The following is a 144179-nucleotide window of genomic DNA, read 5'->3' as shown; positions in this document are numbered from 1 at the left end:
TTGAACTCTTTGAAGCATTTAAATGGGCTGCAATTTCTGAGGCTGGTAACTCTAATTATCTTATCCTCTGCAGCAGAGGTAACTCCAGGTCTTCCATTGCTATGGTGGTCCTCATGTGAGCCAGTTTCATCATAGCACTTGATGGTTTTTGCGACTGCACTTGAAGAAACTTTCAAAGTTCTTGAAATGTTCCTTATTGACTGACCTTCATGTCTTAAAGTAATGATAGACTGTCATTTGTCTTTGCTTTTTTGAGTTGTTTTTGTCATAACATGGACTTGGTATTTTACCAAATAGAGCTATCTTCTGTATAGACCCCCTACCTTGTCACAACACAACTGATTGGCTCAATTGCATTAAGAAGGAAATACATTCCACAAAATAACTTTTAAGAAGGCACAACTGTTAATTGAAATGCATTCCAGGTGACTACCTCATGAAGCTGGTTGAGAGAATGCCAAGAGTGTGCAAAGCTGTCATCAAGGCAAAGGGTTGCTATTTGAAGAATCTCAAATATTGTCACACCAGCCTTCGCTTTGGCTCCCCCTCCGTCGCTGGCATTCTAGCTGCTGCCGAACCTACTGCTGGCAAACACCCTTCACTCATCAACCCCGGACTTGTCTCGTCATCATTACACACACCTGGTTCCAATCCCCACTCTATCACTGTATATATACTCCCTCTGCCATTTGTCTTTGAGGTCATTGTAAATGTTAATTGTTTTCCTGAGAGGAATCTCGCCTACTATTTCCTGAGTACTTTACATTTTCTACTTTGGGTTCGCCTGTGCCTTTCTGTTTATGAAAATATATTTTGAGCACAAACAGCGTTTGGTTTCGCTTTGATCTATGGTACTTAAATAAATTCATTCATTCTAAACCTGCGACTGCCTCCTGCCTACTCCTCTTTTTGTTTAACACTTTTTTGGTTACTACATGATACCATATGTGTTATTTCATAGTTTTGATGTCTTCACTATTATCCTACAATGTAGAAAATAGTAGAAATAAAGGAAAACACTTAAATGAGTAGGTAGGTGTTCTAAAACTTTTGACAGGTAGTGTATGTTGTCTTGCCCATTCACCCTCTGAATGCCACACATACACAATCCTTGTCTCAATTGTCTCAAGGCTTAAACATCCTTCTTTAATCTGTCTCCTCCCCTTTGTCTATACTGATTGACTGCAATTTACAAGTGACATCAAATGAAATAGTTTTTGGTCACATACACCTATTTAGCAGATGTTACTGCGGAATGCTTGTGTTTCTAGCTCCAACAGTGTAGTAATATCTAACAAGTTATATCTAACAATTTCACAACAATATACACACAAATCTAAAGTAAAGGAGTGGAATTAAGAATATATACGTATTTGGACGAGCATTGTCTGAGCGGCATAGACTAAAATACAGTAGAATGGAATACAGTATATACATATGAGATGCAAAATATGTAAACATTATTGAAGTGGCTCGTGTTCCAGTATTAAAGTGGCCATTTATTTCAAGTCTATATATATAGGGCAGCAGCCTCTAAGGTGCTAGTGATGGCTATTTAACAGTCTGATGGCCTTGAGATAGAAGCTGTTTTTCAGTCTCTCAGTTCCAGCTTTGATGCACCTGTACTGACCTTTCCTTCTGGATAATAGCGGGGTGAACAGGCAGTGGCTCAGGTGGTTGTTGTCCTTGATTAACTTTTTGGCCTTCCTGTGACATCGGGTGCTGTAGTTGTCCTGGAGGGCAGTTAGTTTGCCCCCGGGGATGCGTTGGGTAGACTACACCACCCTCTGGAGTGCCCTGCGGTTGCCGGCAGTGCAGTTGCCGTACCAGGCGGTAATACAGCCCGACAGGATGCTCTCAATAAGGTGTTCCTAATTTTTTGTACACTCAATGTATATCATGTATATCATGTATACCATGACCTTACTCCAGTGCGATCCTCTGGCTTCCTGTTAAGGCTAGGGTTGATTTCAAGGTTTTACTGCTAACCTACAAAGCATTACATAGGCTTAGTCCTAACTATCTTTCTGATTACTCCATGGGGGAGACCTTCGTGGGCTATACTCGGCCTTGTCTCAGGGTAGTAAGTTGGTGGTTTGAAGATATCCCTCTAGTGGTGTGGGGCCTGTGCTTTGGCAAAGTCGATGGGGTTATATCCTGCCTCAGCCTCCAGTATTTACACTGCAGTAGTTTATGTGTCGGGGGGCTAGGGTCAGTCTGTATTTATAATGTTATTATCTGGTGTCCTGTGTGAGTTTAAGTTTGCTCCCTCTAATTCTCTCTCTCCTCTTTCTCTCTTTCTCTCAGAGGACCTGAGCCCTTGGACCATGCCTCAGGACTACCTGGCCTGATGACTCCTTGCTGTCCCCAGTCCACCTGGTCGTGCTGCTGCTCCAGTTTCAACTGTTCTCCTTGCGGCTATGAAACCCTGACCTGTTCACCGGATGTGCTACCTTGTCTCGGACTTGCTGTTTTCGACTCTCTCTCTATCGCACCTGCTGTCTCATACTCTGAATGATCGATTATGAAAAGCCAACTGACATTTACTCTTGAGTTGCTGACCTGTTGTACCCTCTACAACCACTGTGATTATTATTATTTGACCCAGATAGTCATCTGTGAACGTTTGAACATCTTGGCCATGTATTGTTATAATCTCCACCCGGCACAGCCAGAAGAGGACTGGCCACCCCACAGAGCCTGGTTCCGCTCTAGGTTTCCTCCTAAGTTCCTGCCTTTCTAGGGAGTTTTTCCTAGTCACCGTACTTCTACATCTGCATTGCTTGCTGTTTGAGGTTTTAGGTTGGGTTTCTGGATAGATCTGCTGATGTAAAAAGGGCTTTACAAATACATTTGATTGATTGATTTGGTATTTGGTATTTTATTAGGATCCCCAATAGCTGTTGCAAAAGCAGCAGCTACTCTTCCTGGAGTCCACACAAAACATGAATAATACAGAATGACATAATACAAAACCTCATTAGACAGCTCAAGGACAGAACTACATACATTTTTAAAAAGGCACACGTAGCCTACATATCAGTGCATACACACAAACTATCTACGTCAAATAGGGGAGAGGCATTGTCCCGGTGTTGCTTTATCTGTTTTTTTAAACCAGGTTTGCTGTTTATTTGAGCAATATGAGATTTTATTTTATTTTTAAATTATTTATTTCACCTTTATTTAACCAGGTAGGTCAGTTGAGAATAAGTTCTCATTCACAACTGCGACCTGGCCAAGATAAAGCAAAGCAGTGCGACAAGAACAATAACACAGAGTTACACATAAACAAACATACAATCAATAACACAATAGAAAAAATCTATATACAGTGTGTGCCAATGTAGAAGACTAGGGAGGTAGGCAATAAATAGGCCATGGAGGCGAAATAATTACAAATTAGCATTAACACTGGAGTGATAGATGTGCAGATGATGATGTGCAAGTAGAGATGCTGGAGCTCGAAAGAGCAAGAGGGTAAGTAATAATATAGGGATGAGGTAGTTGGGTGTGCTATTTACAGATTGGCTGTGTACAGGTACAGTGATCGGTAAGCTGCTCTGACAGCTGATGCTTAAAGATAGAGAGGGAGATATAAGACTCCAGCTTCAGTGATTTTTGCAATTCTTTCCAGTCATTTGCAGCAGAGAACTGGAAGGAAAGGTGGCCGAAGGAAGTGTTGGCTTTGGGGATGACCAGTGAAATATACCTGCTGGAGCACGTGCTACGGGTGGGTGTTGCTATGGTGACCAGTGAGCTGAGATAAGGCGGGGCTTTACCTAGCAAAGACTTATAGATGACCTGGAGCCATTGAGTTTGGCAACGAATCAGTAGTGAGGGCCAGCCAACGAGAGCATACAGGTCGCAGTGGTGGGTAGTATATGGGGCTTTCATGACAAAACTAATGGCACTGTGATGGCACTGTGATAGACTACACCCAGTTTGCTGAGTAGAGTGTTGGAGGCTATTTTGTAGAGGACATCGCCGAAGTCAAGGATTGGTAGGATAGTCAGTTTTACGAGGGTATGTTTGGCAGCATGAGTGAAGGAGGCTTTGTTGCGAAATAGGAAGCCGATTCTAGGTTAAATTTTGGATTCGAGATGCTTAATGTGAGTCTGGAAGGAGAGTTTACAGTCTAACCAGACACCTAGGTATTTGTAGTTGTCCACATATTCTAGGTCAGAACCGTCCAGAGTAGGGATGCTAGTCGGGCGGCAGGGTGCGGGCAGCAATCGGTTGAAGAGCATGCACTTAGTTTTACTAGCTTTTAAAAGCAGTTGGAGGCCACGGAAGGAGAGTTGTATGGCGTTGAAGCTCGTTTGGAGGTTTGTTAGTGTCCAGAGAAGGGCCATATGTATACAGAATGGTGTCGTCTGCGTAGAGGTGGATCAGAGAATCACCAGCAGCAAGTGTGACATCATCAATATATACAGACAAAAGAGTCGGCCCGAGAATTGAACCCTGTGGCACCCCCATAGAGACTCCCAGAGGTCCAGACAACAGGCCCTCCAATTTGACACACTCTGTCTGCAAAGTAGTTGGTGAACCAGGCGAGGCAGTCATTTGAGAAGCCAAGGCTATTGAGTCTGCCAAAAAGAATGCGGTGATTGACAGAGTCGAAAGCCTTGGCCAGGTCGATGAAGACGGCTACACAGTACTGACTATTATCGATGGCAGTTATGATATCGTTTAGGACCTTGAGCGTGGCTGAGGTGCACCCATGACCAGCTTGGAAACCAGATTGCATAGTGGAGAAGGTACCACGGGATTCGAAATATTCGGTGATCTGTTTGTTAACTTGGCTTTTGAAGATTTTAGAAAGGCAGGGCAGGATGGATATAGGTCTATAACAGTTTGGGTCTAGAGTGTCTCCCCTTTGAAGAGGGGGATGACCGCGGCAGCTTTACAATCTTTTTGGATCTCAGATGATACGAAAGAGAGGTTGAATAGATTGGTAATAGGGGTTGCAACAATTTCCGCGAATCATTATAGGATTTGGGTGAAGGAGAAGTGGGGAGGGCTTGGGCAAGTTTCTGCAGTGGGTGCTGAGATGTTGACCGGGGTAGGGGTAGGCAGGTGGAAAGCATGGCCAGCCTCAGAAAAATGCTTATTGAAATTATCGATTATCGTAGATTTTTCGGTGGTGACAGTGTTTCCTATCCTCAGTGCAATGGGCAGCTGGGAGGAGGTGCTCTTATTTTCCATGGACTTTACAGTCTCCCTTTTTGGAATTAGTGCTGTCTGTTGAAACCCCCTCGGACGAATACGTCAGCAGACCAGTCATGATGGATCATTGGGGCTCCGTGTCGGCAGCGAAGGGTCCAGGCCAAATGGCAAAAGAGGTTTTGAAGCCCAGGAATTGTCTGATGGATCTCTTCGGCTAGCCAGGAGATGGGCCTAATTCGAGGACAGCTCCAGGCTAACTAGTGCTTGCTTCGGGACAGAGACGTTAGCCAGGAGTAGCAACTCGGATAGCAGCGAGCTAGCTGCGATGATCCGGTGTAAAGGTTCAGAGCTTGTGGTAGGAATCCGGAGATGTGGTAGAGAAAGAGCAGTCCGATATGCTCTGGGTTTATATCGAGCTGTGCAGACTGGCAGGAATTGACTGATATCTGAGCTGATGGTGATGACCGCTAGCAGTGGCTAACTGATTACTAGCTAGTAGCTAGTTAGCTGGCTAGCTGTTGATGGGGGTTCCGGTTCTAAAGTGTAAAAAAATAGCAGATCCGTAACACTTTGGGTGAGGCGGGTTGCAGGAGAGTATGTTCAGTCCGTAGATGGAAATTGAGAAGAAAATAAATATATACCAAATATATGCGAAGAAAACGATATGTACACGGAACGGGACAAGACAAGACAAAACAAATGTCCGACTGCAAGCCATCTTGGAATCAAAGATGGAAGGAAGTTCCATGCAATAAGGGCTCTATATAATACTGTATGTTTTCTTGAATTTGTCCTGGATTTGGGGACTATGAAAATATCCCTGGTGGCATGTCTGTTGGGATAAGTGTGTGTGTCAGAGCTCTGTGTAAGTTGACTATGAAAACAATTTGGGATTTTCAACACATTAATGTTTCATATAAAAAGGTGTGATGCAGTCAGTCTCTCCTCAACTCTTAGCCAAGAGATTGGCATGCATCGTATTAATAGTAGGCCTCTGATTACAATTAAGAGCAAAACGTGCCGCTCTGTTCTGGGCCAGCTACAGTTTAACTTCTTTGGGGTAGGGAACAGTATTTTCACGTCCGGATGAAAAGCGTGCCCAGAGTAAACTGCCTGCTACTCAGGCTCAGATGCTAGGATATGCATATTATTAGTAGATTTGGATAGAAAACACTCTGAGGTTTCTAAAACTGTTTGAATGTTGTCTGTGAGTATAACAGAACTCACATGGCAGGCAAAAACCTGAGAAAGAATCCAACCAGGAAGTGGGAAATCTGAGGTTTGTAGTTTTTCAACTCTTTAATTATTCAAGATACAGTGGAAATGGGGTCATATTGCACTTCCTAAGGCTTCCACTAGATGGCAACAGTCTTTAGAACCTTGTTTGAGGCTTCTACTGTGAAGTGGGGGCGAATGAGAGGGGAATGAGTCAGAGGTCTGCCAGAGAGCCACGAGCTGACCAGGCGCGTTCACGTGAGAGAGTTAGCTTGCGTTCCATTGCATTTCTGAAGACAAAGGAATTCTCTGGTTGGAACATTATTGAAGATTTATGTTTAAAACATCCTAAAGATTGATTCAATACATAGTTTGGCATGTTTCTACGGACTGTAACGTAACTTTTTGACTTTTCGTCTGTACCTAGTGATCGTGCGTCATGAATTTTGATTACTGGGCTAAACACGCTAACAAAAATGTCACGTTCCTGACCTTATTTCCTTTGTTTAGCCTTGTTTAGTTGGTCAGGACGTGAGCTGGGTGGGCATTCTATGTTATGTGTTTCTATGTTGGGTTCATTGTATTAGCCTGATATGGTTCTCAATCAGGGGCAGGTGTTTTACATTTCCTCTGATTGAGAACCATATTAAGGTAGGCTGTTCTCACTGTTTGTTTGTGGGTGATTGTTGCTGTGTCTGTGTTTGTTCGCCACACGGTACTGTTTCGTTTCGTTCGTTTGTTCCTGTTTGTGCGTTCATGTTTTATGTTCTCAAGTTCAGGTCTGTTCACGTCGTTTTGTTATTTTGTTATTTTGTATTTTGTCAGTGTTCTGTTTAGTTGGATAATTCATAAAAATTCAACATCATGAACATTCACCACGCTGCGTCTTGGTCCTCCTCTCTTCCACATAAAGACGAGCGTTACAAAAAAGGAGTTATTTGGACATAAATGATGGACTTCATCGAACAAAAGGTGAAAAACATACATTTTTCTAAACTATCCCAATCTGTTGGAAAGAGAGCGACGTGGCTCTACGTGTTTTGTTGGTTTGTGACTCACTGACACCGCCCCCGGTTAGAGGGGAATAAAGCACCCCAACAGTTAACACACACAGGAACTTTTTATTAAAATTCTTAAAATGTATTTATTTTTTATTTATTTTAGAATAATTTATCACAAAAAACACTAGGAATGGGTAACATTAAAGTATTAGAACATGAAGGACAAACAATACAGCATCAAGACACTATCAAACATGTATCAGTCTTTCTACAACAGAGCCATCCTTATGCGTGATGGTGCGTGTGCATGATAGTGATTATATATGTCATAGTTTCCTTTTTCATGATCACAATCTTGTGAAACCCGAACCCTCCAAGATCCCCCCACAGTTCCCCAATAGCTGTACCTCAACTATTCGAGACCCCTCCCACAGCCCCCCCCCCCCGAATATATATATTTTTTCATTAAATGAATTTCGTTCCCCACCCCCAAGAACCCCCCAATGCACCAACAACCAAGAGAATGAACTAAAGAGAAAAAAGGAAAAGACAGAAGAAAACAGCAAACAACAATGCAAAACATTTTTATTTTTATTTTATTAAAACAAAGGACATCAAGGACAACTGAAATCATAACAGCAATGCCTACTTTATATGTTTGTGTGCATGTCTGGCACTATTACATGTATGTGTGTGTTCTTGTATGTGTTTATTTGAATGAGAGTGTGTGTATATGTATGTGTCAGCATCAGGCAGCATCAGGCAAACTGGCATTAGTTGTAAAAACACTGCCACTTAGTGTCATTCAAATGTACTTCTATTATGTTTTATTTAGACTTTTTTCCCCCTTTATCTTTTGACCATCATTCTCTCTCTCACACAGCAACTCCACTCCCACTTGTCTCCAATTCCAAATACCAACCCTCAGCTTCCCTCAGCCCATCCCATCTATCTCTGCTGGCCACCCTCGGCCCATCCCATCTATCTCTGCTGGCCACCCTCGGCCCATCCCATCTATCTCTGCTGGCCACCCACTTCGTGTTTCTACGCAACACATATCTTTCAACTATGCTGTGATGTTTAACGTACAATTTCAATCTGTCTAATCGAAAAGAATCCACAGATTGCGAGTTGAAGATAAATACTTTTACTAAGAGTATTAGTATATTAGTAATTGACTGACCCGGTCTCTCCAGATCTCCTAACAGTACTATTTCTAGGGTCAATTTTAGATCAATGCTATGCATTTTAAGCCATTCCTGAACCTGAGACCAGAAACAGGCTACCTGAGGGCAATACCGAAGTAAAAGGTCTATTGATTCTGTATCCTCACAACAAAATCTCCAGAGCTTCGATGATTTTATGCCCCAAATATTCAACATTTTGTTGGTGGCAAGAATTCTATGTAATAATTTTTAGCTGAAAAGCACGAAGTCTCGAATCTTGCGTTGTTTTATATATCTAATACTACTAACAACTTCAGAATATAACATTGTAATAGCTACGTAGTGATATACAAAGCCAAGCTAAACAACATGAGGATAATGGCGCCGGAGGGGATGGCAGCTCTTTTACAGGCTCCTAACCAACTGTGATATGTAGTGTGTTTTTTCACATTGTTTGTACTTATTTTGTACATAATGTTGTTGTTACCGTCTCGTATGACCGAAAAGAGCTTCTGGATATCAGAACAGCAATTACTCATCTCGAACTGGACAAAGATTTTTTCTTTAATGAGTCCGACACAAAGGATATACTGCGTGCTCTGTTCCCTCCCTGTTCACTCATGACTGCACGGCTTGGCACGACTCCAACACCATCATTAAGTTTGCTGATTTTGCTGATCAGTAAGTCATTAAGTTTGCTTGATCACAGACAACGACGAGACAGCCTATAGGGAGGTCAGAGACCTGGCAGTGTGGTGCCAGGACAACAACCTCTCCCTCAACGTGATCAAGACAAAGGAGATGATTGTGGACTACAGGAAAAGGAGGACCGAGCACGCCCCCATTCTCATCGACGGGTCTGCAGTGGAGCAGGTTGAGAGCTTCAAGTTCCTTGGTGTCCACATCACCAACAAACTAACATGGTCCAAGCACACCAAGACAGTTGTGAAGAGGGAACGACAACACCTTTTCCTCCTCAGGAGTCTGAAAAGATTTGGCATGGGTCCTCAGATCCTCAAAATGTTCTGCAGCTGCACCATCGAGAGCATCCTGACGGGTTGCATCACTGCCTGGTATGGCAACTGCTCGACCTCCGACCGCAAGGCGCTACAGAGGGTAGTGCGTACGGCCCATTACATCACTGGGGCCAAGCTTCCTGCCATCCAGGAATCTATATAATAGGCTGTGTCAGAGGAAAGCCCAAAAAATTGTCAAAGACTACAGTCACCCAAGTCATAGACTGTTCTCTCTGCTACCGCACGGCAAGTGGTACCGGAGCGCCAAGTCTATTGTAGGTCTAAAAGGCTGCTGAACAATTAATAAAATGGCCACCCGGACTATTTACATTGACCCCCCCTTTGTTTTTACACTGATGCTAATCACTTTTTATTATCTATGCATAGTCACTTTACCCCTACCTACATGTACAAATTACCTCAACTAACCTGTACCCTTGCATATTGACTCAATACCGATAGCCCTTGTATATAGCCTCGGTATTGTTATTTTATTGTGTGAATTTTTATTACATTATTTACTTTGGTTTATTTAGTAAATATTGTCATGACTCTATTTATTGAACTGCATTGTTGGTTAAGGGCTTGTAAGTAAGCATTTCACGGAAAGGTCTACACCTCTGTTGTATTCGGCGCATGTGACAAATAAACATTTATTTGATATGAACAGCAACTTACTTTGTGTTCACGTATCCCACGCACATAACTCCACCCACAACAACACTCAAGCTCAGGAGTATATTTATACACTTGAAAGAGCATGCAAACGACCCAACTGTCCAGTGCTAGGCTAGCTATGATCATCTGACCAATCACTTGATGCGGTATCAGTGCATGGGCAAAGTGTGGGGTGCATGGGGACAGTCTGATCGGCTGAAGCTACAAGCTGGAGGTGATCGATAACTCTCACAACAACACACACGCTGGACATTTGTCACACAGCTCCCTTGGCAGGGGGATTCTGTAAGACTGTAGCTTGGACTTATTGCAGCCGTTACTGAAATGGTTGTTCCAGTTCAGATATTTAAGGTAGTCTCATATCTTAGTCTTCCCAACCCTGGCAGTCATTCTGAATGCAAGTTGCGGGTGAATAAAAAATTCCAAATGTTGGAAATGCCCATTCTGTCTGGATTCCAATGGGAATTACACATCACACAAGCCAGCATAATAATGTGGCCTGTACAACTAGGCTCTCAAAATATAGCCTTATGAAATATAAATTGTATTGTCTAAGGAATTTAATTTTAATGACAACATATCTACCATCTCACTTGGTGAGGGCCACAGGACTGCAAATGTACGAATGCAACACCCATGGCTCTATCACTAGCAAATGCAGTCATGTGCGTTCTTTTTTTGTGGTTCTTCAAAGAACCATCCCATTTGTGGTTCTTCAGAGACACCAAAATTGTTCCCCTATGGTATCGCTCTCAAGAACCTTATTTGTTTCCAGCTTGCACCTTTATTTTTAAGAGTGTGGGGACCAGCACTAGCACCCAGCACTAACATCAGGATTCAACTCAACTAATCACCAAGCCCATTTTCAGTTGAATCAGCCATGTTAGTGCTGAGATAGAAGAGAAATGTGCACCCCCACGGGGTTCACCAGGAATGGATTGGCATACAATTCTCACCATGACAGGTTGGGCTCTGATGCTATATGATACTGGCATCCACCCATGTTACGAGACTAATATTTTGCCTTGATCCACAATTTTCCACGACGATCCTACTATTTATGCACTACTTGTTTCTTATAGGTTAACTCTAGGTTGACTTCAAATGTGTAAGTCAGATCAATAAACATAAATTGTCATTGTGAGAGGGGATTTAGGGGGGGATGGGGATCCGGTGAACAAAAGCAGGCTGTGGTAGTAGATCGTGTCGATATTGTCACTCTGTACGGAGAAGTGTAGTCCAGCCTTTGGCGGGTCTACTTCATTGATTAATTGACTCCTTGATTGAGGGAATGTCAAAATCAAAACATTTATTCAGTGTTTGAGGTGGGGGATGAATTTCTCCCACCTTTCTTGAGCACTACAGTCTCCTAACCCCCTGGGCGCAGATGCAGATCTCTAGAATAGTCCGTTTGAAATATTTGATCAAAAGATGTAAAACCATTTTTTGGGGGCAAAGGTCTACCTCTTTCTGTAATTTGATCAGAATGGATGCTACCCTTTGTTGCGTTCAGAATTGATGAACGTGAAATGAACTCATTGCATTGCCTTGAGGTGGAAGTAGAATAGTCTGTTTGAAGTATGTGATTAAAATATTATTATTTTTTAATTGGGCAGAGGTCTACCTCTCTCTGTAATATGATCAGAATGAATGCTACCCTAGTAATCTCTTCCCAGACGCATACCACCCTGCATACCTCCGCTGGCTTGTTTCTGAAGCTAAGCAGGGTTGGTCCTGGATGGGAAGCCAGATAATGCTAGAAGTGGTGTTGTATTACCAGTAGAATGCACTCTACCCTCTGGTCTAAGGAAAACACAATACCCCAGGATAGTGAAGAGGACATTGCAGGGTGCTATCTTTCAGATAGGATGTTAAATGTGTGTCCTGACTCTTTGTGGTTATTAAATACCCATGGCATTTATTGTAGGTGTTATAATTGTAAAGACTTAGCAGATACAAATAATAGACAATTAGTATTTACCTGGCTAAAAGAGAAGGAATATAATATCTATTGTTTACAAGAAACTCATTCTACAATTTTAAATGAAGTTGAGTGGGAAAAGGACTGGGGAGGAAATATAATTCTCCCATGGGCAAAGAAACTCAAAAGGGATGATGATATTAATTAACAAATCTGATCTGAATGTGCCAATTGTTCAAACATATCCGCAAGGTAGTTGGATTATTTTAAATATGTTATTGGACCATAAAGTAATTTGGCTAAATAATGTATACGCTCCAAATAATGATGATCCACGCTTCTTTGAAAATATATATAATCATTTATCAAGCCTACAAGCTATACAAGACTCTATTATTATGGTGGGTGTAATAGGTCTGGGTGTAGCTGGTGCAGAGGAGTCAGGCGCAGGACAGCAGAGATTAGTAATACATGTAATTTTACTCAAGACTTACAAATACAAGTCGATAATACCTAGCCCGCAATACGGACCGTAAACACAACAAACAATCACTCACAAACAAACATGGGGGAACAGAGGGTTAAATAATGAACAAGTAATTGGGGGAATGAAACCAGGTGTGTAAGACAAGGACAAAACAAATGGAAAATGAAAAGTGGATCGGCGATTGCTAGAAGGCCGGTGACGTCGACTGCCGAACGCCGACTGAACAAGGAGAGGGACCGACTTCGGCGGAAGTCGTGACAGTGGGAGATTATAATACGGTTTTAAATACCTCAATGGACCATAAAGAAAATCACACTACAAACTATCCCCCTTATAGACTTAAGGAAATCACAAATATAATGAATATATTGGAACTAGTGGATATATGGAGGCTTAAATATTGTAACCTAGTGAGATATACATTGTGGAGGCTCAATCAAGCTAGTCGTCTTAACTACTTTCTTATGTCATTTTGCTGGCACCAAAGGTTTAAAAAGTGTTGATAGGGGACAGAATGCAGTCCATTTGGAAAGTATTCAGACCCCTTCCCTTATTCCAACATAATGACAAAGCGAAAACAGATTTTTAGATATTATAGCAAATTTAATTAAAATAAATAAATAAATAACGTATTTACATAAGTATTCAGACCCTTTGCTATGAGACTCGAAATTTAGCGCAGTTCCATCCTGTTTCCATTGATCATCCTTGAGATGTTTCTACAACTTGATTGGAATTCACCTGTGGTAAATTCTATTAATTGGACATGATTTGGAAAGGCATACACCTGTCTATATAAGGTCCCACATTTGGCAGTGCATGTCAGAGCAAAAACCAAGCCATGAGGTTGAAGGAATTGTCCGTAGAGCTCATAGGATTGTGTTGAGGCACAGACCTGGGGAAGGCACCATAAATCCAGAGAATGCTAGACTTTGATGATAAAATTTGACCACGAAGGACTGCTGCGCCACCTTCCTGTTCAAGTGAGCTAAGCACAACAAGGTGAGTCCAAAAATGTATTGTATGCTGCTGCATAAACTATGTAATATGACAGGGAGATATGTATAATGTAACTAAGAAAGTAATACTAAGTGTATGTTGTGTAGTAAGATGTTAGTTGCCCATGTGCCTCATCCTAATAATTTGGTCTATTTACCCCTCTTAATTTTGCCTACCGTTCTGACTTGGTGGTGCACATGTAGCCTAGAACCTGTTTTAGAGAAATGTAATCATTAAATGTAAGCGCTTTCATTGTCTGCTTATGTACCCCCTTTATTTATCCTACGGTTCTGACTTGGTGTACAGGGAGAACACTGTAAGAACGGCCCATGTTCTGAGTTCTGTCGCTGTACATTTCAAAAGTGCTAAACAAATAGTTATATTGACTACGCCCTTCCTAGCTCGCTCATTGCCTCTTATCTGCTTGTCGTCCCCTTATGCCATAGTTTGTACATCTCAATTGCCATTCGAAACCACATTTGTTTATTAAGCAAGTCAACCATATCAGCTATGTTTTTTTTAAAGGCAGTAAATGAGGCTGAATGAATTGTTTCGCTGCCAGACAAGGCTCCTCTGATAGACAGGTATAGGAGTGGTAAGATGTTGGGACTGCTATTGCGACAGCTTTATGTACGCCATTTGTGGGCACCGTTTTCCACTGTTATAGTGCAATTAATGTGTTGTGTTGTGTAGTGGCTTTGCTGGCATGCATCCCACTTGACCCCCCCCCCCCCCCCCCCCCTCACCAAGATTACATGCTAAAATTGCCAGGGGTGGTAGGGTTGGGGGAAAATAAGAAAGGAAAATATATTTTAAAATATATATATTTTATACACGGTAACAGTCAAAAGTTTGGAAACACCTACTCATTCAAGGGTTTTTCTTTATTTTTACTATTTAATTTGTCGTAGCGTATGCTGTCATTAAATGTGTTATATTATCAAATCAATTCTCTATGTGGAATTATTCCATGATTAAATGAATCACGGAAGAGTAATTAAATAGGAAGACAGGGCACCACGGGAAAATGCTGTTTATAGACTTGCAATTTGCCGAATATAACTCTTCAGATATTTTATTATCTTATCGATTACAGTCTTCTATTAATGTATTATTACCTCATCAGTCCTGTTCATGAACGTCGCAAACCCTTGGATATCTGCACGAACCCTAGCATCATAAATCATGAATCAGCGATATACAAATTGGCTTAATTATTTATTTACTAACTAACTAAGCAATCACAGAATTACATAAGCACACACACAATAGTTATACATTGGTTACTGACATGATACACGGAAAGTCCCTAGTGGGCTAAGCCGATATGAATGCTTTGTAGACAACAGAAAGGGGTGGGGCCAGCTCAAGAGCGGGAAACTCAGTGGACCCCAGTACATACAGTTAATAGCTACACTCGTGAAAATGCTAATACTATGAACATGAACAACCACTCATTCAAAAAGAAAATGCAATTTACATATTTACGAGTGTATGCCTTTGTTGTCCCTCTCTACAATCGCCGGTCCGTCTGCTGGATAGATTGCAAGAAAGTCTTTGGTTGTCCACCAGAGATCAAAGTATTTCGTAGTTGTATCTTGTTATAATGGATATGTCAGAGTACCAGTCAGTCGTTCGACCAGTTGCGTTTACCAGACTAAAGTACTTAAACAGCTGCAGCCTGAATAAGTGTTCTTTAGTTTGTAGATTTCTTAGCCATTTCAACATAGGAATGATCTCCACGTTCTCTGGTCTTGTCCATTGGCAGAGTTGCCAACCATTTCAACATGTAGCGACAGCTTCCATGTTTTCTGGTCTAATGTAAATTTTGTTAGAAGTGGGTTTTATACTTTTAGTAGGAGCAGAGTATTTCGATGACGCCGTGTAACGTCTGTGCTCACGGGGACGTGGCCACTGACTTATCTTTAAGTTACTATTTAAAAGAATTCTCATTTAGAAGACTAAGATCACATTGTTATCTTTCCAAAAGTATTCTTATGCTTAATCATTTATTTTATACAACATTCAGATGCAACCCCCATAATTGAGAAGTGTATACAAACAAAGAAACAGTCATGTGTGTCTTCTGTCCTTCATGAGGTTTACCAAATGAAACAAACTCGACATGACTGTTCCTTATGTGTCCACAGACCACTCCAACTGCTTGAAATAAAGAAACGCTGTTCAATTATTCATCCAAGTGTCTTTCTGTGTTCCACAGTCACATTCCAATCTCAAATATTACAGAGCCCAGAAGCAGAGTATTTTACGACCCCCATAAAGCAGTCCCCTCCACCTCTGCTTGAGAGAGAGGGAGCTGTAGTGCAGAACCACTGTAGCCTGGTCCTAAAGATCTTCACAGGAGAGTTATGACAAATACATTGTAAAATAATAGTGAGGACATCAAAACTATGACATAATACATATGGAATCATGTACAGTGGTAAGCTCAACATCAACTGTTCAGAGGAGACTGTGTGAATCAGGCAAAGAAACCCCTACTAAAGGACACCAATAATAAGAAGAGGCTTGTTTGGGCCAAGAAACAAGAGCTATGGACATTAGACCGGTGGAAATTTGTCCTTTGGTCTGGTGAGTCCAAATTTGAGATTTGTGGGACTGCATAGTAGGTGAATGGATGATCTCCGCATGTGTGGTTCCCATGTGAAGCATGGAGGAGGAGGTGTGATGGTGGGGGTGCTTTGCTGGTGACACTGTCTGTGATTTATTTTGAATTTAAGGCACACTTTACCAGCATGGCTACCACAGCATTCTGCAGCGATACGCCATCCCATCTGGTTTGTGCTTGGTGGGACTATCATTTGTTTTCAACAGGACGTTGACCCAACACAGTTCCAGCCTATGTAAGGGCTATTTGATGAAGAAGGAGAGTGATGAGTGCTGCATTCAGATGACCTGGCCTCCACAATCACCCGACCTCAACCCAATTGAGATGGTTTGGGATGAGTTGGATCGCAGAGTGAAGGAAAAGCAGCCAACAAGTGCTCAGCATATGTGGAAACTTCTTCAAGACTGTTGGAAAAGCATTCCAGGTGAAGCTGGTTGAGAGAATGCCAAGAGTGTGCAAAACTGTCATCAAGGCAAAGGGTGGCTACTTTGAAGAATATAAAATCTAAAATATATTTTGATTTGTTTAACACTTTTTTGGTTACTACATGATTCCATATGTGTTATTTCATAGTTTCTACAATAGCTAAATAGCTAAATTCCCACCCTGGCCCCGTTCCATCATGGCCACGTAATCATCCCCCTCATTCCTAATTGGCATATTCCACTTGATAGCTGATGTGTGGTGAGTGTTCTGGCACAAAAATGGTTGCCGTGCATTACCCAGGTGCCACACATTGGTGAATGAGGTGAGTTTCCCCCTTACTATTCAAAGTGCTTTGAGTTGGTAGACAAATGCTACATCAATTAATTGACATCACTCACTGATAACACTATGTAAAAGATTTCTCAGATTTCAACCAGAAATTACATCAATATGACATCCCATGCCAAATGTCTGTTATCTCCACTTGTGTGTCTCGTACACTTTCAATTTCCTTCTTGTTTATCTGATACCCCAAAGCGGGTCATCGATTGTATGTTTTTTTGCGATGCTATGAGATATTGAATGACTGGTCATGCTGGATGAATCCATCTGTGGGGGGGATTAAGGCTAATACAATGCAAGCATGCAGACAGGGGCTTAGCCACACTGGGTTTTACCTAAACTCTGTTAGGATGAGCAACGGTCACCTTTGCCAGTCACAATAGAGAAAGACAGGGGATTTGTTCAATCAAAACTGGCAACTAGCTGTCTGGGGTTACATTAAAATGCATTTTTAAAATGTTCTTGTGTTCAATTACCTAAGTTATTTTCTTTGTTGGGGTGATGGGAGGCAGGTTGACGTTTATTGTCGTAAATCATTCCCTGAAGGCAGAACTGAGTGATATCCGCTAGATGGGCAGTTGCAAAGTCAAAATTGTCTGTATTGTAAAAATTCATGAAATCTAAAATTTGCTTTTTGATGTTAATTTAAGGTTAGGGTTAGCAGTGTGGTTAAGGTTAGAGTTAGGTTTAAAATCAGATTTATGACTTTGTGGCTGTGCAAGCTAGTGACCACTCTGCATATTTTAGAATGTGAAATATTTAATGTAACAAAATTAACACTTTGTACAGACATTGGTAACTTGTCCTACTTTTACCCTAGTAGCCATAATGTCATAATTTTCTTACCTTGTACAATATATTTCAATGCCAATGTCGTATCTAGGTAATTTAACCTATAATGACACATTTATGTGCCAAAGATTTTGATGGGCAGATTAAATTGATTCATGAATAATTTATGTAGGTCTTCAATATTTTATGTTTTGTTATAGTTGATGAACTTGCACATCATTTTATAGTTCATTTTAATTTTATGTTTGGGGCTGTTATTGACTTCTTAAAACATGGTTGGGTCATTACAGTTAGTCAGTGATGCAAAAACTTAACAGCAGTATCGGGCCAACTTCCGCAACTACTAAGAGTGTGAGGCTAAACATCATTAACGCTTAGTCTCAATTTAATTCATTTCAGTAATCAAACATACATGTAATCAGAACTTGAGGGTTTGTAAATATTGCTCTTCCTTTTCCTCTCATGGCCCACACGTAATGACCCATAAAACTGTTATGAATCTATCAAAACTGCCTTGAGTCTTGAAATTGTACGAAATAATATCTACCAGTGGCATCGTTAGTCCACGTTTTTTATCCAGCCCCGAACCTTCTTTATTTTTTTATATATTTTTTTTAAACATTTCAGTCTGATAGGAGTTTCCATAAACACCCATCACTTGCACTATGCAGTACTTAATTATTTTTTTTACTGACACATTGTTATGACAAAAATAAACAATACAGTATACTGTGCTAGGCACTAGCAGGCACTGCAAGAAGCCCCTGGAGCGACAGAGTGCCTGCTGTGATTGGTCTAGATTTCACAATGCAGTGGACCGCTCACGTCTCTTGACCCCTGCCCCACCCCTACAATCTCATCACTTAGCAAAACGCCTGTCACTCAGTCATTGTCTTGATACTGGGAACTTCTTCCAAAAGAATGAGGTGGAGAAGACAGAACAGCCAGAAAATCAAAGTGCAGCAGAGTTAGCCACAGGTTTGTGCAGGGTTGGTGTAGGCAAACAAGTTAGTCTCCCATCAGCATAAGGGTTGGCTAATGCTAATAAGCTAGCGTTAGTGTTCAGCATCCTTAAACTATTGGGAGTCATTTAACAGTATATTTAGGGAACGGGCAAGCTAAGGATGTTAATATGAGCCATGATATTAGGAAGTGTTTATTTCCAGCGAGTGTATTTGATGGGTTTCATTTCTGTAGCTAGCTTGGCTGGCTAGCCTCTTCGGGTAGCTACTGGCTGGCTAGCTAGCTAGCTGAGACCAAAGAAAGGAGAGAACGTTATTCTGACTGAAGCATTATCTTCTGACAGTAACCCAGTGACACCCAGTGGACTGAAGCGGGATTTTACTCCAATATTATATTGAACCCTGTTTAAAATTAAAGGGGCTATCAGCAGTTGCCACATCCATTTTTAGACTTACAGTATAAAGTAATGATATGTCCCCATTGATTCTTATAGAATATTACTTAGAAATGCCTCGTGAGCTTATTTCAACAGTCGTACCCCATCAGAACCCAAAATGTAAGCATGTTTTCCTCCAATGTTTGTAAAACAAAGAAAATGTCAACAAACATTATAGCCTCAACACATGGTTAAAACGATAGTGTTGATATCACGGATGGTCAATCCTTGTATCCATAGCTCTGTATGAATTTGAGAGTGAATACATTTCTCCAGAGCCATCCCTCAGCTTTTTACAAAACCAGGGGTGGGGTGGCTGTTTTGTTATTGTTTCTACTGTTGATTGCTGCTTTAAGGTCTTTAAGGTCTATTCCATTCTGCAGGTAAATATGGTTGGCTCATGTATGTTATTTCCATATAGGCTATGTAACTATTTGTAAAATAAATAAATAGTAATAAAACAACAAAAAACAACCCATTGAACTTTGGTTTTTATTCACTTGGCCACTTACTTTTTCTATTTTTGTTGCATTGTCGAGAGGTTAACCTTCAAGTAAGCATTTAATTGCACTGTGTACTCCATGTAAATGATGTGTATATGACAAATAAACAAACTTGAACTTAGAAGGGAAGGGGGAGGGGGAGGGCAGCCAGAAAGCAGCCAGCAGCATACCACCCTGCATACCACTGCAGGCTTGCTTCTGAAGCTAAGCAGGGTTGGTCCTGGTCAGTCCCTGGATGGGAGACCAGATGCTGCTCGAAGTGGTGTTGGAGGGCCAGTAGGAGGCACTCTTTCCTCTGGTCTAAAAAATATCCCAATGCCCCAGGGCAGTGATTGGGGACACTGCCCTGTGTAGGGTGCCGTCTTTCGGATGGGACGTTAAACGGATGTCCTGACTCTCTGAGGTCATTAAAGATCCCATGGCACTTATCGTAAGAGTAGGGGTGTTAACCCCGGTGTCCTGGCTAAATTCCCAATCTGGCCCTCAAACCATCATGGTCACCTAATAATCCCCAGTTTACAATTGGCGCATTCATCCCCCTCCTCTCCCCTGTAACTATTCCCCAGGTCGTTGCTGCAAATGAGAACGTGTTCTCAGTCAACTTACCTGGTAAAATAACGGTAAAATAAATAAATAAATAAATAAAAAAGAGAGGGAAAAAGTTGGCCAGCTTTGTGGTTAGATTGTAGGTGAACAAAACATTGAAAATACATTGGCCCTTAAGTTGTGTCCTCAAATGTTATGTAATCTAAAAATCTCACATTAGTTGGAAGAACTGACGAAATGAAATGAATCACTTTAATGTTTACATACTGCTTTACTCATCTCTTATGTATATACTGTATTCTATTCTTCTGTATTTTAGTCAATGCCACTCTGACATTGCTCATCCTAATATTGATATTTCTTAATTCCTTTCTTTACTTTTAGATTTGTGTGTTGTTGTGAATTGTTAGATACTACTGCAGTGTTGGAGCTAGGAACACAAGCATTTAGCTACACCCCCAATAACATCTGCTAAATATGTGTATGTGACCAATAAAATTTGATTTTCCATCCAATTTTTTTCCATCCAATTTACTTCAGATTTTCATGTGAGTATTCTAAAAATCTGCATAAAACAACACGCGCATTTTCCCACCAGAGATGTGTTTCCATAAAACTAACTTTTTGTTTGCTGTGCGTGGTGACATAATGCCCATAACAATTACTTTTGCCATTAAATTCCTATGTGCCGAATGAAAAATACAAGTTAAATGGCTTTTCATCGCATTTCCAACTCTACTGATGGTTTTGTCACAAAAACTGTTGCATCATAGCAAATGTTCCCACTCTGGTTTTGGCACATGCGCTCTAGCTAACACCTCCCAGATAGATTGGGGGTAGGTTGTCTACATTGAGATTATTACAAATATTATTTGTATTTGTCAAACAGCAGCCAAGCATGGATCATCATGTCACCAGAATAAGACCCTCAATATTTATTGGAAAGGAGCATCAAGCTCATCACTGTTCACTTTCACCACCCTGTGAAGTTCATCATTTATTTAATCTGTAGCCTAAACTGCATGCTTTCCCAAGTCATGCTGGGATGGCCACACAACATATTGTGTGACTCCAGGTTTACTTCAATATGATGGTAATTATATAAATATTTGCGCATAAAAGTGTTTACAACGCCATTTCTCGCATAATTAATTTTACAGACACAAAAAGATCCCACCATGTCTAAAGAACAAATTGTCTGTTGGCATTTATATAACTACCGGCATTTCATGTTACCATCAGCCCGGTTGTGACTTTTTTCATGAGTCAGGTAATTCATCCGCATGAAATGGTTGGATGGAAACGTGGTTATAGAGGTCTTACAACTTATTCCATTTATTGGGCTCATGTCTCTTTATATTCACAAAGCCTAGGAGCTATGTTGTTTCTTATCTGTCATGTTTGGAGTTGTGTTGCGCTGTTATGCAGGCACTTGAATTTTTCTTCACAGTTGAGTTGCCCTGGTCGAGTCAGTATACAGTAACTTTAAAGAGCAACTGCCCCTTAAAAACCTCTCATTTAGAAAACAGGTTATGTGGCATTGACCTGAGTCAAACATTTATTCTCGTGTCAAAATTGACTACAAAGTGTAAATAGGATCATTTTGATCATAAAGTCAGTCTTGTCCAAAACATAGTTTACTTTTTTTTTTAGATTTGTGGTTGTGATTGCATCACAATGTAAATTAATGCCCACAGCTGGCAGCACACAAGCAATCAGAAATTTGGAGTGCAGCTGCAAGCGACCCGATCGTAATGCCTGTGGTAAATTTGGGTTGACTTTGGATTTCCCAATGGGGCTAGTTAGGGACTATCAGTAGTAAACTACACAATGTACATGGGACAATATGTTAACATCCCAATAGCTCCAAATTTCACTGACTTAAAAACCTCAAACTAACTAAATTGTAGAAATGCATATACAAATATTTAAAGCATTTAATGGGAACTAAAATGTGTGCAACGTGAAAATATTGTCTCATTTACAGTACATATTGACGGTCCCTAACTAGCCCCGGAGATAGGCTATCCAAAGTCAGTCAGGTTGCACACCAACCGGCTGAAGCTAATTGGCGAAATCATTTGGCTAACTCTTCCCACATGGGAACACACACACACAAGATACCCACATCAAGCCACACCCGAATTCAGTCATGGCCGCTAGCATTTTATCAGAACTCAGGAAAAGACCCAGATGCCGACAGCTAGAATCACAGATGTTTATTGACCCAAACAGGGGGCAGGCAAAAGACAGGTCAAGGGCAGGCAGAGGTAGGTAATCCAGGGCAGAATCAATAAGGTGCATAACAGCAGTCAGGCTCGGGGTCAGGGCAGGCAGAGGTTCGTAATCGTGTCAGTGTCAGGCAAGTACACAATGGCAGGCAGGCTCAGGGTCAGGGCAGGCAGAATGGTCAGAACCGGGGAAACTAGGAAACAGAAACTTGAGAAAACAGGAAGAAGGGAAAGCACGCTGGTAAGACCTGACAAGACGAACTGGCAACAGACAAACAGAGAACAAAGGTATAACTACACAGGGGATAATGGGGAAGATAGGTGACACCTGGAGGGGGGTGGAGACAAGAACAAAGACAGGTGAAACCGATCAGGGTGTGACACATTTCTTAATGAACCAGATCTAAAACGAGGCCAAAGCAGGAAGTACAGTTGCCCTTTAAAACAAACTAATGACATGTTGCACCTCTACCCTGCTACCTTTCAGATTAGCCAAGGAGGAGGACCAATGAGAATAGCAGGTCAGTGGAGCACTTAGAACAGCAGCAGCTAGGGCAAATGGTAAGGAAGAAGATGATTTAAGTTACCCAGACACAGGCCCAAAACAAGTTTAGCTACCCCAGTATCCCCTTGACCGTTTGACACACACGAGACAAGACACAGAAAGCAACAGAAGAGTAGATGATGGAGAGAGACACCAGACAAGACACAGAGACAGCAACAGAAGAGAAGGATATGATGGAGAGAGAGACAACAGACCAGAAAAAGAGACAGCAACAGAAGAGTAGGTGATGGAGAGACACCAGACAAGACACAGAGACCGCAACAGAAGAATAGGATATGATGGAGAGAGACCTGAAGAACAGAACAGGCCGTAACAGAAGAGGATAGACTAAGGAGACAGTAACAAACAATATCCTGAGACAGCAACAGACAAGATACAGAAAAAGAGACAGAAGAGGGTGGGATGGAGAGAGAACAGAGGTGGATTTTCAAGCTGCTCTATAGATTCTAATTAGTTTTATTTATTTGCACAAATTATAAGAGGTGAAATACCGATAGTGAAATAGTAAAACGTGGTTTACAAAGAATTTGCAGGTGAGGTGAAAAAGCCTGTGTAATTACTATGAGAACAATTGTTTACTTTGACACTTTTTACAACCAGGACAGGACGAGAGAGGAGGGTACACAAAGACAGCAACAGAAGAGGGCAGACAAGCGAGACAACAACAGACAACACAGATAAAGCTATGGAGAGAGGCAGAGGAGGCTTATTGGACAGTTTGGCTCACTGGACAGGTCAGAGTCTGTTTGAAGTTATTGAGTGCTTTTTGAAAATACAGGATAGATGTGTTTCAGAGTAGAGTGTTCCAGAGTAGAGAGACTCACAGTAGCAACTGTCATTGAGTACTGTGTCTGCTGTGGCAGGTGGGAAGGTGCAAGTTACCTGAAAAAGATCTAATTTCTAAATGTTCTAATCTTTCAATGTTCATCTCAAAGAGCACCAAATTCATGGTGCACTTTCATGGTGCACTTGCACTTCGTGTGCGTGTACGCACGCACGCACGCACGCACGCACACACACACACACACACAGACACACACACACACACACACACAGAGAGAAAGAGGGAAAGAGCACAAGGGGAGTGACGGCAGGTTAGGGAAACACAGAATGAGCAGGAGAGGGCTTGGCAGGCGCAGATGTAACAGCACCATCGAGAGCATCCTGACCATCACTGCCCGGTACGGGAATTGCTCCGGCTACGACCGCAAGGCCCTTCAGTGTGTGGTGAAAACAGCCCAGTACATCACTAGGACCGTGCTACCACCCATCCAGGACATCTACTCGAAACGGTGCCTGAGGAAGGCACTCAGCAGCATCAACGACCTATCCTCGTGCAGATGGTATCGAAGCATGAGATCTGATTCCAACAGGCTCAGATAAAGTTTCTATCTACAAGCCATCAGACTGCTGAACACTGGAACTGGCCTGACCACTTGCTCTGATTGTTTGCATCTTAGCACACATGCACACACTCATGCACACACCCACACAGACACACACTCATGCACACACCCACACACACTCATGCACACACACACTCATACACACACACACACACACACACACACACACACACACACACACACACACACACACACACACACACACACACACACACACACACATCACAACTGCTGCTACCAGACTCTTATTATACTGCTCAATTTATACACTTGCCCCCCACCCACCCTTCCCCAATACACATGTAAATATTGGACTATACATTGTGTCTTCCTGTATTATCCTTACGCTAGAATGTTTATTTACTCTATGTTCATATTCCTATCTTTTATTATTTCTTATTGTTGCATTGTCGAAGGAACCTGAAAGTAAGCATTTCGTTGGACGATGTTACCATGCGTATCCCATACATACGACTAATAAAACTTGAAACTTCATCTGGGGACAAAATACCAAATACCTAAGATTTAGCATCTCTAAAATAGTCTAAAGGATTTAGGGTTAATTCCCCTACTGCAAAGTGTAGCCCCAGAATTACTGCAATAGAGTATGCATTAGTGCTATCTTCCCATTGTTATCTGTATAAGCATAGCTGAAGTAGTCTTAACATAATGGTTAAAGTTGAAGCCTGAAGGGGGTGATTCCTATGTTACAGTACTGTAAGCATTAGGGGATCCACCAGCGGGACACCTTTCAAGGGCTTGGGCTGATTAACTTGAGGGTTAAACTCCTACCACCGGTCCTCCATGATGGCTCGGGATTATCCCCGCTCACTGGTGGTCTGCTGGGATTGGAAGAGGAAGGTCTGGTGGTGCAGATGGTGGGAGTGAATTAGACCTTGCACGCTAGGATGGATAAGGCCCACTGCCCACTGCAGATGCCCTATGTCTTGTAGTAGGGCCTCTAGTCTTACACAGTACGCTGCCATAATGCGCTGTCGCTAGAATCCTAGCAAAATTCCTGCATTGTGTACAGTAGTCTGGTATCCTCTGTCACAGGTCTTTTAGCACTTAATGTTGCTGGCACCTCTACTTTAATGGGGAAGATTTCACTGATGCTGTGTTTGACCAATTATGTTGCTTGAGAATTGTGATATGATAATTAGGAGTCGTCAGTATTGTGTTGGGTGTTTGTCATGTCATTCATGTTGCCATTCATGTTAGCCCAACAAACCTCACCTCAATAGGATTTTCCCTGAAACTTCTGAATAACATTGTGGACAGACAACATCCCTGCCAATCCTGCATAAATGTAGTAGGCCAATTAGTTGGATGTTAATGGAATTAGCATTGCTGATTTGCTGATGGCTTTATCCATTTAGCCCCTGCAATCCACACAGTATCCCCTTACGCTACATTAAAACCGTTATCCTGGGCAGAGAGGGACCCAGAGAATCGGCGGATTCCACGCTCCATTCATGGCCTTTTACACTCAGCACAATAAATGGCCGTCGTCAAGGATACACTGTATGCCTTTGAGAGGTTCGCATAGCCTACTGTATGATTCTGCTGTTCAGCATTGTTGGATTGAAGCAGAGAGAATCGATGGGGGAAAAGGGCAGCAGTACCGAGGAGCTTATTACTGGGTTGTACTGTAGGCTTTGAAAATGTAAAATGCTACCCAAGGATTGGAGGCAATGCCACTCACTGTTGTGGGATGATGAAATATGGAGAAAAGCATGATATTAAAGCTGTTACACTGGAGTATAGACAAGGAACTGTGAAAATAGTATAAATTGGTGTTCACTTTTGAATTTGGAGAGAGGAATTTGGGAAAACAGTGAAGTACTGTGGAAAAATCCCACAGGAAATGACTGCTGTAGTGAAAAATGGATGAACAAAAATTGTGATAACTCAGGGAAAAACCCTACCAGCCATGACCAGTTCACTTACTGCTGTAGGGGTGGAGAGACAGTGAAATTATACTCTTAGAAGAAAGGATTCCGAAAGCGTTCTTTCGGCTTTCCCCATAGGAGAACCCTTTCTGGTTGTAGGTAAACAATTTTTGGTCTTGGGTATGAAAGATTTGGGTTCAATGTAGAACCATCTGTGGAAAGGATTCTACATGGAACCAAAAGGGTTTTTACCTGGAACCAACAAGGATTCTTCAAAGGGTTCTCCTATGGGGACAGCCGAAGAACCCTTTCAAGTTCTAGATTATAAGGGCAGAAGGCGAGACCCAAATGCAGACACAGGAGGCAGATGGTTGAGCTCCGATATTTATTATAACAAAAGGGGTAGGCAAAAGGCAGGTCGGGTACAGGCGAGGGTTCATAAACAAGGTCAGAGTCCAAACGGTACAGGACGATAGGCAGGCTCGAGGTCAAGGGCAGACAGAGTGGTCAGGCAGGCGGGCTCAGAGTCAGGACAGGCAAGGGTCAAAACTTGGAGGGCGAGAAAAGAGAGACTGAGAAAAGCAGGCGCTGAGACACAAAAACGCTGGTTGACTTGACAAACAAGACGAACTGGCACAGAGAGACAGCAAACACAGGCATAAATACACCGGGGATAGTAAGCGACACCTGGAGGGGGTGGAGACAAGCACAGGTGAAACAGATCAGAGCGTGACATAGATAGCACCTTTTTTCCTAACACGGAACCCAAACCGTCTGCGCGCGTGCGCCATCGTGCGCCATCGTGCATACATTTATTTTGTCCCCCCACACCCAACACGATCACGACACGCAAGTTAAAATATCCAAACAAACTCTGAAACAATTAGATTAATTTGGGGACAGGTCAAAAAGCATTAAACATTTAGGGCAAATTAGCTAGTTAGCTTGCACTTGCTAGTGTAACAGTATAACTTTAAACCGTCCCCTCGCCCCGACACGGGCGCGAACCAGGGACCCTCTGCACACGTCAACAACTGATACCCACGAAGCAGCGTTACCCATCGCTCCACAAAAGCCGCGGCCCTTGCAGAGCAAGGGGCAACACTACTATTAGGTTTCAGAGCAAGTGACGTAACTGATTGAAACGCTACTAGCGCGTACCCGCTAACTAGCTAGCCATTTCACATCCGTTACACTCACCCCCCTTTCAACCTCCTCCTTTTCCGCAGCAACCAGTGATCCGGGTCAACAGCATCAATGTAACAGTATAACTTTAAACCGTCCCCTCGCCCCGACACGGGCGCGAACCAGGGACCCTCTGCACACATCAACAACAGTCAACCACGAAGCATCGCTCCACAAAGGCCGCGGCCCTTGCAGAGCAAGGGGCAACACTACTATTAGGTTTCAGAGCAAGTGACGTAACTGATTGAAACGCTACTAGCGCGTACCCGCTAACTAGCTAGCCATTTCACATCCGTTACACTAGCTAATTTGTTCTATTTAGCTAGCTTGCTGTTGCTAGGTAATTTGTCCTGGGATATAAACATTGAGTTGTTATTGTACCTGAAATGCACAAGGTCCTCTACACCGCCAATTAATCCACACATAAAACGGTCAACTGAATCGTTTCTAGTCATCTCTCTTCCTTTCAGGCTTTTTCATCTCTTGACTTTATATTGAGATTGGCAACTTTCTGAAATTAGGTGCATTACCGCCACTGACCTCGTTCGTCTTTCTGTCACCCACTTGGGTATAACCAATGAGGAGATGGCACGTGGGTACCTGCTTCTATAAACCAATGAGGAGATGGGAGAGGCAGGACTTGCAGCGCGATCTGCGTCAGAAAGAGAACTGACTTCTATTTTACACTCCTACAGGCAACGCAGACGCTCGTTGGCGCGCGCGAACAGTGTGGGTGCAATAATTGAATAACATACATTTCTTAGTTTATTTTGCAACGCTCGCGCACGCGACACGAGCGTTGTAGTCAGCCTGTAGGAGTGTACTCTTACCCAAGACTGTCTACAACACACTGTGAAAATCACACTTCACTGCTGATGTGGTGTGGGAACAACATGAACAAACAGAAGAAAATAAGACTTGCAGCCCATCATTTTCTTCAAGTTGCTCACTGCAGGCACCCAATACGAAACAGTGAAAAATCCCTTCCCAGAGTAGAGATTTCACATCTGTTTTAGTTGTTCACCAATGTGTAGGGACAGTCACTCCAAGAGAGCTATTAAAGGGATAGTTCACCCAAAAGGGCTAGGAAGGGGGGCATCCTCTCACGTGACTATTCTCTCAAAATCTCTTTGTTGTAGCTGCTGTGGCTGTTTCGCATCCGGCGCCTTTTCTCTTTAATTCCCGGTTATTGAAGCCAGATTTGGTTTTATGAACGGAAACCTACCGGGAGTGTAGGACTACTTACATTGATTCAAAGTGAGGTGTTGTTTTGAAAGGAGGGATTTGCCTCGGTGTTAAATCCGGGGCGTCAGATAAGTCATAAAACGACCCAGAGCGTGTTGGAAGGACGGACTGCGAGGATGCTGTTGCTGCTTCTTCTGTTGTCGTCTTGGGGAATTTCGTCAGCCGCCGAGGTTTCATAGATGACCACCTCGTTTATTTGGAGTAAAGAGCCTTCAGAATTGTGTGCTCGGCATCTAAGAATACCGCTATATTTTTTTTGCATCGCGTCCCGTTGTCATAGTGCGTGTTCCTTCGTGCATGCGTCCCTGCTTCTATGCTGTGTTCTTTCATTCAACACAATTTACCCATCAATATTTTCGTCAAGTTGTCGAACTGACTTAATTTTGGATACATTCTTTGACAGTAGCCTTGTTTGGTTATCGCCTCCATCCTTTTCATCATGGTTGGAAGCTTGCGACCTGGTAGGTTGCCCGGACCTTTGGCTGGCTATTCCTTGGCGTTCCTCTGCTTCGTGGCTATCGCTTCATTGCCTGGATCATTGGCATCCTACCTACAAAGTGGCGAATGCAAAGGGAAAGGAAAAGACTGCACAGGTAAGGGTGCTCAAAATATGATGCTGCCGTCTATTTTGCTTATGTTTACGCACGGACTGTGAATGGTGTCACAATGTTTAAATATCCTATTCAAACATGTCGCGGATAAGAAACACCTTGAGTTTGCCACTCAATGCGCTCCCCTAGTAGGCTAGTACATGTTGCTCTGTGTATACCTAGGAATGAGCCATTGAATGGGCCATTATGTCACATTTCAACTGTCAGATATGTAGCCTAATGCCTGTCACTCAGGTGTAGCATATTGGAATTAATCGAAGAATGGAACCCCGCCCTTGCCAGTTTGTGTCCCTCTATCTCAACTCTGTCATCAAGCCTTTCATGTAGGGGAAAAACAAATGCACAGCAGCTCTTGCCGTTAGCCCATGCTGGAACATCCGTTCTGTTACAGATTAACAATTTAAGAGGAAGATTTTCTTTTTTTCTTCTCGTGCATGGAGATTTAAAGAGGACTCTACTGTAGCCAATTCACTGGAGGGTGTTGGAATAACCTGGTGTACGTGTTTTATTAATGCACCTCAGAATTGCCTTTTCCCATCACATTAAACATTAAGCATTAAGCATTTTCATCATAGACCGATGCACTGTGAACCTACCTCTTCACTCTTTCCAAGCGACCACACATGAGTGGAACAAAATGCCATATCAGTAAAGGCAAATGAGATGTTCTAGTTCACTACCCAAACGAAATAACTGAATTGCTGCACGGAACGCAGTTGCAGTTAGCCTATGCATAGTAACACACTCCCAGCTAACACCCTGGGCCTTGTGTCCGAATCAATTACATTTGTTTCAAAACTATATTTGTATTAATCGTAGAATGTCATTACAACAGAGTATCAACAGAGGTTTTAGCCCAAGCAATCATCTGAGAGCAAAGCACTGGCTTATAGACCAACATTTATAATGGGAATTGGCCAGAAAAGGTAGGAAGAAAGCTCTGGAGGAACTAGCGCTATCAATGGAAGAGTTGAATATTTTGTTGTTTGTGCCATAGAATGTATATCAGGATGTTTATGGTTGTCAGTAAGTACACGAGTGAAGGGAATTATGTGGGAAATCAGGCCTGAGCCAAGGCTAGAAAAATGGACTGCTGATTGGCAGCATTTCAGGCAATTGAGAAATAGATGTACTTCCTCAATTAAGAAAGATAAATCAAGCTACTTTCCAGTTCTATCTCTGACTCTGCTGGTGATCCGTCAACATTTTGGAAAGGTAATGCACTGAAGCGTGGAAATACCTATACTTCTCTGCCTAAGCAAGTTGTCATCATTACTGAGAAAACATTGATGAGTGATGCTTTTAAGTAGCATTTAGCTCTGCCAGGAGCATACCACCCTGCATACCACTACTGGCTTGCTTCTGAAGCTAAGCAGGGTTGGTCCTGGTCAGGCCCTGGATGGGAGACCAGATGCTGCTGGAAGTGGTGTTGGAGGGCCAGTAGGAGGCACTCTTTCCTCTGGTCTAAAAAAAATATCCCAATGCCCCAGGGCAGTGATTGGGGACACTGCCCTGTGTAGGGTGCCGTCTTTCGGATGGGACGTTAAACGGGTGTCCTGACTCTCTGAGGTCATTAAAGATCCCATGGCACTTATCGTAAGAGTAGGGGTGTTAACCCCCGTGTCCTGGCTAAATTCCCAATCTGGCCCTCAAAACATCATGGTCACCTAATAATCCCCAGTTTACAATTGGCTCATTCATCCCCCTCCTCTCCCCTGTAACTATTCCCCAGGTCGTTGCTGCAAATGAGAACGTGTTCTCAGTCAACTTACCTGGTAAAATAACGGTAAAATAAATAAATAAAAATATGAAAGAAATTGTGGTTTAATTGACCCTGGTCATTGAGTTGACTGCTCTTCCCTCTCCCAGCCTCCATTTGGCTCAATTGAAATTGTCAACTTCTAGTGAATATGTGTGACCTGTGTTACCTAAATAATGATTGCCTCATTCCCAAGCTCTCTTACCGAGCAAATATTCTAGAATCATTGGTAAATACTCAACTTTGATCCTTTTTAACGACAAAATTTATTCTAAATGTACACCAGTCAGGTTTCAGACCAGGTCATAACACCATCTCTGCTATTTCTTTGATTTTAAATTATGTTCTTAATTGTTTGGATAAGAAGAAACCCTGTGCAGTCCTTTTTATTGACACTGGATCACTCATTACTTATTCAGAGACTTTCATCAATTGGCCTGGACCAGGCTGCGTGTAGCTGGTTTCAAAATGATTTAAAGGACAGAACACAGTGTTACAAGTGTTGTTTACTGTTGGTGTTAAATCAGGGACATAACAAAGGGTGTACCACAGGGATCAATACAGACCTGTTCCTACAGAAGAAACCCATTTTAATGATATATTTATTAACTCATCAAAATGCTTTTTGAAATAGTTTTTTGTCAATCCAGCAAGGACACGATCAATAAGGGCACCATCCAATGTACGTATGCATAACGGACCTGGGTTCAAGTAGTATTTCAAATATCTCAATTGTTTTCACATATATTCAAAGTAAGTATTCTGATTTTATGTTTTATTTGAAAAGACAAGTTGTTGAACATTTTAATACATTTGGAAATACAACTGGAAAGTATATATTTGTTAAAAAAAAATATACAGACTCAAAAACACCCATGAGTTTAACCCAGGTATTAAGCAATTAATTAAACAAGAGGCTGGGGAGGGGCAGGCAGCCGACTAGCTGACCAGGGTCAGTTCAACCACTATTTCTTTCAAATAAAAAGCTTCATTTTTCTCATTAATAATACCAGATTCTGACAACTTGCTTACGCAGGGAAGGAGAGAAATTTTCACACTTCAGTGCATTAACTGTTTTCCAAAATTGAAGGATCTCCAGCAGAGTCTTAAGATATAAAGTAGCTACATTTTGCTTTCTGGATTGAGGAAGTGCATCTATTTCTCTGTTTAGGCGAACTTGTTTCTCACAAGTGTAGCAGGTTGTGAACTCTGCAAACAACATTTCTACTCTGAGAATGGTAAATTACTAATTAATACATTCATTAACAGAAATGTATGTAACCAAATGACGGGGATTAACAGTACATTTACTTCTGGTGACATATCTAATGGGGGATTGATTAAAAAAAAAATCTAAGGGCAAACAATTCACACAATGAAATAATTAAATCCAGGGGCCTCCCGAGTGGCGCAGCGGTCTAAGGCACTGCAGTGTTAGAGGTGTTACTACAGACCCGGGTTCATTCCTGGGCTGCGCCACAACCGGCCGTGGCCTGGAGTCCCATAGGATGGTGCACAATCCGGGTTAGGGAAGGGTTTGGCCGGTGGGGCTTTACTTGGCTCATTGCACTCTAGTGACTCCTTGTGGCAGGCTGAATCTGGTTGCCAGTTGAACGGTGGTGCGGCTGGCTTACGTGTTGGGTGTTAAGGAGCGCGGTTAGGCGGGTCATGTTTCAGAGTTTAGTCTTATTTTCTTCAGACCAGAGAATCTTGATTATTTGCCATTTTGCAAACTCCAAGCGTGTTGCCGTGTTGTCTTTTACTAAGGAGTGGCTTCTGACTGGCCACTCTACCATAAAGGCCTGATTGGTGGAGTGCTGCAGAGATGGTTGTCCTTCTGGAAGGTTCTCCCATCTCCACAGAGGAACTCTGGAGCTCTGCCAGAGTGACCATCGGGTTCTTGGTCACCTCCCTGAGTTTGGTGTTTTTTTGGACCCTTCCCCAGATCTGTGCCCCGACACAATCCTGTCTCGGAGCTCTACGGACAATTCCTTCGACCTCATGGCTTGGTTTTTGCTCTTACATGCACTGTCAACTGTGGGACCGTATATAGACAGGTGTGTGCCTTTTTCTAAATCATGTCCAATCAATTGAATTGACCACAGGTGGACTCCAATCAAGTTGTAGAAACATGTCAAGGATGATCAATGGAAACAGGATGTACCTGAGCTCAATTTCGAGTCTCACAGCAAAGGGTCTGAATACTTATGTAAATAAGGTATTTCTGTGTTGCTGTTTGTTTATACATTTGCATAAATTTCTTAACCTGTTTTCACATGATCATTACGGGGTATTGTGTGTAGATTGATGAGGAATTTATTTTATTTAATCCATTTCAGAATAAGGCTGTAACGTAACAAATGTGGATACAGTCAAGGGGTCTGAATACAGTGTATGTGTGGGGTACAGGGACGAGTTAGTCATTCAAAAAACATGTTCAAGACAATTATTGCACACCGAGGGAGTCCATGCAACTTATTATTTGCCTTTTTAAGCAAATATTTACTCCTGAACTTATTTAGGCTTGCCATAACAAAGGGTTTGAATCCTTATTCACTCAAGACATTTCAGCTTTTCATTTGTAATTATAATTTGTAGAAATGTCTAACATATTTCCACTATGACATTTTGGCGTATTGTGTGTAGGCCAGTGACACAAAACCTCTTTTTAATTCATAAAAAAATGTAGACCGTAACACAACAACATTTTTAAAAAGTCAAGGGGTGTGAATTCTTTCTGAAGGCACTATATATGCGAGCATCTATGAGTAGTTGTGTGTGTGTGTGTGTGTGTGTGTTCATCAAGTCCTTCTGCCCAGCAAATTTCTTTAAGGGTGCTGATCTTGTAAACCAGTTCAGAGCTGGACTGTGTAATTATATGGTTTACAGGGCTTCTTATTAGTGACATATGTTCACTGAAACAAAAGAAGATTTTGCCGTGGGAGTGTCCGCTTCATTCCCTCCATAATGAAACCCTTGCCTCTCAGAGGCTGCATCTAAAATGGCACTTTATTCCCTATGTAGTGCACTTCTTTTGAACAGGGTCCATAGGGTTCGGGGCAAAAGTAGTGCACTACATAGGGAATAGGGTGTCAGCTGGGACGTAAACCCAAGTCTCCACCACTAACAGTTTGAGGTTGTGGTGGATGGAATCAGTTGCCTGGCTATCCAGACTCCTTGCTCCGGCAAACCGCTAAGCCACGCCAACGGACGTAAGTTTCTTCTCTGCATCTGAGTACGTCCCTGATCCTTCAGGGACGTACCCCTTCAACACTTTTTGGGGTTGTCTGACTGGTCCAGAAACCGATGGGTTGGGCCAGAGGCAGAACACACGTGGGTAAAGCGGGGGTTAGACATTTTTCATTGCTTTGATACTCTGATTGGTTACAGGCGATCCAATCACTAATGACTTTGTTTTGTACAACGGCCCTCGTGCCCCTCTTTACCGCGAACGACTTCAATGAGTCTAAGTGATGTAGCCAACGACAGAGCAGCGGAAGAATTTAGTGTGAGTTGTCAGGCTATGGAATCAGTGGCTGCGTCATGAAAGCATTCACACTACATAACCAAAAGCATGTGAACTCGAACAGCACATGCCAAAATCATGGGCATTAATATGGAATTGGTCCCCCTTTTGCTGCTATAACAGCCTCCACTCTTCTGGGAAGGCTTTCCACTCGATGTTGGAACATTGCTGTGGGGACTTGCTTCCATTCAGCCACAAGAGCATTAGTGAGGCCGGACACTGATGCTGGGCGATTAGGCCTGGCTCGCAGTCGGCATTTCAATTCATCCCAAAGGTGTTCGATGGGGTTGAGGTCAGGGCTCTGTATTTATTATGGATCCACATTAGCTGCTGGGGTCCAGCAGAATTAAGGCAGTTATACATTTTAAAAACATTAAAATACATTCACAACAGATTTCAAAACATTGTGTTTGCCCTCAGGCCGCTACTCTACTACCACATATCTACAACACAAAATCCATTTGTATAGTGTGTTTGTATGCATGTGTCTGTGCGTATGTTTGTTGTTTCACAGTCCCCACTGTTCCTTAAGGTGATTTGTATGTTTTTTAAATCTAATTCTACTGCTTGCATCAGTTACTTGATGTGGAACAGAGTTCCATGTAGTCATGGCTCTATGTAGTACTGTGCTTCTCCTGTAATCTGTTCTGGACTTGGGGACTGTGAAGAGACCTCTGGTGGGGAATGCATGGGTGTCCGAGCTGTGTGCCAGTAGTTTAGACAGACAGCTCGGTGCATTCAACATGTCAATGCCTCTCACAAATACAAGTAGTGATGAAGTCAATCTCTCCTCCACTTTGAGCCAGGAGAGATTGACATGCATATTATAAATATTAGCTCTCTGTGCACATCCAAGGGCCAGTCGTGCTGCCCGGTTCTGAGCCGATTGTAATTTTGCTAAGTCCCTCTTTGTGGCACCTGACACCACGACTGAACAGTAGTCCAGGTGTGACAAAAGTACGGCCTGTAGGACCTGCCTTGTTGATAATGCTGTTAAAGGGGAATGGAAACACTAGGATTTAGGACTCCAGCTAACTAAATCGCCATATTGGCATTGTTACATCACTGGCAGGAGGGAAAAGTTTGGAACTCCCAAAAATGGCTGAATTTACCGAGTCGCTCCGAGTCTGAAGATGAGTTTATAACAGAGAATTAAATAACATTAGATAGGGAGCCAATAAACCTAATGAAGCCGTTCCTGTTTAAGCCGATCGTTGCCCCAGATCAAAGAGTTTGTTCTCGTTGCAGTAACAACACAGATATGCCGCCTGAAACACATCAGCTAGAGGGTCGGCGTAGTGGTGACAAAAACTGGTGTGAGTGCGGATGCTGCCAGCTAATGGCTAGAGAGTATGAGTGTGTGTGTTGTAGAGAGATGGTGGTGATACAACACAAAATCCCAGTGGATGGTGGCTGTATTACATCCAGTCAGAGGTTCCTGTCAGTCTGTCTGGATGGCGACGTATTGGGCGTGCCACTAATCCTTATGAAAGACTTCCTGGCAGAAGAGGTTACTCGACCAGTCAGCAGCCAGTTAAATATTTGCTGAAATGTTGCTTTATTATAAATTGTCTAAAGTTAAGATCAGTAGTGGGTAGGTGCTCAATTTTTACACTACCAGTCAAAAGTTTCAGAACACCTACTCAGGGTTTTTCTTTATTTTTACTATTTTCTACATTGTAGAATTATAGTGAAGACTTCAAAACGATCAAATAACACACATGGAATCATGTAGTAACCAAAAAAGTATTAAACAAATCAAAATATATTTTATATTTGAGATTCTTCAAATAGCCACCCTTTGCCTTGACAACTTTGCACACTCTTGGCATTCTCTCAACCAGCTTCACCCGGAATTATTTTCCAACAGTCTTGAAGAAGTTCCTACATATGCTGAAACGACAGTCCCTGGGTCTCAACCCCACCCTGTGCAATTGGGTCCTGGACTATCTGACGGGCTGCCCCCAGGTGGTGAAGGTAGGAAACAACATCTCCACTTTGCTGACCCTCAACACTGGGGCCCCACAAGGGTGAGTGCTCAGCCCCCTCCTGTACTCCCTGTTCACCTACGACTGCGTGGCCATGCACGCCTCCAACTCAATCATCAAGTTTGCAGACGACACAACAGTAGTGGGCTTGATTACCAACAATGACGAGACAGCCAACAGGGAGGAGATGAGGGCACTCGGAGTGTGGTGTCAGGAAAAAAACATCTCACAAAACTAAGGAGATGATTGTGGTCTTCAGGAAACAGCAGAGGGAGCACCCCCCTATCCACATCGAAGGGACAGCAGTGGAGAAGGTGAAAAGTTTGAAGTTCCTAGGCGTACACATCACAGACAAACTGAAATGGTTCACACACACAGACAGTGTGGTGAAGAACGCTCAACAGTGCCTCTTCAACCTAGAAGACTGAAGAAATTTGGCTTGTCACCCAAAACCCTGACAAACTTTTACAGATGCACAATCGAGAGCATCCTGTCGGGCTGTATCACCGCCTGGTATGGCAACTGCTCTGCCCACAACCACAAGGCTCTCCAGAGGGTAGTGAGGTCTGCACAACGCATCACCGGGGGAAAACTACCGGCCCTCCATGACACCTACACCACCCGATGTCACAGGAAGGTCAAAAAGATCATCAAGGACGACAACCACCCGAGTCATTGTCTGTTCACCCCGCTACCATCCAGAAGGCGAGGTCAGTACAGGTGCATCAAAGCTGGGACCGAGAGACTGAAAAACAGCTTCTATCTCAAAATTGAATTTAAGATGCTCCAAAGCTTTTTACTATGAGTCTTTCTGTCATTTATCTTTGTTTCATAGCGTAGTTTCATCTTCTTTTTATTCAGTTTAGTCACATGATGTCTCAATTTCCAGTGCGTTTGTCAAACCGTTGTACAGGGAAACCTACTTGCCATTTATTTTGTCTCATCCCTCAACCATACAATTTTTTTAATTCCTTTTAATTCCTCAACCATACCATTTTTTAATTTAATCAATCCGAGGGGATTTAACAGTTTTTACAGTAATTTTCTTAATGGGTGAGTGCTTATTAGTAACTGGGATAAGCAATTTTATAAATGTGTCAAGTGCAGCGTCTGGTTGCTCCTCATTACACACCAGACCAACAAATATTATTTACATCAACAACATAGGAATCGCTACAAAACTTATGTATGACCTCTTATACACTAGATTAGGCCCAGCTTTTGGAACTTTGGTTTTCCTAGATATGGCTACTATGTTGTGATCACTACATCCGATGGACTTGGATACTGCTTTCAAACAAATTTCTGCAGCGTTAGTAAAGATGTGATCAATACACGTTGATGATTTCATTCCTGTACTGTTTGTAACTACCTTGTTAGATTGATTGATAACCTGAACCAGGTTGCAGGCACTAGTTACAGTTTGAAACTTTTTCTAGAGTGGGCAGCCTGATGAAAGCCAGTCAATATTTAAATCACCCAGAAACTCTCTGTTGATATCCCATACATTCTCAAGCATTTCACACATATTATCCAGATACTGACTGTTAGCACTTGGTGGTCTATAGCAGCTTCCCACAAGAATGGGCTTTAGGTGAGGCAGATGAACCTGTAGCCATATTACTTCAACAGTATTTACCATGAGATCCTCTCTAATCTTTACAGGTATGTGGTTCTTAATATAGACCGCCACAACGCCCCGTTGGCATTTCTGTATTTTCTATAGATCTTATAACCATGTATTGCTACCACTGGATCATCAAAGGCATTATCTAAATGAGTTTCAGAGATTGTCAGAATATCAATGTCATCAGTTACTAGCAAATTATTGATTTCATTAACCTTGTTTCTTAAGCCTCATGTTAACGTGGGCAATTTTTTGCACTTTTCTTGGATGCTTGCTTGTTTTTCTTGCTTTACTGGGAAGCTTAGCAGAAGTAGACATGCTCAGGTTTTTTTATGTTAGTGCAGGGTGAACTGCACACAGTGGACTTCCTTCTAGGGCACACCCCCTCAGTGCGAAAAGTATAACTCTGGTTCATAGGCATATGATTACTGCATATGATAGCTGTAGGATCAGTAGAGGCATTCAGGGCAGTAAGAGAGACATTAATTAGGTTACTTACATTGTCTTCCAACGCCCCTGGGATAATGTACATTTGCTGAAGCATTATGACAACTCAGCGTCACAATGGTAGGGATTACATGAGCTGAGCTTGGGTCATTGATAAGTCATTGTCTCAACGATGCTATGAATAGTCTCGTAGGCAGTTATGGAGGGATAAAAGTCTGTTGAACTGTTAAATGCTACAATTTAGGGAGTGCATAGTGGCAGATATTATGGAGCATTTGTTGGTGTCAAGTAGTGAACAATCAGTTCTTTACAATCCGTCTTCAGCTGTTCTGAGCTGCCCTTCATAATGTCATTCGACCCCACATGAGCCGTGACAGTATTATCCCCCGGTGACTGACTCAGAGCCTCGGGAAGCAACCTTGTGATATCCTGAACTTTGACCCCAGGAAAACAGTCTTTGCCCCAGGTACAGATATATGCCTCACCATCGAACTCCATATCACAATAGACGGAATGATCCGGTCTCTGCCGTGTCTCGAAGCTGATTTCGAGGCCAGAGCCACAGATCTCACCTGAGAAGACAGCTGCTTAAATGTCGACTGCGTGCAGGCCACAACAACCAGAGGGACAGAACTCTGATCCAGAGAGCACGGCCCAGAGAGCACGGGGGGGCGCTGTGGTCCAGCTGTGCCCAGGCAATTGATTGACTTGGACAGGGAGAGATAGCTGGAGGGACATCCATACCGATGTGCAGGCCAGTAAAGTTCTCCCACACTGATCTCAACAAACCATTTCTGTATGGACCCTGCCTTAAGCACCAGGGCATTGTCATGCTGAAACAGAAAAGGGCCTTCCCCAAACGGTTGCCACAAAGTTAGAAGCACATAATCGTCTAGAATGTCATTGTAAGCTGTAGCCCGAACCATGAAAAATAGCCCTAGACCATTATTCCTCCTCCCCAAACTTTACAGTTGGCACTATGTATTGGGGCAGGTAGCGTTTTCCTGGCATCCGTCAAACCCAGTCTGTCGGACTGCCAGATGGTGAAGCGTGACTCATCACTCCTGAGAGCGTATTTCCAATGCTCCAGAGTCCTATGGCGGTGAGCTATACACCAGTAAGGCCATTCTATGGCCGATGTTTGTCTATGGAGATTGCATGGCTGTGTGCTAGTTTTTTTTATTTAATTTTTTATAAATGTCAGTAGCGGGTGTGGCTGAAATAGCTAAATCCACTATTTTGAAGGAGTGTCCACATACCTGTTGTGTGTGTGTGTGTGTATATATATATATAGTGTATCTTAGATCACACATGCGGAACACATGCACTGTGTTACACACCGACTGAGAACATAAATTGGGAGTTGTTTCAAAGTCTCAAGTTTGAATCTTAATTCGACTGTCATTGATGGAGCATCACGGCTTCATTACCTCCCAACGTGCTACCTGATTGAGCGATTTTCACATACCTTTATGATATTCTACGAAGTGGTCCTATCACACTGGTGAATCTGATAGATTTGAACAGGAGCTCCAACATTAGCTTTGATGGATGAATATGAATATTTATTGTCATTTGTGTCTCGTTACATTTACGATTTATTTTTTCTGAAATCGTTATTAGACTTGCTTGGAATCCACTGATAGCTTATATTTGTATAGTTTACATGTTCAAATTCCATGTGGGTTCAAGCTCGCCTTCAAGGCTGATCTAAAATCATTGTCAAGTCCTGTAATGGCAGTATTTCTACAAACGGGCTAATTTTGCTGTGATGTTATTAGGTATGCATGAAATCATCTGATATACATGTGTAGTTTACAAGTTAATAGTTCTTATTCATCGAGGGTTCAAGATTACCTTCCAGGCTGATCTGAAATCAGTGTCAAGTCCTGTAATGGCAGTATTTCACAAAATAGGCTAGTATGCATAGCAGGTCCTAATCTTAAATGGGGCATGCTCTTGTTGTGCCCTTGGGCAACAGCACACTTAGCTTGAATTGCCTCAGTGTGAAATTCAGCTACGACATGAATGACAATTCTAAAACCCCCAGACACATACGCAATTCTAATGGTGAAGTCACCTATTCAATGTTTGGATGAACACGAACATCTCCACAATACAAAGTGAAGGAGATTAGAATTTGAAAACACTGTCTGGTTTATATGGTTAAAGGACCAGTGCAGTCCACAACTGCTCAGTCATTTAGCATTGATATGCATTTCCACACTGGTCACGGGCGGTAAATTAGTTAATAGACCAATAACAAAGAGTTCCAAACCTCTCTGCCAATGACAAATCGTTTTCAGTTTTCCCTTCTCCACATAGACCACTCCCAGACAGTCCTAGCAAAATTCTTGTTTGAGAAATTGCTAAGAATCTTTTTTTCCCTTCTTTTTTTTGACAATTTGTATTGAAAACAATCACAGTACTTAATTGGACCTTTTAACAAGAACGATATTCTTGGTAATCGAGCATAAACAGTGGAATGATCAAATATTTGTTCGTGTTCTCCTCTTTGAAGGAGAAGGGCGATTTTTATTCCAATCCAATTTGGATGATGAGCAACAACAACAGCCCCTCATTGTCACAAAGGTAATTTTTTATATCAGGTAATTGGAAGTTTTTATGGAAAGGCTTTTACAGAGTGATCACATCTCACTCTTTAATGAAGAAGGAAGACACGAGAACTTGTGTTATTTAATTTATTGTCACAGCTTAAGGGAAAAGCAAAGCTGAGCCCGCATTGATACACTATATATACAAACGTATGTGGATACCCCTTCAAATGATCCGATTTGGCTATTTCAGCCACACCCATTGCTGACCGGTGTATAAAATCGACAAACATTGGCAGTAGAATGGCCTAACTGAAGAGCACATTGACTTTCAACATGGCACCGTCATAGGATGGCACCTTTCCAAGAAGCGAGTTCGTCAAATTTCGGCCCTGCTAGAGCTGCCCCCGTCAACTGTAAGTGCTGTTATTGTGAGGTGGAAACGTCTCAGATCAACAACCGCTCAGCCGCAAAATGGTAGGCCACACAAGCTCTCAGACCCGGACCGCCAAGTGCTGAAGTGCATAGCACGTAAAAATCATCTGTCCTCGGTTGCAACATTCATTACCGAGTTCCAAACTGCCTCTGGAAGTAAGTGTTCATTGGGAGCTTCATGAAATGGGTTTCCATGGCCATGCAGCCGCACACTAAGATCGCCATGCGTAATGCTAAGCGTTGGCTGGAGTGGTGTAAAGCTCACCCCCATTGGACGCTGGAGCAGAGGAAATACGTCCTCTGCAGTGAGGAATCATGCTTCTCCATCTGGCAGTCCGACGGACAAATCTGGGTTTGGCGGATGCCAGGAGAACGCTATCTGCCCAAATGCATAGTACCAACTGTAAAGTTTGGTGGAGGAGGAAAAATGGTCTGGGGATGTTTTTCATGGTTCGGGTTAGGCTCTTTATTCCCAGTAAAGGGAAATCTTAATGTTTACTTTACGCTTAATCTTTCTTATTCAAGTAAGGCTAAACATAATGTATGTACATATAGGTAGGGGTAAAGTGACTAGGCAACAGGATAGATAATAAACTGTAGCAGCAGTGTATGTAATGAGTCAAAAGAGTTAATGCAAAAAGGGTGAATGCAGATAGCTATTTGTTGAACTATTATGGAGTCTCATGGCTTTGGGGTAGAAGCTGTTCAGGGTCCTGTTGGTTCCAGACTTGGTGCATCAGTGCTGCTTGCTTTGCGGTAGCAGAGAAAACAGTCCATGACTTGGGTAGCTGGTGTCTTTGACAATCTTTCGGGCCTTCCTCTGACACCGCCTGGTATAGAAGTCCTAGATGGTAGGGAGCTCGGCCCCAGTGATGTACTGGGCCGTACACACTACTCTATGTAGCGCCTTGCGGTCGGATGCCAAGTTGTTGGCATATCAAGCGGTGATGCAGCCAGTCAAGATGCTCTCAATGGTGCAGCTGTAGAACTGTTTGAGGATCTGAGGGCCCATGCCAAATCTTTTCAGCGTCCTGAGGGGGAAGAGGCATTGTCGTGCCTTTACGATTGTGTTGGTGTGTGTGGTTTGTGGACCATATTAATTCTTTAGTGATGTGGACACCAAGGAACTTGAAACTCATCTGGGAGGGGCCAATCAGGAGGTCCAGGATCCAGTTGCAGAGAGAGGTTTAGTCCCAGGATTCTGAGCTTAAGGATGAGCTTGGAGGGCACTATGGTATTGAACACTGAGCTGTAGTCGATGAACAGCATAGAACATAGGTGTTCCTCTTGTCCAGGTGGGAGAGGGCAGTGTGGAGTGCAATAGAGATTGCATCATCTGTGGATCTGTTGGGGCGGTATGCCAATTGGAGTTGGTCCAGGGTGTCTGGCATGATGGTGTTGATGTGATTCATGACCTGTCTTTCAAAGCATTTCATGGCTAGATAGTCATTTAGACAGGTTACCTTGGCATTCTTAGGCACAGGGATTATGGTGGTCTGCTTGAAACATGAAGGTATTACAGACTGGGTTGCAGAGAGGTTGAACATGTCAGTGAAGACACTTGCCGGCTGGTCAGCGCATGCTCTGAGTACGCGTCCTGGTAATCCGTCTGGCCCTGTGGCCTTGTAAATGTTAACCTGTTTAAAGGTCTTACTCACATCAGCTACGGAGAGGGAGATGACACAGTCGTCCGGAACAGCTGGTGCTCTCATGCATGGTTCAGTGTTGCTTGCCTCAAAGCGAGCATAGATGGCATTTAGCTCGTCTGGTAGGCTCCCTTCACTGGGCAGTTTGTGGCTGGGTTTCCCTTTGTAATCTGTTATAGTTTGCAACCCCTATCACATCCGATGAGCATCTGAGCCGGCGTAGTAGGATTAGATCTTAGTCCTTTATTGAAGCTTTGCCTGTTTGATGCCTTGTCTGAGGTCATAGTGGGATTTCTTATAAGCATCCGGATTAGTGTCCCGCTTCTCGAAAGCAGCAGCTTTAGCCTTTAGCTCAGTACGGATTTTGCCTGTAATCCATAGCTTCTGGTTTAGATATGTACGTAAGGTCACTGTGGGGATGACGTCGTCAATGAACTTATTAATGAAGTTGGTGACTGATGTGGTAAACTCCAATGTTATCGGAATAATTCTGAAACATATTCCAGTCTGTGCTAGTGAAACAGTCCTGTAACTTAGCATCTGCTTAATTGGACCACTTCCGTCATTGAGCGTCACTGATACGTCATGTTTTTGATTGTGAGCAGGAATCAGGAGGATAGAGTTATGGTCACATTTGTCAGAAGGACGGCGAGGGAGAGCCTAAGCTGCATTTTTGTGTATGGAGTAAAGCTGATCTAGAATTTTGTTGCCTCTAGTTGCGCAGGTGACATGCTGGTAAAAATGAGGTAAAACAGATTTCAGTTTCCCTGTATTTAAATCACCTGCCATGAGAAGTGCCACCTCTGGGTGTGCCTCTTCTTGTTTGCTTAGGTCCTTATACAGCTCGTTGACTGCAGTCTTAGTGCCAGCATCAGTTTTTGGTGGTAAATAGACAGCTATGGAAAATATAGATGAAAACACTCTTGGTAAGTAGTATGGTCTGCAGCTTATCATGAGGTATTCTAACTCAGGCGAGCTAAAACTCAAGACTTCCAGCTGTTGTTAACAGAGACCCCCTCCCCATCTTACCTGAGGCTGCTGACTGGTCTTGCCAATGCATGGAAAAGCCATCGAGTTGTATATTATCCATGTCCTAGTTCAGCCATGACTCCGTGAAACAGAATATTACAGTTCTTCAGGTTTGATAGGATAGTCTCGTCCAGTTTGTTCTCTAGTGACTGTACGTTTGCCAACAGCGCGGAGGGTAGAGGCAGTTTATTTGCTCGCCAACATAGTCTCGTCAGCGAGCTTTCATAGTACTATCACGTTTCAGGTACTAGACAGGGAGCACTGATTTCAGTCCTTGAAGAATGCATATTTTATATTTTATGAGCCTTTAGAATCATCTGTTAAAACCTCTAGAATATTATCTTATATGGCCCGGGAGGCAAAAACACCTCAGCTTTTGTTTGCAAAATGATGTCTGTTATGCTACTGCCAGGGCTCAGAAGGAGCTTGTGCACCACATTAGGGCTGGGAATTGCCAGGGACCTCATGATATGATATTATTCACGATACTTAGTTGCTGATACGATATGTATTCCGATTCTCACGATACTATTCAATACTGTGATTTAATTGCAATTCGATGTTCCAAACATATTGCACACCATATGTCTGGTGCAGAAGAACAAGAGAGCCATGAGAAAATTAGTTTTAATCAGTCATGGAAATAATTGCTGAAAAACAAATTGGCTCCATATGTAGAAATAAGATGGAGAACAAGCTATGAAGGAGAAATACTGGAGTTTTGGCACAGTTACAGCCAACAAATGCAAAAATAATTTTGTGATATTGTCAAAACGATACTAGAGGTCGACCGATTTTCGATTAATGGACCAAAAAAGACGTTTAAAAAAAAAAAAAATTATATATATATTTGTAATAATGACAATTACAACAATACTGAATGAACAATGAAAACTTTTATTTTAACTTAATATAATACATAAATAAAATCAATTTAGTCTCAAATAAATAATGAAACATGTTCAATTTGGTTTAAATAATGCAAAAACAAAGTGTTGGAGAAGAAAGTAAAAGTGCAATATGTGCCATGTAAAAAAGCTAACGTTTAAGTTCCTTGCTCAGAACATATGAAAGCTGGTGGTTCCTTTTAACATGAGTATTCAAAAATCCCAGTTAAGAAGTTTTAGGTTGTAGTTATTAAAGGAATTATAGGACTATTTCTCTCTAAACCATTTGTATTTCATATATCTTTGACTATTGGATGTTCTAATAGGTACTTTAGTATTGCCAGCCTAATCTCGGGAGTTGATAGGCTTGGAGTCATAAACAGCGCTGTGCTTCAAGCATTGCGAAGACCTGCTGGCAAACGCAGGAAAGTGCTGTTTGAATGAATGCTTACGAGCGTGCTGCTGCCTACCACCGCTCAGTCAGACTGCCCTATCAAATCATAGACTTAATTATAATATAATAACACACAGAAATACGAGCCTTAGGTCATTAATATGGTCAAATCCGGAAACTATCATCTTGAAAACAAGACGTTTATTCTTTCAGTGAAATACGGAACCGTTCCGTATTTTATCTAACGGGTGGCATCCATAAGTCAAAATATTCCTGTTACATTGCACAACCTTCACTGTTATGTCATAATTATGTAACATTCTGGCAAATTAGTTCGCAACGAGCCAGGCGGCCCAAACTGTTGCATATACCCTGACTCTGCGTGCAATGAACGCAAGAGAAGTGACACAATTTGTCTAGTTAATATTGCCTCCTAACATGAATTTCTTTTAACTAAATATGCAGGTTTAAAAAATATATACTTCTGTGTATTGATTTTAAGAAAGGCATTGATGTTTACGGTTAGGTACATTTGTGCAACGATTGTGCTTTTTTCGCAAATGCGCTTTTGTTAAATCACCCGTTTGGCGAAGTAGGTTGTGATTCAATGATAAATTAACAGGCACCGCATCGATTATATGCAACGCAGGACAAGCAAGATAAACTACACTGCTCAAAAAAATAAAGGGAACACTTAAACAACACAATGTAACTTCAAGTCAATCACACTTCTGTGAAATCAAACTGTCCACTTAGGCAGCAACGCTGATTGACAATAAATTTCACATGCTGTTGTGCAAATGGAATAGACAAAATGTGGAAATTATAGGCAATTAGTAAGACACCCCCAAAAAAGGAATGGTTCTGCAGGTGGTGACCACACACCACTTCTCAGTTCCTATGCTTCCTGGCTGATGTTTTGGTCAATTTTGAATGCTGGTGGTGCTTTCACTCTAGTGGTAGCATGAGACGGAGTCTACAACCCACACAAGTGGCTCAGGTAGTGCAGTTCATCCAGGATGGCACATCAATGCGAGCTGTGGCAAAAAGGTTTGTTGTGTCTGTCAGCATAGTGTCCAGAGCATGGAGGCGCTACCAGGAGACAGGCCAGTACATCAGGAGACGTGGAGGAGGCCGTAGGAGGGCAACAACCCAGCAGCAGGACCGCTACCTCCGCCTTTATGCAAGGAGGTGCACTGCCAGAGCCCTGCAAAATGACCTCCAGCAGGCCACAAATGTGCATGTGTCTGCGTCTCATGCTACCACTAGAGTGAAAGCACCTCCAGCATTCAAAATTGACCAAAACATCAGCCAGGAAGCATAGGAACTGAGAAGTGGTGTGTGGTCACCACCTGCAGAACCATTCCTTTTTTGGGGGTGTCTTACTAATTGCCTATAATTTCCACCTTTTGTCTATTCCATTTGCACAACAGCATGTGAAATTTATTGTCAATCAGTGTTGCTTCCTAAGTGGACAGTTTGATTTCAGAGAAGTGTGATTGACTTGGAGTTACATTGTGTTGTTTAAGTGTTCCCTTTATTTTTTTGAGCAGTGTAGTAATATCATCAACCATGTGTAAACTAGTGATTGTGTTAAGATTTATTGTTTTTTATAAGATACATTTAATGTTAGCTAGCATCTTACCTTTACTCCTTGCTGCACTCGCATAACAGGTAGTCAGCCTGCCACGCAGTCTCCTCGTGGAGTGCAATGTAATCTGACATAATCGGTGTCCAAAAATGCAGATTACCGATTGTTATGAAAACTTCAAATCGGCCCTAATTAATCGGTCGACTTCTAAACGATAAGATACAATACATCATCTAAAATAATATCCCAATATGTAACTGTATCGACCCCCCCCCCCCTCCCATAACTACACCTCACAAGCCACTTTTCTGGAACATGAATTTAAAGCTAGTTTAAGCCTATACAGAACAAGGGCTTACTTTAAAGGGTGACAGCTGAATTCACCTCAGTGCTTGAGTCTCTGAAATCTTCGGAGAGAGTTGTTTGAGAGCCTAAAGGCCATAGTCTTGTGCCGAAGTCTGGTCGAGCGGCAACAACTCTCGCCTACATATGCCCCTCAGCGACAGGGGTTGAGCCTTGATTCGAACACTGTCTTTGCCTTTCCTATCTGTCATTGTCTGTCCCCTTACCTCCTAACTGTCCTTTCTAAAAAAAAAAAACGAAGTATGAAAGGATGTTTAAATCTCTAATCTTCTTTTTAAAAAAGGAAGGAAAAAATACCATAATCTGTATTAGCCTTGTAGTCAGTACCCTGTAATCTCATACAAAATCAATAAGAGTGTGGTGTATAATTATGAGGTCTTGATTCAGTGCTTGCAGTTAGAGTGCCTTCACAAAGTATTCATACCCCTTGACTTATTCCACATTTTGTGTTACAGCCTGAATTCAAAAATGGATTAAATCGATTCTTTTTCAACCATCTACACACAATACTCCATAATGACAAAGTGAAAACATGTTTTTAGAAATGTTTGTACATTTATTTAAAATGAAATACAGAAATATCTCATTTACAAAAGTCAAAAGTTGTTCTTTATTTTTACTATTTTCTACATTGTAGAATATTAGTGAAAACATCAAAACTATGACAATGCATAGGGAATCATGTAGTAACCAAAAAAGTTTAAAACTAATCAAAATATATTTTATATTGTTCAAAGTAGCCACCCTTTGCCTTGATGACAGCTTTACATACTCTTGGCATTCTCTCAACCAGCTTCATGGGGAATGCTTTTCCAACAGTCTTGAAGGAGTTCCCACGTATGCTGAGCACTTGTTGGCTGCTTTTCCTTAACTAAATCAAAATGTATTTGTCACATACACATGATTAGCAGATGTTAATGCGAGTGTAGCGAAATGCTTGTGCTTCCAGTTCTGACAGTGCAGTAATATCTAACAATTCTCCTACAACAACCTAATACACACAAATCTAAAGGGGTGAATGAGAATATGTAGATGGATGAACGATGGCCGAGCAGCATAGGCAAGGTGCAATAGATGGTATAAAATACAGTATATACATGTGATATGCGTAATGTAAGATATGCAAACATTATTCAAGTGGCATTATTTAGAGTGGTCTAAAGTGGCCAGTGATTGGGTCTCCGTGGACATTAACAAATGCCTTCAACTCTGCAGGAGCTGTTTATTTTGCTTAATTCCGGGACAATGTGGACCGCCCGGACTTTCAACGTAGCAACTGTTTTCTTGCAGAGAACTACAGTGGCTACTCTTAGCAAACAAGTAGCCAACCTGCACTAGCTACTGGGTAATCCATGCCTGCCTACATTTTCTTTCTCTTCTACCTCTGTAGCCGGACGCCACTCTGGCCCGGTGGAATTGTCGCCGCTGTGTTGGCTCTCCACAGCCGGCTGGCCGGTACTCTGCAGGGATCCCTCCCCTAAGGGAGAATGGTGTTAGTAGAATGCTCCTGGATGACTTGGTGGATGTTCTTGATCCTACCAACCAGCCATGGATATGTCACTCACTGTGACACTCGAAAACAGTGTCCTCTGGCAACGGGAGCCTCCTTGGAGATGTTAAACCTGGACGGGACACAGACTAGCCCTGGATCCAGAAGTTCTGGAGCCTTCTTCTCTGGGGGTTTCCGATTTGAGATCGGATCCGGAGGTACCTGCGCCTTCGTCCTCAGTTCTGTCTCCCTCTATGGTGGTTTCTACCTCGGGTTCAGATCCTCAGACCTCCCACCTTCATCAGACCATGAGGTTGTTTGAAACTCCGTCCCATTCATTATCCACGGTTGATACTACAGCTGGCTAGGGTCCATCGGTTTGCCAAACCACTCGAGCAGTGTCGTGGTAATTCTAACAAAAGGAGAGAGACTGTATTCTTCAAAATAACTTTATTATAAGATTTGCAAAAATGAAGCAATCAATAACAACCACTCAACAGTGCATCGTCAGGAAAGCCCAACGAACAGAGTTGTCTCTCTCATCTTGTAGAAAAAGTACAACCTATTTTGTCTGTGGCAGTTCATCAGATGGGTGGAAACAAGGATGGAACATGGTGTGTAAAAGCTGATTTAGCTTGTCTGTGCAGATTAAAATAGCTGGTGTTGCTACCATTGTCTGTTCCTTCCTGCGTGTTTCCACACATCTAAGTTCCTGTAGATTGTAAAAACAGGATGTCACATACTGCAGTCGGACCCAAACAGCTCTTATCTGTACGCCCAGACTTATGACTAAGTCACACAAGACAAGCCTGTGTCAGCAAAATACTAACATAACGGACAATTCTCTAAGTTAAAAACAGCATATTATGTCTTTCTAATTAAACAACATAGTAGGTAATTACATTTCCTCCACAGGCGAAAGAACAGCTGGACCTCCTCAGCCATTGCACCAGCTGTTGTCATCGGCAGTTCTATGGTAAGAAACATCTGGTTCCCGGGGCAAAAACCCTGTGCTATTCTGGAGCATGAGTACAGGACATTACAAGGCTGCTTCCGACCATTCTACGACAGCTGCCGGGAGCTGACGCTGTTGTAGTCCATGTGGGGTCAAACGAAATTAGGAGGGCTAGCTCGGCACGTCTGAAAATGTATTTTAAAGAACAGATTCTAGCACTGAAAGATTCCAAAATGCGGCCAATTATTTCAGATCCGGTACCATCGTTGGACGTGAAAGATTCGGCGGGCTACTGGCATTACACACCTGGCTAAAAGATTACTGTGGCTCTGTTGGAATCACTTTTATAGAGAACTTTGACATCTTCTGGGGAAAAAAAGATGCTCTACAGGATTGACGGAGTCCATCCAAATCATCTTGGCTCCTGGACTTAGTCCACGCATTTCAAGGCTGCATTGAGACAATGACTTATCAATGACCCAAGCCCTGCTCCGTTAATTCCTACCATTGTGTTGCTGAATCAGCTCAAACATAAATATCATAACAATAACTTCCGATAAGCTTTCCTGTAAAGCAATAAAAGCAATCTAGCATCACAGAAAAGTGCTAGAAATAGTCCACATTAACGTATGTAGCCTAAGAAACAACGTTCATGAAATCCTTAACTTGCTAGTAACATTCATTCATATTCCTACGATCTCTGAAACTCTCTTAGATAATGCCTTTGATAATACAGTGGTGGCAATACATGGTTATAGCATCTACAGAAAAGACAAATGCCAATGTGTGGTGGTCTATATTCAGAACGACATTCCTGTAAAGCTGAGAGAGGATCTCCTGTTAAATACTGTTGAAGTAATATGGCTACAGATTCATCTGCCTCACCTAAAGACCATTATTGTGGGTAGCTCCTATAGACCACCAAGTGCTAACAGTCAGTATCTGGATAATATGTGTGAAATGCTTGATAATGTATGTGATATCAACAGAGTAAGTATATTTTCTGGGTGATTTTAAATATTGTCTGGCTTTCATCAAGCCAGACAAAGACGCAGTTCGTTTCAGAATGGGTGGCAAGGAATAAGTCAGTCCATTCACTTTACAGCTCATGTGAATTTGTTTTCACATTTACATAGTTTCATGCTGGTGCTGTCTATGATCTCTTTAGAGATCTTCCCAGAACAGACCAAATGGGCTCTAGCCAGAATAGAAAGAGGAGTGGGAGGCCCCGGTGCACAACTGAGCAAGAGGACAAGTACATTAGAGTAACTCTGTGTTGTTTTTGTCGCACTGCTTTGCTTTATCTTGGCCAGGTCGCAGTTGTCAATGAGAACTTGTTCTCAACTTGTCTACCTGGTTAAATAAAGATGAATTAAAAAAAATGTATAAAAACATTCCCGAACAGAAAAACTGTGCAGTTAGCACCAAACATTATTTTCCTTGTTATAGCCTAACTAGACGGGGCTCAATTGCAAGTGTTGGTTCAGGAAAGTTGAGGTGAGGAGGGGGATTATTTAAGATGCTCTTTGAAGAGGTAGGGTTTCAGGTGCTTTCGGAAGATGGGCAGTCACTCTGTTGTCCTAGCTTCAGGGGAAAGCTGGTTCCACCATTGGGGTGCCAGGACAGAGAAGAGCTTGGACTGGGCTGCTTACGGGAGCTGCCCTCCCATCAGGGTGGGGAGGTCAAGAGACCAGAGTTGGAAGAACGGAATGCTTGGGTTGTTGTGTAGGGTTTGAGCATAGCCTGAAGGTAGGGACTGACAGTTCCTCTTGCTGCTCCATAGGCAAGCACCATGGTCTTGTAGTGGATTCGAGATTCGACTGGAAGCCATTGGAGTGTGCGGAGGAGCAGGGTGACATGGCAGAACTTGGGAAGGTTGAAAACCAGGTGGGCTGCAGCATTCTGGATAAATTGCAGTGGATAAGTTGCAGAGGTTTGATGGCACAAGCGGGGAGCCTAGCCAACAGTGAGTTGCAGAAGTCCAGAAGGGACTGGAAAGGTCTTTGAGCTGGCAGGCCTTCCCAAAGAGCAGATTCATCTTGTTGAGCTTGAGGTGGTGGGCCAACATCCAAGCTGAGATATCTGCCAGGCAGAAGGTGGGGAAGGTGAAAAGTACTTGAGTGTCATCCGCATAGCAATGATAGGAGAGACCATGTGAGGATATGACGAAGCCGAGTGATTTGATGTATAGAGAGAAGGGGAGATAGTCTAGAATTGAGCCCTGGGAGACACCAATAGTAAGAGTACATGGTGCAGACACAGATCCTTTCCACGTTACCTGGTAGGAGCAGCCTGCCAGGTAGGATGCAATCCAAGAGTATTCAGAGCCTGAGATGCTCAGCCCCGAGAGGGTGGAGCTGATGGTTCACGGTGTCGAAGGCAGCGGATAGATCTAGAAGGATGAGAGAGAGTCAGCTTTGGCAGTGCGGAGAGCCTCCATGACACAGAGAAGAGCAGTCTCGGTGGAGTGACCTGTCTTGAAGCATTCCATTGCGAGATGCAGATTTTGAATGTCGATAGTTAGGGGTTTCCACTATTTACCACAGCCACAAAATCAAAATTGGCTATAGCGTAAACATTTATGAAAACAAAAATGAGCTGTCTGGTCTTAATTTAGGGTTTGGTATAAGGTTAACAGGGTGGTTGAGGTTAAGACCCACTGGTTGATGCTTATTTATAAAACCCTCTTAGGCCTCACTCCCCCCTATCTGAGATATCTACTGCAGCCCTCATCCTCCACATACAACACCTGTTCTGCCAGTCACATTCTGTTAAAGGTCCCCAAAGCACACCAATCCCTGGGTCGCTCCTCTTTTCAGTTCCCTGCAGCTAGCGACTTGAACGAGCTGCAACAAACACTCAAACTGGACAGTTTTATCTAAATTTCTTCATTCAGACTCAATCATGGACGCTCTTACTGACAGGTGTGGCTGCTTCGCGTGATATATTGTTGTCTCTACCTTCTAGCCCTTTGTGCTGTTGGCACATTGGCTGTGCCGTCCTGTATGTACACAAGGTCTGTTATCGTATCACTCAAATGGTGTCCCTTAATCTTCAAGACTTTACCACCCACCAGTGCTTCCTATGGGAGCCTTACTCACCCCTTAAACAGAAGCAATTAAAATGTGGCGGCGAACCCCCCACACTCTGAGTAAATGACAACGGTTTTTATAACGGCAGCTTAAGAATGTGTGGTCTGTTATTACGCGTTGTGATACGGTATGTGTCGATGGCTTTTTAGATTATGCACAAATGACAAGTTTATGAAAACAACATGGTTAGTGAAATTGCAATGGCATCATTTATCAGCATAAGAAAACATGCTAACTAACCCTTTATACCATCCCAGAGCCGCCAGAAAAGACAGCTTTTTCACCAGTACTTTTCAGACTTTCAAAGCAGCAGCAGCAGCGATCTTGTTTACCAGATATATTCAGTAGTTCACGTCGTAGAAAAACGTTTTGCAACGGAAAAGAAAGCACGTGTTTCTTATTGGACAAGTCGACATATTACCTCCCCCAATTGCAGCCCGTTTGCCTCTGTTGTCTCTAGTGAATTCAACCCTGTCCCTGGGATTCCACATGGTAAACTCCACACTCGCTGTGACAGGTGGATTCTAGCTACAGCCTACAGAACCTACATTTTACAATATAGCCAGTTTTTACTTTGTGGCTGTGGTAACTACCTGCCTGGTTGCCTCACGACAGAGCAAACACACATTTTCATGGAAAACAAGATACGTGTTAATAAAAGCAGGTTATAAAAGCAGTTCAACTACCTCTTAAACTATCTAGAATGATCCACTTTATCTACAGTAACGTTATCTATAGTAGCCTAGCTAGATATCTAGTGTAGCTAGTTAACATTAGGCTGGTTGATGCAACCAGTTCGTCTGGCTTTATCACTTTTATATGTTAGCAATATATTCAAAACATTATTTGACAATTTTTTTCAATACTTTTTCATCCTTCCACAAGATATAGCCTTGGCAGCAGCTAATGGGGTTCCTTAATACATACAAATATACATTCTGTTTCCTCCCCTTTAGCCTCCAACAATGCAGACTTTTTTTATTAGGACCATTGTTGCTTTTCTTTTGACTTGGCATATGGTTGTGGATATTCTGTACTTTCTTCTGGTCGGTTGTGCAATAGTAGTGTGGGTTGTACTGGTGTCTATGAAGGAGCTTTGTAGCAAGAGGGTGCGTTTGGACAATAACAGCTGGAAGAAATGGAGATGACTAATGCTCCTGGTATGATTCTGTTACAGATGTCCTTGAAGCCCAACAGAACCCAGTGTTGATATTTTCTCATAACAGCCAAAGGATACACACTGTAAACTGTGGTCCAGTGCACACACTGAGAGTAAAGGGTTTCAACGAGAACAGGCCCTCCCTTTAGGGAATGCAATGAATGTCGTTTGTGAAAAATGCCTTGCACTGAGATTCTGAATAAGAAATTAAACAGATGCTTTAAAGAGGGACATTTCTCCAGCACTAAGAAAATGTACATTTAAATATGAACTAGACAAGCTCAAAACCGTTTGAGGCATTAAAGTTCATGCATTGTTGTACAGTGTTTGAAAAAATAATAATATGAATGGAAAATAAAACACAGATATATTTTTATAAGATAAGAATTCAACCCACTGAGTCAATAGTTTGTAGAATCACCTTTGGCAGTGATTACAGCTTTGAGTCTTTCTGGATAAGTCTCTAAGAGCTTTGCAAACCTGGATTGTACAGTATTTGCCCATTCTTTAAAGTATTTCCGCAGTTTTTCGAGACGATTTATATCAAACTTTTAACTAGGCCACTAGGGAACATTCAATGTTGTCTTGGTAAGTAACTCCAGTATATATTTGACCTTGCGTTTTATGTGATTGTCCTGCTGAAAGGATTTGTCTCCCAGTGTCTGTTGGAAAGCAGACTGAACCAGATTTTGCTATATGAATTTGCCTATGCTTAGCTCTATTCCTTGTTTTATCCTAAAAAAAACTTCCCAGTCCTTTCCAATGTCAAACATACCCATAACATGATGCAGCCATCACCATGCTTGAAAATATGAAGTGTGGTACTCAGTGATGTGTTGTGTTGGATTTGATAATAACATATTCCTTTTTGTATTCAGGACAAAAAGTTAATTTCTTTGCCACATTTCTTGCAGTTGTTTGCCTTATTGCATCCTTTTTGACTTATTGCAAACAGTGCATGTTTTGTAATATTTTTTATTCTGTACAGGCTTCCTTCTTTTCACTCCGTCATTTAGGTTAGTATTGTGGAGTAACTACAATGTTGTTGATCCATCCTCATTTTTCTCCTGTCACAGCCATTTAACTCTGTAACTGGTATAAAATCCCCATTGGCCTCATGGTGAAATCCCTGAGAGGTTTCCTTCCTCTCTGTCAACTGAGTTAGGAAGGATGCCTGTATCTTTGTAGTGACTTGGTGTATTGATGAGGGGTTGGTACCGGTTCAGGGAACAGAACTGAAAACAGGAAAATAACAAACATTTTCAAGGAACAGAAACGGAACCTGGAACAAAATTGATCCATACTGTTCCAGAACGGAACCGTTATTTTAAAAGCATGGGAACCAACCGGTTAATAACGTTATTTTACGTTCCAGGCATTGTTTTTCTAGTCCCACATCAAAAAACAACAAAGCGCTTATCCAAAACTCTCACTCTGTCACTCAGAAACTTTATTTGAGTTTCTGCGTGCAAGCTGAAAATCTTTGCTTGTGCGTGTTTAGGCTATCTGCCCCCCCCCCCCCCCCCCCCCCCGAAGCGTAGGCTACTGTACGTTGCAAGCTTGATTCAGAAGATGGGGAAAGGGATTTTTTTATTAGCAAGAGAATAATGGATAAAATTTTCCAATGCTAATTAAGGATACTATAGGTCTAGGTTTCATGTTGGATTTAGTAGCTACAAAAAGGTAAGATGGGTTTTTAATTCTGGTGCAACCCTGTACAGTCAAGCTTGCTAGCTAGCTAAACTCAGCAAAAAAAGAAACGTCCTCTCACTGTCAACTGCGTTTCTTTTCAAACTTAACGTGTAAATATGTGTATGAACATAACAAGATTCAACGTCTGAGACATAAACTGAACAAGTTCCACAGACATGTGACTAACAGAAATGGAATGATGTGTCCCTGAACAAAGGGGGGGGGGGGGGGGGATCAAAAGTAAGTCAGTATCTGGTGTGGCCACCAGCTGCATTTAGTACTGCAGTGCATCTCCTCCTCATGGACTGCACTAGATTTGCCAGTTCTTGCTGTGAGATGTTACCCCACTCTTCCACCAAGGCACCTGCAATTTCCCGGACATTTCTGGGGGGAATGGCCCTAGCCCTCACCCGCCGATGAAATAGGTCCCAGACGTGCTCAATGGGATTGAGATCCGGGCTCTTCGCTGGCCATGGCAGGACACTGACATTCCTGTCTTGCAGGAAATCCCGCACAGGACGAGCAGTATGGCTGGTGGCATTGTCATGCTGGAGGGTCATGTCAGGATGAGTCTGCAGGAAGGGTACCACATGAGGGAGGAGGATGTCTTCCCTGTAACGCACAGCGTTGAGATTGCCTGCAATGACAACAAGCTCAGCCCAATGATGCTGTGACACACCACCCCAGACCATGATGGACCCTCCACCTCCAAATCAATCCCGCTCCAGAGTACAGGCCTCGGTGTAACGCTCATTCCTTCAATGATAAACGCGAATCCGACCATCACCCCTGGTGAGACAAAACCGCGACTCGTCAGTGAAGAGCACTGTTTGCCAGTCCTGTCTGGTCCAGCGGCGGTGGTGTTGTGCCCATAGGCGACGTTGTTTCCGGTGATGTCTGGTGAGGACCTGCCTTACAACAGGCCTACAAGCCCTCAGTCCAGCCTCTCTCAGCCTATTGTGGACAGTCTGAGCACTGATGTAGGGATTGTGCGTTCCTGGTGTAACTCGGGCAGTTCTTGTTGCCCTCTGTCACGTTCCTGACCGGTTTTCTGTTACTTTGTATGTGTTTGACGGTCAGGGCGTGAGTTTGGGTGGGTAGTCTATGTTATGTGTTTCTATGTTGGTTAAAGGGTGACCTGATATGGCTCTCAATTAGAGGCAGGTGGTTTTCATTTCCTCTGAGAGCCATATTAAGGTAGGTGTTTTCACACTGTTTGTTTGTGGGTGGTTGTCTCCTGTGTCAGTGTCTGTGTATGTTACGCCACACGGGACTGTTTTCGGTTTTGTTTGTTTGTTCGTTTTATGTAGTCAGTTTTCCTGTTCATGCGTTCTTCGTGTTTCATGTAAGTTCGTCGTCCAGGTCTGTCTACTCTGTTTTGTTATTTTGTTAATATTCAAGTGTATTTCGTTTCGTCTTCGTCTTGTTAAATAAATTCATTATGTCAAACTACCACGCTGCATTTTGGTCGAATCACTACTCCTCCTCTTCGTATGATGTGCATGTGTCAGCATATGGTCTCACAAGGGGTCTGAGGATCTCATCTCGGTACCTAATGGCAGTCAGGCTACCTCTGGCGAGCACATGGAGGGCTGTGCGGCCCCACAAAGAAATGCCACCCCACACCATGACTGACCCACCGCCAAACCGGTCATGTTGGAGGATGTTGCAGGCAGCAGAACGTTCTCCATGGCGTCTCCAGACTCTGTCACGTCTGTCACATGTGCTCATGTGCTCAGTGTGAACCTGCTTTCATCTGTGAAGAGCACAGGGCGCCAGTGGCGAATTTGCCAATCTTGGTGTTCTCTGGCAAATGCCAAACGTCCTGCACGGTGTTGGGCTGTAAGCACAACCCCCACCTGTGGACGTCGGGCCCTCATACCACCCTCATGGAGTCTGTTTCTGATCGTTTGAGCAGACATGCACATTTGTGTTCTGCTGGAGGTCATTTTGCAGGGCTCTGGCAGTGCACCTCCTTGCACAAAGGCCGAGGTAGCGCTCCTGCTGCTGGGTTGTTGCCCTCCTACGGCCTCCTCCACGTCTCCTGATGTACTGGCCTGTCTCCTGGTAGCACCTCCATGCTCTGGACACTACGCTGACAGACACAGCAAACCTTTTTGCCATAGTTCGCATTGATGTGCCATCCTGGATGAACTGCACTACCTGAGCCACTTGTGTGGGTTGTAGACTCCGTCTCATGCTACCACTAGAGTGAAAGCACCGCCAACATTCAAAAGTGACCAAAACATCAGCCAGGAAGCATAGGAACTGAGAAGTGGTGTGTGGTCACCACCTGCAGAACCATTCCTTTTTTGGGGGTGTCTTACTAATTGCCTATAATTTCCACCTTTTGTCTATTCCATTTGCACAACAGCATGTGAAATTTTTTGTCAATCAGCGTTGCTTCCTAAGTGGACAGTTTGATTTCACAGAAGTGTGATTGACTTGGAGTTACATTGTGTTGTTTAAGTGTTCCCTTTATTTTTTTGAGCAGTGTATTTTAAATTCAGGCTGTAACACAACAAAATGTGGGAAAAGTCAAGGGGTGTGAATACTTTCTGATGGCACGGTAGTTTACAGTTTTTCTCCACTTGCACACAGAGGAGTTGCCTTGCCTTGATGTTGTGACACTGAAATCCTAGCCTTGAGCAGCAACGTAAAGTATAAAGAAAGCACAAAAAACGACAGTTTCTCCTACAGACTTAATCTCATAATTGTCATGTGTTAGTTTCATTGAACGGTTAAATCTCACCTTTTTGGTAAAAATAGAAGAGATGTGCTCACTTTTAAGGACACAAGCTCAAGTACACAGTACAAATATGAAAATATGACATTTTATGATGTATTTCCTATTCAACAAAACTATGAATAAGGCTTGAAATGACATGTGCTTTTTAAATAGTATAGAATAAAATTATAAAACCATTAACTATAAGATTTCACCTTCCTTATAACTGTAAAATGCATATTTCTACATTTAGTGTGTAAGAAAATGTTCATATTTTCTAATGGTCTCTCTTGATCAAAACTTCTTCCCCACTGCTGTGAATGTCACACAGAGCTATGGCTTGGCTTCCTGAACTCAATAGGAATTCGCCTTTCATCTTAAATTAATCTTGTCCATCTATGACACAGTCCTTTTATTTGTTTAAAATCGATGAATTATATCTCTGAATGTGCTATAGTTATTTAAACCTCTCTCTCTTGCTGCGCTACGATGTAAGGTTTGCAGTCGTGTGCTTTGTCAGTGGCTGTGATGTAGGGTTCAGCCAGGAGATGGACAGTCGGAAGAGCGAATTAAATGGTAGGAGGAACATTCCAGCCTTCCCAAAACCATGTTTTGTGACGAGAGCACTTCCAGTGTCTACAAGACGACAAGGCTGCATTGAGGCCAGTGCACAAAATGTACATATGTCAAAAGAATGGCTAAATTTGTGGAAGATGGCATCCTATCTTTTTGTCTATGCAGCCGGTTTGTTAAAACGAGGGTACGGTCTAGCTCTAGCTACTGCATATATTGATGTGCTTTTTGATAGCAAAATAACTTATTTTGGCCTCTATTATACGTTAATTTATACCTGACAAGGTGATATTTTCAATGAGACGTGTTTAGTATTTCGTTTCCATATATTCACATATTTCTTATTGATAGCAAACTTATCGGGATGCATTTACATGCTTGGTTTGACCAAGGGGTCTGTAGAATAAGTTTAGAGGTTGCAATACAACACAATGCAATGTAATATTAATCTACAATATAGGCTACTCTTATATGCACACAGGGCCTGGGAGGCTCGCAGGGATCCACAGTACTCGATCAATGATACAGTTTTCAACTCAATACTTCTTGTATACCCTAAACTGTTTACATAACTGCACTGTAATTTTAAAGCGTTTAAACAGTTAATTGTTTCCCTGCCACAAGGGAAAATGTGTTGAATTACAGGAGAGGACCTTAAAACTGCAAAATAGTCTCTCCGATTTGAAGATGGGGGGCCTTTAAGATGTCCTTTCCCAGGGCCTGAGACTTGGGGCTCTATTCAATCCATATTGCGGAAGTCCAGCGTTACTGAAATTGAAAGGGAATGGACACCTCATTCACGGTAAACGCTGCATACGTCGGCTCAATCGGAAATGGCCTTTACATTTCTGTCACGCAATCTGTAATGCTTCAGCGATACAGTTTGAATAGAGGCCCTGGTTTGTCCAGCCAGGTGCTGCAGCAGTCATAGTAAAACCCCTTGTGTGCTATTTTTAGCGCATTCTAAAGTCGAGTTGTATTCTGATTTTTGAAAGGTCCCTGATGAATTTGCTATCACAAAAGGGGTCCCCTTACCCAAAAAGCTTTGGAACCCCTGATCTATGGCAGGCTTTTGTTTCTTTCCTCTCTAATATTGAACCGTCCAAAGCAGCTCATATTGGCTGTAGGGTCTGTGATGCAGTCATTAGAGGCATTGGGTTTGGGGTTTTAGCTTTCCTTCCCATTGATTGTGGATAGACAAAAGAAGCACAAGAAGGATGGCCCTGTCGGTCCCTTGAACAGCGGCAGTCGGATCTGCCATCTCCTCTTACACAGCTAAAGGAAGCAGAATTTAGAATATGCTAGATAGAATGGGCCTATGTTAAGTAGAATGCATCAAGTTGGGCGTCCTCTTGTGTGTGTGCCCAGAATTGTAATGAGGGCCTGATTATTCTCGTATCACTGAGTCCTTGGCCAAATTCATTCAACAGTATTCCATGTACCAGCAGAGCAGAAAGGGTTTTGCATCAAAAAGTGTCTCGTGCTATAGACAGGTAGAAAATATCACATATTGCGCAAACATTCTGGCCATATTATCATTATATATATTATTGTATTTTTTTCTGATTGTGATAATCTTGTGGTGTAGCCTAGCGGTTAAGAGCATTAGGCCAGTAACCGAAAGATTGCTGGTTTGAATCCCTGAGCCGACTTGGTGAAAAATCTGTTGATTTGCTCTTGAGCAAGGCCCCTAACCCTAATTACCCCTGTAAGTTGCTCTGGATAAGAGTATCTGCTAAATGGGTACTTGGATCGTACAGGCCTTACAATAAATACTGATTTGTTTTATGGATGTATTTGTGATTCAGTGGTAGGCCTACGTCACTGCATCGCAGAAATTGATGTACCTTTAAGATGTAGTTTTACATCACCTACTTTGTTGTTGTTTATCACTGTAACTCACTCGCAGATGCTGCCTTTCTTGTTCTGCTTCTCCGGCCCCGACTGCAGCAGCAAATTGTGCAGTCTTGTGGATCTGCGGAGGGGCAATACTCACCGCTAAATCTGTTTAGTGTTACAGAAGAGAGTGATGTCGCTTGTCACAAGAAGTAGTAAAATCAAATCGAACAGCACTTGAATCGGTTGGGTCTCTGCTTTAAATCAATAATGGGCGAGAATTTCCCTCCTCCGTAACACGCTCACTTTGAGATTTATGCGATTGCATGGATCGGGAGAAGGCACGCTCAAAGACTGCATTAAGATGGTGGAGGGATGTACAGACTGTGACAACTAGTTACATTTGAGGACCGACACAGGCAAATGAAATGAAATGAATATGAAGACAATCTACTAGAGTTATAGACTATTCACTAGGGTTAGAGGATGTGTGGCAAAATCTGCATTGCTTGTCATTTCATCTCTGGCATTCTGCGTGTTAGTGGTGGTTGCTGTGCTCCCTTCCAGTCTCTCCCATAAGGCTCCCATAAACAATAAGAACATGCAGAGAGGATATTACTACTCTTCATGAGGGACTGTGAGAACTGCCTGAGAGAAGACAAAAGCCCTTTCCATTGACTTTCAAAACAGACATTTATGAAGCCTCTTTGAGCCCCATGCCCCACTTTAAGACAAAAGCAACTTCCAGAACGAACCACTATAAGGAAGGACAGAGATCTGTCATGTCCAATGGCAACTAGAAAGGCAGTGCAACATATAGAGTGCAGTGTTCACTCAGTGGCTGAATGGCAGATATCATTGGGAGACCAAACAAACTGTATTGAATTGTAGTATGATAATAATGCATATAGTATACACCAATGGCAGGGGGAAGGGATTATGGATGTTGACATGGGGCCGGAGATTGATAGTAGGCTGGTTGGTGTCCAATCGGTGACCACGCCATTTGCCAATTGTATTGGCCTCCCTGCTGCACCAAAGGCTACACTGCCAAGTCTGATGCCTCTGGAGGCGAAGTCTTTCTTACCCTGTCTTTAGGGTGTGCGTGTGAGAGAGAGAGGGGGCGAGAGAGCAAGGTGTGTGTCTGTGAGAGAGGGAGCAAGAAAAAATGTGTTTGTCATATGTTTGTCCATCTATGTTTGCCCATGTCTAACTGTCCAAGTCTGCGTTTGAGTGTTTGCATGTCTGGCAGGGAGACAGAGGAGGCGGAGAGAGGGAGGCAGGGCAGGCCGCATTAGAGGATGTTGGCTGGTCCATAGGGAGAGGTTTGGGAGTCTCTGCCAGTAGGTCTCATTTCATCAGGAGCGGAACCAGCAGACACATCCAGGTAGGGAGGAGGTGAAATCCATCAGATTAATGGATAAATAAGGACATGGGATATCAGAGTGGTTTTGCTTGGCTATTCCCTACATTTAGGTCTGCCGTTTCTGGCAGATGGATCCAGGGATAGGCTGAGAGGGTGTGAATACTAGGTAGTTTCAGTAATCGTTAAATGAACTCTCTTGTTCGATGTGTTGCAACTGAAATGGAGAATCTAACACGAGGCAGCAAACGTCACTGAATCTGGAAAACAAAAAATAGCCATGATTGTATGGAGCCATTTCTGTGTGATTTCAACCCACTGGGCACACCATGCCATTTCAGCATGGACAATTGGGTAATATTTGTTTGAGATGTTGATCAATAAGATTGACTTTTGCAAATCCGATGTATTTTACACAAATATTCCACGTCACAATGTGTTGACAAATTATGTTGAAGCAATGTTGATTCAACCAGTTTTTGGCCAGTGGGAAGTAACTCAAAGAAAATCAATCTAAACGGCATATGAACGCCTCAAAGATCTGAAAGCATCTCAAATACCGGAACAATGGCTAAAACTTGGAAAGTCTGAACAATGTCAGGGAACTGGACCATTTGAAGATACAAATGGTCTCAACAGTACTTGTGTTGCCTTTTAGGATCTGACTTATACAGTACATTAGCCGTTAGTCACTCAGGAAAACTAGGAGGCCTAGGACCGACCCTGGGGGGACACACCATTGTTTTTGCTACTGCCTTTAATTTTCTATGTAGATCTAGCCTACCATCACCACGGTTTATCTGAGGTTATCTGCACTGGCTGGGGTCAGATGTTTGCCTTAACCCGGAACATGGCAGGGGGGTCGGTGGACTGTAAAGTGAAGCAAAGACTGAATACAGTGTATTACTTGTGTTGATTGTGTGAGGAGACACACATTGGCTGAATGGAGGGGAATCGCGGTATGGAGTGGATCTTTGGTTGGCTCTCCCTGATTGAGGGCATCGTCCATCCAGGCTCTCCCAAACCCTGAGGTGGCAGATGGTCCTCCTCGAGAGGTTCTTGTTGTGCCACTGGGTCTTTTGTCTTGTTTACACAGACAGATGGAAACCTCTGGAAAGAAGACCCATTGAGGGCACTGCATGCCTCGCTCTCTTTCGCTCTGTCTTCTTCTCCTCTAACGGTTTGTGAGGGATGGTGGCTGTTTCAAATGTTTGTCTATTTGAGGACTGGAAAATAAAACATTTTAGTCCTGAAGTGATTGGATCTTTTGTTGTTGAGTCAATTGGCGTCAAAAGTTGTGTTTCTCTCTCTCACATTACATCTCTTTCCATCTCTCTCCATCTCTCTTGCTATCCCTCTACCCCTCTGTCTCACCCCCCTCCCTCTTTCTCTCTCTCTTCTCTCTCACACTCACACCAACAGCGCTTGCGTGCAGCTTACAGGCTGGAAGGCCTGGGGTCACTCAGCCTTTGAATTCCCCCAGCACTTAAATCTTTCATCGCGTCAGGGTCTTCATCCCCCTGTTCCTTCACCGCCTGCTGAGAAGCTCCTGCTCTTTCTCTGTGGTTTTAGTTAGTTATTTCATCCCTCCCCCTGTAAAATTTCTGTCCCCTCCTCCTTTGTAACCGTGTGCTGGGATAGATATTCATGCCTCTTTGAAGCAAGAGGACACAATCACAATATTGTTTTTTCTTCAGGAGTGTGGGGTTTGCTGTCCACCAAAGGAAGAAAGTATACTGTAGTTTAGTGTGAAACACAGATTGCAATGTCAGTTTTCTATTTGGTGAATGTTTCTGAATGTTGAATTCAGTGCAAACTGGAGTGCTGGAGGGCTAGAGGGCAATACGTTTATTTACGGAACGGACAGACCGGTATGATTGCAGGCTGAGAGTACTTAGCACCTCTAAACCGAGTGCAAACCGATTCTACATGTAGAAACGGGCGACAATGACATCCGTCAGTCGCCCAGTGGTCCCTATAACACACCGCGCCGACAGCAAGCGGACGAACCGCCCCCTAGTGTACAGAACGACAATCGGTCTGGTGAGTTTTCTCCTTTAAAGTTTAGAAATGTCAACTTTTGATGAGGGTTAAGTTAGGTACAGTAGGTTAAGGTAGGAAGGTTAACAAGGCTCTGCTATTTTGACCCAAACTATGAACGTGCACTTATCAAAATAATAATGAATTCTTAGTCATTACAAAAGTTTACAGTTGCCAATTTATATTGCAAGCATATACAGTTTCTCTTACCTATGTGTCCTCTAGTTACTCGCTGGCATTATATTTCAATTATATTTGTTTCAAAATAGAAAATAGATCCACCTGTCACGTTCCTGACCTGTTTTCCTTTGTCTTTTATTTATTTTAGTTGGTCAGGGTGTGAGTTGGGTGGGTTTGTCTATGGTTGATTTTCTATGTTGGGATTTTTGTGTTCGGCCTGGTATGATTCTCAATCAGAGGCAGCTGTCAATCGTTGTCCCTGATTGAGAATCATACTTAGGCAGACTGGGTTTCACGTGTGTTTTGTGGGTGTTTGTTTCCGTGTTTGTGTTTTTCTCCACACGGTACTGTATCGGTTTTCTGCTCTTCGTTTATTTGTTTTTGTATTTTCAGTGTTCAGTTTCGTTTTATTAAATCATCATGAGCACTAACCACTCCGCGTATTGGTCCGATCCTTCTCGCCTCTCCTCGTCCGAGGAGGAGGAATATGACTACCGTTACACCACCTTTGGTAAGCAGGAAATTGTAACATTTACTGTATCTGCACGGTATCCTCTCAGGTTGCGTAAGCCTTCAGTTGACATGGCAAAAGTCATTTGGTTGTGCTTTTTAGTTGTAAACCAGGCTGTGGGATTGGAATTTGGATTTGTTTTGACAGAGGCACCGCCTTGGCTTTGGTGTTTTGAAGCTGAAGCTGAACTTATTTGACGAAAGTCCCAAACGAAAGTCCCATTGCATTGTCTTTGACTGAAGCAGTCACGACTTCTACCGAAGTCGGTCCCTCTCCTTGTTCGGGCGGCGTTCGGCGGTCGACGTCACCGGCCTTCTAGCCATCGCCGGTCCACTTTTCATTTTCCATTTGTTTTGTCTTTGTCTTACACACCTGGTTTCAATCCCCCAATTACCTGTTCATTATTTAACCCTCGGTTCCCCCACGTTTGTTTGTGAGTGATTGTTTCTATGTAGGAAGGTCCGTTATTGTGGGCTGTGTTATTGTATTGCATTTATTATATGTTGAGTCAAATACGTTTATTTACTCATCTCCGCTGTCCTGCGGCTGACTCCTATACACCAGCTACACATAGACCTCGTGACAGAAGCTTAGGTTTCTGATGCCTGTGGTTTCATGTTGTGTTTTTTAGGCAACTGTCCTGTTATGAGACTGTAAACAAAGTATGTATTGCTTCAAATCAAGTAATATCGCTCATGGAATGTCATTCCTTGAGCACTCCAGATATATCTTAGAAATCAAGTGCTATTTGAATGTGAACACTTTTTTGGAATGGATTTGCATGGTTGTTTGTAAAAAATAAAGTATTGGTGGTCCACACTTTGATGGTATGTAGGCTACATCTGTTGCTTTAAATTTGGCATTTGACACTTTGGGCATTTGACATTTCAAAGCTGTTTTGACTGAAAGAGAACTGTTTACTTGGTATTTGACGTTGATTCGACCGAGGGCAAAAGCAGTACGAGAGGTCTGTGCCACACAAGCCAATCTTCTAGCATCCCACGTTTGTGCTCACCTCGTAGAAAGCCAGACACGTTCTCCTTCACCTGTGCCGTCTGCACACTTAGTATAGAAAGAGACACACTCATTTAGACACCTCCACAGGAGTCACGGATCACTGGGATGACTTGGCAAACAGGCCCGCACTGTAATAAGCAAAGCCTTCTGTCTGCAGGAGAGGGGGTTCTTCCTGAGGGAGCCATCTTGGATTTGTTCAATATTTATTAATCGAGCCTAATGAATTCCAAGGTGGATGAATCTATTGCGTTGCTCTATTCCTAATCCTTGAAATGACATGGCATAAAATGTTGATTTACCATATACCAACACTGTATGACATGAAACATTTCGGAATAGGTCAATTCATATTACACTAATTGTCTGAGGGTGATTGTAGACATTTCAGAGTGCATGACTACAGCACATTGTAAAACACTGATGCCGTAAATATTCAGGAACTCTTATCAAGCCAAGGTACCATGTAAAGCTCTTGGAAGCATTGTAACACAATGTTTGTACCCATTTACCTTAAAGTCTCCAAGATTATGCTTTGTCACACAGAGACAAGAGAGAGAAAAAAGCTACGGACAATACGAGTCTAATTTTACCATGTAAAAAATTGCCCAAATCGATGTTCCATTTTGTCATGGTTGGTGCATTTTTCTGTGTTGCCTGTAGCAAATGGGCCCAAAAAAGACTCAGAGTGAATAATGGAAAATATCATGTTTTATTCAAAAACCAAAAGCAGGCACTTTTGCTCGTGGTGTGAAGGGAACAGTGAAAGGCTTTTTAGAGGATGGTAAACAAAAAAAGTGCTAACTAATCTTTCTTTTGAGGTCAAGCTTTTTTTGGTCTCGAAAACAACAATAGACAATCACATTTCACTCCTCATTGTTCATCAATTTGTAAAGCAGCTTCTCTAAGGTGGCATTGTCTTGATTTGGTTCAAAACAACGGTTTCCTCATTATCAACATTTTGTTTTTGGGCATGTTTTGCAGAGGAAATAATGAAGTCCTTGTAAATATTCACACCCCTGAAAGTGAGTCAGGGGCTGAACAATGTCTGTAGTTGACAATGGAAGTAGAAATAAAGGTTTCGCGATTCTACACTTCCAGTATAACAATCTTAGTAATTGAGGCTTAATTACAACATACCCGTGTTCTACACTAGTGTTTACACCTTAAACAACTACTCCATGTGGACTTCCTTGCTCAAGACCCAAGCAGACCAAAGCATTTGCAAAGTGCGTGCGTGCGTGCAGGGGATGAAGTGGGTTTAAGCCCGCAAGGAAGTCATCCAGGAAGTCACCTAATCAACCCAGCAGAGAATGGCAATGAACGATTGTGTGTCTGTCTGCACTCTGCATGGTGTGTGTGTGTGCATCTACACACTGCATGTGAGCGTGTGCTTGTCTGTTTTACATGTTCGTGTGTGTTAGTGGGGGATGGGAGATTAGATGTGTCCCTCTATAAATCTCGGGTCAAGGGTCTGAAAAGAGACCGGCTATCGCTCAGCTACCCGGGTGGCAGGTGGAGACTGTGCTTCCGAGCCAGAGCCTGTTATTCAAATGAAGTAATTGGACAAACCCAGCAGTCGTCCTGCTGCACTTACATTTAAAATGTGAAAGACTGTATGTAGTAGGATAGCAGGTTAAAGTGGTTTTTACTGATTATGTGATTGGGAAAGCCTCTTTTTGCTGTGTGTCACAGAAGACTAATATAACAAAACCATTATATATATATATATATATACACACATACACACACTACTGGTCAAAACTTTTAGAACACCTACTCATTCAAGGGCTTTTCTTTATTTTTACTATTTTCTATGTTGTATAATAATATTGAAGACATCAACATGATGAACTAACACATGGAATCATGTAGTAACCAAAAAAGTGTTCAACAAATCAAAATATATTTTGTATTTGAGATTCTTCAAATAGCCACCCTTTGCCTTGATGACTGCTTTGCACACTCTTGGCATTCTCTCAACCAGCTTCACCTGGAATGCTTTTCCAACAGTCTTGAAGGAGTTCTCACATATGCTGAGCACTTGTTGGCTGCTTTTCCTTCACTCTGCGGTCCGACTCATCCCAAACCATCTCAATTTGGTTGAGGTTGGGGGATTGTGAATGCCAGATCATCTGATGCAGCACTCCATCACTCTCCTTGGTCAAATAGCCCTTACACAGCCTGGAGGTGTGTTGGGTCATTGTCCTGTTGAAAAACAAATGTTAATCCCACTAAGCCCAAACCAGATGGGATGGTGTATCGCTGCAGAATGCTGTGTGCCTTGAATTCTAAATAAATCATAGACAGTGTCACCAGCAAAGCACTCCCACACCATAACACCTCCTCCTCCATGCTTTACAGTGGGAAATACACATGCGGAGGTCATCTGTTCATCCACACCGCGTCACAGAACCAACAATCTTAAATTTGGACTCTAGACCAAAGGACAAATATCTACCAGTCTAATGTCCATTGCTCGTGTTTCTTGGCCCAAGGAAGTCTCTTCTTATTATTGGTGTCCTTTAGTAGTGTGACCTGATTCACAGTCTCCTCTGAACAGTTCATGTTAAGATGTGTCTGTTACTTGATCTCTGTGAAGCATTTATTTGGGCTTTAATTTCTGAGGCTGGTAACTCTAATGAACTTATCCTCTGCAGCAGAGGTAACTCTGAGTCTTCCTTTCCTGTTGCGGTCCTAATGCCAAGAGTGTGCAAAGCTGTCATCACGTCAACGGGTGGCTATTTGAAGAATCCCATATATAAAATATATTTGAATCATTTTTTGGGTTACTACATGATTCAATATGAGTGATTTCATAGTTTTGACGTCTTCACTATTATTCTACAATGTATAATAGTAAAAATAAAGAAAAACCCTTGAATGAGGAGGTGTTCTAAAACTTGACCTGTAGTGTATATTTATTATTTATGAAATCAATAGCTGTTTGGGTATTAAGTCCCTATAATGTATTTCTGATGGTGACATTTTACATGCATTGCTCAGCGCCCCCTCTCATGTTTCTTTTCAGAGAATGGCATCGCATCGCTCCCTACAGGCTCCCGTTACGTTTAGACAATATCAATATGATACAATCGTCCTTGAAAAGGTTGTTTTGCTATGAAATGAAAACCGTTTTACTTCTGCCATGAGTTCTGTGTTGTGTGCGTGTGTGTGTTTGTGTGTGTTTCTATGTGTACATGCTCACGTGATTGTATGTATTTGAGGGCAGCACATATCTCTTTTTCACGAGTACGAATGCTACTCAACTGTCAAGTTGTGCACAATGTCAAACATCCAAGGTTCTCCTTTGGAAATGTGTTGGCTTGCAAGGAGTGAAGGGGAATGGAGGTTTGTCCATGATTAAACGGTAAAGCGAAGAGGCGAGGCTCGCTACACAATATTCCATTTTGATCTCACAATGTTCAACACGACAGGGAGGAATCCATAGACACTTTGAGCCGTCCTCGAGCAAAGTCTAAATATACATTCAAAACATATTTATGTCCAACTATGAATGGCGATGAATAAGAATGGTCTGAATTCAGGATCATAATATATCATATTTGCCATTAAGAAGACGCATTTATCCTAAGCAACTTAGTCATCTGTGCATACATTTTCAAATGGGTGGCCACAGCTGGAATCAAACCTTTAATCCTGGTGTTTCAAGCCGAAAAACAGTTTCAAGCTGAAAGGGTTAAAAGCTAAAAGACCCTTTCTGTCTGAGCTGAGGAAAACCAGTGAAGTGTAGGCCCCAGTCTACCAGACAGGAGTTGAAGTATTGACGTCTACTAGCCTGGAGTCAGGGGGGCCCGGCATAGATAACGACCCAGGAGACAGACCGCTAGGTGGGCATGACGACTCAGGCAAGCGGGGGGGATTTGAGACAGAGGTTGATCTGCGCTCGGCCCAGACAGACACGGACCACTGAGTTCTCTCCAGTTCTGGCTGAATAAGGAATGATGTTGCATTTCTAGTAGGGCTGGGAAATGCCAGGGACCTCACTGTACGATATTATCATTATACTTAGGTGCCAATACGATATGTATTGCGATTCTCACAATTTCAAAAAAATCTAGCGATTCTATATGTATTGTGATTCGATTCTGCAGTTGTATTGCGATTTGATACTCCAAACATATTGATCACTATATTTCTTCTGCAGAAATACGATAGAACGTGAGATTTTTTTTAAAGATGGAGAACAAGCTATAGGATGAAAAATACAGGAGTTTGGTGCAGGTACAAATCGATACTTGGAGTCAAATATAGATATAATATTGTCCAAAAATAATATTGTGATATATAACTGTAAATAAAAATTAAAAATCACACATTTCTAGTGAGTTTCTTGGAATATATAGCCTATATTCTAGGGAAAATATCAAATAGATAGACAGTGCTCTGTTTTAAACAAGCACCCACACAGATATACGCAGAAATCTCTGTTAATAGATACATTTGACGTCTATGTATATTAAGTTAAGCACACAAATGCCTGCAACTGAAATGTTTACTCCCAAATACACTCAAACTCAGACACACATGCTTCCTCCTCAACCGCACCAGGCACAATCTACCCTGATGGATGGGGCGATGGCTTGGCTTAATTAGCCATGAAAGGCACACTAGCCAGCGGAAGGAAGGAAACAATGAGAGATTGAAGCTGGCCAGCAGTGGACAGCTGCCGTAAACAGCTGTTGTTGACAGCCCCTCCCCGGAACAAATTAAACTACACAGACGGTTCAGGGTCCTGGTCACCTCAACGCACTCCTCTCTCTGCTCCTCTCCGCCTTGCTATGAAGTCGACAGCCGGTCAGAAGTAACGTCGCGTAGTCAAAACGAGAAAAGATACAAATCAGCCAGAGAGGTTCGCTTAAGCAACGTGTATCTCTTTTGAAGCTCTATGAAATTGTCTCATTTGGCTCAGTCTGGAAAGATAAGTGTGGCTAAGTAACACTATTTCTAGTACAGGAGACGAGGCCTATACACTGAGTGTACAAAACATTGACATAGACTGACCAGGTGAATCCAAGGTGAATAGCAAAGATAAAATATGTAAGTGCCTTGGAACAGGGTACGGTAGGTAGTAGGTCGAAGGTATAACGGTTTGTTCAAGAACTGCAATGCTGAGACGAAGATAAACGATTTAGATATGCAACCATCTTCTAGAAAGTTCTGGAACAAGACATTTTGCACAATATATGCAAGGCGTTATTCATTCCAATGGGTTTAACATTGGAATATCTTACATGGTTCTCTGTCTATGTGGTCAGTAAGCCCAGAGAGCAGCTTCTCTAACTTAGGACTCAAATGCCACCCTATTCCCTATAAAGTGCAATACGTTTGACCAGGGCAAATACGTTTCTGGTCAAAAGTACTGCAATATGTAGGGAAAAGGGTTGCTATTTGAGATGAAGAGTTAGACTCTGTGAGATTAACAAATAAAATGTGGACAGGTTTTACATTACGTGTGCATTACTTATACACCAGTTTACTTACACACCAGCTTGTCGTTCCTGGAAAGCTGAGTTTACTTTGCACATCTAAGGCTGTCGTCATTCTGATTTCTAAATCAACCCCAAGCCCCTACTACACTCTTATAAAAAAAGGGTTCCAAAATAATGTGGAAAGGGTTCTACATGTAGAACTGTAGATTCCAAACAATTGGATAGGTATAAGCAATAAGGGGAAACATTCCACCCAGTCTAGGGCAAGGTAATCTTGGAATCCCATAAGTAAAACCGTGTGTAATTGTGTCAGATGCTCAATTAAGTTCTGGGGGAGATGTGTTAGAAAAGATACTACGGACGCTGGGTGGTAGCTCCACCCCCTTTTCTTTCCAGGTTTCGGGCAAGTCTTTGGGTGTCATGCCCTGACCTTAGTTATCTATGTTTTCTTTATTATTTTGGTTAGGTCAGGGTGTGACGAGAGTGGGTATGCTTGTTTTGTGTTGTCTAGGGGTTTTGGTAAATCTAGGTATATGTATGTCTATGGTGACCTGAATTGGTTCCCAATCAGAGGCAGCTGTTTATCGTTGTCTCTGATTGGGGATCATATTTAGGTTGCCATTTTCCCTTTTGGTTTTGTGAGTTCTTGATCTATGTTTAGTTGCCTGTCTGCACTATCCATATTAGCTCCACGGTTCGTTTTGTTATTTTGTTCGTTTTTGTTCAGTGTTCGTTCTTTTAATAAAGAAGAATGTACGCTTACCACGCCTTGGTCTCCTCCTTACGACGGCCGTGACATTGGGCTAAATTTGAAAGATGCAAGCACCTGTGAAATCGCGATTCCCCCCAAATCATTGTTAGCCGCCACATCCCACAGTCTGTTGACAGATGCTACGATACCATTTATATTACGTGCGTCTGTCCAAGAGATTATGGGCAAGGTGATGCAAATATTGCTTAAATGTATCAAATAATTTCAGATCTACATGAGGGGCTAGACATGGCATAGGGTTTAGGCCTTTGGGTCGACTTGAAATTTAGAAATAGTGTAGTCTTACTCACTAACACAGTAGCACTGTGTTTTTGTGTCTCGTTCTAGGAGCAACATTGAAAGCCTGGTCTGGTTAGCGCAGATAGTCGTTAGCTAGTCTAGGCTGGTCCAAAAGTGGTAATTACAGACCATAACACGGCTCTTCAAAGCCCACTCAGGCATGGTGTGTGACACATACAGAGGCATGACTGAGTAATACACTGCTACCGCTACATAATTTTGTGCAGATTTCCTCCCTTTGATCTCTGCTGAGTTTGTTGCTAAACGTCGCTAATTTAGGTACTCTGCACATTTTTGTAGTCACCAGCCCTATCATTACTATAGAAGCAGTGGTGTAGTGGTGCCTGGAGAAGAGGGTATACTCTCATTTTGACAAGCATTTCCCAAACGCCCCGCCTTCTAAAGGAAAGGCACCCTGTGTGAAAAATTCTATGAGAAACACTAACCACTTTTACATCCACAGTTTTTATGCGTATCAGGTCATACCATATATTGTTTTTAAAGCCGGAAAGCTGTGATGGAAACCGGTCGTTTCGGTACAATGTTATAAATGCAGACAGATATTTGTTCGTTAGACATGGTGGGGTCTTGTTGTGTCTGTAAAATTTGATCAGTGAGAAATGGTGGTGGAAATGCGCAAATATTGATATAATAACCGTCATGTCGAAGTAAACTTGGGAGTCACGCGATGATATGGTGTGTGGGCCTCCCATTATGACTCGGGAAACCATGCAGTTTATTAGGCTACAGATGAAATAAATGATGATGCACTTCGCAGGGTGGTGAAAGTGCACGGTGATTGATGCTCCTTTCCAAAAAATATTGAGGGTCTTATTCTGGTGACATGATGATTGATATTTAACTGCTGTTTGACAAATAAAAATATTCGGACTTATCCATAATATTCTCATTATTTGCCAGCTGTTGGCTAGAGCACAAGTGCCAAGACTAGAGTCGGCACATTTGCTATTTAACGCAACAGTTTGAGACAAAACTATCGGTAGAGTTGAAAATGCGACGCAAGCACATTGAACTTTAGATTTTTATTCAGTACATGAAAACTTAAGCGAAAAAGTATATTTTGTGCGCACTACGTCATCACGCTCTGATTTTTATCCGCAAGAAGTCCATTAGGTGGAGACACCGCTGGTGAGAAACTGAGCATATTTTCGTCATGCTGATTTTCGAATATTCGCATGATTGCATGGAAACCGAGCTTGTGACACACTCTTGAATGACCTAAAATGATTAATCCCATATTGGGTCTTTCACAGTCAGGCTAACCCAAGCTGTACTGTGTAAGTAGGCAAATTGTAGACCTGTTATTGAAACGGATAAATGAGTCAGAAATTCACAGGTTTCTGAATTGTCCCATTTTAATTCACACCTTTAAATAGAACATCCAATTCTGTTGTTTATCTAAGTCCACAACAATTCTTAAACCACATCAGGAGACTTTTCAGGTCTAGACAAATTGTTGTTAAATATTTAGTTTACCAATAGATCATTGGGTTTATACACTATATATACAAAAGTATGTGGACACCTCTTTGAATTAGTGGATTCAGCTATTTCAGTCACACCCATTGCTGACAGGTGTATAACATCGAGCCCATTAGCCATAGACAAACACCGTCATAGGATGCCACCTTTCCAACAAGTCAATTCGTCAAATTTTGCCCAGCTAGTGCTGCCCTGGTCAACTGTAAGTGCGAAGTGGAAACATCTAGGAGCAACAATGGCCAAAAGTGGTAGGCCACACAAGCTTACAGAAAGGGACCGCCAAGTGCTGAAGCGCATAGCGAGTACAACTCGTCTGTCCTCGGTTGCAACACTCACTACCGAGTTCCAAACAGCCTCTGGAAGCAATGTCAGCACAATAACTGTTCGTCGGGAACTTCATGGAATGGGTTTCCAAGGCCGAGCAGCCGCACACAAGCCTAAGATCACCATTCGCAATGCCAGGCGTCGGCTGCAGTGGTGTAAAACTAGCCGCCATTGGACTCTGGAGGAGTGGAAACGCTTTCTCTGGAGTGATGAATCATGCTTCACCATCTGGCAGTCCGACAGATGAATCCAGGTTTGGCAGATGCCAGGAAAACGGTACCTGCCCCAATGCATAGTGGCAACTGTAAAGTTTGGTGGTGGAGGAATAATGATTGGAGCTGTTTTTCATTGTTCGGGTTAGGCTCCTTAGTTCCAGTGAAGGGAAATCTTAATGCTACAGCATACAGCGACATTCTAGACAATTATGTGCTTCCAACATTGTGGCAAAAGATTGGCGGAAGGCCCTTTCCTGTTTCACCCTGACAATGTCCCCGTGCACAAAGTGAGGTCCATACAGAAATGGTTTGTTGAGATCGGTGTGGAAGAACTTGATCTGCCTGCACACAACCTTAACCGCAACCCCATCGAACATCTTTGGGATGAATTGGAATGCCGACTGAGAGCCAGGCCTAATCGCCCAGCATCAGTGCTCGACCTCACTAATGCTATTGTGGTTGAATGGAAGCAAGTCCCCACAGCAATGTTCCAACATCTAGTGGAAAGCCTTCCCAGAAGAGTGGAGGCTGTTATAGCAGCAAAAGGGGGGACAAACTCCATATTAATGCCCATGATTTTGGAATGAGGTGTTTGACGAGGTGTCCACATTCTCCTGGTAATGTAGTGTCTGTCTCCCTTGCTATAGGCTCTGAGATGAAATGGGCAATGATGTCGCGCTCCTATCGCACAGCAATACGTTAACCTACCCATACTTTTGGCAGAATGTTTAAATCTTTAGCAGTAATTTATGCTGTATCTGGAAAAGGACTGTCCGTTTCTGAACGAGAAAACAATTTCAAATTGTCGTGGACCTGTCAGCAAAACATTTTATATCGACTTTTCCACCAACCGAACTATGATGGACTGCCTGTGAATTCTGTAACATTGTAGGGCAGGCTACTAAATAAAAATGCAATTACAGTACGTGTGTTTTTTGTTCTACTAGACTTTTAAATGTTTTCATTTTATAGTACTACTGATGTTCATTACTGCAATGATGCGAAAGAGCAAGCAAGAAAGGCATTTCTTCACTGTACTTGTGCACGTGACAATAAATACTTGAAACTTGATACATAGGCCTACATCAATGTCAAAGATAAGCTGTTAAATTCGACTGTATGCCAGTATTATAAACCATGCTGCTAATGATCTCGCAAAACTAGAGATACATATAGCCTATTTACTAGGCTGAGAGATGCACATGGTCATTTGTTGTATGGCTCGTTCGGGAAAATGAACCCATCACAGCCAGAAAAGGTGAGGAATAGATTTTGCAATGGTTATGAAGATAAAATAAATAGGAAACAAATTCCTGTCTAATTTTAAGATGCCTATTTCAAGGAAAATACTATTCTAATAAACATATTTTCGCTCTTCTCAGTAATGGCAAATGGCTACATTCTTGTTAGTAATGTTTTTTTTGTTTTTTTATGAATAAGATTTTCATCATATCCCCGATTTTGTACAAAATACTTGCCAGCTTGCAATACAATATTTCAACCACTAGCAGATGTGCGTACGCATGGTCTAAAGTTTGCGGGGAGGTAAGTCCATTTTCACGTCAAGTAAAATTGTTTTAAATACCAACTTTTGCGTGAACTGGTGCACGCACATTTTGGGGTATATTTTATACGTACATACGGTTTATAAATGAGGCCCCACGCACCTAGCACGGTTGTTTGCTTAGTGGTGTTTCTGTAACACATGGGATGGAGTTTGCAAAACAAATGGCCACTGGATTGATGCAAATAATCATGATATCGTTCTGCTAGGTAGGCAAATGCTACTTTGTAACTAGTTAACATTTAATTGAGAAGGTTTCTGGGGAAGCCTTTCCATCTACCAGAAGACAGTTATCATTAGCATGGCCATAATTAGCATTACTATATTTTTCCTGTCCCTTAATCGTTTGAAACCTGGACATTTACTTCGTATTATGAATCATTTCTTACCTTGTTTCAAAGTAGCCTAGAGCCAAATTCCCACCATAGAAATGTGGAGGCAATTATTTTTTATTAAGACTTCATATGTGTTCTCCTGTTCTATTGGTATTCTTTTAGCTTTCTTTCATTGTCTAGCAGCCAAAGGCATTATCCCATATTAGCAACGATAATTGTTGCATCTTTAGATCTCCCTTCCCTCTCTAAATCACAAATAAATACTTCCATCTCCGTCCATGAAACCGCTCGCACGTGCGGTGTGAATTTTAGAGCAGTGTTTTCCCCACAAAATGTTTAACGTTCGCACCATTCTAGGCCTACCACCGCGTGTCCACATTGCTGTGCTGAAAATTGAATAAATAATAGTTGATCAACATTTTAAGCTAAACATACTGATCTGTTCAATCAGCCTCATTCATTGAAACGGCGTATACTTCCACTTGACTAATTTGCTACACATCCTGGGGATTAAGAGTGAGTATACACAATGCTCACTGAAAAATACGTGGGTATACCGCGTATGCCTGCATATACCCTCCATTAAACCTGTATAGTCCAAGGGACAAATGAACTTCTTACCAGAACCAACAAAAGCAATGTACTTGGCTTACCATGTGTTAACTGTGTTGCTTTGAAGTGGCTGTGGTATTGTTAATGTGAACCGTAACAACTACAGGACCCGGAATCGACCCGTGTGGGACACCTTTCGTAATATCCAGGAATTCTTATTTAACAGCATCAGCAGATACACAATGAGTTGTATCTGTCAATTAATTACATGCAGCCTGGTCTATGACAATGCCTCTGAATAAGCAGTGAGTAATCAACAGTATCAAAAGCCTTTGACAGGTCAAGGAAGATTCATACAGGAAACTACATCATTTATAACTAATGTAAGATGCAACAGAGATAGTGCTATGACCTGGTCTAAAACCCGACTGATTTACATTTCTAAGATAATAAAAAAAGATCTTAGCAGAGAATTATTCAAGGATTGTAATATTTTAGCTAGGCAAGAAAGTTAAGAAATAGGGCGATTTAATTATTTAGGTCACAAGGGTCACCACCTTTGTGAAGGGGGAGTACATGGGCCGCCCTCCAAACCTTGGGGATAGTACCAGATTGAATCATCAGGTAAAAGGATTCAGCTGTCAGGGTGACAGAGAGCTGCAGTAAAAGTGGATCAAACATATCAGCCCCAGTGGATTTATATTTTTTACATCAATCTTAAGCAAAGCATCTAGAACATCACAGATGGTAAATTGTTGAAATGAAAACAAAGATTCACTGCATGTTGGGTAGTAGTGAACACGTCATGTTGGGTTATTTACACAGCCCAACTGACTGGGCCAAAATAACCCAACATGTGTTCTGTCCAGTATTTACCCAGGGCTGGGTTACCAAATAACCCAAATAGGGTTGTTTTTCATGCAACATTTTTTTTGAGTGAATGGGACTTGGTCAAAGTAGTGCACTAAATAGGGAATAGGGTGCAATTTGGAACGCACACGATGTGTAGCCTACATTCAAGATGAATGAATGACCTCTTTTTTTTTTTTCTTTGTCTTACTAGATCTGTCGGAGAAGAAGAGCGACCTACGAGTGTGTGACGACTCCAGCTGCCGTTTTGGAGGTGTCTGTAGGGATGACGGGGCCACGCTGAAGTGTGTGTGCCAGTTTCAGGTATGTGGTGTAGTTTCTACCATATTTTGTGTGTGTGTGTGTGTGTGTGTGTGTACATGTTTACCTACGTTATCGGGATCAGAATGTCCTGACAAGGTAGGAAAACACGAGTCTGCAGTGTGTCTATTTTTATGTTGAAGAAATGATGCTTTGCAGAGGTGGGTAGAGTACTGACAATCTGGATTTAAGTGAAGGTACTGCTACTTAGATTGTAATTTACTCAAGGAAATGTAAAAGTAGCCCTCTTAAGAAACTACTCAAGTAAGAGTAAAAAGGATCCGGTTATAGGAACTAGTTATACTAGTTACACATTTAGTTCGGTCATTTTTTACACCTTACGGTAAAATGTGACAGCAAACAAAGATAACAACTTAGTGCAATTGATTTGAAATGTATTATTTAAGCCTGCTAGCACCATCTTGCAGATGTCCTCCAGCACAGTTACTCCCTTCACAGAACAGTGCAAACTGGCTCTAACCATAATAGAAAGAGGAGTGGGAGGCCCCGGTGCAAAACTGAGCAAGAGGACAAGTACATTAGTGTCTAGTTTGAGAAACAGACGCCTCGCAAGTCCTCAACTGGCAGCTTCATTAAATAGTACCCGCAAAACACCAGTCTCAACGTCAACAGTGAAGAGGCGACTCCAGGATGCTGGCCTTCTAGGCAGAGTTGCAAAGAAAAAGCCATATCTCAGACTGGCCAATATAAAGAAAATATTAAAATGGGCAAAATAACACAGACAATGGATAGAGGAACTCTGCCTAGAAGGCCAGCATCTCTTCACTGTTGACGTTGAGACTGGTGTTTTGCGGGTACTATTTTTAATGAAGCTGCCAGTTGAGGACTTGTGAGGCGTCTGTTTCTCAAACTAGACACTAATGTACTTGTCCTCTTGCTCAGTTGTGCACCGGGGCCTCCCACTCCTCTTTCTATTATGGTTAGAGCCAGTTTGCTCTGTTCTGTGAAGGGAGCAGTACACAGCATTGTACAAGATCTTCAGTTTCTTGGCAATTTCTTGCATGGAATAGCCTTCATTTCTCAGAACAAGAATAGACTGACGAGTTTCAGAAGAAATTCTTTGTTTCTGCCCATTTTGAGCCTGTAATCGAACCCACAAATGCTGATGCTCCAGATACTCAACTAGTCTAAAAAAGGCCAGTTTTATTGCAGTTTTCAGCTGTGCTAACATAATTGCAAAAGGGTTTTCTAATGATCAATTCGCCTTTTAAAATGATCAACTTGGATTAGCTAACACAACGTGCCATTGGAAAACAGGAGTGATGGTTGCTGATAATGGGCCTCTGCACGCCTATGTAGATATTCCATTAAAAATCAGCCGTTTCCAGCTACAATAGTCATTTACAACATTAACAATGTCTACACCGTATTTCGGATCAATTTGATGTTATTTTAATGGACAAAAAATGTACTTTTCTTTCAAAAACAAGGACATTTCTAAGTGACCCCAAACTTTTGAACTGTAGTATATAATATTACAAAGGCAGAAGGTAATTAATGTGCAATTTAACTCTGTGGTGGAGATACAGGGTTTGATGGACAACTGAGAGTCAATAAATGTATAATCACAGAGTAAAATAAATGTATAATCACAACAGTCACTAGGTTTTCATCTGACAGCGACAGTAGAGTAAAATAAACCTATGTAACTGAAGTGATTTGGTCAAATGTAACAGAGTAAAAGGTAAGTTACTTTCTTCAGAAAATACTTGAGTAAGAGTACAAGTACAGCCCACAGAGAGTAACTAGAAAAGTACTAGTTTTTCCACAAACTGACTGAAGTACATGTAAAGCGTTACTTGTTGTGCGTTACTACCCAGCCCCGGTGCTTGGTATAGCTTCGGAGAGGAGTGTTGTTTTCGCCCCTCTAGTCTAGGTTGCTTTCTGTAGTCTGAGTTGCTGAATGAGAAGGCCACCATATTTCTCTCTAATGTGACTGTAATTGCAACAGAAGGAGGACAGGTGTGTGTGTGAAGAGACCAGAATTCCTTAGAGACATAGTCTAATGGGGAGACTGAGCAATAGGCTACAGTATGTCTTCAATCAGTCCTTGCCTGCAAAGCCTTTATGAAGCTTCCTAGATGCGACATGACATAGGTTATAACCATTCATGACATTCCCTCATAATGAATGATAGATGACTAGAATGTACAGTGCATTCGGGAAAATATACAGACCCCTTGACTTTTTCCACATTTTGTTACATTACAGCCTTATTCTAAAATTGATTAAATAGTTTTTTTCCCTCATCAATTTACACACAATACCCCATAATGACAAAGTAAAAACTGTTTTTTAGAAATGTATAAAAAAAATAAAAAATGAAATATCACATTTACATACGTTTTCAGAACCTTTACTCAGTACTTTGTTGAAGCACCTTTGGCAACGATTACAGCCTCAAGTCTTGGATATGACGCTACAAGCTTGGCACACCTGTATTTGTGGAGTTTCTCCCATTTCTTCTCTGCAGATCCTCTCAAGCTCTGTCAGGTTGGATGGGGAGCGACGCTGCACTGAAATGTTCAGGTCTCTCCAGAGATGTTCAATCGGGTTCAAGTCCGGGCTTCCCTCAATCCTGACTAGTCTCCCAGTCCCTGCCACCACTATGCTTCACCGAGGGATGGGGCCAGGATTCCTCCAGACGTGACGCTTGGCATTCAGGCCAAAGAGTTCATTCTTGGTTTCATCAGACCAGAGAATCTTGTTTCTCATGGTCTGAGTCCTTTAGGTGCCTTTTGGCAAACTCCAAGCGGGCTGACATGTGCCTTTTACTGAGGAGTGGCTTCCGTCTGGCCACTCAACCATAAAGGCCTTATTGGTGGAGTGCTGCAGAGATGGTTGTCCTTCTGGAAGGTTCTCCTATCTCCACAGAGGAACTCTGGAGTCACCATCGGGTTCTTGGCCACCTCCCTGACCAAGGCCCTTCTCCCCCGATTGCTCAGTTTGGCCGGGCGGCCAGCTCTAGGAAGAGTCTTGGTGGTTTCAAACTTCTTCAATTTAAGAATGATGGAGGCCACTGAGTCCTTGGGGAACTTCAATGCTGCATACATTTTTTGGTACCCTTTCCGGATCTGTGCCTCGACACAATCCTGTCTCGGAGCTCTACGGACAATTCCTTCGACCTCAGGGCTTAGTTTTTGCTCTGACATGCACTGTCAACTGTGGGACCTTATATAGACAGGTGTGTGTGCTTTTCCAAATCATGTCCAATCAAGTTGTAGAAACATTTAAGAATGATCAATGGAAACAGGATGCACCTGAGCTTAATTTCAAGTCTCATAGCAAACGGTCTGAATACTTATGTGAATAAGGTATTTCTGTTTTTAATTTTATAAGGCTCTAACGCAACTGTCACGTTCCTGACCTATTTATGTTAGTTTGTTATGTGTGTTAGTTGGTCAGGACGTGAGGTTGGGTGGGCATTCTATGTTTTCTGTTTCTGTGTTGGTTTTGGGTTGCCTGGTATGGCTCTTAATTAGAGGTAGGTGTTTTGCGTTCCTCTAATTAAGAGTCATATTTAGGTAGGCGTTGTCACAGTGTTCATTGTGGGTGATTGTCTTCCGTGTCTGTGTAATTGTTTGCACCATACGGGACTGTTACGGTTTGTTCGGTTTGTGTAGTCTAATTGTCCTATTCGTGCGTTCTTGTTGTTTTATGTAAGTTCGTCGTATAGGTCTGTCTACACCGTTTTGTTATTTTGTTAGTTTATACAAGTTCGTGTCTATGTTAAACGTTTGTAGCCTGTGTGTGCACATCGTTTATTTAGCTTCACGATCGTTTTCTTGTTTTTGTTAAATAAATATGTGTTCAAACTTCGCTGCGCCTTGGTTCCCTCAATACTCCTCCTCTTCCGAAGATGAAGAGGAGGAGGACCGCCGTTACAGCAACAAAATATGGAAAGGGATCTGAATACTACCTATTTCAAGTTTTCTTGTTGTGAAAGTATCTGCACTTTTATATTGCCTCTTTGCATTATGTAGACGCACTCACTTTTTTGTTTTGTTTTCTGCTTTGAATTTCAGTGCCACAAAAACTACATCCCTGTATGTGGCTCCAATGGGGATACCTACCAGAATGAGTGCTACCGAAGACAGGCCTCCTGCAAACAGCAGAGGCTCATATCACTCTCATCTGATGGGCCATGCTCTGCAGGCGAGTGTTTCCACTTCTACTTTACAATCAGAGAAATATCATTTCTTGAAGGGGAAAAAAATCTAAATTCCCTCAGACCACAGCAATTTGACTCGTATGTCCACTGGTCAACCCATCACAGCCCAGAACAGAACATTCACTTGACTGGAAATGTCTGTTCAAATAATTTGATTTATGTTATTACAATAACGTTCAATGGATGTAGACTTGTTCAGGGCTGCAGTCTGATTGTCTACCTGTCACCCCGATGTGTGCACTCCTTCACTCCCCTCGTGGATTTAAAAGGAACAGACTGGTGGAAGAAATATGATAGAAACTCTTTCAGCACTAGTTCGAGCTGATGCCAATCCAATTAGCTTTGACGTCCATGTGGGGGAGTGAGCAAGCACATACTTCAGGGAGAAGTGTAGGGAATTTGAACGCAACCCAGGTTTTCTCAATCCCAGTCCTCAAGGGCTGCCGTGTCTACAGGGTTTCTACTCTCCTCAATACTTTATTGATTACACTGGTTGGTTTGAGATTCCCGCTCACCTGGTTTCTCAGGTCTACATCAATTAGCAATTGAAGACAATGATGGAAAGCAGCTGGTTCTGTCGGGGATACCTGTTGTCGAAATCACAATTTCAGACTAGGTGTATTTGGAAGTGTTAGTTATTTGCTCGTCATTCATCGGGGTATGGCTTTGAATAGGAAATATCTGACTGGTTCACCAGGTCTAACCCAGAAGCCAATTCTGAGGCAGAAACAAAAGCCCTGCACAGATTGCCCTCAGACACACAAACACACACTCACACACACACATGACTGATTCACCTGTGCCTACACTAAGACAGACAGGTTTTCTCATCGAGTATCACAGACATCCCCTAAGACAGCCAGGGGTCACATTGTCATCCCACATAGCAAACGTGTGAGAAACTTTGAGCAACAGTTTCCAGCTCGTGTCGTGAACCCAATCTCTCGGGGCGGTGGCGTGGTTTCCCTGGTGACGCAGTGCACTCTTTTTACGACTTACCGAGCGTTCCTGCGCCCCGCAATATGCCCTCTGCTTCCTTCCTCTCTGCTTCCTTCCCCTCTTTCCTTGCTTAGTCCCATTTCCACTTGCCTATATTCAATGCTTTCTGTCATTGAAGCGTTTGGCGGCTACGAGCCGACTGCCGAGGCAACACCATGACTACTAAGGACCCAGATAAGAGCACGCTATTCACTATTTCGTGCACTACTTTTGACCAGAGCCCTATGGGCCCTGGTCAGAAGTAGTGCTCTATAAAGGGAAAAAAGGGTGCCATTTAGGATGCAGAAATAGGGCTAAGCACTTTTTGCAGTAGTGGTAAAAGTAGTTACAGTAGTGTCCGTGTAGGCCGGGATGAATAGGATGCCCTCCACTGTCCAAGAACACATTAAAAGGGGCACGGATAGAGGAGACATCATACATCGTTTATGATAAGCAATAAAAATTTGCTGGGACCAGGGGGTCAAAATTGGTACCAAAATTGGTCAGAGTCACCGGTGTGTCAGAATTCGGATAGGAAAAAAACGTATGGTTTGGGTTACATAATAGAATTAGCATTCAGTATAAGAGTTGTTAAACAATGTATCAAACCCACACCAAGATGTGTGTCAATGTTACTTAGGATCAAGTTTTTATGTTAGCTACCTACCGTGGAACAGTCGTTTTTCTGCAGTATGGATTTGATCAAATCAAAGTTTATTTGTCGCGTGCGCCGAATACAACAGACTCTAACCAATAGTGCAAAAAAGGTATTAGGTGAACAATAGGTAGGTAAAGAAATAAAACAACAGTAAAAAGACAGTGAAAAATAACAGTAGCAAGGCTACATACAGACACCGGTTAGTCGGGCTGATTGAGGTAGTATGTACATGTAGATATGGTTCAAGTGACTATGCATATATGATGAACAGAGAGTAGCAGTAGCGTAAAAGAGGGGTGCCGGGACACAATGCAGATAGCCCGGGTTAGCCAATGTGCGGGAGCACAGGTTGGTCGGCCCAATTGCGGTAGATTGAACTACAGTCAATGTTTCTGCAGTCAAGACTGGGCTGTGGTTTTGGGTTGAGTAAACCTTGAAGCTGATGTTTGGTCGTTTCTAGAGAATTTTTGTCCGGTCCCTCTGTTTTTCGTGAATTTGGATAGGGGTGCTGTAAAAGAAAGCTGTGGGGGAACTTGAATTAAACCATGCAGCCAATATTCATCTCCTAATGCCATGCCAACATCTTGGAAGCAGGGTTCCATTTCTTAATTCAAGCCCACTGTGCCAAGATTTGTGTTGCCAGGGTCCATTTCTTAATGCAACAACACTATGCCAAGAAATATAGGGAAGCAGTGTTTTTGAAGGGCATACACCATGTGTGGACTCTAATTGTGACAACGTCTTTCCTGTCTTCACAGATACTGGCTCCGGCTCTGGAGACGGAGGTACGTGGTATACTCTATGGTTAATCCTGTGTTAAGCATATGCATCAGATATGGTTTCATAACTACATATATAATATATGATAAAGCATTGAAATCATTTGCACATACAGTCATTTGTTCTGTGATTTAGGCAAATACACTGCTCAAAAAAATAAAGGGAACACTTAAACAACACAATGTAACTCCAAGTCAATCACAACTTCTGTGAAATCAAACTGTCCACTTAGGAAGCAACACTGATTGACAATAAATTTCACATGCTGTTGTGCAAATGGAATAGACAAAAGGTGGAAATTATAGGCAATTAGCAAGACACCCCCAAAAAAGGAGTGATTCTGCAGGTGGTGACCACAGACCACTTCTCAGTTCCTATGCTTCCTGGCTGATGTTTTGGTCACTTTTGAATGCTGGCGGTGCTCTCACTCTAGTGGTAGCATGAGACGGAGTCTACAACCCACACAAGTGGCTCAGGTAGTGCAGTTCATCCAGGATGGCACATCAATGCGAGCTTTGGCAAAAAGGTTTGCTGTGTCTGTCAGCGTAGTGTCCAGAGCATGGAGGCGCTACCAGGAGACAGGCCAGTACATCAGGAGACGTGGAGGAGGCCGTAGGAGGGCAACAACCCAGCAGCAGGACCGCTACCTCCGCCTTTGTGCAAGGAGGTGCACTGCCAGAGCCCTGCAAAATGACCTCCAGCAGGCCACAAATGTGCATATCAGTGAAACATACTTACATACCTCAAAGGCCCCAAAATGACCACATTGGACAAGAAATCGGGCACACCTAAAACCACGGATTGTGCGGTTTCACAAGTTAAGAATGACGGTCATATGTGTATATGAACCATTTATGTCAAATGTGAGGTAAACAATTGGCAAATAAACTTCCGTACTGCCTCTAACTTTTAGCCCTTTTTGAAGATTTTTCCTCATACAACATAGAAGGGTGTACCAAGTCCTAGGAAGTACACAGGCTTGATACACCAACCACGTATTTCCTATTCTGTTCATGCTGAATGCTAATGCAGTCCCTTGACTGTGACAATTGGTTTGTCGGCCATTTCTGGAAATGCCTATTTAGATTGCAGTTTAACTTTAAATCCCCCTGCTTATTCACTCCTTCTGAAGCTTCCAACTCTGAGTTTGTCTCGGAATACATTTCAGACAATACACAACAAATTCCTTTAATGAATACTCAAGCTGATTTTTGGATGATTTATGAATGGGGGGTTACGCAAGCCAGTGAACCACCCGGCTTTGTACACAGTCTGTAAGCGAGCTGGAATATTAAGTCCCGAATAATGGTCTGAGAGAAAATGGCCGTTCGTTCGCCCCATTAACTTCTCCTGATGGAGGCATTGATATTTCAGTAACACTATTTGGATAGTCCATCTATAGACTATCAGTAACATTTCAATTGTCTTTAGCGTTTCAGTAGCATCTCAACAGTATATATCATCATTTTCAACAAGCTATAGATGCTCAACAAACTATCAGCACCTTTTTCACCCTTTTTACAGCATATCTGTAGCCTGTCAGTAATATTTGAACAGTGTATCTCCTCACTTGCACAAATGCCAAGCCCATCGAGACATTTTGTGACCATCTGCATGTGGCGACCGCAGCGTTTGTTGTTTAATGTGGTTTTAATTGGAAAGCAGTGACTGGGGACCCAATATCTCTACCATCTGCACAGGACTAGATAGACGTGCATAATCCCCTACAGGCGATTGGCTGAGCTGTTTATGATATAAATTATTAAAGTGCAATTGAGCTCTGATGCTTGTGTATCTGTCTGTGTGCTTTGGATGTGTTTTGCTGTCCCCTTTGAACACGGTTGGGTGTTCACAGTGGTTCTCTGTAGGGATAGTGATTCTGTGTGTGTGTGTGTGTGATTGCTGTGTCTGGTGTGTTTGAGGATTGTCTGGTGTGTGTGTACCTAATATGTTGTGTATCAGAGGTGGTTGGATGGGAGGACAGGCTCATGGTAATGGCTGGAACGGAATTATGGAATGGAACCATGTGTTCGATACCATTCCATTCATTATTGTGAGCCGTCCTCTCCCGACCAGCATTCCTGTGGTGTGTGTGTGTGTGTGTGTGTGTGTGTTTCCGTGTGTGTGAGCGAGATGGATAGAGAGAGCGAGGGAGAACTGAGAACAGAATGTTTGGTACACTCGGCCTTTGTGCGTGCCTCTGTGGATGGCTCATGGCTGCTGTGTGTCTGCGCACAGGCGTAGGCGTGTTGTAATAATGTAAAAAGACGGATAGAAGGTACCATGTACACTGGCATTGATTGAGTGGGGATGCACAGTGAGGTACTGTACAGCCATTTCCATGGAATGGTAGGTTGCTAGCAATGTGAAAGGGTTATTGTGGGGTGGTAGGGTTGTGTTCACTTCAGGTATATAATATCCTGCTTTGGCAAAGCCAAAAAGAATCGAATCAAAACAAGGACTGGCTGACTGAGTGTCATAAAGCTAATATATTCTATCTAGAGAATGGAGAATTGCTGTTAGTTCTGGATGTGGTCTTACATCCGTTAAACCCATTTGATAGAAGGATACAAATATTATTCACGTCTCTGTTTTATCACACAAGAAATGCATACGAAACGAATCTGTAATGACGTGCTACAATTTAAGGGGAAATCTGGGATGTTAAAGTAATGATACGGACTACTGTATATAAAGTCATTTGTTCTTGGAGAATATAACGTATAAATGCCTCATGAGCTTTTAATGTGGTACATATCATTTCCTGGGTAATGCTGACAAAGTCTGGTGACACAGGTTAGCCTAGTAGTGACACCAAAGCCTTAGCAGATCTTTATCTATTGATCCTGTGTTCCTCCCGACTAAACACAACTGAGCACCACAGGCAATACACGCATAAACAGCGGGCCAATCTGTCAGTACAGAGCAATAACCCATATTCCCCCCCACGACGGCCGCCCTGGTTTATTGCATTTGATCAAATATGGGTTAATTGTAATCCGCTTTGACAGTGGTGGGCGTGTTTTACATTCGGAAATTACACCGGATGAATCCCTAAACGGCCCTCGATGAATACAGACCCAATCATCTGCACACAGATGATAATGACACCTCACCTCGTTGATATCTGCATTTGGGTGTTGTTGCCTTGTCCGTAGTGAACACTCTGCTCCACTGGAAAAGCACTAATCCACTGCCAGATAATAGTAATGCATCACTATAATTGCAAAATACCATGTTTTGTCTTGATTATCATGGTTTTGTTTTCACCGTCATTATATAAATCCCATTCAAGCTGACGTAATAGAACGTGTGAGTCACTGGTGTCTTTTTCCCCCTTTCTCCGCCTCCTGTAATGAGTGATGGAAACAGGACTTTTCGGTACAATTGAATAAATGACGGCAGATCATTTGTTCGTTCGATATGGCGGGATCTTTTTGTGTCGGTAAAATGTATTATGCGAGAGATGGCAGTGGAAACGCCTTCAAATATATGATATATTCATCATCATATGGAAGTAAACTTGGAGTCACATAATGATATGGTGTGTGTCGCCAATTGAATTTAAACCTAGTGAATGATACAGTCATGAAAAACCTCTGGCCAGCCTGTCACGCCCTGACCTTAGATATCTCTGTTTTTCTATATATTTTGGTTAGGTCAGGGTGTGACTAGGGTGGGTACTCTAGTTTTTGTATGTCTAGGGGTTTTGTAAGTCTATGTTGGCCTGATATGGTTCCCAATCAGAGACAGCTGTTTATCGTTTGTCTCTGATTGGGGATCATATTTAGGTAGCCATTTTTCCTCATTTGGGTTGTGGGATCTTGACTATGTATACCTTGAGTTGCCTGAGTGCACACCGGTAGCGTCACGTTTTGTTTGTTTGGTTGTTTGTTGTTTTGTTAGGTGAGTTTCAGTTGATAAAAATGATGTGGAACTCTACTCACGCTGTGTCTTGGTCTCCTCCTTTCAACGAACGTGACACAGCCCCTAGGCCTTACCCCTTAGGCGCTGAAAAGATTGGATTAGAATATGGCAAAACATCCTACTTGCCTATCAGAGGGCAAGGTGAAGCTACTACCACGCCTAATTATTTTGGTTCGACATAAAGTGACAAGGGGCTAGGGGTTTGCTTCTATACTGAGCCATTGCCTGAACAAGAGAGAGTAGAATGGGAATAAGTGGTTCAGGATGCTGTGAAACAAACTACGAATGATACCCAAATAGCTGGTAACGCCACTCTGCTCTTCCAGAATACGAAGGCTCAGGCACAGACGCGGGGAAGAAGTTCACTAAGTGCGGCAAGTGCAAGTATGGAGCAGAATGCGACGAGGACTCTGAGGACGTTTGGTGAGTTTCTGTAAAATAGTGACAATCTCATCTAATATATTTTTCGTATCATACAATAGGTCATAGAATATTGAACTTGAGCGTTGATGAGTTGTCTCTGGCCTCATTGTAGGACCAACAATATTAAACACATTGTCATTATAATCTAAAATACATTTTACATTTCAATACTATATCATACTGCATCAATATACAGTATTGGTATCCATGGGGTATAATCGTACATAATCACCCTCTGAACCCACACGTCCAAGAGATCTTCCTGATATACTGTAGTCGACGCTGATGGATGAAGACCAGTAGTTTGGAGTGAAGCAATAAGGGTTAAACATTTTCCTCTTTCTCTGTCAGGTGCATATGTAACATTTACTGCAGTGGACACAATGAGAACCCTGTGTGCGCCACGGACGGAAACTCCTACAACAACCCCTGTCTGGTCCGAGAGGCCTCGTGCATGAAGCAGGAGCAGATCGACGTCAAGCATCTTGGGAGATGCCCAGGTGAGACTGAGCATTACGCTCTGCAACTAGTAAAACTGGTTGACTGCTTGTAAAATGTTTTTACTACATTTTTTTCCATTTGGGGACACAAACACACAACCTACTGTACACAACTGGGTTGGATTGGTGTGCTTTTAGGTTATGGCGCACCTTTTCAAAGCCCAGCAAGACCAGATTTGGCCATTTTTTTTTTTTTTTTTTTTTTTTCTTTAAATTTTTTCTTTTTTTTCTTTCTTTCCCGTTTTGTCATAGTAATCAACTAAAATTCCAAACTTTGAACAAGCATAGCTCCTGTCCCATTTGAACTTGTTTTTAATTGTTGTCACTAATTGGCCCGGGCCAAACCTACAGTATACAGCTAGCCTCCATAATTATGGTAGATGCCATAGGAAGCTAGCCATATTAGGGCTAGGCCAATGCCTCACTTTAAACAGTATGTTTGCATTTTAGTCAACCGTTTGAGTCTCTCGGGGAAGTGTAATAACACTAGTTCCAGGAACAATACTGTTAGCTTCACTCATCTCACCCGGAGACTTTCTTACAGTAACCCTATGCGACTACAAATGCTAGCTAACCCTCTGCTAGCTTACCCCAAAAGCTGTAGTCCCATTGTAGCCTCATCACAAGTTATTACAAAGTCACAAGTCACACTTGACACAAAGCTGTGGTAATGCTAGGCTCCGTTTCCACTCGTAGAGTCCTTCATGCTCGCCTGACTGAAGCTGCTCGCAGCCAGATAAGCCTCACCAAGCAGACGCCTGTCGTCAGCACTGAGCCGATCGATCAGTCACTAAAATCAATGAGCACTAGGCAAGCGTATCAAAGCCTCAGAAGTCTGTCAACAAATGCACAAGCCCTGACCAGTGCCTCAAAGGGAATAACATTTATTTATACTCCCCCGTCGCCACTCCAAACCCCTGTCACGTCGAAACCTTCCCAGAATTCAATTTACTCAGCCGTGATTGAAGCTCGCTTCGCCTTGTGTGTTTCAGAGGCATCTTTTGAGGGGGGGAAAAGCTCAAATTAGTTCTGTTATCCCAGGTCACGGTATGAGAAGTTTTGATCTAGCCACTGCTGGATGACGTTTTGGGGGGAAGTAGGGTAGAGAGGCTAATTTGTAGTCCTGTGTTGTAGTCTGATGTTTCCAGACTCTGGGGTTGACAGTGCTGACTATCCAAGCTATTTCAGAAAACCATCCTCAGAGTATATCTTCTTAGACTTGATTCACTCAACCCCCCCCCCCCCCCCCCAGAATTCTATATGCCTACTTATTTTTTACACAAAACTTGGCCGACAGCCTAAAACGAGTGTTCCCACAGGTCCTAATAGAAAAAACGCAGGACCTTTTATGGATTTCTTGTTGGTTGTTTAAGGCAGTCAAATGTCCAGACTTGGGATCAAGTAGTATTTGTTTTCTTTCAAATACGTTGAGCATCTGAGCCTGTCTGTATTGCCAGGTGGGAGGGGTTTGCATTCCATTGGTTCTGTTGTGCCAGACATGCTCAATCAATCCCAGGTCAATTATTTGAATGAAAGCATAATATTATTTGGAACCTGGTTTGCAAAATGTCAGGAGCAGCTGTGACAAAGCTACTGATTGCCTCTGTGGGAGAGAAGTCTAAGCGACAGTGTGCCTTGCAGGGTCTGCGAGGAGGAGCACCTGCCTCAGTATGTCGACCAACTTGCCAGGATCGCACCGGTTTCCTTGACACAAACAGGGATTAAGATATTTTATGACGCTCGAAAGCCCATATGCCAAACGTTATCGCGGTATCAATTAATACTTTCCCCGTGATTTTATTTGAGCAGATTCGTTCGTTCAACCACAGTGTCATTGATTAGAGTCGATACATATTTGATCATATTTAAACTCCTGTAGGTTGTACACTAACTCAAGGGTTGTAAACAGCTTCAAAATAAAGCACAAGCATTTGTTTGCAGGTGGCACTACATATTTAACCACTGTTGCATGTTAGATCTTTACACATCAAAGAAACAGCAAGGTAAATCTGTAGCTATCTCAGTAATGCTACATCGCACAACAATTCTCTCATAATCAGGCACACATTTTTTTAGGTTAAAACAACCGGGATTATCCCTCTAGCATTTTCTACATTCACTGACTTCCCACTGTGGCTGCATTGTGAGCCACCACACAGTGCAACATCGAAAACAAAACACAAGAGAAAGAAGCACTGTCAATATTTCCAGAGGAAGGATAGAATCTAAAAAATGGATGAGTATGTGCTGCTGTGTTTACTTATTCACAGCCCCACTCTATTCCTCTTTACCTCTCATCTTCCTGTTTAGCATGCACCGCACCAACCGCTCTCGTCCGCGGGCCATCGCAACAAGACGAGAGCGGCATTGTGTCAAGCTAGCGTTAGCTGTCGACTGTTTTGTATGATAGGAAGACTACAAACACAGAGACACAGATTGACACACAGACACATACAGACACACCACAATCACACACACTGTCACAACTCCCTGCACTCGCTGTCACAGACCGGACTCACCTCACCTTGAAAAGGCCCGTAACACATAGTAGCTTTGTCACAGCTCTTTACGCCTCTGTTCTGACAGATATCCCCCATCAGACAGAGAGCAAACATCTCCCACTTCCTATGAAACCCTGGGAAAAAATTATCCTCCAAACAAGAGAAACAGTCTCAGCCAGTTTGTATGTTTGAGACAGATCTACAGCCAGACGGATGGACAGGACCTGTGTCCAGCGGTCTCTCGTGTAGACAGACTGACAGACATGCAGCCAAGATAAACAGGCAAAAAAACAGGCAGGCACACACAGACAGATGGGCAGGCACACACAGACAGGCTGACTGACGGGCAGACACAGACAGGCTGACTGACGGGCAGACACAGACAGACAGACTGACTGACGGGCAGGCACAGACAGACAGACTGACTGACGGGCAGGCACAGACAGACAGACTGACTGACGGGCAGGCACAGACAGACAGACTGACTGACGGGCAGGCACAGACAGACAGACTGACTGACGGGCAGGCACAGACAGACAGACTGACTGACGGGCAGGCACAGACAGACAGACTGACTGACGGGCAGGCACAGACAGACAGACTGACGGGCAGGCACAGACAGACAGACTGGCGGGCAGGCACCGACAGACTGACTGGCGGGCAGGCACCGACAGACTGACTGGCGGGCAGGCACCGACAGACTGACTGGCGGGCAGGCACCGACAGACTGACTGGCGGGCAGGCACCGACAGACTGACTGGCGGGCAGGCACCGACAGACTGACTGGCGGGCAGGCACCGACAGACTGACTGGCGGGCAGGCACCGACAGACTGACTGGCGGGCAGGCACCGACAGACTGACTGGCGGGCAGGCACAGACACAGACTGACTGACTGGCGGGCAGGCACAGACACAGACTGACTGACTGGCGGGCAGGCACAGACACAGACTGACTGACTGGCGGGCAGGCACAGACACAGACTGACTGACTGACGGGCAGGCACAGACACAGACTGACTGACGGGCAGACACAGACTGACTGACTGACGGGCAGACACAGACTGACTGACTGACGGGCAGACACAGACTGACTGACTGACGGGCAGACACAGACTGACTGACTGACGGGCAGGCACAGACACAGACTGACTGACTGACGGGCAGGCACAGACACAGACTGACTGACTGACGGGCAGGCACAGACACAGACTGACTGACTGACGGGCAGGCACAGACACAGACTGACTGACTGACGGGCAGGCACAGACACAGACTGACTGACTGACGGGCAGACACAGACACAGACTGACTGACTGACGGGCAGACACAGACACAGACTGACTGACTGACGGGCAGACACAGACACAGACTGACTGACTGACGGGCAGACACAGACACAGACTGACTGACTGACGGGCAGACACAGACACAGACTGACTGACTGACGGGCAGACACAGACACAGACTGACTGACTGACGGGCAGACACAGACACAGACTGACTGACTGACGGGCAGACACAGACACAGACTGACTGACTGACGGACAGACACAGACTGACTGACTGACGGGCAGACACAGACACAGACTGACTGACTGACGGGCAGACACAGACACAGACTGACTGACTGACGGGCAGACACAGACACAGACTGACTGACTGACGGGCAGACACAGACACAGACTGACTGACTGACGGGCAGACACAGACACAGACTGACTGACTGACGGGCAGACACAGACACAGACTGACTGACTGACGGGCAGACACAGACACAGACTGACTGACTGACGGGCAGACACAGACACAGACTGACTGACTGACGGGCAGACACAGACACAGACTGACTGACTGACGGGCAGACACAGACACAGACTGACTGACTGACGGGCAGACACAGACACAGACCGACTGACTGACGGGCAGACACAGACACAGACCGACTGACTGACGGGCAGACACAGACACAGACCGACTGACTGACGGGCAGACACAGACACAGACCGACTGACTGACGGGCAGACACAGACCGACTGACTGACGGGCAGACACAGACCGACTGACTGACGGGCAGACACAGACCGACTGACTGACGGGCAGACACAGACCGACTGACTGACGGGCAGACACAGACCGACTGACTGACGGGCAGACACAGACCGACTGACTGACGGGCAGACACAGACCGACTGACTGACGGGCAGACACAGACCGACTGACTGACGGGCAGACACAGACACAGACCGACTGACTGACGGGCAGACACAGACACAGACCGACTGACTGACGGGCAGACACAGACAGGCAGAGACTGGTAGGCAGATAGACAGATATACAGACAGGCAGGTAAACAGATAAACAGACAGACTGACGGGCGGGCACAGGCGGACTGACGGGCGGGCACAGGCGGACTGACGGGCGGGCACAGGCGGACTGACGGGCGGGCACAGGCGGACTGACGGGCGGGCACAGGCGGACTGACGGGCGGGCACAGGCGGACTGACGGGCGGGCACAGAGAGGCTGACTGACGGGCAGGTACAGAGAGGCTGACTGACGGGCAGACACAGACAGGCTGACTGACGGGCAGGCAGGCAGGCAGATGGACAGATATACAGACATGCAGGTAAACAGATAGACAGACAGACAGACATGCAGGTAAACAGATAGACAGACTGACGGGCAAACACACACAGGCAGAGACGGGCAAACAGATGGACAGATATACAGACAGGCAGGTAAACAGATAGACTCACGGGCAGACACAGATAGACAGAACTCCAAGTCCTCACAGGCAGACATAGGGCCCAATCCCAAACTCATTAGTCCCACCTCGTGGATCTGAGAGGACTTAACAGACAGACAGAGGCAGAAACTCCATCCAGCATACCAGATGGGTGATGGCTATATATCCAATCCTGATAAGATCAGGAAGTAGGCACCAACACAGACCGAACAGTAGCATAGGCTACATTTACCAACTCTTAAAAAGACCTCAAGAGGAATGCGTATCCAGAACCTTGGTCATATTCTGATGACTGTATTCATGATGAACAGCATAAGTGAACGAGTGTGTGTATGTGTAATCATATTATTAATTATAATTTGGTGGGTGCTTATGTCTGTCTGATTTCACACACATACTATATATATATATGTGTATTATATGCATATATGAATGTGTGAGAGAGAGAGCTTCAACTTATCTTGTCTTATTTCTACCAGCAGATAAAGAGAAAATGGGGAAGAAAGATGACGGCAGTTCGTACAATCTTTTAGGCAAGCATACTTTCAATCGACTCTATTTAATCTACCTGTCATCGTGTTGCAATTGTTGCCTTATGTAGTAGCATTGAGGTCGTAATCCCACCATAAAGCTACAGTAGATTAAAAAAAACGCTCTGCGGACATACTGTAATACAGTATACCAAAACACCAAATTACACCGCTTCACCTACTTACTGTAGCATAGAAGCAGATCAAAAGAAGATCAAAAAGCACCCAGGACTGTATTTTACATCTCTTCATTTTGTGCATTGCTATGATAATCAACTCAATCTCCCTTCATTCCCGTAAAGCTCTGAGCATTTTTGAATCAATGGCTTCAGTGCCGATACAATTCATAATACTGTGCAATCAAATGGTACTGACGAAGGTTACTATGACAATGCCTAAGATACACATTACATAAAACTGTTCCTAACGAGAGAGGGAATCAAATAAAAACGGGCATGTGACTTCATCACATATCATTACCGCAAATGCCATTCTCTCCTTATTTTTTGGGAATGTTTCTTTTCATTTGAAGATTTAGTCGTTTATTTGATTTTGACGTACACATTCGCAGCTGACCGCTAAATTGCTGTACACCACAGTAGCTTCCATGTCCTAGGCCGAAATAAATAAACAGTTGTGCTCAAAAGAAGTCTACAAATAATTCGGGATCTGTCTATTGCTAGGAATAGTTTGCAAAGTTACTTGGGTTATGTCTTTTCTTCTCAAATCCAATTTCTCAGACACCGCAGACCCGGGGGATGGCCTCTACGCTGGGATGCACATCCCTTGTGCGGAGAGCTACGCTGGCTTCTGTGTACACGGGAAATGCGAGATCAAGTACAACATGGCCACCTGCAGGTCCGTCTCATATCTCTCATGGCTCCTCCCTTCCTTTCTTCTTGCCCTCTTTCCCGTTCACATGCTGTAGGCAGATCGCTGACAGGCTAGACGCCCCCGCTGTTTAGATCGAGTATGAAACGGTCTGATAATCTGTATGTCATGTGTCTGTCATAAACGGAAGGGTCAGATCATTTTGTTCAGAATAGAAATGGAGCATTGTGACGTTGTACAGAAGTCCTGGTATTAATGTCATTTTTTTTTCTCCATCATGGCTCTGTCTCCTTGTGATGGCGCCAACAGGTGCGACTCGGGCTACAAGGGGGCGCAGTGCGAGGAGCCCCAGGACTTCAACATCCTGTATGTGGTGCCCAGCGGCCAGAAGCTCCACTACGTCCTCATCGCCGCCATCATTGGCGCCGTACAGATCGCCGTCATCGTTGCCGTGGTGATGTGCATCATGAGGTAAGCAGCTAGGTGTCACAGCTCTCGCGGAGGGTGTGACGTTTCGGTCTTTCATGTTGTCGTCAAGTTCAGCGACGGAAAGGGTTGAACATAACCCTAGGCGTGAGGTGTGAACGGCTTACAGCCAAGGAAGCCGACCGTATGTGTGACTGACGAGGGTTTAAACCTGGGTCTCCGGCGTGGCACAGGACTGTTAGTCCGTTGAGCTAAAGCCTAGCTGTTCAAATCTTAGGCAAGGTTACTCATCGCGTGATAGTAATTCCGTGGAGTAGGTGTATGGATGCTAAGAAATAACATCTGGATCAAAGGCAATCAATTAACTTGCTGTCTAGTTGTATTAAGTTATTCAGTGCTTAGAAGAGAATAGAATATTAATGTGTGTGGGGAAAGTTAATCTTCCCTAGCCGACAGTAAAACAAATCATCCATCATTAAACAAAACCACAAATCTCTCATAGCTTAGTTTTAAGCACCGACTTAGAATCTGAGGCTCAAAACTAATTTCCATTTTTGTACTTACAGGAAATGCCCAAAAAACAACAGGGGCCGTCGACAAAAGCAAAACCTCGGACACTTCTCATCAGACACTAACTCCAGGATGGTATAGCTCGTGTTTTTTAAATCTTTTTTTCTTACAACGTGGAACATAATTTTTTTTTAATGTAAGATGTGTCATTTTATTATTTTATTCTTCCAAAAATATAGAAGAATGAGGATATTTATTTCAGGGACCTTTTCTGTTTCTCTGGTGGATATGTAGCGTATATTGCAACGCTATTTTTACATTTTCCAGCCACATACTGGTATGAGGAACCGTCGACCAAGCCGCTCGTCGCTTACCCTTATATCGGCATTTTTGTTTCGTTATTTTTTATTCCTGTTTGTTTACTTTTTGCTTTTTTTCGAAAATACGGTACCTTCGGCGAACTGGAAAATGAATCCCAAGGAAACATGTACAGCGTCTGCCTATATGGAATGTGCTACGTATCGGAAACAATTATTTCCAAGACTCTCTCTCTCTCTCTTTCTATCTCTTTTTACAAATGATGTGCAGCTGATCACCAAAATGAAGTTTTTATTTATTGGGTGAGGGGTCAGCCAGCAAGGTGGATAATATGTTTACACTTATTCTTTGATATGTAATTACAATTTTAAAGAATACACTGTGTTTAACTAGCTAATCATTTATTTTGTCATTTTATTCATGGTTACATTTTTTACGTTTACATTATTATTACGAGGATTCTTTTTCTAATTCTAGTTACTGTACTGTATATTGCATGACTTGTGAAACTGTGTTCTGTGATGTAGTTTTAACTTAAAGAAAAGATGACAAGTCTCTGAGCTCTCATCTCAGCAGCTCGACCAGTCCGATTATCCCAGCACATTTATGATAGGCCTCCATGTAAAATAGAATTCGGATGGTAGATTGATTGATTTGTCAGTGGAGGGGGAAAAAAAGGATTGTGCAATGTTTCAAATAAATCTCCTGTCAGTCTTCTCAAACCAGTCATACTGGGTTACATCAATGTATCTATGACTGGAGTTTGACTTCGATGGTGGAGACATGAACGTGGATTGTAATGCGTTGGGGCAGCATTTTGGGGGGGGGTCTTTTAACTGTCTTACAATCACATGATTGTAATGATAGAGCTGTTGACTTTGGGGGAGTCGTGGTATTTAATTGAATGATACAAAATGAAATACTACACATTGAGATACTGCTATCATCCCTTTATGATACTTACATGTAATTAAAAAACGTATTGGTTGCCGAAATGGATGTAATCAAGGGTTTTCTTTGAATGTGAGGATGTAATGTTGTTTCTCCACAAAACGTGACTTACATTTGCTCCTCAGCAAGACATTCCAAATACAGAGAAAATGTTGAATGGACGAATGATTAGGATGAAAAAGAACACTTGCGAGGTCCAAAGTGTAATGCTTAACCGGCAGTTTTAAGTAGATATGTTTTTCATCACTGGGGCCTTTATGTAAATGTCTTTAGTCTGCCTTCATCTGGTCGTAGGTCTTTGAGCGAGAGCGTTTCTACTTGTTCTTTACCATCTCAGCCGTGACTATAAATGTGACTAGAATGTGTTTGACATGTCGTTGAACTTCTGCATGTAGGACTTCATAGGCGATTTTTGTCCCCCAAAAAATAAAATGTAAATGTTTTTTAATGTATCATGTCATGGTTTGGAATGCATCATTTGGAATGAAATGTCCTGTTTTACTACACTGTCATCCCTCAACAGAGAGGGAAGGGTAAAAGTATGGCGTCAAATCAGCTTCTATTACATGCTGACCACTTCTTTTTGTGACGCTTGATGCGCTGCAAGTCCCGCCTTTCCCATCTCCTCATTGGTTTTTAGGAGAACATACCCACGTGGGGGATTGAAAAATTAACTGAGGTCCGTACTCCAGTACAGTTGGTGGTAATAATGCACCTTAAAGTTGGTTGCCAACCGCCATATAAAGTCCAAAGAAGCCTGAAGGAGGAGAGATTACTAAAAATTAACTCAACTTACCTTTTTATCTCTGGATTAGTAGAGGACCTTTTGCATTTCAGGTAAAATAACAACACAACGTTTATATCCCAGGACAAATTAGCTAGCAACAGCAAGCTAGCTAGCTAAATTTCCATAAATGTTTTACTTTTTGACCTGTCCCCAAATTAATATAGTTGGTTTAGAGTTTGTTTTGATATTTCAAACTGCGTGTCCTGATCACGTCTGGTGTGGGTGGACAAAATCAACATGCGCGTGAGGGCGGACGCATGCTCGCAAGCGGTCTGATCAGCAAGATGAAACATAATTGAGCAAGCAAACACTGAGTTAAGAGCACAGAGGATGTGTCCAGCGAGCAGAGGATGAGTGCCGCGAGTGCACAGGTCAGTCGAGAGAGCGGAGGATGTGTCCCGCGAGCACAGGCCAAACTTGAGAGCTTGCAAGTGTGACGCTGGGCGAGCAGAACATCATCGCTGCAGAGGCAGATGTGTGTCTAGAAACCTTAGATTAGTCACATTCACTGGAGTGATGGAAGAATTAACAAATGCTAGTCAACACCATCCCAGGAACCCTAGACCCACTCCAATTTCCAACTTAAAATCCTTGTAGCTCAAAGTTTGATGCAAGTGACCAATGCATGATTTACGCAAAAGTCCCAGTTATGTCTAGGTGTTTAACAGTGTGTGCGGGAACTAACCGAGTTGATGAGTGTGTGTGGGGACTGGACATGACAGAGTAGAGGGACAAGCTCAGACCAACAGTGTAGTCCATCCCTGCCTCAAAACACTGTTCTGGGGGGATGGAGTTAGGGAGGAAGGGAGAGAGAGATCACAAAACAAAACACTGCAATAAATAAGACACAAGAAAAGTGTGTGCAAACAAAGCACAGGCATGTAATACAGGGTGTAGACCAGTGGCGGTCAGTGATGTTTAAGATGAGGGAGGATTTTTTATTTTTTATTATAAGCATGGCCTTATTTCTATCACAGCATATTGGATGACTGTCATTCATATTCCATTCACCCAGCTCAATGTAACATCGATAGGTTAATTAAGGCTACTACATGATACAAACATTTTCCCTCTAACCAACATGAGGTTGCTACAACCTGACCTATGAATGAAAGTTTACAAAGTAGCATGAACATTTTGCTTGTTGTATAATGCCTTCTCACATCTACCCTTAGCTCCCTGCTCTCCTCCTCTCACCTTTTCCCTTCACTTGTGGACTTCAGCACAATACATCAGCTGTCTGTAACCAGGCGAAAAAACCTTTCCAAGTCAAACCTTCATATCATAACTGCTAACCGCTACACACAGCCTACATTGCTGTCACCATATTAGCTTAAGATGTTAGTAACTTCATAGTCAACATAGCTAATAGAACTAACACATAAGTAAACCAGCTTCACTACCACCGTAAAATCAGATTTTAAGAAGATAAATTGTAGAAATAGACAGGGTTTAGACATAATAATTATGACTTTGTGACTGTGTTAACTAGTGACGACCATATTCATTGACTCGAATTTTCACCTGTAATAAAATGATGGCTTGTGAGAGTAAGATTTTTTGGGGTGTGTGAGGAGAAATCTATGTGGAGATGTGGTGTATTTGTGAGAGCGCAGTAACTTCTGAGTCTTGACATGTAATATCTATAGCTATCTAGAGCATATTGGACTGTTAGCTGATCCACCGGCCAGTTTCCTTGGACCACTATACCCATTTTGCCAATTGGACTTGGACCCCTCTGCTACTTGGAGCCCTACTAATTCCACGACTGGTCTATCGACATCACCGCACGAGGAGGCAAAAACAGACTTTCCCCCATCGCGACGTCCCTCTAAGGCCCTTATGCTAGCTTGCTAGCCCCGGCCTGCTAACTGCTAGCTTGCTATCCCCGGCCTGCTAACTGTCTGAATCGCCGTGTCCCTAGCCAGCCCAACCACTCACTGGACCCATACAATCACTTGGCTACGCATGCCTCTCCCTAATATCAATATGCCTTGTCCATTACTGTCCTGGTTAGTGATTACTGTCTTATTTCACTGTAGAGCCTCTAGCCCTGCTCAATATGCCTTAACTAACCATGTTGTTCCACCTCCCACATATGCGATGACATCACCTGGTTTAAACGTCTCTAGAGACTATCTCTCTCATCATTACTCAATGCCTAGGTTTACCTCCAATGTACTCTCTTCCTACCATACCTTTGTCTGTACATTATGCCTTGAATCTATCGTGCCCAGAAACCTGCTCCTTTAACTCTCTGTTCCGAATGTGCTAGACGGCCAGTTCGAATAACCTTTAGCCGTACCCTTATCCTACTTCTCCTCTGTTGACCTCTGGTGATGTAGAGGTTAATCTGGGACCTGCAGTGCCTAGCTCCACTCCTACTCCTCAGGTGCTCTCATTTGTTGGCTTCTGTAACCGTAAAAGCCTTGGTTTCATGCATGTTAACATTATGGTGGTGAGGAAGGCACTTTTAAAGAATAACCAGGCATCTTCTACTGACGGGATGAGGTCAGTGTCATTCCAGGATACCCCGGCCAGGTCGATTAGAAAGGCTTGTTTGCTGAAGTGTTTTAGGGAGTGTTTGACAGTGATGAGGGTGTCACGCCCTGACCTTAGAGAGCCGTTTTATTTCTTTATTTGGTTAGGTCAGGGTGTGATGTGGGGTGGGCATTCTCTGTTTTGTTTTCTAGGTTTCTGTATTTCTATGTTTTGGCCGGGTGTGGTTCTCAATAAGGGACAGCTGTCTATCGTTGTCTCTGATTGAGAATCATACTTAGGCAGCCTTTTTTCCCCCATCTAATGTATGGGTAATTATTATTTTCCGTGTGTGTTTGTGGGCACCTCGGTTGTGTCACGTTCATTGCTGTTTACCTGTTTGTTTTTGTTAAGGTTTCACGCCTATTAAAAGTTGTTGAGTTTGAGGATAGCGAGCGTGACAGAGGGGTGGTCGTTTGACCGCAGACCCATTACGGATGCAGGCAATGAGGCAGTGATCGCTGAGATCTTGGTTGAAAACAGAAGACGTGTATTTGGAGGGCGAGTTAGTTAGGATGATATCTATGAGGGTGCCCTTTGAAGAGGGAGATGACCGCGGCAGCTTTCCAATCCATGGGAATCTCAGACGATACGAAAGAGAGGTTGAACAGGCTAGTAATAGGGGTTGCAATAATTTTAGCAGATCATTTTAGAAAGACAGGGTCCAGATTGTCTAGCCCGGCTGATTTGGAGGGGTCCATATTTTGCAGCTCTTTCAGAACATCAGCTATCTGGATTTGGGTGAAGGAGAAGTGGGGTAGGTTTGAGCGAGTTGATGTGGGGAGCGCAGGGCTGTTGACCGGGGTAGGGGTAGCCAGGTGGAAAGCATGGCCAGCCGTAGAAAAAGCTTGTTGAAATTCTTCATTATTGGTATTTATTGGTAGTGGCAGTGTTCCCTAGCCTCAGAGCAGTGGGCAGCTGGGAGGAGGCGCTCTTATTCTCCATGGACTTTACAGTGTCCCAGAATCTTTTTGAGTTTGCACTACAGGATGCACATTTTTGTTTGAAAAAGCTAGCCTAAGCTTTCCTAACTGCCTGTGTATATTTGTTCCTAACTTCCCTGAAAAGTTGCATATCACGGGGGCTATTCGATGCTAATGCAGAACGCCATAGGATGTTTTTGTGTTGGTCAAGGGCAGACAGGTTTTTTTTTAATGGAGCATGCTCGTCAACCGATCGCTGCCTGCACCTGCCCGCCCGTCCAACATCACTACTCTGGACGGTTCTGACTTAGAATATGTGGACAACTACAAATACCTAGGTGTCTGGTTAGACTGTAAACTCTCCTTCCAAACTCACATTAAACATCTCCAATCCAAAATGAATCTAGAATCGGCTTCCTATTTCTCAACAAAGCATACTTCACTCATGCTGCCAAACATACTCTCGTAAAACTGACCATCTTACCGATCCTCGACTTCGGCAATGTCATTTACAAAATAGCCTCCAACACTCTACTCAACAAATTGGATGCAGTCTATCACAGTGCCATCCATTTTGCCACCAAAGCCCCATATACTACCCACCACTGCGACCTGTATGCTCTCGTTGGCTGGCCCTCACTTCATACTTGTCGCCAAACCCACTGGCTCCAGGTCATCTACAAGTCTCTGCTAGGTAAAGCCCCGCCTTATCTCAGCTCACTGGTCACCATAGCAACACCCACCCGTAACACGTGCTCTTCCTTTGGCTGCCTCTTCTTCCAGTTCTCTGCTGCCAATGACTGGAACGAACTGCAAATATCTCTGAAGCTGGAGACTCTTACCTCCCTCACTAGCTTTAAGCACCAGCTGTCAGAGCAGCTCACAGATCACTGCACCTGTACATAGCTCATCTGTAAATAGCGAATCCAATCTACCTCATCCCCATACTGTATTTATTTATTTATCTTGCTCCTTTGCACCCCAGTATCTCAACTTGCTCATTCATCTTCTGCACATCCTACCATTCCAGTGTTTAATTGCTATATTGTAATTAATTTGCCACCATAGCCTATGTATTGCCTTACCTCTCTTATCCTACCTCATTTGCACATGCTGTATATATATTTTTCTACTGTATTATTGATTGTATGTTTGTTTATTCCATGTGTAACTCTGTGTTGTTGTATGTGTCTATCTGCTTTGCTTTATCTTGGCCAGGTCGCAGTTGCAAATGAGAACTTGTTCTCAACTAGCCTACCTGGTTAAATAAAGGTGAAATAAAATGTAAAAAAAATAAGTATCTCTGCAAAACAAAACAAAATTCTCTGCTCTCAAATTAATATTTTGCATGCGACAATGATGTTCTGTTTTCTCAAAGTCACACTTGCAACTCAGTTTTAATTTGCACCCCCACCTCCCACGCTGCCTGGGCACTCGTGAGACCCATCCTATGCGTTGTTGTCTCAGTGCTTGCTTTCTCAAGGATCTTGCTCGACAGTGCCATCTTCGGGCGCAGTGGACTTCAGAGGCTGATTTGATGCCATATAAAAGGGGCCATGATGCATTTAGGTTTTTTACTATGTCACTGGGGTTAATGGGGTACTGGGGTATCTGTGTATGCAAGTGAGCATATGAGTGAGACTGAGCGCAAATGTGTTTAATGTGTTAAGCCAATGTGCTGTGCAATTGGTGTGAATGCATGCATTTGGAGTTGGTGCATGGGTTTGTTTGTGTATGCGTGTTTGTTTGCGTGTGTTTGTGCATGTGTATGGTAGAATGGTAGCAGTGACAGAGATGAATGAGATGACCTTCTCTCTGCCCATGTGACTGCTCACCAGAGACTCTTCTTCCCTGTTTGCACATACACACACACACAATAGACTAAGGTTGATCTCCTGTTGTTCTGGTCAATACAGATACAGGCTACAAATCAGTGTGCCACCCCCAGAGAGACACAAAAGAACTCCGTGTGTCACCTTTTAGTTTTGCAAAGGAAAATAAAAGTTCAGATAGTACATCCCAGTTTCTCTCCGTTTGGGACAGTTTTCTTCCATTCCGTGCGTATTTGAACATGACCTGGGTGCCGAACACAACCCGGAGGTGATGTTTAGTGTACAAGGACGAACATGGCCTCCAGCGATGTCATCAGAAACCCCCTCGCCATTCATTTGTAGTTCCGACCACAGTGGGAGGGGGATTGGATTATTAATTGGCACTCGAATCTAATTAAAAACTGCTCGTCTGCAGAAGCCCAGAATGGGAGCAGAGGTCAGAGCCTCTCCTCGTGAAAATAAACCAATGCGTGGGCATACATTTCGGAAGGGTGGTGGTGGAGGGGTACTCTAATATGGAAGGGGAGATTGAGGGGGTGGTAGGCTCACTGGCTCAACCACTATGCTGCTGTGTAATTATAGACAGTGGAGAAGCTGTGGTGGGGGTGGGGGTTTTCGAGAGCAGAAGCAGCTGCTGGCATCAGTTGAGGCGATTCAGCAGCGCCCCCGGGCACACTCCCCGAGGGATGAGAGTAAATGGGACCAGACCCTGATTGGGAAAGGGAGGTTGGTCCTCAAGGCAGTCTCAGCCCACTGGTTTTCGGGAGGCAGCAAGGCCGTGACTATCGGACCTCTTAATATTCTGAGAAGAAATCAATGGAAGCTGGACCTCCATGGAAATGGGGACTACATATAATGAAGCGTAGGACGAGTTGGGATAGTAAGGAGATCAGGTGGTGCAGAGGCAGGACAAAAGTGCTACTGTTTATTATTGTCAGGGCTTTGCTGCCACAGGAATTTAGATGAAATGATAGAACAATGCATCAGAGAGTAGAGGAAACGTTGTCATATACAGAAACGCTCGTTTGGTGGTATTGTATGCTTAAAAGATTCCCCATTCACCAAGATTTCCCATTTGCCAAGTATGGGATAAGGTTGTTCATTGTGATTTGTGTTCATTGTTGTATTGAAAACAAATAATATAGAATAAATAAGGGATTTGCAGGAAAACACAATATGGATTACAGCGACATTAACAAATCAATAGGAGAACAGTAAGTAACACACAAGCACTTCACTTCAACAGCTGCTCAATGCTCTTAATTCCGATATGGCGCCACTGACACTCACTGCAATACAATGTTGCTGGTAGACAATATAAATGGCTCCTGATCTCACTGCCACTCAATGTGTGGACTTTGCTGCACCGGGGGGACTCAAAAAGGGCAGCTCCGACTATGTTTACTCCTCTCAACATTCCTAGGATGGGTACTCAAGGCAGATGACCAAAGCGTTGTCTTTCCATCTGTCACTACAAATGAGTCAGAATTTGACATACAGCTGCATCGTCGAGCCATGCCTAGATAGATCCATTCAACCACTTGTTGAATGGAAAATTATAAATTAATCGGGGTGTAACAGAGTGGGCTAGAGGGGGATTTCCATCCATCCCCCTGCTTTGCATCTTCCCAAAATGTCAGTGTCAGCTTACCAAAATAGTATTTATATCTATGTGGTGCGAGCTGGCTACGCCACACCCCTTTCAGTCTATCTCCTGCCCTCCGAGCGCTTGTTTTGCAGGTCCCCTCTTGATCGTGCAGCCTATTCTAAAAGGGCAGGAGAAGTCTGCTTCCTCTTTTGCACCAGACCTGAGTTGGGTCACTGTGGTAGGGAGTCGCGTCTCTGGTCTCTTAGTCGGTGGTACCTCAATGGTCTTGGAGCTATCCCAATAAACCCAAGTCTAACCAGATATCCTCAAGATCTCTGCACTCGCATCAAAGTTCCAGCACTTCAGCGCTGTTCACTCGGCTTCTTCCCCCAACATCCAAGTTTCCCTTTCGCCTTTCGAGGAGCGCTTCCATGGATCAGCCAAAGTACCGCATGGCGGGCGTACAGAACAAGCTGGAGGTGCTGGGGGTGGAGGACGATGCGGGCAATCCCATCAGCGCCCTGACCATCCTGTCGCTGCTGGAGCGTGTGGCAGGCATCATCGACAACGTCCAGGCTGGCCAGCAGCGCATGGAGGAGCAGCAGCTGGACCTGGAGACCAACATCAAGACCATCCAGGGTGACGTCCTGAAGCTAGCCAAAGACCACACCACCACCAGTGGCACCGTGGAGAAGCTGCTCCAGAAGACGCGCAAGGTCAGCTCCAATGTCAAGGAGGTGCGCGCGCGCGTGGAGAAGCAGAACGTGCGCGTCAAGAAGGTGGAGACCACACAGGAGGAGCTGCTGACCCGAAACAAGTTCCGTGTCATCATTTATCAGGTAACTGTGTTCACCATTGGGTTGCACTTGGTAGTGAACTGGGTAGTCAAAAATAAGACCTTGCGTGTCCGCGGTTACAATAAAAGAATAAACATTGTACACATTCTCTATACAGATACCAATTACAGGGCATAAGGCTTCAATGAGTAATAGAAAATAATTTAACTCTGTGTGCTAAAATAGCAAACAAGATGACACAATATGCAATTAAGAAAATATGATAAGGTGCTTACTGTTGTATGAATGCACACATGTACAAACTTAGGTTTAGTAATTAAACAACAGGCACAGGTGCGCCAGGGGGGAGATATGCTAATGCCTACAACAAGTTTGGACAGGTTCTGACCGGAGAATATGCAAATGCACTTATGCAGAGCAGGTGAGTATTGTACACAATGGGTGCACCAGAAGTTACACTATGCTCAGTGGTCTAATATACCCCCATGATGCTCTATAAACAATTGATACTATGTGTGTATAAAGTATTAATGATACATCAGCGAACTATCGCCTGAGCAAGTCCATTTATTGGCCAGTGGTGCAAGTCAGTGAAGATATACTGTACTAGGTCAGTTTTAAGTCGCTGGATATTACAGTTAAAGTGAATTAGAGAGGTTTCACATCTTCTTTGGTTGCTATTAGAGCAATTTCAAGACAGTAACAAATTCAAGCGCTGACTCTGTTAAGTACGAGCTAGATGCATTGAGAAATGGGTACCATTTAAGGGCCTTCAAGTACTACTGCCAGGTAGCCTAGCAGTTAAGAGCATAGGGACAGTCAGGAAAAAAACATGCCCCACTCTAAGACATTGGCATGAGTGAAGTTATAGTATGTCTTTGATGAAAATAGATACTAGGTACCCTAAAAGAGACTTCAAGCCTTCTGTATTAATAGGACATATAGCTCCTGTTAAAGGGACTTCCGGGGGCAATGAAAGCTCTGTGTGCTTTCCACTGAAAGAAGCAGCTGCTGTGTGGCCGTGAGTCCTATTCTAGGAGCATGGTATGCTCCCCGCTGCCAATGGGGACACGATAAACTGCCTTCTTATGTGGCAGCGGACTGTTAGGGCCAATCTGAAGAATGAGGGTCTGCCAATCACGTGGCCCTGCTTTTGGGGCAACCTCTTACTAGGCTAACGAGAAAGCGATATCAGCAGTCAATGGGTGTCACATGTATTTATTGTAAAAGACTGAAGACGGTAGTGATTTCCTCGGTAGCGATCAATGTTGGAAAGCCAACATTTTTTATGGGGCCTTTAGCTCTCAGATAAGTCATGGCATTTGAAACACCATTGCTTTAAATCCCCCTGAAGTTGATGTCCGCACCCCCGCGAAAATATAATTAGCATAATAAAAAAATCTCCCCCAAAATCTGTCAGTTTAAGCATTGGATGCATCTCAATCCGCTGCATCAATTGATGTCGCACTTCCACATCTGCGGTGAAAGGTGACAGAGCTAGAGCTGTGTTTGTCAGACCAAGAAACATCTCGCAAAACACCAGTCTCAACGTCAACAGTGAAGAGGCGACTCCGGGATGCTGGCCTTCTAGGCAGAGTTGCAAAGACTGGCCAATAAAAAGAAAAGATTAAGATGAGCAAAAGAACACAGACACTGGACAGAGGAACTCTGCCTAGAAGGCCAGCATCCCGGAGTCGCCACTTCACTGCTGACAATGAGACTGGTGTTTTGCGGGTACTATTTAAAGAAGCTGCCAGTTGAGGACTTGTGAGGCGTCTGTTTCTCAAACTAGACACTAATGTACTTGTCCTCTTGCTCAGTTGTGCACCGGGGCCTCCCACTCCTATTTCTATTCTGGTTAGAGCCCGTTTGCTCTGTTCTGTGAAGGGAGTAGTACACCGCGTTGTACGAGATCTTCAGTTTCTTGGCAATTTCTCGCATGGAATAGCCTTCATTTCTCAGAACAAGAATAGACTGATGAGTTTCAGAAGAAAGTTCTTTATTTCTGGCCATTTTGAGCCTGTAATCGAACCCACAAATGCTGAACCTCCAGATAATCAACTAGTCTAAAGGCCAGTTTTATTGCTTCTTAAAATCAGCACAACAGTTGTCAGCTGTGCTAACATAATTGCAAAAGGGTTTTCTAATGATCAATTAGCCTTTTAAAATGATAAACTTGGATTAGCTAACACAACGCGCCGTTGGAACACAGGAGTGATGGTTGCTGATAATCTGCCTCTGTAGACGTTCCATAAAAAATCATCAGTTTCCAGCTACAATAGTAATTTACAACATTAACAATGTCTACACTGTATTTCTGATCAAGTTGATGTTATTTTAATGGACAATTTTAAAAATGTTCTTTCAAAAACAAGAACATTTCTAAGTGACCCCAAACTTATGAACGGTAGTGTACATGTCGGTTGTTTTGCTCTAGGATGCCCACAGGCCTCACAAGACTCATTTTGAGGGTCCCCCGTACCAGTTGAACCAATGAATGGAAGTATACAGTACCAGTCAAAACACACCTACTTATTCAAGAGTTTTTTTTGTTTTTTTTTTACTATTTTCTACATTGTAGAATAATAGTGAAGACATCAAAACGATGAAATAACACATATGGAATCATGTAGCAACCAAAAAAGTGTTAAACAAATCCAAATATATTTTATTTTTGAGATTCTTCAAAGTAGCCACCCTTTGCCTTGATGACAGCTTTGCACACTCATAATTCCACATGTGTTATTTCACATTTTTTACGTCTTCACTATTATTACACAATGTAGAAAATAGTAAAAAAAAAATAATAATAAGTGGTTAAATACAAGTTTTAAAAAATCTTTCTTATGTCTCAGATATAGGACAGACACTTTTTGAGGGGGACTATGTGTAGTTCCATCTAGTGAATCTGTTATGCAATGCGTTTGTATAGGCTAATATCAGTAAGGCCAAATAAACATTTTCATCAAACAGTGCTTAATCTCTTATGGGTAATGGCAAATCATTATATATGACTGAACTTTAAAGGCCTAGGGGCTAGCTTTTCAGGGAAATATTTGAGGGTAATTGTGAATGGCCATTAGCACAAATGCCTGTCAGTCTCTGTAGTCGACATTGAAACGTGGCTTCTGAAGATGATAGTTATACTACACTTTACAATAAGTGTTTAGTGAATCTCATCTTTCCTCTATGATGATCCCTGGGAGGGGCTTCATTTCCCTCTTGCCTGAATAGGACAGTCTGAGTGTAGGATTTCCAGATGACTGATTTGCTGTCGGTTATTCTGAGGGCCTGGCTAGCAGGGCAGAGATCTCCTAATATAGTGATTTTGCCTCTGACGCAGCAATGGCTGCAATGGCCATTTAACTTTAGTTAGGAAGCAAGCACTGTTTGTTATAGAGACAGTCATTGCCAGTGGCAAAGCATGGCAAGACTGAAAAATGTGACACAACAGCTCACTATGGGCCAGTATTAGGACACAGATAAATGGCCGTAGATTTTGTGGGGGTGGCATTGTTTTAAGGATAGATATTGGGCATGTACAGCCAAACTTTCCTTCCAAGCTAGAATTAACAAACACAAGGTAACAACATATTTGTCGAAATAATGCATTTTCTGTATAGCGGCAAGGTCTTTGTTGTAGCAGTCAAGCTGTCGTTATCCCTTGTTTTGGAGTTATACATTATAGGACTTTCTAAAGCGTGACTGGCTGATAAGCCAATCACATGGACATCATCAATCTTATACAGGCACTAAATGACCAGCTACTGCTGCTGGGTTGACAGAGAGAATTTAGAACATGTTGTGCAGTCTCCTACTCTGTACCACGAGCCCGATCCGTCCATGTACTGTTATGTAACCATGACAACAGAGGCACCAATAAGGTCAGATTTCAACATGAATAAAGTAGCATCGAACGCACACCATCCCGTTGACGGAAGCACGAGCCCAACCTGGTTGTGACCCAATGACTGTCATCTTCTGGGTGGTTGCCATGTCGGTCGGCCAATAATCTATTATTATTGCCGGGCAACATCACGTATGAAAATGAAAAAAATCTGCTGGCCCACATTCCCTGGTGGTGTAATTGTTGGGTCCTTCACAGAGTCTGGGCATGTTCAGACGACTCCCCCTCTTGATTAATGAGAGTGATTGTTGGAGGTGGCTGAGTCTTTATGAGAATTAATTGGGTCTCAGATTCAAAGTCACCTGCAGAACCCAGCAGGTTGCCCAGTCATCAGAAGGGGGGGGTCACTACCACTTTTTAGGAATGCATAATAGAGAGGGAGATTCAGCAATTAGGCCTTGTATCACATAGTGCTAGTAATGTACGTTTTAACACTAAAAGGGTTTGGTGGAAGTACTCGTTAATGGCACATCTTTCGATGCTATTCTTGGGTTTATAATGTGTCATGTTTCTCATACGTTTTTCATGTTGTGGGCTAAGTTGCCTGAGTTATTTGCTGAGAACACCCACTCATAGATGTCCATATCTTGCGGATTACAATGATACAGTGTGGTTTAGGCAACCGTTGAGAAACTGATCTTTCCACCAAGCTCTGTGATCCCTGTAGAAAAATTGCCCACGGAATTGAGTGGTTACTGGCATGTAATATATAGCCCGACGGGACATATACTGTTGCAACCTCAAAGGGCAAACTCAAAGACGTAGCAGCCGTTACAAAACCAAATGTCTGATAGGGAGAGAAGAGAACGCTTGTAGAATTTCTCCATAATTGCCCAAAAAGTGAAAAGTCAAGCAGACCTGGTTTCAAAATGTATGTTTTTCCTTTCAAAGACTTTGAGCATTTGATTGAGAGTTTCTGCAGGCCACATGGTTGGCATTTTTGGGACTATTCCATTGCACCAGAAAAGCGTAATCAAGTTTTTTTTTTAAAGAAATACTTATACTATTTGAACCCTAGTCTGCACTCAACCATTGGCTATATAACTTAAGAAGCCAACCCATATTATTGTACTTTAAAAGAGTTAATTTGCCTTTCTTTAGGGGGAACATGAGATCCCTTCGGTGGCCGTGACAAAGACCCCAAAAGGAGCTGTTGGTATGGAGGGGTTGGTGATCGAGCCAGACACCTACGATGTCCCCGAGGACATCTCCTCAGACGAGGAATACATGACAGTGGACGAGACTGAAGGAGGCTCCAGAACCGCCCGCTTGAAGGCGTCAGGCATGAAGGGCATTGAAAGCATCAAGCAGGCCTTCTCCAAGGAGACCATGACCAAGACCAAGGACAACTTGGGCACCAAGTTCCACAACATGGGCGAGAAAATGGTGCCCCCAGAAAGACGGGAGAAGATGCACCAGGCCAGCGAGCGCATCAAGCACTCTGGCGAGAGGCTGAAGGAGAACATCGCCAAGAAGGCCCCTACCAAGGAGTCCTTCCGCATCAAGCTGAAGAAGGAGAGGACCGTGGCCGAGGGCCAGGAGGGAGCTGAGGCTGATGGGGAGGTCGATGAGGCGGTGACCCCAGTCAAGGGAAGAAAAAGCCCGGAAGTCAGTAAAACCCCGGTAGTAACCTACACGGAGGTTGTAACGGAAAGGGAAACCAAGAGGGAGGGTCCCGTGGAGGAGCCGGCCGCCATCCGGATAGGGGAGGTAGGGAAATTCACTGTGGAGGCAGTGGAAGAGGGCAAGGAGGACGAATACGACAGGAAGTAGATCTCCAGCATGTTGCCGCAACACAACGAGAAGTCACCAAAATAGGAAGTGAAGCCGGGTAGGAAGAGAGCTTGCGATGTCTTGCAAGAGAGATGGTCTGTGACGAATCAACATCGACGACAGACAATTTACATTATCAATCCGTTTAAAAATCAAAGAGATACTTCTGTTGGATATACAGTTCCAGCCAAAGGTTTGGACACACCTATTCATTCAAGGGTTTTTCTTTATTTTGACAATTTTCTACATTGTAGAATAATAGTGAAGACATCAAAACGATGAAATAACACATATGAATCATGTGAAAGTGGTTGATAGAATGCCCGGAGTGTGCAAAGCTGTCATCAAGGAAAAGGGTGGCTACTTTGAAGAATCTCAAATATAAAATATATTTTGATTTGTTTAACACTTTTTTGGTTACTACATGATTCCATATGTGTTATTCCATAGTTTTGATGTCTTCACTATTATTCTACAATGTAGAAAATAGTAAAGATAAAGATAAACCCTTGAATGAGTAGGTGTGTCCACACTTTTGACTGGTACTGTGTATACTGACCAGTCTACAGAGGAGTGGAAAGAGTTCTGTGACTGACCTGATAATCTACAAAGATTGTGTTTCTGGGGTGTCAGATGTTGGTAGGTTAGTGACCCACTGTCACGTGTCATTGAAATTGGCTGTTATTATTTTCAACTTTGGAATGATTTTTAACGATATGGGTTGTAATGTACGTGGACACATTCACACACGAACACAGAGAAATGTGTAAAATGTAACATTTTCATGGAAAGATATATTGTGATGAATTCAGGTCAGGGTTGTTTGTGGGGCATCAGTACATAAATATTGGGCACATTGGTAACTAATGTACATGAACTGCTATGTTGAGTTTGCAGTTGGTTAAGGCGTAAAAGTTAAGTACACACAAACACAAATTGTTCCCAGATGTTTGGTTGCTAATCGATTTCTTCGACTAGTCAAGAAAAGACGCTCGCAAGTTAGAAAGGAATTTCCACAAAGTGTTTGGAAGGGAAAAAGAGTTGAACTGAAAGGAGGAAAGAGAGATTGCAAAGTACCTTTGAGATGATTCTGAATGTTGAGGAAGTTTGTGTATGATATTGATCTTAAATCGGAATGTAAAATGTTGTACATATCATAACCAAAATCATGATATTGGTCAACACAGATCTCAGCTGGTCTCTGAAGGGTTTGAAGAAGTAAAGCTATACAGATATAAAACTGAATGTCAGACTGGGTTCTGTGTGTTTCAAAATCCAACAAGGATTGACCATTTGGTTGCAATGGGTTCTATGGCAAGGTCACAGACAAGATACAGTAGGTTACTTTTCTTTTTTTTTCCGTTAACAAGCAGACGCATCGTAATAACAGTTGAAGATTGTGTTGAATCAAAATGTATCCATATGGTGAAAAGCAGACTAACTATTTAGCCGAGAATAAAATGCTTTTTTATTACAAGAGGTTATGAAAAGCTTGAGAGTTAAATGTCATTTTTCAAATGAACTATGTGCTGTGAATTTCATTTCAGTGGTCTGAAGATAACGAGATCGTAGTGTGTATGATTGTGTAGTGTACTAGTGTTAAGAAAAGAAAAAATATATATATGAGGAAAACATTAGGCCATGTCAACGGCTTTAGGCGTACCTGTAACGTTTATGGCACTAGAAGGTTTTGAGCACTGATGTAATTCTGTGCAATAATATGAGAATTTCGACAGAAAATGTAACACGTGTAGAAAGATTACAAAGCAACCTAATATTTCAAAGTCTTTTTCAAAGTCATTTCTTTCTGAATACGGTTTACAGCATGTTTATGCCCTTCTTTTGATAACCTAGAGATGCATTGCTTTCATTTGTTATGTTAATAATGGCATCAACTATCCAAAGGGCAATGTACATTCTGCTGTGCTCACATATCTGTGGGCTGAGTCTAACTTGTAGACCTACAGTAATTCATGTTCAACCGCAAAGAAACGTGTATGTTAATATACTACTGCATGAGGCCTAAGTAATGTGGATTCGACTGATTTGAGCCCAAAGTATTGATGTCAATGAGTAATGAGAAGTACAATAGGTAGTGGTGGGTAGTTGAATTATTTCTTACTAGTTCACAGGAAATGAAGTATGTGTGCCACATAATTGACAAAAATGTGTAGTCACTTTTTTATTATCTTTTGACAAACCCCCTGCCAAATTTTTCCTAAAAGTGCCAATGTTTTCTTGAGATCACCATCCAGGCATTGTCGCTGTTCTTAGTAAATTACCAGCTACATTGATTCTGGGATTGTAGCCTGCAATAAGGCACATCCTTTTATTCGTTGGCACTATAATTTGATTTATTTGTTTGTTTTCTGTGTAGTGATACATATACTTTAGATAAAAGGACATTAGCCTATTTTGTATTGAAATTCTCATTAATATGTGTAACTATGCAAATGAAGAACCAGAAGTAAGTTTGTGTTCTAAATCAACCTCTTATTTAAATAATGTAGCCCATTGCTAGACCGATTGAATCAAAACTGGCAACTGGATCTCCAAAAACCTCTCCTGCGTGGCCTGCTATTGTTAGATAAAAATAGGGTTGATGAAAGTCGAATGGGTTTGCTACATTGGTGGAAAACAATAATTGTCATTGATATGCATTGTGGTATGTGACACGTGCAAGCAGCATCACATATATTCATGATTGCTTTCTTTTTGTATTAATAAAGGCCTAATGCCACCTGTATTAATCAAAACAATATCCCTTCACTGTCTTCGTGACAGGACAGTAGGCTGTTGTCCATAATGTTCAATCTTTACAAACGTCTAGACAGAGTGAACTTCAGTACCTCCGTGACTTTGGCCCTTGCTAGAACATACTAGAACCCATAACAGCATGCCGATCTCATCTACAGTTCAAATGAAATCCCTAACTTGATGTAGACTCGCAGCAAAGTTCAATCAGTCAAGTCAGTCAGCAATGTCCTGAAGATTCACGTCTGCCCTTTGCATTGAGCTATAAATGAAATACCACTCAAACCAGGCAAGTCCTCTGTGTGGTGAGAGGTCAAAGTTGCAGTTTGTCAATGTAAATATATTGCCCTAAACAAAAGCTCCTGGCTACCGTGTGCATGTGGTACAGGAATGGCACAGTACTCAATGCAATCCTTGCTGATCCTACCTAGATGGACAGCCTATATCCTGGGGAAACTCTTGAGTGAATGTGGATTAATGATCCATGACTATCGACAATACAACTAAAATCTGCATTATCCAATATATACTGTCACCAAAGGTATCTTATACAGACTGCGCAGGCTTCCCGTTATTGTTCGCGCAATGCTTTCAAACCGTTCGAAGAGTGTTCCTTACACATATGACCCGTGGTGGGCTATATCTTCCCTCCGTGTCTGCTTTGCTGAGGTTACACACAGTAAAGAGGGTTGAGAGATTTGAATTCATCACCAGTGTGCTGCGCTCTCAGTCAGCTGCTCGGTCTTATTTCAGTCAGCTCTTTTTATAGCTCCTGCAAACTCTGAAAGGTGACACCGCTGGCACTTTCATGACTGATTACAGAAGCCTTTGCTCACCTGTGCTGCACAGCTCCACGGTTGTCAAAGCAACTGAGAACATCAGCTTGATGATAAAGGTCAGAGCTGTGAAATGAAGCGGTGTCAATTTGAATTTATTGAAGCACGTGTTGTTTTGAGTCGGTCCTAATCCGGTGGCCTGCCAGACAGATATTGTTCTATTTCGGTAAGGCACTGTGAAAAAGCTACCATTTGATTCACGAGAGAGAGGAGAGAGCGTTGACTCTTAGAGTGATCGCAGTCAGTTCCAATTGTTTATCATGCATTAACCTACCGCATTTAGAGTCCTCAAACAATCTGCAGAAAATAAATGCTCTTGGATGATTCAAGTATTGAGAAGGAAAAACAATCTCTAGCGATGTGGCATTTATGCTTAAATTAGGTCTTTCCAATTGCGAAAAAAAGATTGCAGTAATTTTGTAGTGTAACTGCAGTTATTCTGTCCAAAGTACCACAATAGACTGCAGTTGCAACACAGCATGCATTTTACTTTTGTGTGCCAAATAATACAATAAATTGCTGATGAAGGATACCCTGTTTCTGTTCTTCACTCAAATGGGAAAGTATATATGTATATACACTACCAGTCAACAGTTTGGACATCGCTACTCATTTAAGGGTTTTTCTTTATTTGTACTATTTTCTACATTGTAGAATAATAGTAAAGACATCAAAACTATGAAATAACACATATGGAATCATGTGGTAACCAAAAAAGTGTTAAACAAATCCAAATATGTTTAATATTTATTAAACATTTATAATATCGATATTTTGATTTTGTTTAATATTTTGGGGGTTATTACATGATTCTATATGTGTTACATATTTTTTTTTATGTTATTTTTAAGTACTACACTTTGAAATGCAAGTCTTTACTGGTGTCAGAAGTGGGATTTTGACTTCTGTATAAGGGTCTTGACTAGCCGGTGACATAACACTTACTAACCTATTGCAATGCCATCATCACTGGTGCCAGAATTGGGATCTGGGACAACATGTAACATTGGTGTCAGAAGTGGGATCTGGGGCAATATGTAACATTTGTGTCAGAAGTGGGATCTTAACTGGAATATTGTGGTGTCAGCTGTGGGATAAGAGAAGTGTAACACTGGCATTGGGGTATTTGAGGCTGTAAGTAACCCTAGTGTCAGATGCAGTTTTCATGTGTAGGTTTTTATACCCTCGTGATAGAGTTTCTAATAGCAGCACTATGAAGATTATGTTTTGCCAGTAAAAAGGTTGTTTATGCCTACAGACAATGAGTGAACAATCCACTGAGGGCATATACAGGATCACTGTCAAGCTTTCAATCAGGCATGTGTGTCACGCCCTGGCCTTAGTATTCTTTGTTTTCTTTATTATTTTAGTTAGGTCAGGGTGTGACATGGGGAATGTTTGTGTTTTGTTGGTTTTGGGTGTTTTTATGGTAAAGGGGTTGTTGGGTATAGGATATGGGTTTGTGTGGAGTACATGTGTCTAGTGTTGTCTATGTATGTTTAGTTGTCTAGGAGAGTCTATGGTTACCTGAATGAGTTCCCAATTAGAGACAGCTGATTTCGGTTGTCTCTGATTGGGAGCCTTATTTAGGGTAGCCATAGGCTCTCATTGGTTGTGAGTAATTGTCTATGTAGAACGTTTGTAGCCTGTGTGTGTATGTGCACAACGTTATTTAGCTTCACGGTCGTTTGTTGTTTTGTATAGTTTGTATTAAGTGTTTCGTGTTTATTTTTCGTCATCTTTTAAAATAAAAGAAGATGGCTTACTTTCCAAATGCTGCATTTTGGTCCATCAATCATCCACACGATCGTGACAGAATTACTCACCATTATAGGACCAAGCGGCATGGAAAGCGGCAACAGGACCTACCTACACAGGATTCATGGACATGGGAGGAGATACTGGATGGTAAGGGGCCGTGGGCTCAACCGGGAGAATATCGCCTTCCTCGTGAAGAGCTGGAGGCAGCTAAAGCCGAGAGGAGGCGATATGAGGAGGCAGCACGGAGACAAGGCTGGAAACCCGTGAGTACAACCCAAAAATTTCTTGGGGGGGGCCTTAAAGGGAGTGTGGCGAAGTCAGGTAGGAAACCTGCGCCTACTCCCTGTACTTACCGTGGAGAGCGAGAGTACGGGCAGACACCGTGTTACGCAGTAGAGCGCACGGTGTCTCCTGTACGCGTGCATAGCCCGGTTCGGTACATTTCAGCTCCACGTATCGGCCGGGCTAGACTGAGCGTTGAGCCGTATGTCATGAAGCCGGCCCAACGCATCTGGTCACCAGTGCGTCTCCTCGGGCCGGCGTACATGGCACCAGCCTTACGCATGGTGTCCCCGGTTCGCCTACATAGGCCGATGCGGGTTATTCCACCTCCCCGCACTGGTCAGGCGACGGGGAGCATACAACCAGGTAAGGTTGGGCAGGCTCGGCGTTCAAGGGAGCCAGTACGCCTGCACGGTCCGGTATTTCCGGCGCCACCTCCCCGCCCCAACCCAGTACCACCAGTGCCTCCTCCACGCACTAGCTATATGGTGCGTGTCTCCAGTCCTTTACCACCAGTGTCTAAACCACGCACCAAGCCTCCTGTGTGTCCCCAGAGTCCTGTGCGTCCTGTTGCTGCTCCCCGCACTAGCCCTGAGATGCGTGTCCCCAGCCCGGTGCCACCAGTCCCGGCACCACGCACCAGGACTACAGTGCGCCTCAGCCGGCAGGAGTCTGCCGTCTGCACAGCGATGACTGAACTGCCCGTCTCCCCAGCGCCATCTGAGCCATCCGTCTCCCCAGCGCCATCTGAGCCATCCGTCTCCCCAGCGCCATCTGAGCCATCCGTCTGCCATGAGCCTGCAAAGCCGCCCGTCTGCCATGAGCCTGCAAAGCCGCCCGTCTGCCATGAGCCCACTGAGCCGCCAGCCAGACAGGAGCCGCTAGAGCCGCCAGCCAGACAGGAGCCGCTAGAGCCGTCCGTCAGACAGGATCTGCCAGAGCCGTCCGTCAGACAGGATCTGCCAGAGCCGTCCGCCAGACAGGATCTGCCAGAGCCGCCAACCAGACAGGATCTGCCAGAGCCGCCAACCAGACAGGATCTGCCAGAGCCGCCAACCAGACAGGATCTGCCAGAGCCGCCAACCAGACAGGATCTGCCAGAGCCGCCAACCAGACAGGATCTGCCAGAGCCGCCAACCAGACAGGATCTGCCAGAGCCGCCAACCAGCCATGAGCAGCCAGATCCGCCAGCCAGCCATGAGCAGCCAGATCCGTCAGCTAGCCATGAGCAGCCAGATCCGTCAGCTAGCCATGAGCAGCCAGATCCGTCAGCTAGCCATGAGCAGCCAGATCCGTCAGCTAGCCATGAGCAGCCAGATCCGTCAGCTAGCCATGAGCAGCCAGATCCGTCAGCTAGCCATGAGCAGCCAGATCCGTCAGCTAGCCATGAGCAGCCAGATCCGTCAGCTAGCCATGAGCAGCCAGATCCGTCAGCTAGCCATGAGCAGCCAGATCCGTCAGCCAGCCATGAGCAGCCAGATCCGTCAGCCAGCCATGAGCAGCCAGATCCGTCAGCCAGCCATGAGCAGCCAGATCCGTCAGCCAGCCATGAGCAGCCAGATCCGTCAGCCAGCCATGAGCAGCCAGATCTGTCAGCCAGCCATGGGCCGTCCCTCAGTCCGGAGCTGCAGTCCCTCAGTCCGGAGCTGCCATTCCTCAGTCCGGAGCTGCCATTCCTCAGTCCGGAGCTGCCCCTTACCCTGGTGCTGCCCCTTACCCTGGTGCTGCCCCTTACCCTGGTGCTGCCCCTTACCCTGGTGCTGCCCCTGACCCTGGTGCTGCCCCTGACCCTGGTGCTGCCCCTGACCCTGGTACTGCCCCTGACCCTGGTACTGCCCCTTACCCTGGTATTGGCCCTTAGTCCGGAGCTGCCATTCCTCAGTCCGGAGCTGCCCCTTAATGCAATGGGGTTAATGTGGAGGGGGGTCATTTGGAGGAAGCCTAGGAGGTGGTTAGGGACTGTGGTGACGTGGGGACCACAACCAGAGCCGGAGCCGCCACCGTGGATGGAAGCCCACCCAGACCCTCCCCTAGACTGTGTAATGGTGCGCTCGGAGTTCGCACCTTAAGGGGGGGGTTATGTCACGCCCTGGCCTTAGTATTCTTTGTTTTCTTTATTATTTTAGTTAGGTCAGGGTGTGACATGGGGAATGTTTGTGTTTTGTTGGTTTTGGGTGTTTTTATGGTAAAGGGGTTGTTGGGTATAGGATATGGGTTTGTGTGGAGTACATGTGTCTAGTGTTGTCTATGTATGTTTAGTTGTCTAGGAGAGTCTATGGTTACCTGAATGAGTTCCCAATTAGAGACAGCTGATTTCGGTTGTCTCTGATTGGGAGCCTTATTTAGGGTAGCCATAGGCTCTCATTGGTTGTGAGTAATTGTCTATGTAGAACGTTTGTAGCCTGTGTGTGTATGTGCACAACGTTATTTAGCTTCACGGTCGTTTGTTGTTTTGTATAGTTTGTATTAAGTGTTTCGTGTTTATTTTTCGTCATCTTTTAAAATAAAAGAAGATGGCTTACTTTCCAAATGCTGCATTTTGTTCCATCAATCATCCACACGATCGTGACAATGTGTGTCACGACTTCCGCCGAAGTCGGCCCTTCTCCTTGTTCGGGTGGTGTTCGGCGGTCGACGTCTCCGGCTTTCTAGTCACCACCGATCCATGTTTCAGTTTCGTTTTGTTTTGTCTGTATTACACACACCTGGTTTCAATTCCCATATCATGTTCCTTATTTAACCCTCTGGCATACCTTTCTGTTCTGTCCGTGATTGTTGGTGTCTTTAGTGGTTGTTGTATGTGCTAGTGTGTATGTATGTTCCTATTTGGAATTTTGCTTGACCTTTTGAGTAAACTCCATTGTGTTGCTCAAAATCCTGTGTCCTGCGCCTGACTCCGCTACATCTCTGCACCCAATCGCTGACAATGTGCCACTATCAGCCTGACAATTTCCACTTCTAATCATACTAGAAGTGCACAAAATAAATATTTTAAACATACCGAACAAAAATATAAACGTAAAAGTGTTGGTCCCTTGTTTCATGAGCTGAAATAAAAGATCCCAGAGATTTTCCATACGTACAAAAATATTATTTGTTTACATCCCTGTTAGTGAGCATTTATCCTTTACCAAGATAATCCATCCACCTAACAGGTGTGGCAAATCAAGAAGCTTATTAAACACCATGATCATTACACAGGTGCACCTTGTGCCGGTGACAATAAAAGGCCACTCTAAAATGTGCGGTTTTGTCATACAACACAATGCCACAGATGTCTCAAGTTTTGAGGGGGCATGCAATTGGCGTGCTGACTGCAGGAATGTCCATCAGCGCTGTTGCCAGATAATTTAAATGTTAATTTATCTCCCATAAGCCGCCTCCAACGTTGTTTTAGAGAATTTGGCAGTACGTCCAACCGGCCTCTTATCTGCAGACCATGTGTAACCACGCCAGCCCAGGACCTCCACATCTGGCTTCTTCACCTGCGGGATCATCTGAGGGGATGCTGAGGAGTATTTCTGTCTGGAATAAAGCTCTTGTGTGGGGAAAAAATAATCCTGATTGGCTAGGCCTGGCTCCCCAGTGGGTGAGCCTAAGCCCTCACACGCCCACCCATGGCTGTGCCCCTGCCCAGTCATGTGAAATCCATAGATTAGGGCCTAATTTATTTATTTAAACTGCCTGATTTGCTTATATGAACTGTAACACAATAAAGTATGTTGTGTTTATATGTCCCATGTTGTGTTTATATTTTTGTTCAGTATAGATCGGAAAGCACTTTAAGTTAGCAATTCTGCAACTTGCGAAGCACCACGTACAATGTATTTTTGCAATATGTAAAATCCTCATTTAATTAACACTAGCTGAGGGACTTTTCGGATAACGTCCACTGCAAGTTGTAATTTGGCATTTTTGTGCATTTCGGTGCTGTTTAGACTAAAGGACAGAAAAGTATGTAGGATGTGGTGGCAGGGCTTTATATAAAGACAATAATACAAAAATATATTCTAATCAGCTCTTGGTTATCAGTGCATTGTTGGTCTATTCCTTTTAAAGGTTACCATAGGAGCTGTTAAGCTATTATCGGGTTGTCAATGCCACTAGTCTGTACACAGCATTGTATGTCTCACACATCTCTCTGTCTTTCACACACACACACACACACACACACACACACACACACACACACACACACACACACACACACACACACACACACACACACACACACACACTCTGCAGGGGCATGGTAAAGCATACATCTTCTCATGAGCAAAAGGTCTGTTTGAGATAAGAAATTAAAATGTCATACAAGTCTATTATTGGATACTAGTATGGTATAATACATGTTTTATTTCATGATCCTCACCCTTTCTATGTCAAATTATATTGAGATAGGAGGCTACTTGCAGACACTTTCATAAAACATCAAAAACAGTATTACTGCAATAAGCTTTTGGTTATAAAAGTCATAAAATGGAGCATTAAAAGAGTTATGATAATTGTTTCTGAGACATAAACTTGGCTCTAATGTGACTATGTGACAACGAACACCTCCTCAATGCTAATTTCACAGTTTATAAACATAAATCCGTGTTGAGGAACGTAAACTAGCTTAAATGTGGTGAACCACCTCGCGACCATTGCGAAAACCCCCAATTCCATATACACTGAGTATACAAAACAATAAGAACACTTGCTTTTTCCATTATATATATTTATTTTTTATTTAACAAGGCAAGTCAGTTTAGAAAAAAAGTATTATTTACAATGACTTGAAACTTACAAGTTAGACATCAAATGAATCAAACTTAATGACAACCGAGATCACACTAATGTTACATTAGTATATATTCAAAACACTACTATCAGAACCTATTTCTGTGTAAAGACTAAGATTTTGTTGTTATAATGTATATTGTTTGTGTGTACTCAAACAAGAAAGCAACACAAATGCAAAAATGTACGTTTTATATTTCAACATGACTCAATACATGTCAAACAGCATACTGTAAGCATACATACAGTAAAATTGCAAACATAAAGTAAATAAATTTTGCATATGCAAAGGAAGAAAAATAGGCCTATTTGTATTACTGTATGGTATGTTAGATCAATTGTACAGAATAGATAAAGAAACAGTGAAAAACATTGTAAAATATAAATCATGTCAAGAAACAAATGATCCATTGCGAAAAAATAAAATCTCCTCCTAGTCTTCGCTAAATTGTATCCAGCCTCATCTATGAATATGAGTTCCTGAGGGATGGTACTTGCATCCAACTCCATGATTCTCTGAAATGACAATAAATACTGTAATTGCTGTATAGTAAAGTTCACTGGCAACATCAATGAGTCTGTAATGTTTCAAGAGTGTAATACTACTGCATGAATTACTTGCACATATTCAGACCGTTTATCCTTCACTCTTTGGGAATTCCTTTCAAACGAGACTCTGTAGATGTGCTTCATCCGGAGATGGTGTTTCTTATGGATGTGGGCCATGGTTGATATGCTCACTCTGATGTTATGGTATGATGGCAGGGTTTTCAATCATCTGTTGTTGGATTTCCCACACTTTTATGGCATTATTTTCAACTACCATTTGCACAAAGGCAGACTCCTGTTCGTCTGTAAATAGACTCGTTCAGTTGTACAAAAACAAAATAGCATGCAGTACAGTAAACACTACACTAGTACAGTATACAAGATAAACATGTTACAAAGTAGTATAGCTCCCAATTTTGTACATACAGTAATACATGAAACATTTACTTTGTTTCCCCTTACAGTATGCATTGGAATCTATAGTCTTTACTGTGCTTTATGTTGTACTACTGTCAAGTATTAGATACTGTAGATCCAATGTCTGCTGTGCATACCTATTCTCGTGTTGGAACGTCCGGATGATGGATGCTACGGTGAAGCGGCTCAGATAGGGCTGCACTCTCTGCCCAGCCTCTCTCTCAAGGACAAACCATGGTTGACCACATGGTCCACCACAGTCGCCTGAATTTCATCAGATATTACTTTCCTTGTTCTTGATCTTCCTCCACCCCAACCTCCACCTCTACCTCTACCCCTACCTCCACCTCTACCTCTGCCTCTACCCCAACCTCCACGTCTACCTCCACCTCTACCTCTACCCCCACCTCCACCTCCACCTCTACCTCTACCTCTACCTCTACCTCTACCTCTACCCCCACCCCCACCTCCACCTCCACCTCCACCTCTGTCTCTACCCCAACCTCCACCTCTACCTCTACCCCCACCTCTACCTCTACCCCCACCTCCACCTCCACCTCTACCTCTACCCCCACCTCCACCTCCGCCTCTACCTCTGTCTCTACCCCAACCTCCACCTCTACCTCTACCCCCACCTTCACCTCCCCCTCTACCTCTACCCCCACCTCCACCTCCACCTCTACCTCTACCCCCACCTCTACCTCTACCCCCACCTCCACCTCCACCTCTACCTCTACCCCCACCTCCACCTCCACCTCCACCTCCACCTCTACCTCTACCCCCACCTCCACCTCCACCTCCACCTCTGTCTCTACCCCAACCTCCACCTCTACCTCTACCCCCACCTCTACCTCTACCCCCACCTCCACCTCTACCTCTACCCCCACCTCCACCTCCGCCTCTACCTCTGCCTCTACCCCAACCTCCACCTCTACCCCCACCTCCACCTCCACCTCTACCTCTACCTCTACCCCAACCTCCACCTCTACCTATACCCCCACCTCCACCTCCACCTCTACCTCCACCTCCACCTCCACCTCCACCTCCACCTCTACCTCTACCCCCACCTCCACCTCTACCTCTACCCCCACCTCCACCTCCACCTCTACCTCTACCCCCACCTCCACCTCCGCCTCTACCTCTGCCTCTACCTCAACCTCCACCTCTACCTCTACCTCTACCTCTACCCCCACCTCCACCTCTACCTCTACCCCCACTTCCAACTCTACCTCTACCTCTATCGCTCTCTGCCAAGTTTGCTTCCATTGTTCTCCAAACACAAGAGCACTCTCCTGTGGCCTTTTTATCCATACCAAAGTTCTGATTGCAAAGTGAACATTTACGCAATTAGTGTTTGCACATGTGAAGGGTGAAAGTGATCAATTGGTAATTGAGCTTAGCTTGTTGAAGAGTGTTGCTTTTGTTAGTTGTGATAGTTGTGCCAAAGGTAGAGAATTGTGTGTTGTGTTCTTCCAAAATGTTTGTTATAGAATTACAATCAGAGTGTAAAGCAAAACATGTACCAGTAGTCTTGCAGATTTGGTGTATGGTTCTGCTAAATGAGTGACCGGTTTGGGTCATTGTGCCTCATGGGCCAGTTTTAGTGTGTAAACAATTGGGAAGACCTGTAAGTGCCTTTGAACGGTGTATGGTAGTAGGTGTCAGGCGCGCTGTCAAGAACTGCAACGCTGCTGTGTTTTTCATGCTCAACAGTTTCCCGTGTGTATGAAGAATAGTCCGCCACCCAAAGGACATCCAGCCAACTTGACACAACTGTGGGAAGCATTGGAGTCAACATGGGCCAGCATCCCTGTGGAATGCTTTCGACACCTTGTAGAGTCCCTGACCCGACGAACTGAGGCGAGGGTGAAACTCTATATTAGGAAGGTGTTCCTAATGTTTATATACTCAGTGTATTTCGCCATGGGGTGCTTTTTGTTTTTTTGCTGTAAGAAATAAAATGTTTCCTGCAATTCTACAGATTTATCCATGGGGTGCATGGATCATTTAGCAGTTTTAAAGCAAATATTCTGCAATTCTACACATTTTGTGTAGAGTGACTTAAAGCTGCAGTATGTAACTTTTTGGGCGACTGACCATATTCACATAGAAATGTGTTATAGATCTGTCGTGCGCTAATGTGTGCTAATGCGATTAGCATGAGGTTGTACGTAACAAGAAAAGTTCCCAGGACATAGACATATCTGATATTGTCAGAAAGCTTAAATTCATGTTAATCTAACTGCACTGTCCGATTTACAGTAGCTATTACAGTGAAAGAATACCATGCTATTGTTTGAGGAGAATGCACAGTTAATACCAATTAGGCACATTTGGGCAGTCTTGATACAACATTTTGAACAGAAATGTAATGGTTCATTGGATCATACACTGCTGCCATCTAGTGGCCAAAATTGAAATTGCGCTAGGGATGGAATAATACATTTGTCACATTCCTGACCTGTTTTCTGTTGTTTTTGTATGTGTTTAGTTGGTCAGGGCGTGAGTTGGGGTGGGCATTCTATGTTATGTGTTTCTATGTTGGGTTAAATGTGTTGCCTGATATGGTTCCCAATTAGAGGCAGGTGTTTGACGTTTCCTCTGATTGAGAACCATATTAAGGTAGGCTGTTCTCACTGTTTGTTTGTGGGTGATTGTTCCTGTGTCTGTGTCTACCACACAGGACTGTTTCGTTTGTTCGTTCGTTTGGCTAGTCTTTCCTGTTCGTGCGTTCTTCGTGTCTATGTAAGTTCTCAAGTTCAGGTCTGTCTACGTCGTTTTGTTGTTTTGTATTCTATTCAAGTGTATTTCGTGTCAGTGTTCGTCTTGTTAAATAAATTCTTTATGTCTGCATACCTCGCTGCGTGTTGGTCCGATCCATGCTCCTCCTCATCCGAGAAGGAGGAATTAGACAGCCGTTACAGAATCACCCACCAACAAAGGATCAAGCAGCGGGGTAACGGGCAGCAGCGACAGCAGCGGCCCATTACACAGGACTCCTGGACATGGGAGGAAATCTTGGAGGGAAAAGGACCCTGGGCTAAGGTTGGAGAGAATCGCCGCTCTCGGGAGGAGAAGGAGGCAGCTAAAGCCCAGGAGCGGTGGTATGAGGAGGCAGCACGTAAGCGAGGCTGGAAGCCGGAGAGTCAAGCCCAAAAATTTCTTGGGGGGGGCTAAAAGGGAGTGTGGCGAAGTCAGGTAGAAGACCTGCGCCAACTCCCTATGCTTACCGTGGAGTGCGAGAGTACGGGCAGACACCGTGTTATGCGGTAGAGCGCATGGTGTCTCCTGTACGTGTGCATAGCCCGGTGCGGGTTATTCCACCTCCCCGCACTGGCAGGGCTAGATTGAGTATTGAGCCGGATGTCATGAAGCCGGCCCAACGCATCTGGCCACCAGTGCTTCTCCTCGGGCCGGCATACATGGCACCAGCCTTACGCATGGTGTCCCCGGTTCGCATACACAGCCCAGTGCGGGTTATTCCACCTCCCCGCACTGGTCGGGCGACGGGGAGCATACAACCAGGTAAGGTTGGGCAGGCTCAGTGCTCAAGGGAGCCAGTACGCCTGCATGGTCCGGTATATCCGGCGCCACGTTCCCGCCCCAGCCCAGTTCCACCAGTGCCTACACCACGCACTAGGCCTAATGTGCGTCTCCAGAGCCCTGTACGCACTGTTGCTTCTCCCCGCACTCGCCCTGAGGTGCGTGCCCTCAGTCCGGTACCACCAGTTCCGGCACCACGCACCAGGCCTATAGTGCGCTTTGAGAAACCAGTGTGCCCTGTTCCTGCTCCCCGCACTAGCCTTGAGGTGCGTGTCTACAGTCCGGTACCACCAGTTCCGGCACCACGCACCAGGCCTACTGTGCGCCTCAGCAGGTCAGAGTCGGCCGTCTGCCCAACGCTGCCTGCACTGCTCGTCTGCCCAGCGCCGTCTGAGCTGCCTGCCTGCCCAGCACCATCTGAGCCATCCGTCTGCCCAGCGCCATCTGAGCCATCCGTCTGCCCAGCGCCATCTGAGCCATCCGTCTGCCCAGCGCCATCTGAGCCATCCGTCTGCACAGCGCCATCTGAGCCATCCGTCTGCCCAGCGCCATCTGAGCCATCCGTCTGTCCCGAGCCATTAGAGCCGCCCGTCTGTCCCGAGCCGCTAGAGCCGTCCGTCTGCCCAGCGCCATCTGAGCCATCCGTCTGTCCCGAGCCATTAGAGCCGCCCGTCTGTCCCGAGCCGCTAGAGCCGTCCGTCAGTCAGGAGCTGCCAGAGCCGCCAGCCAGTCCGGAGCTGCCAGTGGAGCTGCCAGTCCAGAGCCCGCCAGTCAGGAGCTGCCAGAGCCGCCCGCCAGTCAGGAGCTGCCAGAGCCGCCAGCCAGTCAGGAGCTGCCAGAGCCGCCAGCCAGTCAGGAGCTGCCAGAGCCGCCAGCCAGTCAGGAGCCGCCAGAGCCGCCAGCCAGTCATGAGCTGCCCGCCAGTCATGAGCTGCCCGCCAGTCATGAGCTGCCCTCCAGTCATGAGCTGCCCTCCAGTCATGAGCTGCCCTCCAGTCATGAGCTGCCCTCCAGTCATGAGCTGCCCCTCAGTCATGAGCTGCCCTCCAGTCATGAGCTGCCCCTCAGTCATGAGCTGCCCCTCAGTCCGGAGCTGCCCCTCAGTCCGGAGCTGCCCCTCAGTCCGGAGCTGCCCCTCAGTCCGCAGCTGCCATTAGTCCGGAGCTGCCTCTCTGTCCGGAGCTGCCCTTCAGTCCGGAGTTGCCCCTCTGTCCTGAGCTACCCCTCTGTCCTGAGCTACCCCTCTGTCCTGAGCTACCTCTCTGTCCTGGGTTACCTCTCTATCCTGAGCTACCTCTCTGTCCTGAGTTGTCTATATTTAGGAGGGGCCTTGGTGAAGGTTCCTGGACCATGGTCGGGGGCGAGGGTCGCCACTCAAGGGACGCTAAGGAGGGGGACAAAGACAATGGTGGAGTGGTGTCCTCGTCCTGCGCCGGAGCCGCCACCGCGGACAGATGCCCACCCAGACCCTCTCCTTGAGTTTTAGGGGTGCGCCCGGAGTTCGCACCTTGAGGGGGGGTTCTGTCACGTTCCTGACCTGTTTCCTGTTGTTTTTGTATGTGTTTAGTTGGTCAGGGCGTGAGTTGGGATGGGCATTCTATGTTATGTGTTTCTATGTTGGGTTAAATGTGTTGCCTGATATGGTTCTCAATTAGAGGCAGGTGTTTGACGTTTCCTCTGATTGAGAACCATATTACGGTAGGCTGTTCTCACTGTTTGTTTGTGGGTGATTGTTCCTGTGTCTGTGTCTACCACACAGGACTGTTTCGTTTGTACGTTCGTTTGGCTAGTCTTTCCTGTTCGTGCGTTCTTCGTGTCTATGTAAGTTCTCAAGTTCAGGTCTGTCTACGTCGTTTTGTTGTTTTGTATTCTATTCAAGTGTATTTCGTGTCAGTGTTCGTCTTGTTAAATAAATTCTTTATGTCTGCATACCTCGCTGCGTGTTGGTCCGATCCATGCTCCTCCTCATCCGAGGAGGAGGAATTAGACAGCCGTTACAACATTATGGCCTTTCTCTTGTATTTCAGAGCTAATGATACAAAAAAAATACAAAACAATAGTTGTTTTTTTCTTTGTATTATCTTTAACCACATCTATTCTGTTATATTCTCCTACATTAATTTCAAATTTCCACAAACTTCAAAGTGTTTCCTTTCAAATGGTGTCAAGAATATGCATATCCTTGCTTCAGGTCTTGAGCTACAGGCAGTTAGATTTGGGTACTTAATTTTAGGCGAATCCTTAGATTCATTTTTGCGTCTTTTACAACAGAGGTTTAGATGGTAGAGTGATTCTCTACACTATACTTGCTTGCTTTGTCACATAAACTGAAATTACGTGAACTATGAGAATTTTAGGCACCAGGAAATGGCAGAACAGTTTCTGCATAGTGCATTTTTAAAGAGTAACTAACATAAAAATAAAACAAATTCAGTGGACACCAAATGTTTGAGGCTTAGTTATGATGAAACACGTAAATTCTGGTCTTCATTTTGTGACGACCCTCCCACTCTGTCTGCCGTATTCTCTCTTTGTTCTTGTTTCCTTATTAGGATGCCGGTGGGCGGAGTTGGGAGGGTCGTCAGCTACATGGGAAACACCTGTGCCCACTGTCATAGGATAAATGCACCACTTCCCCATTCATGGAGGAGACTCTCTCCATGCAGACACCTTTATAGATTTTGTTGTGTTTCTTGGTGTTTTTTTGGTTGTTTACTTTAGCATCTTTCAACACCCTGCATTATCACATTCATGCATGCAAAACACTCACTTACACTACTGATTACTGATTACACACACCATTGTATATTATACCTAGTTACTTTACTTAATAAATATATATATTGTTACTCCTTATCTCCACGTCGTCTCCCTTTTGTTACGGGCTTTGAGCCAGTTCGTGACAATTTTAACAGTTCATGGCAAAAGTGATATATTTGGGCCTTTTAGTAGTAAATCGAGCTCTTTTTGCACCTAGCGGTTCAACTCTGCCATTGAAATTCATGGCATGGAGGTACCTTGCAAACGTGCTCCATTCTCATCTTAAGGGAGGGGTTCTGTATGAAGTATATGCCCTTCTAGATGTGTCGGGTGGTACAGCCTCAAGGCTAACTATAAAAGCAAGTGACAGCGGCGCCAATTTGACTGTTGGAGAAGATAGTAATTGAGAGTCATTGTAACATTAGCATTAGTAATTAGTAAGCCTAGCATTATTAGCGTTTCCAATTATTATATAGATAAGTAACGTAGCGGTTATTTTTTTAATTCGAGTGTGTTAAATTGTTATAGTTATTTATATTATATTGATATGGTTTTAAGTTAGTTAGTCTAGCTAAGTTATTTACAGTATATTCCAATGTAGGTTTTGTAATTAGTTTTTTCAAATTGAACAGCCTGGCTTAGCTCAAAGGCCGCCAGATGGCAATATTGAGTTGGTTCATCTTACCGGCCAAAGGGAATGCTTGCAACCGGCTATACACTCGTATCAGCCGTGGACCGGTACGTATATAAAATATTCTCCATTCAGGCTGAAAATGTGTGCATTTCCTCCTTAACTCAATTTAATGGCGAGAAGGCGGCAAAAAAAATGGGGGAAATATGGGCGATTGGGTGCCAGATCGCATCTGAAGCACTCTAAAAGAGGCAAGGGTGCGTATCAGCTCTCTGTAGCAAGCAAGAGGCAGGCTATGATGGTGTTGTCTGTCGCAAGAAAGTGTTGCGAATGAGATATTGATATGCAGTTATTGTATTTGATGCATTTTCTCACTGTAGCCTGTCAGGATACAAAACAGGACTGTGTCTTGAGATACAAGCACTCGTGACCACCCCTGAACCTCTGGAAAACTCTACCCGCCTGAAACGGCCCAGATGTAAGGTGCTTACAGGCGATGCCAGTTTCTGCCGAGATAACAGAGAGCACCATCAACTGTGACATGTAATGGAAAATATATGCTATACCATTAAAAGTCTTGTAATAAGAGGGATCTTCATCTCACACCCTTTTTTGGTTTTGGCGCAATTCATTAGACTTGTTTCTAAGTGTTCGTTCTCACTTGGTAAAACACATCCGAGGTGAAGAAGTACATTGTGTGTGAGGACAACCTGATGGAACTCTTCCAGACTTGTCCAGTTTGCAGCAGGACATGTAACATTGACCAAAGGGTTCTAGACACACTGTTGCGTGCTGAGCAGAACTTTGCTCACTGAGCATTCACTGAAATGGAGGAATCAACCGTATGTGGTCAAAAATACCAGCTGGAAACCTGTGTCTCTCTGCCGCTGTTGTCTTCACCGGAGCCTCATTCGTTCAGATCAGGAAGGTGGGAAATGACAGTCTGTTAGTAATGGTTAGAGTGAAGTAGGTTGAACAGTACTGAGTGACACCTTTCCCCACTAAACAACAAAGCTGCTATGTTTTTCTTCTTTAGTCCATGGCTGTGTTCAATGGTCACGGCATCTCTGATGCAATGTTTCACAGGCACCAGGTGAAGCTTCTTCGTCCCAAAATCCACTGGCAGTGGAACCAGGACCAAACATAACAGATCTCATTCACTTTAAAAAAAATGTATTTTACCTGCACTGTTGGAGTTCAGAGATATAAGCATTTCCCTGTGTCCTGCGATTATATCTGTGCGTGTGACTAATAAACTCATCTAATCCGATCCAGCATACCATTGAATGTGGTTACATGCACACAATAATGCGATTATTGTGGATAGTCAGATTAATATAATAGTTTGATTAAAATATGTACATGCTTTGGAAGAAGAACGATTTCCCTAATAATCTTATTTACATGGACTCATCTGAAATCAGGATTCCTGATGGCAAATCGCCAATCAAAATAAACGTTCTACCACAGCGAACATATTATTTTTTGGGAAGCATATTTTATTATGAGTTCGGACATACAGTAAAGTTCGGACATAAAGTGTGTATATCCGGCACACATATTCAGTTGTTACGAACATACTTCGCTTATGTTACGGAGGCTCGCTTGGCTGGTGCTAGCGTATGCTCAGATCGGCACAAAGTCAATATCGAAGTAAGTATGCCGATTAAAACACACAATTTTTTTCTGAGCAGTCTTTCTAAATATTAGGACATGTAAACTCCTTAAATCGGTGTTCGAGCGGTGTATTAATTGGCATACTTACTTCGATATTGACGTTTGGCCGATTTAAGATAAACAGGGTTCTTGGTGGCAATATGAGGTTAGACACTCCAGGTTTGTTTTATTTTGATTAAAATGTTTTATTCCATATGATAATCTTGTCACTGTCAAGTTACTGATAGTGCAGAAATCATATGACTGTGTTTTAGGACATTGCGCAAGGTATTACAGTTCCACAATGCTGAACGTAAAAGCAAACAAGATATACAACAAAACTTGATATAGCATCATCACTCACCATTAACTCTTAACATTAAGTTATGTCTTGTAGAGCAACAAGGTTGGAAACAGCCAGCGGATGGAGAAGGCAGGCTTTGAGCGTGGCCTCTCGGCGTCCTTAAGAGTAGGGGGGGGTGGGGGGGGTCACAATCAAGACCATCGCTACGGACAGACATCCCTCTGTGCAGAAGTTCATGTGAGAGAAGAGACCCTTGATTAGCCACTGCTATGACTCATGGCATCTGGCTAAGTGTATGTGTTTTCTCATTCAAAATGACTAATATCAAGTACATTCCTATTAAATACACAAATGTACCGTTTACTATTTGTCACATTGTAAAATACTTTCCGAAGAGCTAATTTTTTTTTTTTTAACCTTTATTTAACTAGGCAAGTCAGTTAAGAACAAATTATTATTAACAATGACGGCCTACAGGGGAACAGTAGGTTAACTGACTTATTCCGGGGCAGAACGACAGATTAGTACCTTGTCAGTTTAGGGATTCAATCCAGCAACCTTTCGTTTACTGGCCCAACACTCTCACCACTAGCCTACCTGCCGACCTCTAATACCCTTCTGCTTTGAAGTTGGTGATTTCTTTCTTTTTCGGTGTCAAGGGATAGGTAAGAAAGTTGATGGACAGGCGAAGAACTGTGAAGAAGTAGGGCCTTGGAGGAGAAGTGTTGTGAATCAGGTTCACTGGTCAGCCTCAACATCAATCTCAGGGAAGGAGGCAGTGGCCAAGTGAACTGGCCATGCATTGGCTTAAGCCAAGTAAGTATAATTAGGAGAAATACATTGCATTTAATCGGTTGTACTGTTTTTCAATTTCCTGTTTACTTCTGTATTATGATATGAAATATTTTTTTACAGAAATTGACAGCCTCTTTTAGTCTTAGTCTTAGTCTTCTTTTACTTTTAGTCTAAGTCTTAGTCTTCTTTGGAATAGGTACAGACACATGTAAGAAGCTGACCGCAATACTCCTGGCACCAGGACTCCTGAAGGACATCGAGAAGATGAGTCCACATTGCCAGACTTCATGCATAGAGACCTTCCATAGCATTATTCTGAAGTTTGCTCCTAAAACTGTGGCCTTTTCCTTTCTTGGAATGTTGTGCAGGTATGTAGTTAGAGGGTCATTGCAGTTAACAAAGGCCATTAGTACAATGCTTTGCTTTGTGCAACGGTTGCTGTGTTTCCCTTTGAACTGCATCTGGCAGCGATGCGTTATAACGACAATGCAGAGCGAGCCCATGCATCCACATTGAAAGGAGAACTCCGATATGCCATCTTGTACCCGAAATACAAGCAGGGAGACTACACTGTGCAGGCCCTGAAGAGACATCCAACTTAAGGTGAGTTATTATTGACACCAATGGTCATAACAAAGTGGCATGTCAAGGAAAAGAAAATGTCTCAACTCTGCTTCCTCTTAACACCTTCTTGGACCTGCATTTGCGAGATGTTGTGGAAGGCCACGTCCCTATCAGGAGCTGTTGGAGAAGGTACCTATTCCTGAATACCTCTGCACCAGTGGAGGCTGCTGAGGGGAGGACGACTCCTAATAATGGCTGGAACGAAGCAAATGGAATGGCATCAAATACGTAGAAACCATGTGTGTAATACCATTCCACTCATTCACTCCAGCCATTACCACAAGCCTGTCCTTCCCAATTAAGGTGCTACCAACCTCCTGTGCTCTGTGCCCAACTCGAGAGACCTGACAACCAGTGAATCATAAAGGAGGTATGTTTATCTGCAAGAAATGTGAATGTTTACTGCGTGTGTGTGTGTGTGTGTTTTCCATTCATATTTAGAGGTTGGGCGTTGGCACTTTAGCACATGAAGCGCACCAATTGGTGTCACCTTGTTACTCAGTATGTGTTACACCTGTGCCGGCACAGGTGATATTTAAGGGCGGCTGGCCCAGTGCTCCATTTGGCTTGAGAGATATGGAGGGTTAACACCTTTAGTTGGCTCTCCCCATTGGATTTAAAAAAAAATGATCCTTTATCTGATCTTCCCTGTTTTTGTTTTGTTCGCCTTTTTGGTTTGCTGTCTTCCTTTAAGGGTTTTATTTTGTTTGCCTCATCTTGGGCAAATTTAGTGGCCGTTCATGGTGGGTGTCTTTTAGGTCAACTTTAGCTAGTCAACTTTCAGTAGAGTACACCCCATAGAGGGAGGATGATGAAAAGGGTCCTACGGTGGTAGAGGACACCCCATAGAGGGAGGATGATGAAAAGGGTCTTACGGGTGGTAGAGGACACCCCATAGATGGAGGATGATGAAAAGGTTCCTACGGGTGGTAGAGGACACCCCATAGAGGGAGCATGATGAAAAGGGTCCTACGGTGGTAGAGTACACCCCATAGAGGGAGCATGAAGAAAAGGGTCCTACGGGTGGTAGAGTACACCCCATAGAGGGAGGATGATGAAAAGGGTCCTACGGGTGGTAGAGGACACCCCATAGAGGGAGCATGATGAAAAGGGTCCTACGGTGGTAGAGGACACCCCATAGAGGGAGGATGATGAAAAGGGTCCTACGGGTGGTAGAGGACACCCCATAGAGGGAGCATGATGAAAAGGGTCCTACGGGTGGTAGAGGACACCCCATAGAGGGAGCATGATGAAAAGGTTCCTACGGTGGTAGAGGACACCCCATAGAGGGAGCATGATGAAAAGGTTCCTACGGGTGGTAGAGGACACCCCATAGATGGAGAATGAAGAAAATGGTCCTACAGTGGTAGAGGACACCCCATAGAGGGAGGATGATGAAAAGGGGCCTACGGGTGGTAGAGGACACCCCATAGATGGAGCATGATGAAAAGGTTCCTACGGGTGTTAGAGGACACCCCATAGATGGAGGATGATCAAAAGGGTCCTACGGGTGGTAGAGGACACCCCATAGAGGGAGCATGATGAAAAGGGTCCTACGGTGGTAGAGGACACCCCATAGATGGAGGATGATGAAAAGGTTCCTACGGGTGGTAGAGGACACCCCATAGAGGGAGCATGAAGAAAAGGGTCCTACGGGTGGTAGAGTACACCCCATAGAGGGAGCATGATGAAAAGGTTCCTACGGGTGGTAGAGGACACCCCATAGAGGGAGGATGATGAAAAGGGTCCTACGGGTGGTAGAGGACACCCCATAGAGGGAGCATGATGAAAAGGTTCCTACGGGTGGTAGAGGACACCCCATAGAGGGAGGATGATGAAAAGGGTCCTACGGGTGGTAGAGGACACCCCATAGAGGGAGCATGATGAAAAGGGTCCTACGGTGGTAGAGGACACCCCATAGAGGGAGGATGATGAAAAGGGTCCTACGGTGGTAGAGGACACCCCATAGAGGGAGCATGATGAAAAGGTTCCTACGGGTGGTAGAGGACACCCCATAGAGGGAGGATGATGAAAAGGGTCCTACGGGTGGTAGAGGACACCCCATAGAGGGAGCATGATGAAAAGGTTCCTACGGGTGGTAGAGGACACCCCATAGAGGGAGGATGATGAAAAGGGTCCTACGGGTGGTAGAGGACACCCCATAGAGGGAGCATGATGAAAAGGGTCCTACGGTGGTAGAGGACACCCCATAGAGGGAGGATGATGAAAAGGGTCCTACGGTGGTAGAGGACACCCCATAGAGGGAGCATGAAGAAAAGTGTCCTACGGTGATAGAGGACACCCCATAGAGGGAGGATGATGAAAAGGTTCCAACGGGTGGTAGAGGACACCCCATAGAGGGAGCATGATGAAAAGGTTCCTACGGGTGGTAGAGGACACCCCATAGAGGGAGCATGATGAAAAGGTTCCTACGGGTGGTAGAGGACACCCCATAGAGGGAGCATGATGAAAAGGGTCCTACGGGTGGTAGAGGACACCCCATAGAGGGAGGATGATGAAAAGGTTCCTACGGGTGGTAGAGGACACCCCATAAAGGGAGCATGAAGAAAAGGTTCCTACGGGTGGTAGAGGACACCCCATAGATGGAGGATGATCAAAAGGGTCCTACGGGTGGTAGAGGACACCCCATAGAGGGAGGATGATGAAAAGGGGCCTACGGGTGGTAGAGGACACCCCATAGAGGGAGCATGAAGAAAAGGGTCCTACGGTGGTAGAGGACACCCCATAGAGGGAGGATGATGAAAAGGGTCTTACGGGTGGTAGAGGACACCCCATAGAGGGAGGATGATGAAAATGGTCCTACGGTGGTAGAGGACACCCCATAGAGGGAGGATGATGAAAAGGGTCTTACGGGTGGTAGAGGACACCCCATAGAGGGAGCATGATGAAAAGGGTCCTACGGGTGGTAGAGGACACCCCATAGAGGGAGCATGAAGAAAAGGGTCCTACGGTGGTAGAAGACACCCCATAGAGGGAGGATGATGAAAAGGGTCCTACGGGTGGTAGAGGACACCCCATAGAGGGAGGATGATGAAAAGGGGCCTACGGGTGGTAGAGTACACCCCATAGAGGGAGCATAAGGAAAAGGGTCCTACGGGTGGTAGAGGACACCCCATAGAGGGAGGATGATGAAAAGGGTCCTACGGGTGGTAGAGGACACCCCATAGAGGGAGCATGATGAAAAGGGTCCTACGGTGGTAGAGGACACCCCATAGAGGGAGGATGATGAAAAGGGTCTTACGGGTGGTAGAGGACACCCCATAGAGGGAGCATAAGGAAAAGGGTCCTACGGGTGGTAGAGGACACCCCATAGAGGGAGGATGATGAAAAGGGTCCTACGGGTGTTAGAGGACACCCCATAGAGGGAGCATGATGAAAAGGGTCTTACGGGTGGTAGAGGACACCCCATAGACATGCAACTGTGAGAGGTAGAACTAAAGGCAAAATGGGAACAGCAGAAATTAGTGCTTGAGCACAAGGAAAGAGAACAGGAACTTGAGCATGCCATTCAATTGAGAGATAGATCGGGAAGCACTTTGGGTCAGGTCAGTTAATCCTGCACCCTCAACAAAGTCTGATCTTGGTCAGAACAGCTGACTTGTACTGCCTTTTCAAAGAAAAGGAGGTGGGTGTATATTTTACTCTGAGCGGATTGCCACATCCCTAAAATGGCCATGAGACATTTGGTCTCTGCTCCTCCAGTATTCTTGTGCGAAAAGTTCAGAAAGTGTACACCACTTTATCTCTTGTTCAGATTATGACACTGTTAAAGCTGCTATCCTTCAGGCTTACGAGCTGGTCCTAGAGGCATACAGACAACAGTTCCGTGAATTATAGAAGACAGAATCACAAAACCATGTTGAGTTCGCAAAGGAACAAGTATGTCTTTTTGATCGGTGGTGTGGTACTCAAGAGGTTTTAAGGACCTTAAGGGTTTGAAGACACTCATACTTCGAGCAGTTCAAGAATTGCCTTCATGAAAGGGTTGCTACCCACATTTATGAGCACAAGGATCTCACTCTTGAGAAAGCTGCAGTCCTTATAGATGACTTTGTGTTGACACATAAAACTACCTTCACAAACAAAGTACCCAGTAGTTATCTTCATGCAAAAAGCAATCAGGAGAAGTCCTCCTCTACTGCAAGGTTTCAGTCTTTTTCTACAGTGCCCAAAGATAAAGGTCGGCAGAAAACTTTTTTACATATCCGCCAGTTTGTCATTACTGCCGTGAGAAAGGACACATTGTCTCTCAGTGTCCTAAGTTGAAACGGAAAAATTAGAGAGAGAAAAGGCTGTTTCTTCTTGTGGGAGCACTCCAGCCCATTAAATCTCTGGTTGGGACTGGTGTATCTCCTTAACAAGATTTTGGATCAGATGTGTATTAGATTATTTAGATGGGTTCGTATCTATACCGAGTGGTGATTCTTAGGCAGCCTGTGAAGGTACACTAGGGCAGCCCAATCCTTCATTTTGAAGAGTGTTTTGCCTTTGTTCGTGACACTTCAACAACTGGTTACAGTGTGTTAATACAAGGCGTGGAGATGAGTTGCATGGAAGTTCCTGTTGTATAATGCTGAACTCAAGTCTGATCTTGTTTGTGGTATCGTTGTTGTTGGAGTGAGGCCTAGCCTACTGGTGAAGGGGGTCTCATTCATTTTGGGAAATTATTTGGCTGGAATGAAGGTCGTGCCAAATTATGTTGTTTGTAAGTAATCCCAGAGAAGAGAAACCTGATGGGTCGATACAGATTGCACTTTGCCAGTGAGATTCTGGTGAAGCGCAAACGAAAATGAAAGTTTGGCACGATCGAAAGGCCAGAAGCCGCACCTTCGATGTGGGTGACCAAGTCTTGGTTTTGTGGCCCGTTCTGGGGTCACCGTTGCAAGCTTGCTTTTCAGGCCCTCACCCCATAGTGGAAAATGTTTATCGAGCATCTCCCAATGTTTTGTAATGTAGATTGCCTAATCGCCATCACCGGTAGTGATCTTCTGCGCAGGGGAAAAAAAATTGGTGTCTTGTCAACATGTTGAAATCCTATTTCACCCTCTACGATCGGGAGGAGAAGTCGGTTTAAACCGGTAGTGATCTTCTGACTGTGGCCACTGCTGTCACCGTTGACTATAGTCTTCCTCAAGAGCACGAGGTAAGCCCAATACACCCTCTGTCTGTGGGATGGCTGAGTAACTCGGAGATTCTAGAAAAATCTGATGCCTTTTGGTGCACTTGTAGGAAAAGGTGACATTGTTGCACTGCTTTTAGAATATCAGGGTTTATTCTCAGATGTAACAACTCACACAAATGTACACTGAACAAAAATAGAAGATTTTACTGTGTTACAGTTCATATATGGAAATCAGTGAATTGAAATAAATGCATTTGGCCCTTGTCTACAGATGTCACATGCCTGGGAATACAGATATGCATCTGTCGGGTCACAGATACCTTAAAAAAAAGTAGGGGCGTGGATCAGAAAATCAATCAGCATCTCGTGTGACCACCATTTGCCTCATGCAGCGTGACACATCTCCTTCGGACAGAGTTGAGCAGGCTATTGATTGTGGCCTGTGGAATGTTGTCCCATGGAGTCCTGGTGAGTCTCATGAGGAGCAGGTGCACATAACGATGGTGACATGTGTGCGTAATAATGAGTTAACTGAGAGGAGGAGCGGGAGTAGACGTGACATGGGAAGTGAGAAGTGAATGGATATTATCAGCATATTATACAGGGGCTCAAATTGGGTTTAGACGTACACTGTTGTCTACAAACATACCTTTGCGACTTCCCTACAGCTTTTTGCAGTGCCCACAAGTACACCTTCTAAAAACAAATGTTGTATATTATGGGGAAACGAAGTGCTTGGGTGACTACAGGTCGAATATTTTGACTCCTAAATAAAGTACCACTCGGACAAGTCCCCCATCCTCTCTGCCTCCTCCATTGCCTTGACTCCAGCCGCTCCGTCTTTGGCGTCAGGTTGGGCTAGATCTGGTGCCAACAGTTCGAACTGCTACGTCTCTAGACCAGCTGGGCCTTGGCCATCAATCGAACAGGGGGATTCCGGTTGGGAGAAGTCCTCGACCTCATACGAACATTCAGTCGCAAAGGTTGCATTTGATTGCACGGACTCACCAGCACTCTCCATCTTTGACTTAGTGCAGATAGCAGAGCCAATCAGACACTGAGAAATTTGACCCACATAGAAATTGGACGTATCCTCCAAAACGGAATATTAATGAGCAATTCCCCCCACCCACGACTTTTCACCTGAATGCATTTTGTTTTATATGAAAGGGTTGAGCAAAGGCTAAAATTAGGGTATAGAGTTGTCCTTTAAACATTATAACAAATCACTGGGGGCCTCCTGATAGATAATTACACTTACATTTTGGCCATTTATCAGACGCTCTTGTCCAGAGCGATTTACAGTAGTGAGTGCATACATTCCGTTCTGGTCCCCCGTGGGAATCGAACCCACAACGCTGACGTTGCAAGTGCCATGCTCTACCAACTGAGCCACACAGGACTGTGCTTGCTTAGCAATAGCTTGCTAAGGTCTGTTAGTGAGTGACATAACACTAGCAAATTTCAAAATTGCAACTTGTGTATTCGACTGTTCGAATTCAAATTCCCTATTAAGTTTGTAAAAAATATATATAATTGGGGGCCCCCTAGCAGCCGCTGGGCCCTAAGCGACCACTTATGTCGCTTCCTGGCTGGGCCGACACTGAAGGATCCATAAAAGTCCACACCAATTTCAGAGTTTCAGAAAGACACCCTTTGAGGTTTGAGTATAGCGGCGAACAAACCAACACCCTCTTCCCCATCCCCTCTATTCCTCTGCTGTATCCTCCCGCCCCTACGGCATTAGCATCTCAGCAGAGAGCTCTCATTAGGGTGTCAGTCAGGCTGAGCTGTGGATCCACCTCTGTCTGTCCTCCCAATTACCTCTCTATGGAACGGCCCTCACAATACTGTCAGGGCCGAGGAGGGCAGGCCTGCAATTGACATGTTTTGCTGGCGGGAGAAACCCTATCATAAAGAGTGCTGGGGAAATGAGGCTCTTCAGTGTGTTTAATGGTGCTGAAAACAGTGACTGGTGTGTGGATGGTCACAGGTATAATCATACACATCCAAAGACTAGACTACATTGTCTGTCTTGTGTGGCCGCTATTCAGTCTGTAGAATAGGATGCAATGGACGCTGTTAGCAGACACAGTATAATGACTGGCGAGTCTTTTAAAACTATATTTGTTAAGACTATGGTATGGGCAATAATACCTTATTCCTCCCCTCTGCACTGACAAAGACCACACTGATGTCCGGTCATGGGTGCACACAGACATGCGCACACACACACACATACTGTACGTAGGCATGAACACAAACAGCCACACACCACTGTGTGCCTACTCTAAAGGCAGCAGCACGCTTCGGTTCGGCTGGTGCCTAGCCGACGCCATAGCCAGACCAGTCATTGCCTGAAGCCTTCTCATCCCAGAATGCTTTGTTTCTTTATCAACCATGCACACCATGGGAGTTACATTTAGACAAAATCTAGTTTCTTCAACTCCGCTTCTGGAGAAATACTGAGTTTGCAGGCTGTTGTTATTCCACATTACTAACAAATTCTGGCCCTGGATTCTGATTAGTTTGATCAGATTTAGAGATGTCCATCAAACGCAAACAGAATATTTGTTCCTGAAGTGGTCTAGTGGTTAACGCCACTACCTTCAACACATTCATGCACTTTATTATGATGGGTTCAGATCCTGGACCAACCACAAACAATTCTTAAAAAACCTAAATAATATTAGTTCCAACATGGGAGAAGACACTATCCACTGAACTCCGCTACTAAAACTTACATTACAATTCATTTGAATGTGCTGCAAAGCTTTGTCTGCAGATGCAGTCAGCCTACCGGTATATGCATGCGGCCCAGCAGTGTTTCTCTCACACAGATGCCGTCAGTCATGGGGGAGCACCGGCCCGTGCATTGCAGACATGGACTAGCATGCAGATCAAACACACACGCATCCTCTCATCTGGCCTTGTCCGCCTCATGACGGGAGTATGTGTGCAAACATTAATTATTTACAGCTAAGCCCCCCCACCACCACCACAACCCCCCCTAATGCCTGCCTTTGACATATGGTATAGCTGTATGTGTGCATGCATGCGCGTGTGTGTGTGTGTGTGTGTGCACTGCAGTTATATGTTCTTGTTGGGTGGGAAAGAGCAGACACTGCTGGAGACTGTGTGATTGTATACTATCATGTGCGGTCATGTGTGTTACTGTGTGCTCTAATAGATAGGTTCACCTGAGAGAGGGAGGGAGAGAGAGAGAGGAGGAGGGAGAGGGAGAGAGAAGGAGACAGAGGAGAACCTGGAAAAAGCATAGCATTCTATGTCTATTGTTGCACACTTTAAGAAAATGTAGGTTTCTATGGAAGAGGTAGCTCAGTGGTGATGGGTCAATAGAAAAAGGAAATGAAAATGATCTACACATAGCCACCATCAGTCAACCTGTTACAAATCCAGGCAGCTCAGAATTCCCCAATAATTACCTGAAGCACTAGCTACTCCCTGTGCTCTCAAGCGAGAAAAGGTGCTGCATCTGCAGCAGCGAAAGGCAGGGGTAGGATGGGTATTTGCATGAAATAAACACAAAAACACAACAAATGAGCATAAACAAGCACAAAGCATGTGAAGAATGTACAATGAAAGAGAATCTGGGGGGAACAAAGGAAGAGGAGTGAATGCAAGGGAAAGGCAATGGTGGTGGATGGAAGCTCGAACCGATAGGTGACATGGGTCTTGAAGCAGAAGGAGGAGGGAATGGGGGTGATTTCACCAGCTCTTGGCCTGAAGGGCTGCACAATGAGAACAATTGGTACTGTATTGTATTGTAAATAATGTATTGTATGTACACATAGTACAGTATATGCAGGGGAATTCAAAATATACAGTACCTTCGGAAAGTATCCAGACCCCTTGAATTTTACCACATTTTGTTACGTTACAGCCTTATTCTAAAACGTATTAAATAAAATGAATTTCTCAGCAATCTACACACAATACCCCATAATGACAAAGCAAAAACATGTTTTAGAAATGTTTGCAAATGTATTAAAAAAATAATTAAAAAAATACCTTATTTACATAAATATTCAGACCCTTTGCTTGAGCTCTGGTGCATCCTGTTTAAATTGATCATTCTTGGTGTTTCTACAACTTGATTGGAGTCCCCCTGTGGTAAATTCAATTGATTGGACATGATTTGGTAAGGCACACACTTGTCTATATAAGGTCCCATAGTTGACAGTACATGTCAGAGCAAAACCCAAGCCATTTAGTCATAGGAATTGTCCTTAGAGCTCCGAGACAGCATTGTGTTGAGGCACAGATCTGGGGAAGGGTACCAACAAATGTCTGCAGCATTGAAGGTCCCCAAGAACACAGTGGCCTCCATCATTCTTAAATGTAAGAAATGTGGAACAACCAAGACTCTTCCAAGAGCTGGCCGTCCGGACAAACTAGACATTCGGGGGAGAAGGTCCTTGGTCAGGGAGGTGACCA

At 43.6% G+C, this 144179-nt stretch overlaps 2 protein-coding genes across 4 annotated transcripts; both read left to right on the top strand.

Moving 5' to 3' along the window:
- Nucleotides 1-28654: 28654 nt before the first annotated feature.
- Nucleotides 28655-99191, top strand: tmeff1a (transmembrane protein with EGF-like and two follistatin-like domains 1a). Of its 3 annotated transcripts, none has more exons than XM_055867607.1 (10): nucleotides 28655-29406; nucleotides 78364-78473; nucleotides 82517-82646; nucleotides 85057-85083; nucleotides 89332-89428; nucleotides 89780-89928; nucleotides 95656-95706; nucleotides 96444-96561; nucleotides 96844-97005; nucleotides 97527-99191. In XM_055867607.1, the coding sequence occupies exons 1-10, from the start codon at nucleotides 29253-29255 to the stop codon at nucleotides 97609-97611; spliced, it is 1083 nt and encodes a 360-aa protein (XP_055723582.1). In that variant the 5' UTR covers nucleotides 28655-29252; the 3' UTR covers nucleotides 97612-99191. The 3 variants fall into 3 exon arrangements, with proteins under 3 accessions (XP_055723582.1, XP_055723583.1, XP_055723581.1); XM_055867606.1 differs by having other exon boundaries at nucleotides 28656-29406; nucleotides 95653-95706; XM_055867608.1 differs by lacking the exon at nucleotides 95656-95706.
- A 7341-nt stretch (nucleotides 99192-106532) lies between these two features.
- cavin4a (caveolae associated protein 4a) lies at nucleotides 106533-117006 on the top strand. Its single transcript, XM_055867605.1, has 2 exons — nucleotides 106533-107246; nucleotides 112213-117006. Exons 1-2 carry the CDS (start codon nucleotides 106839-106841, stop codon nucleotides 112882-112884), a joined length of 1080 nt encoding a protein of 359 aa, XP_055723580.1. The 5' UTR covers nucleotides 106533-106838; the 3' UTR covers nucleotides 112885-117006.
- Nucleotides 117007-144179: the final 27173 nt, after the last annotated feature.

This window comes from Salvelinus fontinalis, chromosome 17 (assembly GCF_029448725.1).
Source record: "Salvelinus fontinalis isolate EN_2023a chromosome 17, ASM2944872v1, whole genome shotgun sequence".
Classification (NCBI taxonomy): domain Eukaryota; kingdom Metazoa; phylum Chordata; class Actinopteri; order Salmoniformes; family Salmonidae; genus Salvelinus; species Salvelinus fontinalis.
Note: the sequence above shows the minus strand (reverse complement) of the source record. Positions and strands in the feature narration are given on the sequence as shown.

Excerpts from the sequence above, each read along its gene's own strand:
- tmeff1a (XM_055867606.1), top strand. The coding sequence starts at position 29,253 with ATGGTTGGAAGCTTGCGACCTGGTAGGTTGCCCGGACCTTTGGCTGGC. Across the intron at positions 82,647-85,056 it reads TGATGGGCCATGCTCTGCAG|ATACTGGCTCCGGCTCTGGA; the intron begins GCGAGTGTTTCC and ends CTGTCTTCACAG. Across the intron at positions 85,084-89,331 it reads CTCCGGCTCTGGAGACGGAG|AATACGAAGGCTCAGGCACA; the intron begins GTACGTGGTATA and ends CTGCTCTTCCAG.
- cavin4a (XM_055867605.1), top strand. The coding sequence starts at position 106,839 with ATGGATCAGCCAAAGTACCGCATGGCGGGCGTACAGAACAAGCTGGAG. Across the intron at positions 107,247-112,212 it reads TCCGTGTCATCATTTATCAG|GGGGAACATGAGATCCCTTC; the intron begins GTAACTGTGTTC and ends GCCTTTCTTTAG.